Raw genomic sequence first — 112,133 nt, 5'->3', positions numbered from 1 at the left:
CAATAGTAAAATCACAAATCTGAATCCTTTGGATTTTTTTTTCAATCTTTACTGAATTCTACTCACCCCTAGATCCAATAGCCTCATCAGATGAAAGATTTGAGGTCGTATGCTAATTTAAGTAGATAAAGATCATTTTGCTGAGGATTAATACCAGTATAAAAGTTAAAATCATGATGTTCTTTTTAATAAACAAAATGTCATTGAACTGAAACAAATAAATATTCGATTGTATAAATTAAACAAGTCCATTAAGATTGAAGAAATTGAAAATTGGAAAGAGGGTAATAAATGAAATGATATGAGATCCAAATGGCAGGGCTCGTGTATGGACTTTATTAAGGTCTGCTCCTGATGAAGTCATTCCGCGCTTATTGCACGGCTTCTGCAACTAACTTGTCTCCAATTGCTAGACTCACTTCCAACTTCCAACGTCTCAACAATTGCCACGCTCGTGCAATTACTCCACAAGGTACCAATCTCACCTTTACACTTGGATATTATACCAAATTCCAGAGAGAAAAAGCATTAAATTTCGTATTCAATGATAAAATTAAGCACAATTTTGCACTTCAGTCAAATTATGAGGAAAATCAGTTTTATATAACTGCCGAAATGGTGGTTGTTCCTACTTCCTGTAACTGCCAAAAACCTTCAGTTGTTTCCTTCTTCCTTTTCTTAAGGTATTTGGCCAATCCGTCCATTGAATATTTCTTTTTCTTTTTTTTTTTAAAAAAAAAGAAAAGAAGAAGACTAATAATGTGGCGGTAAAGGTCAAATAGTCAAAAACAGATGCCTGCGCAATTCAAACGGTGTTAAAGACGCAACAACGTGGTCTTTCATTTCATGGTATTTTTCTGCCATCTTCTAACATACCGCCACTTCTGCACACACCATGGATGTTGATTTTGCAGTCGCATCTACCTAATAACTAATTTGTTCAGAGTTTTCAATTTTTGCTTTTGTTTTTTTGGTCATAAGAAAAAGTGGCAAGCAGAAATAGGTCAGCACTGGTGTCAACATACAAGAGGAAAACAACAATTGAGGGACCAAATTGCCGGTGATAAATAAAATAATATAACAATCTGACTTTATCATTGCTTCAGCTATACCTATTCTAAACACACAAAAAAAGGGAATGCATCTCTCCATCTTTTTGTACTTCCTACCATCTCTTCATATAATCAAAGCAGAAGATCAAGAAATGAATCTGCACCCATTTTATGCATGCAGATTACACATTGTTATCATATTAGAATTAATACAAAAGAAGGGAAAAAGTACATTACAAAGAACTAATGTGTCAGTGAGATGCTGAAGGAAGCTTCCAAAAGCTTTTTGTTGCAACCATGATTTTTTCTCTCCCGTGTGACTCAGGTTCTTTCTCATGTATGGTGGCCGTCCACTTTACAGCATGAGCCACGTGAGCCACTCTGTCAATTACTTCAGGAGTATCACGAATCAAAACAGTTCCTTCTGGGCGTAATATCCGATCCATCTCCACCATTAAATCCACAAGGTTACACCTATAGTAAAATAGGTGATCAATGAACTTACACACTTTAGCCATAACTTTTATGCCCAGAGAGAATGGGCAAATGCAGTGACAACCCAAAATGGCGCAGGGCTATTAAAATCCACAACCCCATAATAAGTAAAGCAAACTTTTTATCTGAGGTAAACACAGACTTTCTTTTGTGAAAAAAAGAAAATATTATATCTGGATGACAAATATACATTAATATATGCTTAATGAGTTTATTTATGACTGTGTTTGGCAGTATTGCCAAAGCATTGACACAGGTGAATCACAATGAATAGACCTGGGCACAGAGCTTAAAACAAAAACCAAGAACTTCCCTCATTGAACAGAGTCCCAGTGTCAAACCAGTAAACACAAGTCTAAGCAACCTAGAAAAGAACAAGCTAACTGCATAATTCACCAATTTAATACAGATAAATCAGCTAAACAAAGCATGCATATATATTATGACAAAGAAATATTAGATCATGGTAAATTATGCCTTCACAAGCAAGTTATTCTTCCCCCAAATGGATGGCAAATATACATGTTTCTCATTGCTTACTTCCAACAAAAGAAGTTGCCTCTCTCATCGTTAAGAAATAGAATCGAAAAGGACAATCAAAGGTCCATTTCAATAGGCTACTGAATACCTTATTCGAAAATAATAAATAAATCCTAATTGAATTAGGTAACTTTCTCCGAATAATTAAAACAAAGAGGTAAATAAACAAAACAATAACAATCAATTAACTGCAGAAAATGCAAACTTGTAGTACCTGTTCTTGCTTGAACCTTTTATCAGTGATTCAATGCCAGCTACATGGATGAGATCATAAGTGCGAGGATATGTTGAGAAAGGCTCACACCTATGAGAAACATAAATTTAATAAACTCTGTCGTCCATGAAGCCACCATAATCAAAAAATTAAGTTGACTGCCAAAAGTAGGTGCAGCACTATTCTTGGTTATTTGCTCAACAACATATAACAAATTTGTTGACACTCTTAAAAACAATTCTTAAGGGGCATTAACATTAAATCACCAAAAATAAGAACACATAAGTTCCTTTACTTATTTACAAAATAAAAGCAAGACTAACTCACCAATCATGGTAGACTCCAATCAAGCCTCGGTCAAAAATTACATCCAGAGTTGACAGCTTGCCAGCAGGAACAACATTCATCACCCATGCCGGATCAGATGAAAGCGCTGAAGCAAAACCCCCAAAAAATGCATTCATATCCATGACATTGCGAATAGCTTGAGTCCCTAGCTTCAGATTCAATGAGTTCCTATAGTATGTCACCCTCCTAGCCCAGCGTCGTGTGTCAGCCTCAAACAAATCAATCCCATTTTTCATGCGCATGGCTCTTGAAGGAGCCTCCGTCAGCCTATCTGGCCACTTAGGAATTGTTCCAACAGCATATTCTCCCTCAACAGAAGGTATCCTACTCAAACACTTCTTTAATTTGAAGTACCTGCAATACAAATGAGCTTAGCTTTAAAATCCCCGCTGGTTATTACAAACAAATTGCTTCTCAGACATTGTACAGGAAAATTCATTAATGTGCATACACAGCAATATGGCCTACTGAGTACATTCAAAGTTGCTAAAGAACTTTCTACTCTACTTCAGAAAATAAGATGTGTTATTATCATATTACCAGGCCTGACTAGGGTCCTCTGATTCCTCACATAGTTCAAGCCCAAACTCATTTTGGTTAGGCAGGCATGAATCTCCAACAGGTTTTTTCCAGATGACAGTGTTTCCATCCACAGCAATCAGCTCGTAGCACAGTGCCCTTGCCACACCCTGGAGATCTGCCCATTCTTTATCTTGTTTAGCCCACTGAACAGGAGGACCTGATATGACTAGATATCCTCCAGGGCGAAGTAATCGATCCACTTCCATAAAGTAAGTTGCATCTGCACAATAGAAATCTCATGGTAAAAGAGCTAGTAACAAGTATTAGCATACACAAAGCAGGGGGAATAGAGAACTAACTATATGCTGTGAAAGGGATCAAACACCGAGAGCAATGCACCAAGTCAAATGAGAAAGCAGGAAATGGTAGTCTACGAGTGCCAAGCATAGCAACAAATGCTGGAATTCCTCTTTCCAGTGCAAATTGTATCTGAGATTTATGTGAATCTCTAGGAGCAAATGAGAGGGTTAAAATCCCTTCCTTTAATAAATATCCTCCAAAACTAGCGACCTACAAAATAATCAGATTGTGATAATTTCAATTCGAAAGCACCCAACATTTTGAGAGGAAAGCAATTAAAGAAACAAAATATTATACCCCACATCCCATGTCAAGGGCAGTCCTTAAAACACCACTGCTTATAGGGATATACTGTCCAAGCTTTTCAATATAAGGAATAGCTCCTTCGGGAAACATAGTGCCACCACCAGGAAATACAAAATATTCACCATCCTCTTTCATCCATCCCTGATGCCCTTTCCTATCAGCAATTTTATTGTGTGGCATGTTCGCATGCCATATCTGCACAACAGCACAAGGGTTAGTGTATTCACACAACAATTCGGTTGGCCTTGTTTGCAATAAACCACGTGCAAGAGTTCAATTAAATTGAATTCTTGCCAAATCATGCCTCTTTTTTTTTTTTTGTAAAGCTGACAGAAGTGAATTGTAATAGCTAAAGTCCTTCCAAGCACAAGAAATAACTACAGAGAATTCAGTGTACATTATATACACAAATTAATTCAACTAATAAATAACCTCATTTCTGAGTAGTTTAGTTTAATGTAATGTACTGTAATTGATCTAAACAAACAGAGGAAGGTATACCTTATGCAAACTCTGGGGCCACTGGACGGGAATCTTATAACCATTAGGAGGAGGGATCAAACAGAGAGGAGTCTCATCAGGAATCGGACAGTGACGCTCTCTATAAAAATTCATATCTCTACTCAATTGGCTATTGCGCCTTGGATCTTCACACGGCATGTGATCAACTGACTCCGCAGGGCATGCTTCGATTGTCTGAGTATGCCGCCCTGCCTCTATCAGCTCCACTAAACGGTGACGCTGACGTGGATCCGACGTGGAAAGAAGTAAAGTTTGACGACCGGAAGCAGCCAGAGAATCGCCTAGTGGAGTGAAGACTAGAAGAAAGAAGAGAAATACTAAGAAGAAAAATGCAGCGGATACCAGGTCAAGAAGCTTCCATTGCCTAGGGTTTCTTTTAGACGCGGGCAGATTTAGGTGCCCCATTTGATTTTACTGGTCGAGATGGAGGTTTTGGATCTGATTAAAATCTCATTTTCAAATCAGGCATCTGATTGCTTTTTTTTTTTTTTTTCCTTTTCTGGATAAAGAAGCAGAAGAAGAATGAATGAATGAATGTTGCCTGTAAGTTATGGTGTTGAATTAAAGATCGGAACTTAGAAGTATTTCTAGTTCCTTTCTCGACGAGGAAGAGAAGAAGTGTTGCTTTGCTCTCTGGAGGGCAAGTATCTGCAACTGGAGGTATTAGTTAGAGATGGAAGTGGAGAGAGCTAGTTGTACTTGGCGGTGATGCATCTGGCGGTGAATGTATCCAATTGAGATGAAGTGACGGACAGCTGTCATGTATTTGATTTTGGGAGACTCCTGCTCTAGAGCTGCTCGTGACAGACAAATAGAATTTAGCTTAATAATAATTAAGCGTCTTAATTTAACCCATCAAGGAAAAGCGAAGTTAATCTTGAGCTAGAGCGTTATTCCCAATTTAGAATGCTCCACCAGCCCCTGGCACAAAACCGAAAAAGAAAAGGAGGTCTAATTATATTCTGACTTTTGACAGAGGGAAACCAATTGATTTATGCCGAAACAGTACTTTAGGGTTGCGAGTCTTACATTTTGGTGAATTTTCCAAATTTAATTGTTAATTTGTCGTTGCCTCTTCCTATATTTTCAACTTTTGATCAAGCAGCTCAGCACTAAATGGGTCCATGCGCAACTACATGAGATGAGATGTGTGTTCTAATCATGTGTAAGAAACGCATTAATGAGTAAAAATAGCCCACCAAACACAATCATCTCCGGCCGCCACAACTGCATTCTCGGTAGAGTTGCAGCACATGCACCACCCCCCCCCCCCCCCCCCCCCCCCCGCGACAGCTTTCTTTCTTTCCTTTTTGCAACTCACAGCACTCCACTTAAAATAAAACTCTATTTCAGGAACTCTAACAAGCCAACAAATACATGAAGCATAATTGAACTTGCAGTTGGACCCAAATCACAAAATTTGGAAGTCAGTCATATATAGCACTTCAATAAACGGCGAAGGGTTATAGTTCAAATTGACGTTGACAAAATAAATCCAAGTATATACAAAAACAACCACCATCGCATACTTGCAATTGTTACACATGCATGCGTCCTGCAATCCTCAAAATCTACCGCCACGGACAGCTCACGAACCTAAACGAGATATGTTGGCCATGGTTCATCATCTCAGCTCAAAAAATTCTAAGTTCCTATACACCTTATGATGCACTCTATCATCTTGGATAGCTCCAGAAACCTATTCAAAACAACGCTGGCCACGCTTCATCATTCCAGGCTCCAAGATAAATTAGAAACTCAAAGTTTCCTGGATGCCCTGAGATTATATTCATGCTTGATAAGATTTGCCCTCAGCAGCATCGCTCGAACATCCCTATCAAACTCGTTGCCAGTTTGTAGAACTCGTTGAAAAGTGGCATTCCTTTGATCTGCATGTCGAGCATACAGAATTTTATTGTGGGAATCAATCCGTGCCTGCAGATAAATGAAAGTTTCATAAATAAAGCACCAACATGTTAGTAACGAAATGCTTTTACAAAGAAATGGTTCCAACCAGTTGAAAACAGCATGTGGAAAATAAAAGGTCATACCAGATAAAGTTTGACCAATACTATAGGACAAGGAGATAAAAACATAAACAGAAACAAATACCTGTATTTGATTGTCAGTAATCAAGGCTTCAAGCTCTTTCTCTAGCCCTGCAACACTTGTTTTAAAAGCATTTGCCATCATGTGCAAATCAACAGACACAAATGGGTGTGTATACTGAATGAGAGCTTTGTTACGGATTTGATCGTACAATGTCTCAACATGGTCATGCAAATGGATGTCAAGCAATAGGTTTGCTTTGAGATTTCCCAAGTAATCCAGACATGAAGCATAATGGCTGCATGAAAACAAGATGAGATGCCTATGTCACAAATCAGGAATCTAATGATTCACTGTAATAGATGGCAAGAATCTTATGGGTAAAGATAATTAGATTGAAAATAAATAGGTATAAAAATCAAAGAGGGAGAGAAGGCAGCCACAAATTTAAACCAACAGAGGAATGGTGATGAAAAATACTGCAAGACAGATGGAAATAAGAAAGACACCTTTTCGCTCTTCTTTATTCTTGCTCTTGCAAGAAATAAGCGAAAAATTTCAAACAGATAGTTTAACCCAAAATGTTCTAGATTTCTCCATGAAAATCACTGTAGGGCGTAACATACAACCCAATGACAATCAACTCACACCAAAATTGAGCAACAATAGAAAACTGTTCCGATATTAAAAGCCTGCATCTGGTCTCTTCAAAGACATTATAAAATTTACACCTCAACTAAATTTAACTCAACCTTAATATCTATTTGTTTAAGACTTGGAGTCAGATACTTCCATTTTTCTATATAGAGCAACATAGAATCCTTAGAGTTTCCAAAATGTAACACGATGCCTGTTTGCCATTTTGCAACAAGTCATAAAATCAAAGCATAAGATAGGAAATTAACAAGAAAAATATCACTCTTTAATACCACATTAACTTACCTTGAGTAAAAATCATGAATAAGCTCTCTCACTTCAGGTACCAACTCCAAGAAATTGCGGAAGTTCAGATTGTCTATAACTTTGTTCTACAAGTGAAAAATATTAAATCAGTAGCTGGAAGAGCAAAACTTTGTTCCCATTTAATTTAGATGTCATACAAATGAAGATGATGAATTACCTTAAGCTCTGTCCGTTCAAAACTTGCAAGAGCACACAGTCCTCCATATGTTGCAACATCTTGAGGTGCAATCACTTCAGTGTAAGAATTTCCCAGTTCAGGAGCTACTTCAAGGAACTGTACACATACCACGAGAAAAAATGTAAAGAAAGAAGATTACTTGCCACGAACAACGAACATAAATTTGAGATTTCCAAATAGAGAATCACAAAATGGTGATGAGACAGCCTCGAGTTTGGGTATATAAAGATCTAGTTGCCTTTCAATATTGGTAAGAAAGTTAACCATCATAAGTTAAACAAAAGACCAAAAAATGTTAGACACAAAATCAAATGCAGGGATCTCTAAGAGGATGGTTCTTTATAGTCACAGAAACTTTCAGTAGTGTTCTGATATTTTATGATCCTATAAGAGAATATGTCAAACTGATGCCATACCATCAGATTTCTATTTGTTTAAAATTTTAAACAACTTATTATGAATCACCATTGACAGCCATTGGGCTAGCAGCTTAATGGTCAAATACTCATCTTAAAGTGTAAGAAGAAGATATAGGTTCAGTCTCTCACATCTCCCCTCCCATTTAAAATTTGTTGTTACCAAAAAAAATAGAGAAAAGGATGGCATCCAAGAAAAAACACCAGTCTATTGTCAATGAGAGATAATAATGCTTGTTACAAAAACAGAAAATGAGAGTAGATAAACGAAAGCCTACAGAATACCTATTACAGTCACACTAGTTATCTGTTTTGTGCTTTAGAATTCATGATAAAAAGAATAATGCAGGCTGGCTAAGTTGTGGCTACAAAGTAACATTTTAAAATCAGCAACAGACATGGTAGAGAATCAAAAAATACGGAATCTGACAGACCTTGCGAGCAGCAAGCTTATACTTTCTAGCCTCCAGATGAGCTAAACCAGCAGCACAACGCAGTTTAGCAACAGTAATAGGATCAAGAGCCTCAGGAGTTTGCTCCGCTTTGCTAACATAGCTTGTAACATGAGTAAATTGACCCATCTCGATGCTAACAAGAATAGCACTCATACACATATGAATAATATGCTTTGATGTAGTACAATAATCACGAGTACGAACATAACTTTTGAAAGCTTCACCAAGAGCACCATGTGCATAATAGAAATCTCCAAAATCGTTGTATCCCATTCTTATACTTTCTTTTATCAAATTTGTCTGCACGAGAATAAATCTTAAAGATAAATCATGCTAAATTCAAAGGATATGTCATCGCATACAAGGCATTAAATTAGGGTTTTTACTTACCCTATAAGCATTGAGCTCGTTCTCGAGCCTCTCTTTACGTTGTTCAGCTCTGCGATCCACCGTGTCACACCACGTGTTATCCATAGAATAATTAGGGCCAAGTCTGCCATCAATTTTTTGCACAACTTCACGAAACAGCTGTGTGTTCTCGCCTTTCTTGATCTCTTCATACGCCATTCTTAGGGCCTCCAATTGCATCGTTGGGTTATCGCAGTGATCGGCTATGAAAAGGAGCCGAGTGATTTTCGTTCTTCCTGTGTAGAGACCTGCATATGCCTCGATGTCCAATTGTTCGCCACTAATAATTGGTCTGTTGCGGCTGGTACTCTCGCCGCCATTTGCGTAAATCTCGTCGTCTGCATCCATCGTGATGACCGGGAATTGGGGGGATAGGGCTTCTTGTGTTGCAGAAGACTAGTCTGTCTGTCTGTCTGTTTACTAATTAGTAACTAGCTGCTTTGCTCCCTGACGGACACGGTGTATGCCAATCAAGGTATTTTCCTCAAAAGAAAAATGACGTCGTTTTTGTTTGCTATTATTCTGGTTTTTTTTTTTTTTTTGAACTCCTGTTTCGTTTTCTTCTTTTCCTCGAGTTGCGATGGATTTTGATAGTGATTATTATGCAATTTTCAGATTCAAAAAAAAAAAAAAAAAAAAACACAGAAAATTTGCAGGGACATAGAGAACGGTGATCTATACCTTTTTTGGTTTTATGAGATAGATTATGATAATTTTATATAATAGTAATGGCTGTTTATGTGTTTGATCCTCTGTGATGATTTGAAGATAATTGTACCCTAAGAGACTTTTGCAAATCTGATATATTAAACTGCAGTCGTCAATGAATTAATGTTCTATCTGTTGAAAAATAAATAAATAAATAAGTCTATAGTTAATAGTTATTCATTGTAGATGAAATTTCCGAATGTGTATTTTTCCTTCAATGTCTAATTAACACTTTCTATTTATTAGTTACCTTATTAATTTTATAATTCTTTCTATAATTGTGTTTTTTTTTGTCCAAATAAATATATTATATCCGTTTCAACCAAATACCGACTAAACATACATATGTAATTATATCAAATGCAGACTTCTATTTTTCACATAAAATTTCATAATATACTGTTTTTTCTAATAAATATTTAAGAGTGCAAAGAAAAATAGTAATATTGTGTTATAGCTGCTCATTCCACCTCTATTGCTTCAGCGTCCCTTAAATCATTAATAATAATAATTAGAAGATTATGATTGAATTTTGAAAATAAATTGCTTTTCATAATGTATAGAACTTAAATGAAATAAATTAAACATTTGATAATTATATTTTAGAATAAAAATCAAATTGATTTATATGTAAGTTGTATTTTTTTTTATTATTATAGATTAGTTGAAAGAGTAGGCCAACCTTTTCTTTTAATCAACGCTAACTACCGTTAGTGGGAATTGAAGCATACTATACTAATTTTTCTGAACTGTTATTTCAAATTAAATATGATGTTTGGATTAATTTTCACTCATATCATAGTTAATCTATCTGTTTAAGTTACATATTTATTTTATTTTTCATGTTAGATTATGATTATAAGAATAAAATTTAACAGTTGGATGCAAATTTAGATCTATCATTAAATTAAATAATCAATTACTGATATTTGAAATAAAAATAGGATCACCCGATAATTAATATTATAATTTTATAATAATAATAATAATAATAATAATTTAAATATGTATTTTCTTTCCATTTTAAGAAAAGATCCAAGTTAATGTTAAAACTAATGATAACAATTAATGATATGATATAAAAGAATGCATGAGATATACAGATTACTCATAAATTTATCTTTTATTCTTAAAGTACAGAACTACTCTAAGATTCAAAATATTAACGGTTCAACCAACGATTAGGTGGAAATGGAATACAAAGTTATTCCTATCGTAAAATAGGATAAATGCAACGCGGGCTCCAAATCTCGAGTCGAGGGTATGAATAATTGCACGCCAAACAGATTCCAAGATTAGACACGTACCACAACACTCATACAAATTGCTTCTTCATGTACAGCAACTCTTTTGGCGATAAAGTTGAATAAAAGCGCGCAAGCAGTGTGTTTCCACTCGCAACACACAATTCCGTACGTGTAACCCCCCCCAAAAATCTATAGGTATCATTTCTCTGCCAGCTGAAGAATCTAAACAAACACACGGCCTCTATCTCTCTATTGTCCTCCAACATTTCTCTCCCTGTCAACGGCAATGGCGAGACCAACTGCAGACTCAATCGATACTTTCATGAGAATCACCGGCGCGTCCGAGTCACACGCTGTGCGAAAACTGGAGGTGCATTTTTTTCTGATCTTTGTTCTTTTTTCATAATGCGAGCTTGATTTCTCTTTTTTTAATTCCAGGAATCTCTACACATTTTCATAATCATAACATTTGTTACAGTTACGCTCATGTTTTAGTTTTTTTTTTTCCAAGATCTGAAACACAGTGGTAATTTTGTTTTACTAGGGTTTCTTTTTTTTCTTTAGGTCGAATAATGTGTATTGAATATCAGTTTAGGTAGATTATGCAGTAGTCGAGTAACTTAGAAAGATCGCGAAGGCACCGCATTACTTTGTTTTACATTCGCATATTTCAATGATGAACATCTGCTGCCAGAGTTTAGTTAAGTAATGCCACATTTTTCATGTCTTTTAATGTATAATAACTTAATGAGCCAAATATCTTGATTTGGGACAGTGACTCCTCACTCCTTGATGCTTAGATTTGAAAGTATGTAGTTTATCTTGATTCATTGATGGTATCTATCTTGTGCGTCAAACATGTATCTTTTCTTTTAGGTACGCTTTCTATAGCTTTTTGTTTAACACAATTAGTAACTTTCATTCTGGATGTTCCAATCAGTTGTATTGTATCATTTTCTGTTACTTGTGGCACAATGGTATGCAAGTCTTGGCTTTCGTGTTAAAATTTTTGCAAGTGTGTCAATTCTTTTTGTTGAACTCATGGCTTATCAAATCTTAACTTCCATATTTTTCACACTATTTTTCATTAGTTGATCTGCGTCCCAAGCAATAGTTGCAGATAATTTGCTTAATTTAAGTTCTCAAACGATAATTGTATCCTATTTTCATTACACTTGTATTTTGTTACACATTTGTGTCGCCAAACATGCCATTTCATTTGGGGCCTTATGCCCAAGGCAACATAAGTTAATTTTAGTATTTCAAGTTCCCTAACTCTCGCCAAGTTCTCTGGTTTATTTTGTTTAACAGGAATATGGAGGCAATCTTGATGAGGCTATAAATGCACATTTTGGTGAAGTGGAAAGAAACCTGTATGACATTCTACTCAAAGGCAACATTTTATGGTAATGTCTGTTTTATCTTAATCACATTTGTCCCTGTTTTGTGCAGCACGAATCCATTATCCACTGCTTCTCCTCATAATGACTTTGTGAATACAAGAAATCAAACTCAAGATGGTTCACGCGGAATCTTACCCCTTCTCTCTGCTGCTAGAAGCTTTAAGCCTTCATTGCTACTTGATCCCAGTTACAGGAGAAATCTCTTGAACCAAATTGGTTCTTCTGTTTTCACCAGTCGTGAGCCACTGTATACACAGACAGGAAGGTTCAATAATGGTTATCAGCAGCCGTATCATTCAGGACCAATGCCTGCCTTGGAGCATGCTGATGGAACTTCATTATCTCATGATCATCAATTTCATGGAAATGTCTCAAGAGTTCATGAAACAAATCTGCACGGTAATGATATAGAAGAACAAATGATTCAATTTGCCATTGAGGCTTCAAAGCAGGAGGTAAAAGAAAATCCTCAGCATTGGTGATATAATTCTCCTGATATATTTTAAAGCTATTGCATCTTCTTGGCATAATTATTGGTTGTGCTCTTTTAAAACTTTTCTTGGTGCAGGAATTATCTGGTCATCAGCAAAGGCATTCCCATCTGGCAGATGATGAGCTGTATCATGCAATATCATTATCCCTGAAGGTTTTTCCCTTTGCTTCAAAACAACTGTTTTTTTTTTTTCATTTTAGTTGCTGTTAGTTACTTCTAATGTGAACCATGTTCAGACAGCCAAGCAAGAAGAAGCAATACGTGAGCTAACATTAGAGGACCAAAAACAATTGGTAGTTCGCAATTCAACTGGAAGAGCTGAGAAAACTAATGATAGCAGATGGCAGGTGTGCTTCATGTCATGTTTATGAGATACAATTCGTCACACTTGGAATCCATCTCTCAAACAATTTATGATCATTATAATGTAGGACAATATTTTTGTTAAAAGAATGTCATTGTAGCTAGTATTTGTCTCTCAGGGTAAAATGCATGAATTGTTTGCTTCTTTTTGTATGTATAATAAACACTCTCATAGGATATTTTTGTAGAAGACTTTACTGGGCTCAGCTCCAGTGCCACTCTTTTGACCTAAAACATAATGTTGCAACTCCATAAGAGCTTGGGAATAGAAAGAAATACCTAAATGCAGATAGAATGTTTTATGTGAGTTATTGATGTTCCCTTCCCTTTATATGTAAAGAACTTATTTTTCATCATCTATGAGGTATTCTTACCCTTTGTTTTTTCAAGTTTTAGCCAGGAAGCTCATCATTTCAAGGGGGAGCAGAGGATTTCCACGAACAGTCATTGGTGAGTAAAATCTGTTGAACAACTTTTAGTTGGCCCTTGCTGAAAAGGGGAAGAAATGAAAACAAAAAGAGTAAACCGAACTCTGTATTACCCTTGTGCTGATTATTTGGTTTGCATCCTTCTGCCAATAAAGTGGGGTGGCATTTCTTCCAAAGAGCTTGACGAAGCAATTCTTCTTGAGGCAGCCATTTTTGCTGAAACTTCTGAAGGGACTTCATACCAACGTGCCCCTCAACCACCAACTACTCCAGACAAAATTAAAGGTCCCTACCCACAGAAAGTACACTGTCGCCCATCTCCCTCCGTTGTGGAACAGCGGTTACTATGGGAACAGCAGGTCTAAGCTTTCTGCTTGTGGTTTTATTATTAGCGAAAGTTCTGTTTCTAACACAATTAATCAAATATTTGCTTTCAGGATGATGAATATCTTGCATCTCTTTTGGCTGATAGAGAAAAGGAAATGAATGCCTTAAAGGAACGTGAAACTTCTTATGTCAAGGAAGGAGAATCTCCAAACAAGATGCTTGACGAAAAGGCAGTGAGTGCATCTATCTGAATTCTGCTATACTTTGGCATTTATAAGTTTATTTAGTTTGGATCCCATTTCTCCACAAGATCTTGGCTGATTTAATCAGAACCAGTGTGTGATGTCCCTTTTGTAGCCGACATTATTTGAGGCCATTTTCATATCCCTAATAACATCAGTTATCCTATGTTTCTTTGTGAGCTCTGAAAAACTCATTTGATTTTTACGAACTAAGCAAATGGGCAGTGACTAAGATAATATATATTTTCAAATATCATTGATGGACTATGGTCTTTCCAAATGAAGGTAGAATATTGCATCTCTTGTTGTTGATTGTATCTGCGCCGAATGATACCCAGAAAACATCGACTTATTCTCTGTATAAACCTGGCAAATGGCAGGAATTTGAAAGATTATTAGCTGCAAAAGAAGCTTCACTTCCGCAAGAACCAGCAGTCAATGATGAGAATGCAGTAACTCTTCTTGTTCGTATGCCAGATGGCAGCCGTTGCAGTCGTAGTTTTCTCAAGTCTGACAAGCTTCAGGTAATTTATTACAAATTTCTAGCAAGTCCTTACGTTACTTCTTTTGGCTAGACTAATTATTCCTTTTTGTTTATTTTTCTTTCTGTTCTTTTTCTTGTCCTGCAGTTTCTTTTTGACTTCATCGATATTGGTAGAACCGTGAAGCCTGGAACTTACAGGGTGGTAAGTAGTAGCCTTCTCTTTTTTTTTTTTTTTTCTAATTTTCTTTTGATTTATGCCTCCAGTGAACAATCAGTTAGTTTAAACAAAATAGCTGTGCTCTATTCTTGGAGAACTCTGTCTCTAACCTTCACATTGCAATACCTAATAGTATACCTAGTTAAATTTGATAGTAAGAATTTATTTGTAATAAATTCATTTAATGGTAAGCTACTAATATAGCTAATGCAACCAGGAGTAGGAATTGCTCTATAGCCATAATTTTTTGGTGGGAAAAAAATGAGTAGCTAAAACGGGAAAAGTAGTTGCAATCAATAAATTCAGTTCTGTGAAAATGGTGTGGTGCGGTGCAGTGATTTATTTTTATCTTATTGAACAGATGAGGCCATTTCCTAGACATCCATTTTCTGCAGGTGACAGTTCACTGAGTTTGAAAGAACTTGGTCTGACCAATAAACAGGAAGCTCTGTTCCTGGAGTTGATATAGCTTTGTCAAACTGTTGAATTATAGAACACCAATGTAAGATTACACTTGTTTGTGCGCCTGTCTTTTTGGTTGGATAGCTGTAATCTGATTACGCTTAATTAAACCGATGGGTAACATAACTGAAACTGATGGGGTTGATTGAAAAAGAAAAAAAAAAAAACATAATCTGTTTGAATGATATAATTGTGATCTGGTAAAGGTCTGCGTATGGTTGAACTCGATGATCATCAATTCTACTTCCTTGAAAACTGAACGATACATCGCATAAATAATGTGTCTTGTGCTAAACTATACCTCATGGATGATGTCTTTTGTGATTTGTGAGACATGTCAATACCGATAAGCTCAACTTTGAAACGGGAATATCCACATCACCCGTGGCCCAATAATTAGAAAATTGGAGTTGCACGGTCAAGACATGGAACTGTAAAACCTAGGTTTCCACTTTTAAAAAACACTAACATTGAAATAGGTTAATGCATGCTAGGGAATGCTTATTCGTCAAGCTATAAACATAAATGTCACACCCAGTCTGCTAATCAAATTGATCTTTGATCAAAATTGTAGGAGCCTTTAAACCGGTAAGTAATGAACAAAATTGTTGAGATTCTCAATGAGATTGTCTTCTTCGTGTAATGGTTGACTGCTCATAATTATTTATAACTTATTCAGGTACAAACACCCTGTCTTTTCAATAGAATGACTTTACAATGAATCAAGGATCCAACAACAATTGGGACAAGAAAAATCAATCTTGAAAGCATTCGATCCACTTTGCTTGAAGGGGACTTTGCAAGCAAGAATCGATCTCCATTGATGTGAAATTCTATATGACACTTGCACCAAAATTAAAGAAAAGGTGGGTTGACAAAAAAAATTAATCTGATTATAAGAATTTATAATATTCAAAACCATGAAACAGAAAAAGAAATCTCTATAAATGTGTTGTAGATTGTTCTTGATTTTGGTGAGGTGCTGGTGCTGTCCAATACTGCTTAACTGCAAAAAGAATTTTCTCCCTCTCATGGGGACTCCTTTCATGATCTGCAATTCTTGCATCCCATTGCATCACATCTACTATGCTCTTCACTTTTAGCAAGACATCTACATCATCTCGGATTATTACACTACCTTCTGGCCTTAATATCCTATCCATTTCTAACAGAAGATCTTCCATGTCACATCTGCAATGGTTAGGTTTTAATCATTTGGTTGAGGACATTCTTGGCATTTATATATGCAAGAATGGAAAATCGTCCATAATACTTATGTGAGTCTGAATTTGGCAGTATTACCTGTCCTTATAGAGGCTGAAAACTGAATCAGCATGAATCAAGTCGTAAGTTCTTGGATAAGTTGACATGGCTTCGCACCTACAAAGAGACAGAACAAGCGAGATCAGCAAGCGGCTTTACTTACTTACATGATTGAGGCTTGAGCAAATAAGCAAAATTAGGATTTGGTTATATCATAAGCATTATCTTTTGAAGATTCATGAAAGATATGGATGTCTCTTGTAATAACACAAGGAGATGTGCCAAATACTAGGCTGTTTTGGAAGTTAATGAAAAGGCAACCCACAAAACTACAAGTCAAGGGTGGTCCACCTGCTGCCTTTTCTAAATATATATGAAAGCAATCAATACCCTTGTCAAAGTCTTAAAATATGCTGCTAAATGTGTTTGGATTATTATGGTTGGATTATAATTATTCTATACAAAAAAACCTTTGTTATGTGGCAATCTTATCTTCGTGTGCGACCCGAGTTCTAATTTCAGGTAAAACTAATAATTTTGACCATTTGACAAATGACCTATAATTCACTTATACTATTAGACAGTAAAGAGAAGATTAAAAGCATACCAATTCTGATACGTCCCAATCAACCCTCGTTCGTAAATGACTCCTAAAGTATTGATGTCTGTCTCTACAGGAACAACATTCATAACCCACGCAGGATCATCAACTAGTGCTGCTGCAAAGCCTCCCAAGTATGCATTCATATCAAGTATGTTGCGATATCGCCCCTGTTCAGCTAGTTGATGGTCAACTGCCTTGTAGTGATCTACTCTTTTCTTCCATAACTCCGTATTCTCAGTGAAAGTTTCTGCGGTAATTCCATTTAAACTCCCACTGCTAATCCTTGGAGGAATTGCAGTCAACCTCTCAGGCCAGTTTGCTAGTTGTCCACCTGCTATGTCTCTTATGTTGGATACTTCTGGCAGTGGTGTCAAGCAAGTCTCCAATTTTGTGTACCTAGACAAAAAAAGTTAGTAGCTTTCAACTAGCCAGTGTAGTCACCACTCAAGCGTAATGACAAAATAAATTAAATTGATTGTAGAAGCAACGCCTTTCTAATACTTTGCTTGTGTCAGCAATCAAATAAAGTATGAAATTGAAAAGGCAAAGGAAAGGGAAAAAAGATGCCAACAAAAGCAAGGTGTTAGGTAGTTTGACAGGTAAACCAACAAAAGAAGCTTTGACTAAGAATGCCTTTTATTGGCTATTGCCTTTATCATCCAATTGGTTTTGGTATCCCTGCTAAAGTGTTACTTAACATTGAGAAGGATTTTGCTTTTTATAACATATGCTTAAAGACATTAAAGAAGTAAAATCCTGAAAGCAAAGCTGATTTGGTGAGGTAAGTGGTTGATATATTTCACCAACCAAAGTTACTTGACTTGAAAACCGTTGCTTAAATTTGAAAGCTGGAAACACTAGAATGACTTTAAGCCATGACATATGTCTAATTCAATCATGGAAAAAGACATTTGCCTAACTCAGAGTCCAAGTACCCAATAAATTATCACTGAAGCATGTGATGTAAGAACACAAAAATAGGAAGTGTCGATTCAAATTAGAAAAACACATTACCATGCCCTGTCAGGATCTTGTGACTCGCAAAAGAGAGGCTGCTTGAACACCTTCCTGTTGGCTTTACAATGAATATGATTAGTAGGTTTCTGCCAAATTGCAAGGTCATCTTTTTGAACCAATTTTTTCCAGCATAGACTCTTGGCTACTGTCTCGATGCTAGTCTGTTCTTCATTAAGATCTTCGGGCGTTCTGCTCCAACCTTTCCAGTGATTTTCCCAGTTAATTGGTGGTCCAGAAAGAACCCAGTACCCACCAGGACGAAGCATTCTATCAACTTCAATTAAATACTGCCCATCTGCTCAGCAAATTCATAATCAAAATCAATAAAGAAAAAATAAAACATAAATTGAAACTCAATTCAATTGTGGACTAAAGCAATGACGCAGCAGCAGTAAAGAAGAATTGAGGATATACCATATGTGGCCCAGGGAATTAGGCAGCGAGAGCAATGAGCCATGTCAAAGGCCCTTGAAGGGTAAGGTTGTCTCATGGAAGCAAAAACTCCAATTAGTGCAGGAACTCCACGTTCAAGTGCAAATTGTACCTGAGCTTCATGGGTGTCTCTTGGTGCAAATGACATTGTCAGTATGTTTCTTGACAAAAGGTAAGCTCCAAAGCTTGCCACCTGAAAAAGTGAAGGTCATATGTGAACTATGAACCCCCTAATTTTCTCCAATTATAAAATAATTGTGTACCTTCTGACTTGTTCACCCAATAATTTTAAGTTCTTCATAAGATTTTGATATACCATATATGGCCCAGGGAGTTACTTCAGCTTAACACTCGTAATGATTAAACACGAACAATCAGTTACGTAAAAACTTTTTTTAGAAAATTAAGAGAGAGAGAGTAGCAGAAGTGACCATTATTGTAGACCCTTTTAAAAAAAGAAAAGAAAAGAAAAAGAAAGAAAGACAGGAAGGGTTGTTATCATGGGAAGTTTGATCAGCAACCAAAATTTATCTGTTATCTTTGATATTAACAATTAACGACAATTTCACATTCTTCAAAGAAAAAAACGACGATTTCAAAGGAAATTATAAAATGAATTATTAGAAGGCTTTTGGCATATCTTCCCATCACTTCAATTAAAAGATTTCAGATTTATTTCTTTTATTAAAAATAAACTTTTTTTAAAGTAAAATTCGGATTAAAGATGTGCCGTCTAGAATAACCCATTTTATTATTTCACATAATAGTTGACCAAATGTTGCCATCTATAAAATAACACTAATATTCCTTCAACATGCTCTAACTGTAAATCTTTTTAAATGACTGGTCGATACATTACATCCTGTTTCCAATAACCACAATTCCTGCTCTTCTTCTTTTTTCTAATTTTTAAAGAAATAAAAACTACAATCTGAATGATCGTATTATCAAGATCAATTGAGTAGCAAATAGTAGGTCAGAAACGATAACTGGACTTTGTATATATACACTTGCATTAGATGATAAGTATAATTATTAATTTCAGACATAGTCTTCCTGATTTGTTCAAGAACCAACGTAACCTTTTCTAATTTCTATTTTTTTTTTTAATAATTATTTATAGTACATAGTCTTTTCATATTGGTCAGCTACAGTATATATATATTTTTTTTGAAAAATGGTCAGCTACAGTATTAAAACAGAAAAATATATTATATAATAATGTAAAAAAATGCAGTGCGAGCCAGTTGCCTAAATTCAACGCAGATTATAGTTCATTACCGTTTCTCGATACCACATGCTGGCCTAACAATGCCGTCTTAAAACCAGGCAGGTTTTCTTTTTTTGGCTCTAGAAAGAAAAAAAGAAAAACAGAAGACTGGAAATGAGAAAAAGAAAGAAGAGAATATTATACGTACTCCACAGCCAGTATCAATGGCGGTCCTTATAGAGCCATCTTTAAGATTAATCAACTTCCCAATATCATCAATATAAGCATCAGCACCGCGAGGAAACATGGTTCCCCCACCAGGGAACCTGAACCGGTCACCTTCAAACCGAACCCAATTCTGGTTCTTCTTCTCAACGGTCAACTCCTTATGAGGAACATTAGCAAACCACCCATATTCCCTACTCACTGGCCACCTAAACGGCACTCTGTATCCAAACGGGGCCGGAACGCGACACTTCAAAAGCTCCTTCTTTTCCGGGCAATGTCTCTCTCTGTATACAAGCCTATCCCTGTCAAATTGTAGCGAGCGTTGACGGTCCTCGCAAGGGGTGTACTCGGATAATTCGGGGTCGCAAGGTGGGAGGTGAAGGACACGCGCCGCCTTGAGAGGTGGGTCAGGGAGTTGATGGTGTGGGTCGAAGTCGAGGGTGGTGTTGAGGACTTGCGGGGCGCAGTCGAAGATGGAAGAACGAGAGGTGGAAAGAGGGACTCTACCGCGAGAGTTTTGGTAGAAACCAATGAAATAGAAGACTGTACAGAGAATTGTTGTGACTGTTATTTTGTATAGGTTCGCTTTCTTAGTTCTGAAAGCAAGAAACGATGTTGGAATCGCCATTGAAAGTTAAAATCAATCGCAGAGTAAGAAGGGCAGACACATGTATATGCGTGTATATAATTTATATATATATAATATGGAGAGAGAGAAAGAGAGGGCTGGTCGAGTATTTTGACGAGTGATGTTTCCAAGGTGTGTTTATGTGCAGCAGTAGAGTTTAAGAGAGGGAGAGATGATTTTGAAGGTCAGGAACAGGGTGAGGTTAGCACGCGCTTACGCGCTTTAACTCGTGAATTGGTTTAAAGTAGAGAGGGGGTATACAAAAGGCGTGTCTGAATTTATTTATGGAATGTAGAAGTGTTTTTAAGGTAAATGTATAAGAGACGGGATTCTCTGCCACCTTACCCTTTCTAAAATTACATCACTAGACACCTCTTCTTCTTTTTATTTTTTATATTTCTTTTAAATTACTATTTTAGAAATTTAAGATTGTTTAGGAAATTAATTAAACAAAAGTATTGTTTATCCTCCTATTTCTTCAATCTAATCTTAAATTTTGGGAACATAAATAAATAAATAAATAAACTTGAATGTGTTTCAAGAAATCGAAAATAGAATGGATAAGTATGGAAGAGAAGAATAATAAAGTAAAATAATAACATTTTATTATGAAAACAAAACCAGTGGCTGTTTGGTTTTGATTTGTGCTTTGCACGTAGTTTATAGCAGACACATGCATAATTGAAGGAATATTCAAAAACTTGGAAGTCAACTTTAAAATTTAATCATATTATATTGAAAGGAAATTCAAACATTAAACAGGGGTAATTACAATTATGATGCATGAATATGGATTTAATTATAAAATTTGTGTTCAAACTAATACTAAGATCGTGCGATTGAAGGACAACTGCACAAGACAGTTTAGTTAAACAGTGTTGGACAGTATGTTGGTCCTTTGCGTATGGAAATTGAAGAGAGACATGGGACATTAAAATCATATTCCATTTTCTGGATTAGGACCTACAGATTTGGGATTCGTTGATTTGCTGGTTTTGTGGAACCCATGTGGTTACACCAACCGGACCGGACCGGACCATATCCGATAGTATAACCAAGCCAATAATAACAGGATCGATTACCCAATTTGACTTTCTTTTTGTTCTTTTCTATAAAATATATATATATATTTTGGTGGACCCAGAAATAAGTCTGCGTTGCAGCTCTAATAAATTAAGTATTGATTATCCTGAAAGAAAATAGAGATGGATGTTTCCACCCTTTATTCTTTTCCTCTCAGTCTCTCCCGTTTCCCGAACATATGATAATACAAAAACGAAAAGAAAAAAAAAAAAAAAAAGGAGAAAGATAACAAATGTGGGGGCAGCGTAAAGTTGTGGAATGTCAGACTGAATTGTGATTTGATCTGATGAATACTGTAATAACATTAAGGAATAAGGATCAATTTGGCCCCTAAACTTATGACCTAAGGCCAAAATTAGCCTTTTAGACCCTTTTCAGCCAATTTAACATATTATTTCTCATTTTAGGATCATATACACCTAACTTTTCAAATTTGCACAACACGTGTGTATGAAGCAAGTGATTCATATTTTCTTAATAAAATAATTTATTATATCTCTCTCTCTTATCTTATTCCAAGTCGTATTTTTATCCTTTTAAACAAAATAAGTTAATGCCAGATAAAAAAAGAATTTTGGTTATAGTTTTTCTTGTGATCGTCTAGAATACAGTAATATTTGTGATATTTTAGCTTGAGACGCATTTTATTTGGCGATTTTTGGAGGTTAAATACCATTGGATGGGTTACTTTTTATTGGCATTGGAAGCATATTAAATCAAATCAATGTGTAAAATAGGAACAACAAAGGCATTCAAGAAGCTTAAAACAATATCAACGCTGACATTTTAAGTTCTTTGCTGGTTATATCCAACTGAGGCAACAATCAAGAATCTCCTCTTCTCCTTTAAATTTCTTTAAAATATCCTTCAATTATTCATGTAATCCAAACATACATTATACCATTTTCTATCAAGCTACTACTGGAATCCACTCTCCTTAATAATGCAAATTTAATTTTTTTATCAAACTAAATGGAGCAATTGATTCTAAATTTTTATAAAAGATTATAATTCAATTTGGTATGAGATAATTGAAATAATTATTTTCTAGAAATGGATATATTCTTACAGAGCTCATAAGCGGAGCTTGTTCTAATATTTTCTTTATAATTTCATTTCTAATTTTCATCTTTTAAATGGTTAAAGAATAACTAAATAAGAATTTCATTATCTTGGTTGAATCAAGTATTGTAGTTTATATATTTGTGAAAAGTTCTTTGAAATTGGTTGTCATTTGTTGCTTTTAAGTGGCAAAGATTGTTAATTTTATACAGTGTTGCTTATCTTTTGGGTCTTAAGAATTTGTTAATTGGCTTTAATTTCAACAATAAACTAAAAAAAAAGTTTTATATTTTAAAAATTTTTAAAAAGTTTTAACAGTCGAGAGGAGGCTATTATGGTAGATAATGTGATCAATAATCTTGTTGTTGAAAGTAGTGATTCACAAAAGCACTAATAGTACAGAGCAAGGCCAGTAGAGGTGATTGTGGCTGTGGTTGTGGCTAGATTTGTAGGCTGAAATATTTGTGAAATATTAATAAAAAGAATAAAAAATTATTTTAAATTATCATAAGATATGTGTTCATAACTTAAAAAAGAAAGGATCATTTGAGCCAATAATAAAAAGTTATGTGTTCATTTGTACCAGAAAGGCCAAAAGGACTAATTTAGCTTTAGATCATAAGTTTAGGTGCTAAATTGAACCTTATTCATAATATTAATATTAATACTAATACTACCTCGTCACATCGTATTGTACCTCTCGGTGTAAACCTGAAATTTAAGTGGCAATTATAATTATAATTTATTATAGAACAATAGCACGCGCTCTCTACAGAGAGTGACAATGACCGTGTTTCTTTTTTTGCTAGTTTTACCAAATAAAACTTTTATTAATTGCAAATATAGAATCACCAGAATAAACAATTACTATAACTTGTTCCAGAAATAATCCTGTGATTTTGTATCCATGGTTAACTGCATGGAATGGACGATTCATATCTTTTATTAAAATCATTACTCTTTTAATGTAATGCCTTGTCATGCAACGATTTGGTAATAATATTATATGATTTTATAGTATTTAACTCTAAGTCAAATGGGCAGAATAACAAATTATAGGCACTGCGTTAAAGAATATTAATCCAAAATAATGAGTAATTATATGAATACAGCTACATAAATTATATTGGATAATTGAATATAGGCCTAACTTCTTTTTTTCTTTCTTTAATTCAAATTGGAGGAGTAGACCTGTCAGTCGTCTCAAAACATTTAAATTTAATTGTGTATACTATAGGCTTGTCCGACTTCAATTATATGAATAGAGTAACTCCATAAGCTTGACTCTTAAAAGAAATCAGAAAACTATAAAAGAAAGAAAAAAAATAAATAAATAAATAAAAGAACCTTTTGTAAAAGCTGGAAATGTGCTTTTCTTTCTCAAAGGGTTTTGGATTTGTTCCGCTTCACTGACAATTGACGTCAGAACCAGAATGGAGATGGTTATATAGGTGGGCTCCATTGGCCCGTATCATGATATGGGTATTGGGCCCATTGAAACTATTCCCTTCAGAGGTGTTAAATTTCTAAAGGGCTAAATTGGCCCCTCAAGTACCAATCTTATGTCAGGTTGATCCTTAACTGCAGTCAATTGAATTTCTCAATCCCAGTTAATTAACCTCTTGGATTTAAAGTTAAAAAACTTTTAATTATATATAAATTTATTGTTTAACACATTTAACATATCATAAATTAATGAAAAAGAAATCATTTAACATATTCAAATTATTTACAAAACATATTAAAAGAATATGAAATATGTCATAACTAGACAAAAATGTTGCAGTACTCGAAAAACAGCCATAGATAATTATGATATAATTAATTTATGCATCAAGTTTCCATCTTTCTAGTGTGTCTTTCAATGTGCCTGCATTAACAAAAGTGTTAAGTAGTAAGCCCTGGACTTGATACAACCAACTAAGAACTGGGGCCAGAAAAACACTAGCGATCTAAAACCAATACGGGCGGCAGTGGGTTGTGTCCAGCAGCTTCATAAAACCATTGCGGGCCACAATAGCATTAAAGCCTTATTATTATCTTCTTCTAAGATAGAGCCCATTAAACTACAGTGCTAATCTTTTAATCTTTTATGGAATCAGTGATGTTACGGCAGTCGGAAGAGACACAACACTCAAAAACGGCGCCCAAACGTTCATCAAATTCTATAACTACTTGGGTTTCTCTGCTGTGCCACCAATCTCAATCTCTTTCTTCTGACCTCTGCTCACTTTGCATATCTCCGATACTCTTACCGCACATTCCCTAATGCCTATCAATTTCATATAATTATAATTTATAATAAACTAAATATTTTGTAATTAAAATAATTAATGATGTCAAACTAATATAATATTTCTGACATTTTTAACAGGATCTCTAAATTAAGTATATTCTTCTGAGTTAAATCATTATTTAATAATTAAAAGTTCATTTAAGTATTAATTTATTAATTATATTGATATAACTTAATAAAATAAAATATAATGAAAACAGAGATCATACATTATTATTGCTGTCAAAACTGCTATATAAATTCAAAAATTTGCAAAATTATTTTGTATATAATTTTTAGGTCTAAATTATTGATATCGGATTAAGATAAATTCTACTAATAAAGTATTAAATTATAATATTTAAATTAAATTAATAAAATTAAAATCAAAAAATATATTTATACCTTTTAAATTTTAGTCATTTAATCAATTTAACACTTTAATTTTTTATTTAATATAAAAATACATATTTTTAATATATATGTCTATACATATATATTTATGTAAGAATATTTAAATATTATTAAAAATAAAATTTGAATGTATATTATAATAAATTAAAAAATAAAAGAATTAAATATTAAAAAATAGAATCTTAATTTTTTGTTAAATTAAATAAAACTACTAATAGATACAAATTCATGGGCTAATTAAACCAACAACGTAGAAAAGCTAATAGCAGATAAAAAGGATGGACCAAAAAGAATGTTGTGAAATGCATATTCTGCGAGGCTTCATGGTTAAGCAATGAGGTCGTCCGCTTGTTAAATTCTTTTTTTTTTTTTTTTTTTTTTAAATGGTTAACAAAAAGGGACAAAAGTACAATTATTAATTCATGAAAATAAATAAATAAAATAAAACTAAAATTACTTAGAGCTACATGATGCTCCCTCACTCTCTGCCTTCCATTTGTGCACCGTTGTTGTCTCTCTTTTACCTAATCACCACCAGCGAACCGCCTCTCTCTCTCTCTCTCTCTCTTTCTCTATAAAAAAAAAAAAAAGCCTTTTTCAGTTTCTCTCTCTAGGATTTTAAAAATGGGAAGATGAGTTCTTATGTTCGCTGAGAAAGGTACTAATTTGATGCTTTCTTAGTTTTCTTTCTCATTCTCCATTCCTTTCTTTTATCCTAGCTTCTTTTTTTCCCCCCTATTTTTATAGTAAAAATTCTCGCTTTTTTAGTAATTTATTGAAAAATAAATGTTTGGCACGGTTTCATGCACTGTGCAGATGCAATTTCCTTTGTATCGACTTGATACAGTTATTAACAAAAAAAATCTATAACTAAGTAAATTGATTTAATCGATATTTTTCTGAAAAAAAATCACCACACTGAATATGGGGTTAGATAAAGTCCATATTTTCTGTCTATTTCGATGGCAAATTTTCGTTTTTTTCTTTAAATTGTTTATTGAGTCCTTTTGTACTCGAGGTTGTGTTCATGTTTGAATTATTGGGAACTAACTTGAACTATAGCGAAGGTCATACTTCTTTATTTTCCCATGTGCACTTATTATGTTAATCGTGTTCTGTTGTAGTAATTTTTTGGGCTGTTAAGCTCTTGACTTGTTATTGTGTATTTGTAAACAGATTTTGAGGTTCACAAATAGAGTTTTGCTTATTCTGGTGGATTTTTTCAATTGGCTCAACAAGCAAAGTTTGCTGATTAGGAAAAAAAGAAAGAAAGACAAGGGCTGTTTGTAATTGCTCAAAATGGAGACGGGTATGGATTTCTTCAGTTGGCTTGATTATGACACTGTGATGAGGATCCTCATGTGTTTGGAGGATCCATCAGATCTTGTTCGTGTTAGTTCTGTTTCACGTTCTTGGCGACATTTTGGTAAGTAACTAAATAGATATACACACATTTCAGATTTCAATCATATTTTATTCCTTCAAATATCTGTTGGAAAGAAACTTTTTACACATGGGTGACTTTCAAGTGATTGTCTGTGTGCGGGTGTGTTGCTGTAATGAACTAAACAAAATCATACTACTGATATTTGCTGGTAGATGTCTAGAAGTTGAGAATAACAAGAATTAGTTATTGACTCTGAGCAATAGTTAGATTCTTTATTGATCGCATGTCCGCAGGCCCATCACAAACATGCAGTCATACTCTTAATGCCAATCTGAATGTGCCCAGGAAGAAAGAAAAATTATTAGATATGTGTGATGTGAAGAATTTCTATGTAGGACGAGGAATGGAGAGATGAGAGAATTAATTGAAATGATATCAAGCATTGAAGGTTTTGGATAGAATAAACTCATGGACTTCTTAAGTTCTGTTTTTCTTACTGTTGGTACTGATCGGAGTTATTTCTTGCAGTGATTGCAAATGGTCTTTGTAAGCAGCTGTGCTTAAGGATGTTTCCTTGCTTGCATAGTGTAGATCATGTCACTGAGCCAGATTCTATGAAAAATCCTTTGGGAATTGGATGCAGCAAATCAATGGAATGGGAAACACTGGAGAGGGAGCATAGAGTTTTTGCCTTTTTAGCTAGAGGTTGTACATCCTTTGCTCTCAAAGAGTGTATTTCAGAAGCAATAAGTGCTTCTAGCACTGATAATTATCCAGGGGAAAGTATTCACAATACTCTAGAACCAAGAGACAGAATTGCAAGGAGAGCTTCATACTGGTCAAGTAAAGGACAAAGTAATCCTGCAGTGCCCGAGACACTTATATATAAGCTTGTTGCTGATATTTGTCTAATCACTGAAATCAGTGTACATCCTTTTCAAGGTTATTCTTCTATAATTTTCTTAAGTTTATTTGTTCAATATGTTTTAACTCGGTGTTCCTTTATTGACATAAGTTCTGCTATTATGTCCAGCTTTTTTCCAGCCGGGTACACCTATATATTCTGCCAATTCAGTGCGCTTTCGAATGGGTCATCTTAAAGCCCCAGAGGATGATCCCATGAGTGAGCCATGTGATAATTGTGCTGATGACGTCGTATGGACTTACACTTCACCGGAATTTGCAATGGCTCAGGTAAGTTGTACCTGTTTTCTTATGCCGTTTCTTTATGGCTGCAGCTTCTGTGTGCTGTAGCATTAAGTATCTCAATATATGAATATATATTAATATATGCATCTTTGCAAGCTCAGCCTTTTATGCAGGTAATTTTGATACTTTGTTGGTAATTTTTATTTCTTCTTTTGATTGGGTTGTGAAAGTTGTCCTTGGCTAAGTACATAAAGTTACGCGGGTATTAATATATATTAATATATGCATCTTTGCAAGCTCAGCCTTTTATGCAGGTAATTTTGATACTTTGTTGGTAATTTTTATTTCTTCTTTTGATTGGGTTGTGAAAGTTGTCCTTGGCTAAGTACATAAAGTTACGCGGGTATCTTCTTTTCTTTGAAAATACATTGAATTCATAAAAGATGCAAAATATGTCTCTACACATATGAGCACCCTGCTGCTGATCAACTCAAGGGAACTTGTGTGATTGTGAGCCATCAACTTTTTTTTTTCTTAAGAAAAGGCATGAGCTAAATTAGAGTCTGAAGCTCCTCTGAGCATTATCCTATTGCATAAACTCTAGAGAGTCGGTTTCATGCAGTTGAGAATTTGTGTGATTGTGAGCCATCAACTTTTTTTTTTTCTTAAGAAAAGGCATGAGCTAAATTAGAGTCTGAAGCTCCTCTGAGCATTATCCTATTGCATAAACTCTAGAGAGTTGGTTTCATGCAGTTGAGAATTTGTTATACTGTTCTCTATATGTATAATATTGCTATTGCTGTTACTGCTTTTGTGTGCGTGTGAATATGTGTATACTTTCTGTATGTGTGTTTGGGAGAAGGGGGTTGGTGGAGCTGGAGGGGGCTCTAAAAATATACTGCTAATACTGATAGTTTTTTCTTTCCCTCTTTTTTCTTGAACAGGAGAATCGTTTGCAGAAGTTTGAGCTTCCAGAACCTGTCCTTTGCATTGGTGGAATTTTGCAAGTTGAGCTGTTGGGTCGGGTTCAGAAACAAGAAATGGATGGCTTATTCTATATATGGTTTGTTTGAGAAACTCTTCTGTGTAATTCTGATTTGACTTTCTGATATTTAAGCCTTCTTTATTAGATCCTTTATTGTGTTACGGTAATAGTCTTTGTTTCCAGTTAGCCTTTAACACGCTTTAAACTATGGGGAAACTTGCGCTTAATTGGCTTCACATGCATGACACTTGTAGACTCTCTATGAGCTTACCTGTTATATATCATGAGGTCGAAAAAAATTATTAATCAAGTAAATGCCTCTAACTGGTACCTTCCTTCCTCCTCTCAAGCAGTCTGCATCAGAATTCCAGAAAGTTAATGTAGGCACTTTGAGTTATACGCATGCTTATGATAGTTCTCCAATCTTTTTCTGTAGCAAAATTTGTTTGTAGAATTTTATATGTGGTGGCTGAGTTTAATGTGCTTTATTGTCATAATGCAGCGTCTCTCATGTTCAAGTACTGGGCAGACCATTATCTCCTGCCTTTACGTTTGAAATACTTGAACGCTCTGGGAAGTTTGTGTTGAAAACACAGAGTTATGCACGACCAAGTTCACCTGAAAAGACATTCTGCCCGTTGCCTAATGTGGACTTGGAGGAGCGTGTGAGAGATCTAGAGCAGATAGTGAATTTGCTGCGGGGACAAGGGGTGGTTGTCGAGTATGATTGGAATGAAGAGGATGAATTAGATGAAGACATGGCTGTCTGAGCCTATTTACTAGAATAAGTTGTAATCCTTCTGGTTTTTTGTTTGGACTGAATAAAGAAATTGGCCTGTGGACCTCTCAAGTGAATGAATATTCGGTAACCTATGTGATAGAATTATCACTTCCGTTCTTTTCTTTTCTCTGTTTCCCTTCTTTAGTATTTATATCGATTGAATGTTTCTACTGTGTAAAGCGGCAAGATTGAATTTGCTGCTGAAACAAACAGTATAACATGTACATCTTTAGAAGTTCTTGCAGAAGAATATAACGTGGACAAATATGAGACTTCTCCCTTTTTCGAGTGATCTGTAGCATATCCAGACAGGACGTATCGACTAGTTTCACTATATCTGTCATGTATTGAGCCATCAGGTGAATTATTAGCTAAATCCTCGCACAATAGCAATACATTTCACCATTTTCTTGCGTGTATTTTGGTTCTATTTGATTCTTAGTTCATGTTTTCAACTAACCGCACTGGTTTCATTCGTCTGCCAAGATTACTGTGATCAGGAGGGAAGAACTTCCTTTTCTCACACATCGGAAAAGAGAACTGGAATTTGAGCTTGATCTTTTACTTCATGATTATTGCCAACAGTTGCTCCAAGAATTGTTGACGCTAGATATATAGCTGGCTGTGTAAATCGCAGACCCGTAGGTTTGTTTCTTGTAGCAATTAGCTTGTTGATAGAAAAACCTGGTATCATTTATTCACCTAAAATGAGATCAGAACTCCCAACATAAATCTATATTACAACGAAGTCCCCCAAAGATGAGTTCAAAGTAAAAAATTACTTGAATATGAGATAAGAAGCGGAATTGGCATCAATATATTATTAACTACCATTTCAAGGAGCATGATGAACTGTGACAACAAAGACGCTAAGCAGTTGTCGTTATATAGTGATGAACTTTTTAAGGTCATCTGGAAGATGTCAAATAGCTTAAAAGCTTACACCAGCAAGTTCAAATAATATTATTAAAATGACATAATTTCCTGAGCAGAACTGGCTTGGGATCTTCACAGCGTCTTGGCCTTTGGTTGTGATGGCAGTAACTACATGGCAGAACGCAGAAATCCATCAGTGCACAAACAATAACCCATCAATTTCCAACAAAGAAATCTTGATCCTTTCCTTCTCTTTTTTAGATGAGGTATGAAAAATTTCACTCCTTATAAACTACTGACCCACTGAAATCTACAAATACCACTTACATTACCAAACAACAGATTCAAGACTTAAAATACATACCTGGTAGCAGGAGATCAACGAGGTAACAAATCCAAAGGCTCCTGTTACACGAGGGTTAACCTTCTTGGGTGCCAACTGAAGTAGGCCAACTGCTACGACAATATCCATTGCCGCCTTAACGAGGGCCAGTGACCTCTCATTAGATTTTTGAAGTTTAGCACGGTATTGCTCATTCTGCAATTAACAAAGCAGTAAGAATGGAATACTCCGTACGAAAACAGTGAAATTACGTAACATGCATACTTGATGTTTATCGCTGTTCTTAAGCTCCTTCTCTAGTTTCTTCAATGATGCAGATAATCTTCCAAGCTCTCCAATCTGGTATAAAAACGATGCGATGTATCATAAAGGAATCCTTTCTCATCCTTCTCTCTCTCTCACTCTATACTGTTAGTAATTTCATTTTAACAAAAGGGTGTTTGCATGAGGGAATATGACCAACTAAATAGGAAACTTACAAACCTCAACCAATGTGGTACAGACTGAGGACCCCATCCAACAGTAAAGAGATATACGGCCAATTAGATCAGCCCGTTCTTTGTTCTATTAAAATGAGGCAAAATTCAGTGTCATAGAATCCAAAATAGAATATACAAAACCTAAAATATGGATACACATAGCACACCTTATAGATGCCACTTCTACCAAGCCAGACGATTTGATCAAGAAATAAGAAAGTTGACAGCAGTGCATTTTTTGACTGAAATAAGAGAGCAAAGAAATGAGGTCACAAAAAGGTATAAGAAGAAGAAGAAGAAGAAGAAGCATGCATGTATGGGTGCGTGCACGCATACACACATTAACACACAGTCCATGCGTACCTTTCCCAACAAAACAAGAGGAAGGGGAGTTCCTTGAGTTACTGGGCTAATAAGAGCATGCAGATCATTGACAAACTGCAATTTAACAAAGTGGCATAAATCATGCTAGAAAGAAAACTTAAGGATCATAAACACAATATCATATTAAAAATAGTAGCATGGTGAATCTGTTGATTTCCTTTCACAATATGACAGAAAATAAATAATGCAAACATAGCCATCAGCAATTCATTCACTCCACTTATTTTTTCGAATAAAGAAATCAGAACATAAGGGGATGAGTTACTTAAGACATGACCTGGAGCACCAATATCCCAACGCAACTAAACTACAATTAATAATTTATATTCTATACTACATACAATTGAACCTAACCTTAAGAAGTCGAAAAACTTTCCTGGCCAAGCTTGTTGACTTGTCAACATTCTGGGCGGTACCAGGCTGCCCATTACTCAAGAATTTAGAACCGTATTGAATTGCCCTGCATATCTTGTCCCTGGCTTCAGCCTTGTTCAGATACAAAACTAATAATGCAAGTTCTGCTCTTGTCGCGTCCAATGTACTCATTTTGTTTTGTAGTGAAGACAACTGCAAAGTCAAAACAATAGTTGCTCATCAGGGGTCAAGAAGTATCAGATAATAAGAACAACAGAAGGAAATATGAATATTCTGACGCAAAGATACGAGAATGCATTATTATCAAACCCCATAATACCAGCTTTAAGCAAGAAACGGTGGAGACATCTGTTTCTCATTTTTTAAGACGATGAAGTTTATGCTCTGAAAATACGTGCTGATCTCAACTAAAAAGGGAATCATAAAATTTTTATGACATATAGCATGAAAATGTATAAGTTAACATGCTTGTCACTTGGCAGATTCAGCCACAATTCTTAAAACTGAATTACCGGATTAAGTTCATTTGCAAGCAACTAAAACCAATCCCCACAAAAACTGAAACTATTCTTTCTCTATCCTTTTCTTTTGTGAAGCATTGAAACCAGGATCCACATATAATCCTTGACACTGATACCAGTATCAAAGAGTTACCATAAGTTCCTGATATTGTTTCTCAGCCAAAATCCGCTGAACTACAACGAAAACCAGCACAAACAGAAAAAGCATAAAGAAAAAAAGAAAAAAAGAAGTTTTCCTTTATTGGTATTGTGCTGCAAAGATAAGAATAAGAGGCAAACTCAAAAGAGATTGAAAATCATTTGGCATGATAAGCTACCAGTTTCTCACCACCTAGCTGAGCTTATATAGATGACACAATCAATTTCACCTTAATACCATGAAGAAAATCAGGAATTAAGTAATCATGCAGGAAAACATCATATCCAATAGCAACCATGAGTAAGAAAAAACTGGTACTTCAAGATTAAAACATAATGAGTTAAGAAGCAAAATTAAAACTTGGAAAACCCAATTAGAAGTTGGATTAATCACCTACTCCAATTCCTCGGGAAGAAAAGATACAGAAAAAGAACAGCAAAAAATATCAATTAAACACCAACCATATATACCCTCAAAGAGTCGCTAGAGATTAAAAAGAGATTAGGGTTTGCAAATTCAAAATACCGAACTGAAATAGTACCGAATGGAGTGCCCAATGGATTTGGCCTCGAAAACCACAATCTCCTTTTTCTTCTTCACTTTCTCTCTCTAAAAGGTAACACCCAAAATATTAAAGGGATAGAGAAAAAGAGCCACTGGCGTCAGCAATCTATGTCTGTTCTACTTCTCTATGATAGACCTTTGATAAGGGCTTGTTTGGCTCTCTCTTTTCCTTGACAAGAAAACAAAACGGATTTATTTATTTATTTTTCTGTTACAAAAACGGATCTATTTTGTTTTTCAACGCATGTGCTTGGTTTTCCTACAGCACCCCATTTTCGACCGTTCGTCCTATCCATCATTCGATCTGGACCGTTAATTAAAGTATACAATACAATCTAACGGCTGTGATTAGGATCGGTCACATTAGGATAAAAGTTTATCATAATAGACTAGCCGATGATAAAATATGATTCAAATTTTATTAAAATAAATTATTATAAAAGCACTTTGAATGAGAAATGTAAAAGTATTTCTAAAAATTATTATCTTACAAAAACAACTATAATATTACTAATTAATAATTTATCTTAAACAATAGAGTATTAATTATATTTTAATTACTAATTTATAAATATAATTAATAACGTTAGAGAAATTTAGAAGATCAAATTTAAGTATGATAACTATATAAAATACATAATTTCTTTTAAAAAAATTATAGTTATAATCTGTATATTTAATAATATTATACGTGATGAATTGAACACAGTTCTCAAGAACAGCTAGAATTGCATTCTAGAATCTCAAATTTTTTATTTCTTTTTGGTCAAGTGCGATTGTCAATGTCCGATTTGAGTTATCGAATTTGAGGCGTTATAACTTTGAAGCTGTTGCCAATGCGATGGAGATGACAAATGATGATGCCATTCAAGTTGTTGTCTGACTTATTACATTACGTGTTGGGATTTTGGAACTTATCTTTTCCAGATGTAATATTAGAGTGGGAGTATTTAATAAGAACTTAACATGTAATTAGAGTCTGATTAGCCAAAAAAAAAGAATTATTATTTGTATCTGAATCAGCTTGCTCAAGAGTCCTCAGATAGTAATTGTTTACTTGTTTTCGAGTAGTCGTGAGATTGATTATTTGAGAGTGAAAAGCTAGTGTTTGGGAAGGGAAATACTGTTAATACAAATAAAGAAAAGCTAGTGGTGGTATCTGAGATAAGTGATGCAGTGTCATGAGTTGCAGAAATTAAGCGAGTGGATTAAATGTGGAAGAATAAGGTGTTGGATTCGATTGTAACTCGTTCATCTGGTGGTGCTGATGGGATATTTAATGAAAAGGATAATTATAGTGGTGGGTCTCAGACCTCACTGCTGTAATGTATAACCAACAATATCCTCCATGATGTCATGTTTAGTTTCTTTTCAATCTTTGGCCCTACTCTTCTTTATTCCTAGAATAGAGTTGTTAATCTTAATCTTCAATGCAAATTATGCACTAAACTTGTCAAATGTGAAATTTGTTATTTATTAGAAAAAACCCATGAAAGACTGCATACAGACTTACATAGTTGAAGTTTTTCTTTTGTCCTCTTGCTGGGGGATCAGTCTGCCAAACTGGAATGCCATACCAAAATATGCTGCTAGTACTTGGGTTATTACTACTGTCGAGCATAAATAAGAAACAGATAATCAGTTAAAGGTAGAGGATATGAATGACAAAGGCAATAAAACAATTCATTTCAGGCTTTATCTGAAATAAGCTCTGTTGAAACAACTTCCCAAAGCAAAGTGACACGATCAAATAAGCTCTAGAAGCTTTATCTGAAAATAAGCCGACCCTCAAAAGCTTCCATGATTTTCGGGTCATATTCGCTACGGAAGCAAGCAAATGCTGCCAGCAACTGTGTAGCAACCCTGTGTTGACTTGGTGTACGTCTCAAGTTATAGATGCCATACCTCCATGCCCTTTTTATCAGCTACACAGTTTCTGGCAGCATTTCCTTGCTTCTGCAGCGAATATGCAAATCTATATTCGCTATACAGGGTCCTTGAATTTCAGTGTGCAAAATGCAAACACACAAAGCATGCAAATCTATATCTGTTTCTCCAAATTCTTTATTGTTATCGCCTAACGAGACAGGGTAAAATATTTTAAAGGACCACAAAGGTATAAAATGGAGTAATTAGCCCATATGAAAATTGGTTTTGACGAAAAAACTCACAAAAAGAGAACAATTCACAGCATTAGAAAGCCAAGGACTTCTCTGAGTAATAATGCCTCCGAGATAGCTTAAGAGTTAGAAAGCGAAGCTGCACGGCCTATCTAGCAATTAGAGGGACAACAATAGAACAATTTACTTCTATTTTAAGTTAGAAAAGTCATCTTTACCCAATAAGATCTTCTCCAAGCAACAGAGATGAGAGAAAGAAAATCCATGCGAGCAGAAATATAATTACAGTGAGGTTGGTGTGTGCGAGCTACAGGAAAGAAAGAAGACAGATATAGAGCAATCTTAATATTTTCATATAAATATAACTCTAATTGCGTAGATTAGCACACCTTTTAGTGCTCTAGTTTTTCATTCACTACCTTGTTTCATACAGAAAATGAAACACATATTACATTAAGGGAATTTATCATACACAAAAGAAGAGTCGCAACATTTCCTCTATTTCCTGCTGAACAAACTTCTTAATTTCCCTCTTTCCAACCGCTCAAGCAGTTTCTTAGCCCCTGGAATGTCCATCTCCGTCAGCTTCTTGAGATACCCAATTGCTCCGTAGGAAATCATTAGCTTTTTACATTTCTTGCTTGAAGATAGAGATGCAAGGCAGGACACTGCATACTTCTTTGCTGTGTTCTGTGGACTCGGGTCAAGCAATTGCACCAGATTTGGCACGCTTTTATCATTTTTCTTAACTTCCCTGCAATTCTGTGGGAGGCTCACCAAACTCGAAATTGCCTGTGCTGAAGCCTCTCTAACACTGTTTGATTTTGCCTCAAGTAATTTGATGAGCAGAGGAATGCATCCAGCCTCCCCTACCAATTTCTTCATCTCTGTTGAGCTGCAGACTCGACAAATTGCAGAAGCAGCAGCTTGTTGTGCACCCAGTGATCCGGATTTAAGGACATGAACCAAGCGAGGGAGGAAATTAAGAGTAACCAATTGTTCCATAGAGACTGAACTAACCAAGTTTCTCAATGCCCCAACTGCAGATTCTTGGGGCAGTGGACCATCAAGATATGCCAATAAACTTCGTATTCCACCTTCCGAAATAACAATCCTCCTCAGATTGTCATTGGTTGCAGTGAGGTTCTGCAAGCATTCTGCTGCATATTCTTTAGATCCTAGTAGGATTCCACAATCAAGGAGATTGATCATGATTTTAACAATTCCTTCTTCAGCTAGATTTTGTCTAACCTCCGGAACAACTGATATATTCTTCAGAGTACAAGCAGCTGCAGCCTGTGATACTGAATCACCAGTTCGACAGATTTCAATCAGTGGTCTAACCCCACCATGTCCAACAATCGCCCTGGCTGTTTCTGTTGACATTGACAATCTCTGAAGTGAGATTGTAGCCTTCTCTTTACCCACTATGCTACCCGACTCAACAAGCCTTATGAGAGGAGGCAAGACACCTTCTGAAACAAGCCAATTTTCACAACTCCCAGATTCTGCGAGGGAGCAGATTACGGTAACAGTCTTTTCCCGCATTCGAGGAGAGGTTGCTGTCAGCAGTTGGACTAAAGCAGCAATATTGCTCCGCCCCAAAACAGCCAAAACAGTCTTCTCATCCTCTTTCATGACCTCAACAAGGCTGTCAAGAGCTTTGTGCTTTGCCTCCAAGTGGCCGATCTGAAGCCGAGCAAACAATTCTCTTATGTTACTATGAATTGCAGCCTCGGGTTCTGTGGATGAACCAGCCACAGCTAATGGCAAAGTAACTTCACCAAGCACCCCAGTCTTGATCAAAAGCCCACAATCTCGTAAATTCAAATCCAATTTTCCAGATAAAGCATCAAGATCACTCTGCATCCTAAGTTTCCCCTCATACTTCTCACCCACACACAACTCTGCTAATTCAATTGCTTCTTTCAGTGTCTTTGACACAGCCTGCAACTGTTCCTTGCAAAGTGCATTCTTGGAGAAGCAAGGGTGGCTCGACAAATCCGATAGATGCGATGGGATCTGCTCCAACTTGGAAATTATCATCTTCCACCTACCAGGAAAGCCCTTAACCTCTCTGGCCTTATCAAGTGCCAAGGGCACAAGCTCTTGAGCATGCGATAACCAATCTTCGACTGATTGAATATCTTCTTCTATTACTGCTTTTCCTCTATCTTCCACCATGATTTCTGTACGGTGTGTATCAGATTTGTCACAAGAGCTGCTGCACCAACTGAATTACAGAGAAAACCAACTCTCAAAGCGATGACCCAGATAGGAATAAAAGAGAGAGAGAAATGATTTTGCATAGAAAATTCAAAAGCAGTGGAGCAGTTGCAATCATCAAACATAAATTATAAATTAAGGGTATGATTTTTTAAAAAAGAAACCAGAAACCAAAAACAAATAAGCCACCATCAAAGCTTCGAGAATATTGTATGATGACACAAAACTTGTGACACTGAATGCAAGACCCGACCAAGAAAATCGAGATGCCTAACTAAAGATGCCCACACGAGTCACATTTTCCATAGCTTTTACAAGTGATCATTAAATGCCAACCAAAACTAAATCTAAAAATTAATGAAAATTATAAACAAACAACAACATTAAACTATTGTGGAACGAATCTTTGAAAAAAAAATCGAGAAAAGAAGAAGTCACTTTTAACTAAGCTAAACAGAACCGTCCAATAAAGATAGCCGTCGGCCAAATGGTGTATACAAATACCAAAATACCCCTTTGAAAAGTCACCTGCTTTGCACAAGTACTTCGTTAATTGTTAAGGCTATAATGGAACTTTACTTTTCAACTTTACTTTTCAACCGTGAAGAGGCATCAGATTTATCTTCTGGTATTTAATAACGTGATCCTAATTTCTAAGCTATATATGTACCAAAGGACAAGAATTTTAGGGGAGAAAGAGAGATTCTTAGCTGTATTGCCAATTTTATCCTCATAAATAGAGGCAGCTGTTTGAGAGAGAGAGGTATTACAGAGAGAGAGACTTTCCTTTGAAGAGACGATACAAGTCTCTATCAACAGTTGTATACATATCGAGTGTATTTAAATTTATCAAAGATGGAATCAATAGACCAACCCCCACTTACAATATCTTAAGACAATTCTGAACTCCAAAATGCTAAAAAGAAATAGAAATGCCTCAAATTGCTTTTGACTTTCATCAACGCTCACAAAGCCCCTTCACCATCCACAGCCACCATGAAAATGGCCTTCTCTATCTCTACAGTCAACACTAACAGTATCTTCTCTTTTCTATACAAGCAGTTGGAGATAAAATTCCGCAAAAACAAGAATCAATTAACAGAAACTATAATAAGAACAGAACAAGCAAAGCCTCAAAATATCAAAAGCAAAGGTTCGTTTTTTGCTTTTAGAGTGGGATCATAAAAATAAAGCAAAATCCACGTCAAGAACCAACCTTTAAGCCTCAGGAACTAGAATTTTGTCCTTTTCTCCGGAAAGCAGCTCATACATAGCTTGATCTTCAAACCTCTCTGTCCCTTTCTCTCCAATTGCAAGCAGAAGATGCTTCTAAGAATCAGCAACCCATAAAAAACTAAAACTTAATCTTCAAACTTCAGTCTTTTCTAAACTGGAAGGCATACCTCCAAAATCAGCAATCAACACTAGTCTGATCTTCAATGCTAAACAACAACGACCAGAAAAACAAAAAGAACTCTTTCAAAAATAATAAATGCCCAGGAGGAACCCTTTTTGTTTTCTCATAGACAAGCAGACATCAAAACGGTCGAAATCACTAGAAAAATATAAACGCGAGGACCGAACTGGATGAGATTTGAAAAAACCAAACCCAACTAGAAAAGCTCGATCTTTAACACTACCGGACACAAGAGTATATAATGCAGTGAAAACAATCACAACAAGATTCAAAAATCAAATCTTCTTCCTCTCTATGCAGAGGTCCTTCTCTCTCCTCTAATGAAGCAAAATGTGTCAGAGCTATTTGTCTGCTCAGATTATATAAAATGAGAGAGAGAAACGCCTTATTTTATATTATTTTCTCTTACTGTGTTCTTAAGAGAGAGAAAAGAGACAGTACTCAGGAAGAGAGAGAGCTCGTCTTGTTCGAGACAGAGAAGCTTTAAATGTCGAACATGTTTTATGATCTTACGGCTGAGATTGTGGATGGTAAAGTGGATTCGACCGTTGATACGAAGAGAAATTTGAATGTGCTCTCGAACTTTTACGTTACCGAGATGCTGAGATGGAGAAGTTGTTCCACGTGTGAAGTGGGGACGGGTTCTTAATTTAGAAGTGTCTTTGCGGTTACATTGCGGCACGTGTATGGTACACGAAGGGCGGCGAGTCTGAAATGAAGAGACTGTATATAACATGAAGGACCAAAAAAAAAAGAAACAATCACATCCCTGGAGCCTAACTCATTTAACACTTTAATACTTGCATTTTAAAACTAATACGCATATTTCCATTTATTTACTCATATATATATATGATTGATGTCGGACAAGGCTGCCCATATTTGAATTCTTGTAGCAGCACGTCCACATTTGAAATTTGCTTCAATCATTCCATCAAATTTAATAATTTCTCTCTCTTATTTCTTTTTAATTTTTTCAAAGATTTGGAAGATTTCAAATTAGATTCTTTTCATTATTTTTTTTAATAATATGTATAGTTAGAATATTAATATATTTGTAAACATATGATAATATTAATCTTTACTTTTTATTTTTCTTCTATATTTAATGGAGAAAAAACTAATAAAAAATTCAAATTTATCTTCTTCTTTTTTTCTCCTCAGATAAGAAAATTGATATTTTTAAAAAAGAAATCTCCTTTTGAAATAAAAAGAAGAATAAATAAGTGCAATAATGGAGTGCAACATAACATTAACTTCAATTATAACTATAGAAACAAACAAATATATTAGCAATCGCGAAGCTAAGTGCCACAAATTCTATCCCCCGACCCCCAGAAAATGAAAGCTAATCATATCATCAATCCTGAGGAGAAATAAGAGATGGCCTTTCCTTTTTCATAAAAAAGAAAATGAATCTTTTCCTTCATTTTATAAACAAATAAAAAGGTAGAAAATAAAGAATGATTTTTTTTAAAGTTTTTTTATTCATTAAATTGAAGAAAAAAAAACAACATTTAAAAAAAATAAATAAATGTATATGATTAAGACGTCAAAATTGCCCTTATCAATTCATGAGCACCGACAAAAGCCAAAATCCATGTGGAAATCTATTCGATGTTTCCTACCACATAGCTTCAAAATCTCACTACAAGATTTGACTCTTCAAAATGTCAACTTCAACACCAAAATTATAATTATTATTGCTCCAATCTTATAGTGAGTATCTCTATTCTTCCTCATCTTTTCTTTCTATTTAGATTATTATATATTTCATAATTTTATTTAATTATCTTAAAAAATTAGAATAAATCTTTTTATTTTTATTTCATTTTTAAAATATTTTTTAAAAATAACTTCTTATATTTCATGATAATAAATATGATTTGAAAAGGAGATTATCCTTATTAAAAGTATAATAAATATGAATCTCTTATACATTATTATATATCTAAATGTAATAAAAAAATTATTAGTTTATTAATTTTTATTTTAGTGAGTAGAATTGATCTGTCACGTTTTTTTTATTATAAACTGTTAAAAATAGTCGCAAAAAAATATTTTTAAATATTAATTGAAAGCATAGATATTTATTTTAAAAGTTTAAACTAATTGAATAATTTTTTTAAATAAAATAATTTTTTTATTAAAAATAATTAATAAGTACAATTTGTAATAGACAAATAAACATGATTATGTTCACAAAATATATACTAATCTTGTTATAAAGATAAGCTTTTCCTTTAGACTTTATTCCTTGTGTTGATGTAACAATTGTATATAATATATTGACTGCATTTCATGCATATCAAGAAATACATTTCACTCGATTATTATATTGAGCAACAAATCGACTTTATTATCATTTAGTGAGAATTTAAACGAGATCAATTTTTTAAATATCATAATCAAACTCAATTTTAACTCTAATGACAAAAGACAAACAAACTCATATAAAAAAAAACTAAATAAAATACTTGTAATATTTAATTAGATAATATTATTAAAAATATATAAAATTTAAAATTTAATTAGTAATTACACTTTTTATTTATTATAATAGAATATTATTTTTAATATAGAAGGTTACTCCAACCGAACTAGTTAATTATTTTTTTAATTTAAAATAAAGTAATTATGCTTTATTTTAAATAACTAACTACAATTATTAAATTATTAAGTTTATTTAAATAAAGATATTTTAATTTAATTAGCTTGTAGTTATAAGTTGCCAACAAAAATTAAAAATATTAAAATGATTAAAATTGAAGTAAGAATATATGTAATTATAAAATTTATAAAATTTATAGAATTTTAATTTAAGTTACCAAAATTTATTATCTTTTGTAAGAATAAATATCTTCTGTTTACAAAATATTATATTATTTTTCATAGATTTACTGATTTTTCCATGAATTATTAATTTATATAAAAATAATCAGATTTCTATAATATCATAAATTTTGTTGTAAGTAATAAAAGTTATGATAAATATTTTAATTAAAAAAAATATAGAAAAAGATGTTTTTTTTTTTTTTATAAAAGTTGCTACTATTTCCACATTTTTATCTTACATAAATTTACTAATATTTTATAAAATTGTTGACTTATGCAAATTCTTTTTATAATATTATTCTTTTTACAATTAAATAATACTATATTATTTTATTTTATAAAAAAGTACAAGGAAAAGGTAAAAATATTTTGTGAAATAATAACAATTTTATTAATTTTTTACTAATTTATTAGTTTATATAAAATAAGTTAATAATTCTTTTTGTGATTATGAGGAATTATAGAAATTATATTAATTTATAGAAATATTGTCTGGAATGGCTGAATAAATAGTCAGTCACTGTTATATAGAATTCAACCAGATAAGATTAATTATTTTTTTATATATTAAGAGTATTTAAATTATTATAAATTTATTTTATTCTAAATAAAATAACAGTAAAATTCACTTAAAAAAGAATAATACAATCAATCAGCAGTGTTTTTATGGAAGGCGATTGGCCAAACAAAAGTAAGTGCTTATTTGGATAAAAAGAAAGGAAATGTTTGATAATTATAATGGTATAACCAAAAAAGAAGTATAATAATAATAAGCGAAAAAATGAGAAAGAGCTTTAGAAGAGGGAGGAACCCAAGACGCGTGGGGCGTCTTTTCGGCCTTCCGCAACTGAAACGTGACGCTGTTGTCTGTCGGCTTTATACGACTTTTGGGATTTCGCACTGCAGGAATGCAGAATGCAGATCCATCATCATTTTCAATTTCCTTTTCCTGTGAGGCCTGCCTTCCTCTTCTTCTTCTTCTTCTTCTTGGGCTCTTCTGCCTACTTATTTTACTCACGGGTTCTGCTGGGCTGGCTCCTTCGGCTAACAAATTAACGAAAGCTTTATAAATTATTATCCACTTTGTTAAGCCATCATTAGATGAAGATTTGCCTTTTGTTCAATTTTGTCGTTGATGATTATGATAATGACTGTGTTCATGTGAGTTTAAACTTTAAACTATTCATCTTCCTGTTTTGGAATCTTCATAAACTACAACTTCTTAACTCTTTGTTTTCACCGATTGTTTTTTACCCACAAGGTTAAGTTAACTAACTCAGTCAGTCCATTTCACTAAATTGGTTTACGCTACAGTTCCATTGCTTCATCATTTCTCATAATCCAAGAGCTTTAATTTTTTATTAACTAATTCACGTGAGTTATGAGTGAAAAAGCTTGATATTTACCCATTATCCAAGAATGAATGTATCCGCTAGATAACTACAAATTAAAATCTTCCATTCAGAATTGATGGCAATTTTAGTATGCTTTTAGCTTGGAATGAGTATCTACCAACTTTTGATTTATTAATTACCATAAATTAACCATGATTACAATTGTTTTGAATCCATATCTGAATCTGCAGGAAAAAATATATCTACCACTCCAACATTATTGCAAATTCACACAGAGAGACATCAAATTTATACCTTGTTATTTCTAGTATTCTTGTGCTATGATATACGATACAAGATTTGTCTACAACAAACTTATAGACTGCCAAATCTATCATAAAAAAATACCTAAGAAATTCAAATTTTAAAACTGATATTCTTCTAGTAAATGTAATTATTCATCGATTGACAGGCCTATATATTATATAATAATTTCTCGGTTATGACTCTCCATACACCATGTCACAGGCTTGGTGTTTTCTACCAATGAACCGTGCGAGACTAGCTACTTTCTCACAGAAAACAAGTAAGCTAGTCAGCCTTACTCTTCAAATGCTAGGCAAAATGCTAGCTAGGATAGCAAGAAGAACAAAAGAGAGCTAGAGATAACTTTGAGAGCTTTTGTAAAGAGAAATATATTGATTTCTACTTGATTTGCTTGATGCTTACAAATAAATTCTCTAAGCTATATATAGGCCTCCACCTCCTCAATGTACGGTGAGGATACATTTAATCTAATGACTAAGATTAAGTATCTAGAATGTTCTACACACTTCCATACTTATCTACACATTATACATGCTTCTAGATTATTCTAGAATGTTCCAGATGCTTCTAGATATTTCCAGATGATTCTAGAATGTTCTAGAATCCTCCCTTGCTTTGTAGCGAACTCTGGAGGCTTCTTGGGCCATCGTGCGAGAAGGGAAAATATGCGGGCTATGACATTCTCCCCCACTTATTCTGGCGACGCCCTCGTCAGATGCCTTACCAAGTTCCTTGGCAAATCTTTGGCCTTGATGGGGAAGGAGCTTTACCATCACTAAGCCTCCCTCCTCAAACTCTGAGTGACTCTTCTTTCCATCCGCCCACTTCTTCATTCTCTTGGCGGCCTTGGTTAGAGGAGCACGTACCCTGTCGGCTTTCTTATGCCATGGCTTTAACAAACCGGCGGGCTTGTCTTGTTCCAACGAAGGAAAGTTAGCATTAGTGGTGGAAGCTAACTTTGCCTTGCTACTTAGCGCATCGGCCACTAAGTTTGCCTTTTCCGGCTTATACTCCTTCGCAAAATCAAACTCCGCAAGGGATGCTTGCCATCTTACTTGCTTCGGAGTTGGCTTCTTTTGCTTGAGTACCGGTGGTTCACACGGAGCCTTGGATGGCCTAGTGTGGCTAGCATCCAACAACTCTTTTGGTTGCCTCCGAAACTCTTCGAACTTAGGGGGTGCCATGCTATAAGGGAATTCTACCACTCCATTTTCTGCTCCACCTTTCTCTAGCTTCTTCGTAACTCCAGCATTACATTCCCAAACTCATCTAGGACCCCTGTTATCTCCTTTGGCACTTTATCTTGTGGCAAAATCGCCACTTCTTCCTTTAGTGCCGCAAGGAATGACGGCTGAGCCTTCTCTACCCGCTCAGATAGTTGTATAGCCGAGATCTTCATGGCTTTTACCTTGGCTTCTCATTTTAATGGTACCATGCAAGTATTCCCTTGCTCCAAGATACATATGGTGTTGGCAAAGGGAAGTGGGAATGCATTCACTTTATCGAGAAACTCTATGCCAAGCACCATCTCATAATCATCCATCGTTATAATGGAAAAATCCAAGAGGCCAGACCACTCACCGAGGCTTACTTTGACGTCTCGCGCAAACCCACATGTTCGCGCCGAGTTCATACCGAGCCACCCTTGCTCCTTCGCATACTTGATGCCAAGTCTTTCTGCCTCTTTTACCTCGAGGAAGTTGTTGTTAGCCCCGGTATCTATCAATGCTTCTACCGTACGGCTTCCAACCTTTGCTTCCACGAATAATCGACCCTTCTTTTCGGACTTGGGCATCTCAAATTTGATTTTGATGGCCTTTGAAGTTGACCCCATCTTGGACTCCTCTCGGTGTTCTTCCCTTTCTTCGACCAACGTAGAGAGCTTGTTCTTCGTAGGGCACTCTCTCGCCTTATGTGGTCCATCATAGAAGAAACACTTGATACGAGGCTTTTCTCCACCTTTGTCATCCTTGTTGCCATGGTTGCCTCCCTCTCTGGGCTTGTCAAACCTGTAGGAGCCTTCCTTTTTGTGGTGGCGGTCTCCCCATTCTTTCCGTTGCTGTTCCTTTCTTGGTCAGGCTTGTACTTGTCTTGCCTCCTGATCTTTATCAAGGATTCGGCCACGGCAATGGCGGTGTTGAGATCTTGGACACCACGGCGCTCCAACTCTAACCTTGCCCAAATCTGCAACCCATCCGTAAATGCAAACAAGGCTTCTTCATCGGTATAGTTGGGAATCTCAAGGAGTGTGTCGGTGAATTCTTTAACATACTCCTTAATACTTCCTGTCTGTGAGAGTCGCCGCAACTTGGCCCTTGCATCCCGAATAGCATTCTCGGGGTAGAACTGCTTCTTCAAATCTTCCTTGAATTCTCCCCACGAGTCGATAGTGCATGTCCCCTTTTCTATGTCGCCACTCCTCCTTCTCCACCACAGCATTGCGGTATCTTCTAAGAAGAGTGCGGCAGCGTCAACCTTCTTGGCTTCTTCTACTAAGCCAAGTGCCTTGAAGTATTGCTCCAAGCTCCATAGGAAGTTATCAATTTCCTTCGCGTTCCTCGAGCCTTTATAAGCTTTAGGCTTCGAAACATCTAACTTCGAGGGAGTAGAGACTATCATTGGCACGCTTCCACTTCCCTGGATAGCTGCCTTCTTACAGAGGATAAGCTCTTCCTCGGTTGCCACCAACCTAGCAACCATCCCATCAAGCATTTCCTCAACGTCACAACCTCGGCAAGGAGAGTTTTCTCTACGGTCTTGGCTTGTTCTTGACACTTGGACATCCCCTCGTTCAAGGCAGCTTGCATCCCCTCTTGAAGCTCTTCTCTTCCATTCTCGAGCTCCCCGATGCGTTGCTCTAAATCCTAGAACGTATCTTGTCCCTCGGCCACAGTTAGCTCTACCTTGGCTAGCCTGGCATCCATGTCAGACACAACATCCCTCGATCTTCTTCTCTCCTTCCTTGGTGGCTTGGACGCTTCCGACTGGTCCTTCACAACCTCACTCTGGAGTTGCCTTACCTCCTCCGGAACTCTAGTAGCCTCACTTGCTCCTGATGTCTTTGTCATTTCAACGATTGTCTAACCTTGCTCTGATACCAACTGTCACGGGCTTGGTGTTTGTGCGACACTAGCTACTTTCTCGCGGAAAACAAGTAAGCTAGTCAGCCTTACTCTTCAAATGCTAGGCAAAATGCTAACTAGGATGGCAAGAAGAACAAAAGAGAGCTAGAGACAACTTTGAGAGCTTTTGTAAAGAGAAATATATTGATTTCTACTTGATTTGCTTGATGCTTACAAATGAATTCTCTAAGCTATATATAGGCCTCCACCTCCTCAATGGACGGTGATGATACATTCAATCTAATGGCTAAGATTAAGTATCTAGAATGTTCTACACACTTTCATACTTATCTACACATTATACATGCTTCTAGATTATTCTAGAATGTTCCAGATGCTTCCAGATGATTCTAGAATGTTCTAGAATCCTCCCTTGCTTTGTAGCGAACTCTGGAGGCTTCTTGGGCCATTGAACCTTCGTGCGAGAAGGGAAAATATGCGGGCTGTGACAGCCATCAGCGGAAGCCATATTCATATACAAATTGCAGTTTATATAGTATAACAAAGTTGTTAGATTGGTAGAGTAAATGTGTAGATCATTTAAGATGAGAAAAAGTTTTCCAAGTAATGTTTAATCATACTCATGGGGAGTAGAAGTAATGAGTTTAGTTGGTGTGTATGAGAGAGAGAGAGAGAGAGAGAGAGAGAGAGAGAGAGAGAGAGAGAGAGAGAGAGAGAGAGAGAGAGAGAGAGTCCACAACTTCAAATTACTATTGTTACTTCAAATTGAGCATATATATATATATATATATATATATATATATATATATATATATATATATGGATATACTTCTGAAAGGGAATATAAAACTATATGACATATCTATGTAATAATTCCTCATTTATCGCGTTTTATAAGTATACCATATAGTACTGCTGCAACTTACATTAGCTTCCAAGGCATAGGCCAAGTTGACTATCATATGCCTTTAGAAAGCAAAATGTTACAGGGGCAACCGGCACGAGCTTTTTGGTATTGCCAGCGGAAACAGGCCTCTCATGGCTTAGCCCTACACAGCAAAACTACACTTATTATGACATATTTCAAACATCCATGCATTACTATCTTCTGTACATGCTAAGTAATTAGAAACTTCTTCATCATCATCAAACACATAAACAGCTGCTCTTATAATCGCTTCTTATACCCTTCTTTAAAGAGGCTTTGGCGTAGCACACAAGACATATATAATCACCCTTCAAATCTTGATGAATTGTGACCGTGAAAAGGAGAGCCACAGAAAGATGGAGATGCAGAGCCACTAAATGTTGGAGGAATCACAACAGAAGATGCAACTTTAAACCTCTTACTCCTTGAAGTTTCGACTCCAATCTCCGGGCTTTCAATCCAACACATCATTTGATCCACAAGTCCTTGATCACCAATACTAACTTCTCCATTATCCGATCCATCTGAATCGACCCCATGTTGTCTGAATCCAATCCATTCATTACTACAATCAGAAACACTCGAGGTTTCCAAAGAAGATTGTTCAAGCTCATGATTATCTGCTGCATGTGGCACAATAATACTTGGTTGCACCACTTTCTCAATTTTCTTCATGTCAACTGGCTTTTGGTATTGTTGGCTCCTAAAATGGAATATATTAGCAAAAGTGAAGTGGTCACTCACTCTATTATTTGTAGACCTACTCTCTGTCGTTCTAGCCATGATACTTTGGAGATTCTTGCTCAATTTAGCCTTCAATGAAGAGAAGCTAAGACTGTGCCGCCCATCTGATTCTGACACGAACCCACCATTAGAAGGTGATGAGCCGGAGTGGTATGAGTTAGGATTAACAGAGGCAAAGTTGGTTCGAGCATTTTCTCCGCGTAGGGCACGAGCTGCTTCATCGTAGGCTTTAGCTGCTTCTTCAGGAGTATCATATGTTCCTAGCCACAGCCTTACTCGTTGAGATGAGTCTTTTATTTCAGCTACCCATCTTCCTGATGGCCTTTGCCTGACTCCAACAAACCTACGCACTGCAACTTTGTTTGGCTGGGCCATGTTGGTTGTTTTAGCGGTGGTGGCTGCAGTAGGGTTCTTGAGTGCTTCAAGTCCTGCCATTAGTAGATTAATTACGTAAAACTGAATTTATGACTAGGACTTCTTTTTTGGGATCGATTGTATTAGGATTGGAAAGAATAGTTTTTACGTTTGCATGCGGAAAACCACATGGGGAAATTAGGGTTTACGGTGTAGCACTATATATAAGGTAGCTTCTACAAGTAATGGGTGTCAGTGGATACCCATATCAATTATTTAGTTTGTTTCTTTCTCTTTTAACTTTTCCTTTTACTTTGGGTTTACTTCATGAACTTGCATATTTGCCAACAACTTGACTAATTATTTACAATTTAAACTGGGCTTCGGCTAATGGCAAGCTTAACTATATCCAATTCCCTATAAATTAAAAGATAAATGAAAATACACAAAAGAAAAGTTTTTGAAACATATTATCTAGCAATTACATTCTTAAATGCATATTTCTTTCATCTTTGATAAGTAAAACAAGAGGTAATTATAAGTTACAGATTTTTGAGATCTGTTCTTGTTTCAGTAGCTTTAAGCTAAGTCTGTTCAAAACATATATTTAAACTGTATTGGTTTCTAAACATATGTTAATTACTAATGGTTAAAATTAGATTATGAGAAAATTCTAAAATAAAAGTCATAATGAAGAAAGCTGAGCAGTTGATGAGAAGAAGGTGATTGATTAGAAGGGCTCAATGATGGAAAGGAACAGAGGGAAGGAGACAGAAAAAAGGCGGACAAAATTGTCGTCTTGTATATAAAGGATTTGGAACGTTGGATTCTTAATTTAAAAATCCGGCGCCAAAGTTAGTTTAATTGGTTGTGACGTGGCAGTTAATCTTGGATTTTTGCCCTAAGCAGAGAGAATGATTTGTGGGCTCCAATTCCCCTACCTTTGTCTCTTCTTCTGGCTTTAATTTCCTCCTCACCAAATTCCAACTTTCTACCTATCAAGAAGACGTTAACCCAATCAAATATATTATATTATAAACTATATATATATATATATATATATATTACATATGTATCACACTTGCTCAGAATTCATACTTATCTTATACTAATTCACACTTCACTTTTTCTTTTAAATTTTTAAAAATATAAAATACTTGAAATATGTATAATTAATCCAATACATTAGCGATAATATTCTCATTTTATATCTTGTGATATAAAAGGTATGAAGCAATTGATAACTATGTATCTAATTATTTTATTATGCAAAATATTATGGTATATTCCTTTCCAAAAAATTTAAAAATGTTATATATATATATATATATTTCTATAGGACCTAAATGGGGTTGTTCATGGAGTTTTGTTGTACAAACGACAAAAATTGTTAGAATTTAAAACACAATTATGCAGTCGTATTTGTTTGTTGCCATTTTTATTTAATTATTGGCATGATATCGAAATGGAGGTGGCCCTTAGAATAGGACTATAGTCATTTCAAAGGGATCGAGTTTGCAATAATCAGATTCCCCCAACTCTCATTCCTCTCGGTGTGGAGGTGATAAGTTTGTCATTTTATAAGTGGATTTTGCCCATAAGACACGTCTGGAATTACACGTGGCACATGTTAAAATTAGCCCTAAGCCCCCTCGCTATATGAACCCTGCTTAACGTTGATGACCCATTGAAATTGGAAACGGATAAATTTATAAGCATATACATATAGTTACTACTCTGTTCATTAAATTTTAAAATTTTAAAAATAATTATACAGGTAATTGTATTAAAAGAAATTATTTATATATATGATTAATGTGTAGTGAAAGGGACATCGACTCGTTCCCTTGTTAGTTAAATCACTCGACAATTCTAACACCTTGTCCTTAAATTTAATTATATGTAAATGATTATATTCTATGGATCGATGATATCAACCAAACTATATATTATGACTGGGTCACTATCTTGATTGCACCATTAACTCCAAGCGGGTGGTGTCCATATATAGTTTGAATTAATCTTCAACTCAAACTGGTCAGAGCTTTATTTTACAGTGTTAATTAAGTTGGCATTTGCTTAAAGTGTAATAAGATAATGAGCATTTTAGTACTTGTTAAATTTAATTATGCACACAGGCCTATCTGTATCAACTCAGTCCCAAAAGTTCCAATCATAAAGTAACATAATTTGCTCCCAGTGGTAAGGATGTATTAGAATATAATTGTCCTAAATAATCTATCATATTAAAGTTGATATGAGTGGTTTTGGTGCACAAGAGTTAAAAAAAGAAAAGAAAAAAACTAACTCCATTTTTATTTGGAGGATTGGACAAAAGGGTTTGGTGATTACAAGAATGCAAACATGTTTTATAGTTTTCTTTTTTGAAAATAATTTTTTTTTCTATTTATTTATCTGTTCCTTGAAAGAGAAGAGCTAGAGGAAATAGCCATAAGGATTTTGATAATTAATGAAACAACATATTATCATAATAGTTTCAGCTTAATGCATTTGGAAGAGATAAATTTTAAAAATTAAGGAATAAATTGATTGTTAAGCTGGAAGTATTATGATTTTGGGGGGGAACAGTGGGCTGAAGTGAAGCCTAGCCCTCAATCAGATCTTCTTTTTTGACGATTGAATGTTATGGTCCTTCTGCGTCATACTTTATCAAAGAATGCTCGCAGGTGAAAGTTCTGCTGAAAGATCCAACGTTCAAACTGATGGATAAATGAATTCATGGCTATGATCAACGTTTTGACAAGTATTAAATATTTGGATAATGTTCGCCTCGTGAAGTCAAGCTATGATTCTTAGTTTATTTTGGCTTTCACTGATCAAGTCCGAGAAACGAATTGATTTTGGTCGAGTCTCTATAGGGGAGCAACACAATTTGGAACTTGCACAGTTCGGATAAGAGATATCACATTAAAAAAAAAAAAAAAAAGAGAACCCAAGGATGCCTTTGCATAGAACAATCTGAAACTTGTCATTTGAAATTCATAATCTGATATACATTAGGGATTTAGAATCTCATATATTTATGTTCCAAATATCAAAGTTTGGATAAATATAAAAATTTCAAATGCCACCCCCTACAGCGACCGCCACCCAGCAACCGTCGCTGCTGCTGCCGCCCCCACCACCCAGCAATCACGCTCATGCTGGCAACCTCCATCACCACCCCGATATGCATTATGCGTGAGGCAGTGAAATGAGACAGCTTTTACAAAGAGTGAGAACAAGTCGTATTGGATGCAAGCACTAGCTGATTTCTTGTTAATACAGGAGAGGAAGAGAGAGAACATATCTGTTTGTACAAACAGAAAACTTGGCCTTGGCGTTTGGATCAATCAGGAACCCCCCTGGTTCAGATATCTAGGTACTAAGAAAACCTGTGCGTCTGAACCGATTGTACTTTCCAAGATTATTACAGTTTCTTCACAACGAATAGGGCTGAGCGAGTCTCAGTACCATGCTACAAAAGCTAGTAGGAATTTTATGTACAAATCTACACAAAATCTCAAGTCGTATGTGCATGCTCCAACCAAAGAGATTCAACGTCTCAAAAAAAGTAAAGTTGGCTTGAAGCACAGGTAAGATATCTTGCAAGAACCAGAGGCCTCGCAAGAACGAAAATGAATGTGAATATGTTGTCATTACATCATCAATTTCTTTGCTTCGTCAATGCCTTGTCTGTAGTTCTATGGGAGCAGGTTCAGGGCTTCCAGAAACAGGGACAAGGTGCTCTTGGTTACTAGCATTCCCCATCGAACGATCAGGACCAGGTAGTAGCCATTGTCGAGAATGTTCAGTTGATGTCTCAGGACTATCAATAGATCGGACCATACTCATTGTTGCTTGTCTCATATGTTTTGCTTCTAGAGTGTCTTGTATTGGGAACCGGCAAACTGGACATGTAGATTGTTTTCTAAGCCATACATCTATGCAAGACAAATGAAAGTTATGACCGCACTTGGGCATGATCCGCAATACTTCCTTTTCTTGGTATTCTCCTAAACATATTGAGCACCTGTTAAAAGCAAACATTCAGTCTCATCTATGTTCAAAAAGGAAAATATCAACCAGTATATTGAAGCCAAAAGCATTATGACTTCCCTTATGGCTTACTCTCTTCATCTGTTGGAACAGAAGCACTGGAGAAGCTAGCATATTAACTATTAATTCCAACAGGAAACATACTTTTTGAACTTCAGTCCACATGGAAGAAAGATGAATACAAAATAAATTAGACCTCAAAACAATAACAAGCAGGGGGAAGGAAGAGAATGGGGGCAAGTAAAGGGACCAAATAATTTTAGAGTTCTGTTAGAATCTCAAAGTGGAAGCTGAAGGCTCAAATCTGTCACTATATGAGATTAATTCTGAAAGTGGAAATCCTTGTGCAAAGGATTTGTATGCATATTGAAACACCATGTTTTACCAAGTTTAGAGCTTTGACAGAACATAACAGGAATTGAACCCACATAGAGCCATCTCTACTTAAATAATAAAAAATCTTATCCAACAAAACGGGGAATAGATAAAGCTAAAATCATTAATTGTCCATTTAAAAGGTGGCAGAACTTACTGTGCATCCTCCACAGCAGTAAATGCCTCACGGTTGAACTTCATTGTGGGAATTGCAGCTACCATCACTGGTTCAAGACCACTAATCTGATGTTCTGGCTGCCAGATAAGAATCAAAGATAAGAGAGAATCCAAAGCTCTAATAATTCTTTTTGTTATATACAACTTAATTAGAAGAACGGATTGAATTTCCCAATGGCAACAGCATATAGGCAGACCAGAAATATTAAGAGGTTCCTTGCGTGTTCAACAGCCATATAGTGATCGGTCTCCTTTCTTCATACCATATGTATCAACCACAAATTAATACCCAATAACTCGGTATTAAGACCTTCCAAATTCTATCTCCCACCCGATCAAATATCAACCAAAGACAAAAGCTAACCCAACAAATGGAAGCAGCTGCACATCACAGCTTAGAGTTAACCAAGCCTCGCACAAGCTGCAACACTTAATTCGCGTAAGACACTAATGAAGTGCAATAAAACTAGTTTCAAGAAAAATTAGTCTATGGAAAACAGATTTTTTAAGAATAATCAGCAAGCACAAACAAGTCAAAGATAAAATCTTTCAATCGATATCTGCATGCCATTGATGCAGAAATAGCAAAAAAGAAAGTAGTTTAGCTGAGAAGAGAAACATAGAACAAGGAATCAAAGATACCTGGTCAAGGTCAATCCTGGATTCAAGCTCAAACGTTTGCCTGGATTCAGAAGCTCGAAGCCTCCCACAGATAATTCTTGTGCAAACAAACACAATAAAAGTGGCACTCATCCCAAACCCGATAACAGTAGTAATCAAATTCATGCCTGAACCTAACATCGGCTGCTTGCTAACTATCAAAATCAATTCAATCCCAAATATAAAGTTGCAAAATCGAAGAGAAGGAAAACAACCCCAGGCCAAGAAGGTTCTTTCAATAAGAACACGTAAATAAACAAGGAAAAACAAGAAGACCCATAAGTTAATAACAAGTAAGAGGAGGCAAGACGAAGAGAACGAAGAGTAACAAACACCCAGATCAAGATTCTTCAAGAAATGGCTATTCTTGAATAGTTCATAGCCATAATTTTTCTAAAAAAAAACAACAAAAGAAACACAAACAAAAAGAAGTAATAAAAAGGAAAAATGAAAAAGAAATTAACGACAAAATAGAATCGTAATCGCTTTGGGTGGACTCAAAGTTAAATAAAAAAGAATAGATGGTTTAGATGGGAGTAGAGGGGTGGAAAGAAGAAGAAGACAGTTCGTTTTCTTGCTCTTTGGAATTGCATTAATAGGGTGGGTCCACAGATAGAGGAACCCTGTTAGAATTAAATTAATAAGGGGCTATATTATTATAAATTATAAATCATAATTATATTAGACGGATGTGATTAAAGCGGGTGGTCATTTTTGGCGGCAAAAAGGGGCTTCAACGGTAAGAATAGTTGTAGCAAGATTCTCTCTCATTTATTATTAATATATTTTTTAATTAATTTTAATTGGAGAATCTGTTCCATCAAAGTACATGTTACTTTGCATCTCTTCTCCTTTGTTCTTTCTCAACATTTATTACTTCTTTTGGATAGGTCCTAATCTTTTGATTCTAATGATTGGACCCTTTTCTTTACTGCTTCTTCTGACCCTTCTTCTTCTTCACATTTCAAAACGCTGTCGTGTCGCCGGACAGATAGGCAGCTTATGCATCATCTATTTTTCTTTTCCAACTGCTACTCTATTTATTTTCCTTTTTTTCTTTAATCAGGTTTGGTAGAACAACCGAAAGACAAAGTATAGTTGAAAACTCTGGCGAGACACTTGTTCCATTATTCCATAATGTGGATAAACACCTTTAAATCAAATTTTCTTGGTATCACAAATTGCCACCCTTCATAAGTAACACTAAAATACAATTTTTCTAACTAAAAATTATATAATTTTTTATTATAAAAATAATTTTTGAATGAAATCGAATCCTTTTATCAATTTGAAAATGTGGAAATAAGAGAAATTTAAAAGCAATAACTTGGAAAAGCTATATTAAACTTGAATTACATTGAGAAAGATGGGTACTTGCTTGTCAGGATGCACCTAACAAGAGTATGCAGCCTCCTTCACAAGGAGAATTGATGGAATGAGAGAAAAGAGCAGCTCTATTTTTCTTGAAACAAGAAACCTCTTCCTTGAAGATTTTGATAAGGTCATTGACCTTCTTTGCCAGATGTTGACACATTACCAACAATTCTCCATCGTTCTTGGGTGTTTTCTCAGTCACTAAGGACAATCTTAATTTCAACTGAACAATATTACAATCTACTTTTCTCGTCTCCACAACCCACTTTGTCTGCTACTTACCACACTTCTTAATTAAGTGAACAAAATAAATAGGCATTTGCATCACTAGGAGGAACCCTTTGTAGTGCTTGTCCACAAAGATAAGACAATTGGGTTCAGCTCGATTTCTAGTCACTTCTTAATCCACGTACGTGGATATGTCGATGTACCTAACACTGTACAGGTTGAATTAATGTACCTAACAGTGTGCAAGTGGATGGTTTTTAGCCTATTATATGGTCAAACCAAGTGCTATTTTTTCCTTTAAATCAGAAGACATTTAGCTAATTCTTGTAAATATTATTCAAAATTTTCAACTGAATTCACATGGAAAAGAAACTGCTACAGTCAAGAGTAGCACATCTCTGCTAATCATTGATTGTTGTTGCTTTTTCTTTCTTCTGAAATTTATTGCTTGTATTATACTGTATGTTTCAAGAATCAAATATAAAAATTGACATCCAAACTTCATATGGAGCAATTCCACAAGGATCAAACAAGACAGAAAAAAGATATTCTAACAATATTAATCACACGGCGGAGGCCACTAAAGGGACTAGACAAAAAATAAAACGGGTTCTTGTAGCTTTGACCTTGAGATCATGTGAGCAGATGCTTCCAGTGAGGCTCAAGAAATCACATTACAGAACAAGGCATGGGAGAGACTCTTTCTGATGAAATAAGATTGCAGCTATGAGAAATGAAAGCTCCATCCATCCAGTGTACGTGCCATAAGCACAAATTAATCGTAAAACAAATTTACAAAAGCGTTTATGACACAAAATTCATCTTACCTGTCCAGAAAAATAGTCCCTGAAGAATTAAAAAGAAAAGATGAGAACAAAGACAAGAGTTACAATCACAAGAAACATAAGACTTTTTAGACAGCAATACCAAGTAGAGTTGGAACATCAGACCAAGAAATGAAAAACTGAATTGGTTTAGCTCGTAGACTTTTCTGATTCCCATGCGAGGCATGCAATGTAATAGAAGGATATCATGCGTGTTTCTAAAGTATTGGGAAAGCTACTAGCAAAAACAGCTAAACTATTTTACTGTTGCTTTTTAAGACACAAAGCACATATGCAGTCAAGTCCAGCTCTGAAGAATTATAGAAATACTCCAAACTTAGTCTCAGTTGGCACAAGAATGTTCTTGTAGAGCCAAACATAAGGAGAATCACATCCTACATAAGTCCCAGTTCACCTTCCCTCATCAATATAACTTGCATCCCGAACTGAAGCATATAAAAACATTGCTTTTTTCAACAAAAATTTCTCACCATCATTACCTGTTCTGTCGCAACTCTATTTAGTTTGGACCCAGATCACATACTCGTAAATCCCATCAGAGCAATCGAAGCCTAGGTCATGAATCTGTTCTCTATTCCCACCCAGTCCCTCGACGGCAAAACCAAACTTCCTTTAAGAAATCATAAAAATATAATCTTTATCCCTAAGTAAGAATAAAAATGTCCAAGGAATATGATACAGGCATACAGCTATACTGGGTCATGTACTCATGTCTTTGACATAAATTAAACGACAACGCATTGAGACGCGCAGCACAGTTGAGGACAAAGTTACTCTCCAATAGGGTATATGAAACTTTATCGCCAAACAAACTGCAGGACATTAAACACCGCAAGGTTCTGTTTCAATGAAGCACAGCCAATAAAAACTCGACACCCAGAACGGTGGCGAGGAGAAGGAAAAGCAGCAAGTGATAATGGTGGTGGGACACGTGGCACTTCCTTCTTTCAATTCTTGCTTTCCTTCTTTGCATCGACTTCGCTTCTCCAAACGCAAACCATTTGCCGGTAGGTGATCAAGAAAACAACTTTGCACTAAATTTTATATCTTCATCATAAGATTTAGATTTTAGGGAAAAATGTTATGGTTATTATTGTAGCATTATTAGTGTTTATCACAGTCAAATTGGGGAGGTTACTTCTTTGACTCCAACTTTACGGCTCTGTTGTAGCTTATGAGCTTGCTTGCTCGCTATATTCACTTTTCAATTTCTGGGTTTGGAATCATGTGTTTATCTTTTACTTCATTTGACTTCGTTTAGGCAGAGATTACGTTATTGTTATGGCAATTTGATTGAAATCAGTTTCTAATAGTTCCAATGTACAGCTCTTTTTGCAAAAATTCCGTGCCTTGGATTTCGCAGTTACTAAATCTTGATTTTTGTCATAATTGAGCAATTTAAAGGATCTAGAGAGCATAAGCATGATTAATTCATAAGTAAATGTGCAGTTCCTGTTGTAAAGACTTCATTTGGTTGGTTTACGTCTTTGAATTATAAATGATTATTTTAGCACTTGGTTATGAATTATCAACTATGGCTAAGTCTTGGATTTCTACCAGTTTTCGCTATGAGTGAAGATCCAATCCGTGAATGGATTCTGTCGGAAGGCAATGCAACCAAAATTACAAGAATTAGTTCTATTGGTGGTGGCTGTATCAATCTTGCAAATCGTTATGACACTGATGCTGGTACTTTCTTTGTTAAAACAAACAGGTACAGTATTTATAAGGTATTAGATACCTGAATCTCATATCAATCACATAAATTCTCTGCTGTGTGGATTGTTGCTCTTGATTTTTATTTGCTGGAACTTCATTAATGTCAAATGCATTAGGAGTATCGGACCATCCATGTTTGAGGGAGAGGCTCTAGGCCTAGGTGCCATGTATGAGACCAGAACAATCCGTGTACCTAGACCATTTAAGGTGAGAAAGCCTAAGATTTGTCTTCCGTTGTGCTTTATACTTACAAGTACAAGTGTTCTATGTTAGTATAGCTACAAATGGGAAGATACTCTAAGTGAACATGTTGTCGAGCATTGTAGGTTGGACCCCTGCCAACTGGTGGATCATACATCATTATGGAATTTATTGAATTTGGTGCATCCAGAGGCAATCAGGTCTGTGGGAAAACTGCAGTTGAATAATCTTGGAAATGGCACTTCATAAAACTAAACTGATTGCTTGTCCCAGCCCCTCTTAGGGAAGAAGCTTGCTGAAATGCATAAAGCTGGCAAATCCCAAAAGGGTTTTGGATTTGATGTTGATAATACAATTGGCAGGTGTGATTTTTCAGGCATTATTATTCTTATCATTGTTTACTTTCTCATACAATTATGAAAACACAGAGTACAACACTAAAGATAAACTTGAAAACTCTCTGAGTTGTAACAAATTCACATCTGTATTTGTAGTACTCCTCAGATAAATACGTGGACATCAGATTGGATTGAGTTTTATGGAGTGCATAGATTGGGTTACCAACTGAAGTTGGCATTAGACAAATATGGCGATTCAAGCATTTACCAAAAAGGTTAAATTTTTTATTTTCCATATAATTCATTGCCTTCGCTTGTTTTACAACATACTTGTTCCTCTTGATTAGTTCCAAGTCTATCAGTTGTTTCTTTCATGATGAACTTTCTTTTAAGTGAAACATGTGTTTCCCTTTCTGATAAGATTTCGAAATGCTGAAGGAAGCAGCTTCCATGGCTGTTTGATATATCATTTTACAACTTTCCGACAATACGTAACTAATGTGATTGAACACTGAAAGAATACTTTTGGCCGATTATTTATCATCATACTTGAACTGTATGCTTTGGCACGAACAGCAGAGTATATTGCTTGAGATACCAAGTTTTAAGCTGTTTGTGGAAAGGGGATTTATATTTTCTGGTATAGTCATCTTACATATAGTCATCAGGACAAAGACTGGTGAAGAACATGGCACCTCTCTTTGAGGGCATTGTCACAGAGCCTTGCTTACTTCATGGAGACTTGTGGAGTGGGAATATCAGCTCTGACAAAAATGGCAAGCCGGTTATACTTGACCCAGCATGTTACTGTAAGTATGATGCTATTTCGCTGTGTAAAGGGTAATTTATAATGTATAGACACAAACACACTCACGTGTATGTTTTACATACTTGATGGAAAAGATATGCCTATATAGATTAATTTGGCTGAATTAGATGCATGCTGCAGATAATATGAACATAGAAGGGGAGAAAAAAAGGTTCAGGTAACTGGTAGCAATGAAATGCCAATCCAAGAATGTTAAAAAGTTGAGATGAAGTCATTGTTAGTATTTCTCATCTTCTTGCTAGACATGATCTCCTAGCAGGAGCTACTGCTTCATCCACTAAATGACATGTACTCTATATTTTCTTCATATACAGATGGGCATAATGAGGCAGAATTTGGAATGTCATGGTGTGCTGGTTTTGGAGAAGCATTCTATAATGCTTATTTTGAGGTATGCAGACAAGGACTAGATGAGTTTTAGAAATTAATGTGCATATTAGTTTTCTTTTTCCCCAAAAGCCATTCCCAAGGTTCCTTCGGATATTTGAGCAACAGATCCGGTCTGTGCTCAATAACCATGGATCTCACTTGGCCTTGCGGCTAGCGACTCAAACATTCTAATGCCAATGCAAGGCATGCAATTGTATGGGCCAATAATGCAAGTTAAGGCTGTCAGTCATATGTGTATGATGAAAGAAGGAAAGGGTTATAGAGAAGCTATATAATGCTGCCCTCTTTAGTGGATCATGTATAATCTCTTAAACCTAGTAAAAAACTGTTGGATTGCCCTAACGTCTGTTGGGAATTCTATTTCATTCATCCAATGCTTATTATGTTTATCAGGTGATGCCAAAACAACCAGGCTTCGACAAAAGGAGAGACCTTTACCTATTGTATCATTACCTTAATCACTACAATCTCTTTGGTTCTGGATATAGATCATCTGCAATGTCGATAATTGATGACTATCTGCGGATCTTAAAAGCGTGACCACTGTATCCAAAAGCAATAGTTACATGTGTGTACATTATTTTTTTGTTAGTTTTGAACAATTTATAACTCCACAAGTATATATGTAATGGTCTTTACAGCAAATTTCAGCTGCATTTGCATACAGTTCGTTCTCATATTATTTCATACACCAATTCCTGATGCTTTCTTTTTCTTTTTCTTGTAAAAGAAGAAGCAATGATGTAATAACAATGAATAAAAAGAAATCGGAATTGGATTCAATTAGAAGGAATCGAATTAAATGAACTTCCTTTAAAACAAATTGCTGAACTTAATAATGTCATTTCCATGATAAGTTCTGGAAGATGGAGAAGGGAAGAAAAGGAACTTTCTAGAACAAGAGTGACAGTGCATTGAATTGGCGGAAAAAGCAAAAAAAGAGAATCTGTTTTCCGACAAAAGCTTATTTTAGCGGAAGAAGAACACTTTAACTTTTTACAAGAACAGAACTTTTTGTTCGGTACAGAACTCGAGATCTCCCAGAGGCCAGCACGTTACTCTTCAATAGTTTCATGAAAAGCCGTTTTCTTCAAAATATAAAGCTATTGTTGAAGTAAGGAACAGAAAATGAACAACTTGGCATCAGAAGCAGCATCACAACCACCAGTCCAATTACCCGACCTGATACTAGCTTTAGAGCAAGCAACTCTCATGGCTAAACAGCTTCCAGTACCCACCGACCCAAACCACCTTCTCCGAATCTACTCTTCTCTCCATCAAGCTCATCATCATCTTTCCTCTTTCATTTCACATACCCAATTCCTGCCTCCACCACCGCCCTCCGCCGCTGAGAACTCTCTTTCCTCCGCTACTGGAGCTGGAATCGCCGGTGCTGGTGAATATGGGGATGAGCCGATGCAAGTCGGTGATGATGATTATGAAGCTGGGGCCGAAGAGAATTCAAAGGCAACAATTGATAAGGTAGAGGAGAAGATGAGGGTTTGCTTTATCAAAAATAAGAGGGCCAAGAGGCCGCTTTCACCGTCGTCTGTGGCGGAGGATAAGAGGTTAGTTGATGACGAGGGCACTGCCAGAGGAATTATGGGTTTTGATCCTCATGAGACTAGGTCGAGGGCTTTGGATCTTATCTACCAATTTCATGGCTGATAATCAATTAGGTATAGGACGAATAGAGCAGAAACACAGGCGAGTATTGGTGCTGTTTATTGCATTGCATGATAATGGCGCGCCAATTAGTAAAAAGTTGGTGACTTCGCAACATTTTGAGCTCTTCATTCTTTTTCTTTCTTGTCTTCCACTTTTAGATGCTGAATTTCTTTTCTTTCCAGTTTCTCATTTTTCTGCAATTTTTCGAATGCTAAATTAAAATATATGGGAGCGGCCGAAATTGGCATATGCATCCCATTTACATACAAGTGGTGCAATTACAGGCTTTTTGTTTCAATCTTGATGACTAGTACGATTTTTATTGCTTGAACATAATAAGAATACAGGTTAATTATGCATAGTATCTGGTTAACTTCTGAACTTTCGCATTCTATATTTGGATGATGCTTCTACTCTTCAAACATATGGAAACATGAATTGTCTCATCATCAGCCTCTTCATTCATCTCCATGTTTTTCGTTATTCTTCTGCGGCAAGGTGTTGTCTGAAATGTTTAGATGTTGCGCCTTATTCCTCAACGCTGGCTTTCATATTTAATTGTTCTGTCAAACATGAACCCAGTGCAACTCCAAAATGAGCTATACAAGACACCAAGACAGACTGTTTTTGTTGGGCATGCTCTTGTTAATACAGTAATACTATCTACACCCTTGCAATCAAATTGTGCAACTTTACAAAATCATCCAAGGTAAGCTCCTCAGGTCTTGACTGCAAGATGAATAATGGAATCGCTGAAATCAGTCTTGACATTTAGAATATAACTAGTAACAAGAACACAACATTATCAGAATATATATACAATGGACACTATTCATCATGCTTACAGTAGCGGGAAGACCAACATTTATTAGAGCCTGTTCAATCTCAGGAGATGTGCATATGTGCTGAAGTGACCTTCGCAACATCTTGCGTTTCCCATTAAATGCAGAATTTACCTATACCCCATGCAGAGGCTTGATTAGTGCAAGTGCCAAAAGGCAATTCTCAGTAAAATAATAGGATTTCATCTAAATATTCAGTCATTAGAAGGCCATAACTAGGAATAACAACCAGCATTAGGGAAGTGGTAAAGGTTCAGCCTCATCTCATTTGAGCAAGGCAGAAATTATGCCAACACCAGAAAGCAGGCAGAAATTGTGTTAGAAGAGAAACTACCAATGAGAAGAAACTTTTAGAGGAGGAAACTGCTGGATAATCTGCAGTTTGCTTTAGCTTAAATGTGACAACTGCTGCATCAACCTACAAAAAGAGAAATCAGATTTGTTCATTTCTCTGTACATTCTTCTTTGAAAGTTAAAGCAAGGTCTTATTCTGAATTCCATACGTATTTTAAAACATAAATTATTGGTTATCTTGGCATGCTTCTACGCCTACGAGACTTTAAAAACGTGTATTGATATCCCCCGGAAATCAGGTTACTTACATTGGGCTGAGGGAAAAAGTTTGATCTTGGGACCTTAAATTTGTATACAGGATCTGAAAAACAGAACCATCATATTGAAACTAGGTCTAGAAAGAATTGAGAGAATCGGCGGAAAAATGATTATGGCCCCAATGGAAGCATAAACTAGATGTAAGCACTAAGAATCACATATCATTTAATCCAAAATTCGAAATTTGCCATCAACATTTTGAAGTGAATAAATCGTTTGAAAAAGATTTAACATTTGCAGAGGTACCTGAGTAAAAATTGACGAAGACATTGATGGGTCGGTATTCTGATGTTCTTAGAGAAGACTCCACCAAACGCGAAGCTGTCTCCTCCTGAAAACATTATACAGTTTTAGTGTAGCTCGGTATGTCCTTTTCCAACTATTAATCATCAGCTGCTTAATTCTCACCTGGAGTAAAAGAGCAACTTCTGAGATAATGTCACCCATCGGAAGTAGTTGTTTAACTACATCTGTACTTATATTAAATGGTATATTAGCAACCACCTGCCAAAAAATAATTTTTCTTTAAAAAAAGAAAGCATTGTGAACCCTAAGCTGCAGTCTCTTCAAAGAACATAGTAGCTACTGTTTCTAAGCAAAGATTGTGAAGGATAAATTACAACGCTAAGCACTCACTTTGGCACGTCTTGGCTTTTCATTCAAAGAAGTCATATTTTCCAGCAGCGATAGCATATGGAATCGAATGTGACATTTGACAAAGTCCTCCTGCAAAAGCTGAGAGTTTACAAGAAGAGTTAAAAACAACACATAAAAAGAAGTATAAAAAGATATACTCAAACTAACTATTGAAAGCATAATCTACCTTGAAACGGTCTGTATGGGAAAATCTTTCCCTAACTATAGCAGCCATGTGCGCATCCTGTACTTCATTACAGAGCAAGTTCTATAATAACAACAATGAAAAAGAAAAAGAAAACGTGAAACTTTTATTTCTACAAGTAAAGAACATTACTTTCTCAATAGCAAGAACAGTGGCTCCAGTGTCCAAAAGAAGATTGGTCAAAGAACCAGTGCCAGGTCCAATTTCAAGAACCAGATCTCCCTCTTCCACATTAGCAGCACAAACAAGCTGTTCGTTTACTTCAGAATTCAACATGTAATGCTGCAATTACATTTACTAAAGCTGTTAATTTCCATTTAACAACTAAAAGAAAGTTCAAGAGAAGTGAAATAGGGAAACCTGGCCCAGTGATTTTCTAGGTCTGCGGCCTCTGGAATTGAGGGCTTTGAGTGTGGCGCGATAATCGTCTGAGCTTCTTTTTGTATCACAACGTATCAATACCCTTTTCTTCCGTGCACTTGTTATGCCATTACGCGAGGGAACTGAAGGTTTTGCTCTGACAGTTAGAGTCGGAATTGATGCAAGAGGCTGCAGGAGGTTAGTTGCTAAGCTCATTTGGCAAGAAATGTTCAAGTTTCCCAAAGAACAGACATTACTGTGCGCTAGGGATTTACTTAGAAAGGATTGAGATATTTCTATTATTAGAAATTTAGAGAAAACGACATCGTTCCCCCGTGTCTAATTGTTTTAGTGGAGGGAAAATAACAAACATTAAAGGGATTATTATTCATATCGCAATTGCTTTTTTTTAATGCAAATGGAGATAATAACAACTAAAAGGCCAAACAGCTTAATTTTTGTTATAGCATAACAATACCTCAATTTATTTTTTTAATATTTAAACATATTTTTTATGTTAAATATTAATATGTATTGAATAAATATTATTAAAAATAAAATTTCAAATATAATTCAATTTAAAAATTAAAAATATTTAAAAAATTATAAAAATAAAATTCATACGTTTACTTAAACGATTAAATGATTAAAATTCACTTGTTTAGTTATGCATTCTGTCAACTAAATAATAACAACAACTTCTAAGTGTCAACTAGCAACCAACTCTTTCTGTCCAGCCGAAACATCATTTCTAGGGGCCTACAAAAATATAATTATAAACCTAGTCATAGAACATTTCACTAGAAAAAGTTGCTAATAGCTCATCTATTTCTACTACTCTGTCAGCTCCAAAAATGTCATCATCTTCTTCTTGTTGCTCCCATACCAGTGGCAGTGGAGATAGTGGTGGCAGCAGATATTGTTCTTGCTGCTGTGAGGAATTTCCCAAAATATCTATACCACCATCACTTGCAATTTCAAGTCCAAAATTTTCCACATTATTCATTCTTATTTGATCAAAGCTTTCCAGCTCCTCATTATTGTTTATCCTGATTCCAGCTTGACTACAACTGCTGTGGTTAGAATTTATTTGATCGCACTCTGAGGACAATTGCACATGATAATTTGCAGAACCAAGGGAAGGCACGGGCGTCAAGCAACCATGGAGATTCCGCTGACTCTCAGCATAGCTTCTGAATTCTGGTTGACTTCTTGTCATCAAGAATTGTGCCTTCAGGAATTCACAAGTTCCCGTCTCTAAATTCCATGGTGGATAATGGTCATCTCTGTACATGGTCTTCTGGATCGCTTCTTGTTCCCGCTTCAAGGAAAGACGATATTTCTGGAAATGCAACATTTGTAAGAAAGTCAAAAGAAAATCTTGAAATCAAAATAAAAAAGATGCCTGTACATCTTCCAGATGCACCTAGCATTCAGAAGGACACAAAAGAAATTTCAAGGACCTTTGTCTGTGAACAAACCTGCAAGTGGCTTGAAATATTTTCTTTTCTCAGCCCTGGTACATTCATATGCTTAAGTATTTTCTTCGGATGAGCACCTAAATTGAAAATAAGATTCAGAAAGAGCTCATCTTTATCATCAATAAAAAAAGTTACTTCTCCAGAAAACAAATCCATGAAGCCAATAAATTCTTACTATCAATGCCTAGTATCCGGATAGCTTGCAAGAATCTGTCGTGCAGCTCATTAGTCCAAATTAGCTTTGGCTTCTTTGGGAAAGTTGAAGTGACCGTAGCTTCCTCGTCTTTATCCATCTCTTGTAGTTCTTTTCCTTCGCTCTTCTGGGCATTCTGCTGGCTAGTATCTAAAACTGATAAACACTCCGAAGCCTCATTTGACGCAATCTCAGGAGTTGAGTGGCCATGATAGCTATGTGATCCTTCAGTAGCCACATTGTTCTTCCGGTTCTTCACACATGAAAACTGCCAAAGACTTTTTACATCGTTCATGGTGATCGGTTTCAGAAGATAGAACACGGCCCCTTTGAACAGACAGCCTAACATGGCATTTTCATCGTCATCAGCTGAAAGAACTAGAAAAAAGTGAAATCCAACCAAAATCAAACACTGTCAGAGAGTTTAAGCATAGAAAGGACATATTATATAGACAGAACAGTGGTAAAGTTCTAGGGGGCTACTTACTCACAATTGGCAAGCAGGAAACTTCTGCCATTGTCTCAAGGAGCTCGTATTTATCCATATCAGGCAAGTGCACTTCTGTCAGAATAAGGTCAAGCTCATACTGTCGCTCCCGTAGAATGTGCAATGCATCAGTGGCCCGTTTAGCAGTGATGACTGCAAGTGAAAGCAGCATATCCACATTTCAATTTCAGCATAGAGTGCTCTTATTCCATAGAGGAAAACCAGGTAAGAAAATAATTACATCGTTAGGGGCATAAGGCTTCTGTCACTAACTGTCTCCTAAACATATAATCATTTTTATTAGTGCTTAATAGCACAAACTTAACTCCAATCCCCAAACCACATTTCTCTACATATAGTCTGTCACTGCAATATAAAGCAGAATCTGCATGCAGGAGAATGTAGAGAGATTAAAGGTGCTGATATAACCACTTTTCCCTTACTTCAATTGTATGTGACAAGAACATCTACATAAATGTAAACTTTCTACTTGTGATGAATTTAAAACAGGAAATTGAACGATTTCCGCACCTTTATATCCAGATATATAAAGCATTTTTGATACAATTGCAAGACATGCCGAATCACAATCCACAACCAAGATGCTGACGCCTGCAGCACCTTCAGCATTAATATCAACTGAGAGAACCTGCTCGTTCCTCATGTTTCGTGAACAAATTGTTTGAGCGCAGAGAGGTTTTAGTGAGACAGAGATATAATTACTGTTTGTAAGATGCCTATAGATATATAGTCTTTTGAGCGTGTTAATTGAAAAATCTGAAGTATTCTATCGTGCAGAAAGGTGGCCAACTACAATTCCATACTAGGAACCCCTTTAGACTGGAAAATCCTGTGTCAGAAATTCTAAGTTATTAAGATAACGAATTCAATAAATGGGAAATGAAAAGATTGGCCATTTAAGATAATAAAGCATCCTCGAAAGGTAATATTGTCCTCATTACCATTAAAAATATCTATGAGTCAAATAGCATTAACTAGCCTGCCATTTATCTTCACTAAAGCTGCCATATACACCGCGTGTGGGATAAGAGTCCAGGTCACTAGAGGAGATATATTGTATAATCTTTTTATATTGGTCAAATGTATATAATCATTCATAAATAGCATATCCATAAATACCGACAATAAGTTACCTACCTAAAATCACCCTCCATTTTTCTCAATCATAAGCCATCTCCAATGCATATCAATGCCACCTCCCCTACGCTTTTGAGCTGATTGGTATCTGAGGAGTTTCAGACTCCGGTGACAAGAAAAGAAAAATGCAACTAGCAGTAACTTGCAGAAGGAAATGAAACTTCCAAAAACTATGTACATTTCAGAACAAGGTGTTCAACCGTTATCGCAAAAAGGCAGAAGAAAGCACCCCTAAAATTAAAATTACAAAAAAGCAACATTTGTACAAAAAGAAGGCAGCTCATTTACTAATCACTAAAGGCCTCCAGAAATTCATCAACATTTTTTATGTAGTTATCCTCAGTTTATCCAAAAAAAGTAACTATTCTAGATTTACAAGGAATAAAGCTTTACATTTTAATTTATGATGTTTCCTACTTGAACAAAAGGCGGCGTCTCACAGACTTTGGAAGGTTTGAACTAGAGATTTTCCTCTTTTCTGTAGATATCACATCATCTTGATTTTCAGAACAATCAGCTTGCTCTTCTCCTCCGGATGCAGCAAACTGTACTTTGGTGGATCGGTAAAACTCTGTTATATTCAGTTGGACACCTTTTGACTTCACTGATTCTGACTTTTCTGTGGAGGATGAGAGCCTTCTCTTTGATTCTTTCTGTTCCTGCCAGTATTCAATCACAATAACGTCAGTCATTCAACAATCTAAAGGGAAATTATGATGTCAATCTCTAGAGTTTCAATTTAGATTAATATGGATGGCTCGATCACAGAATAGCCAAGAGCAGTAGAGCACTTCTCTGCTTCATCCATACTACCTCCTTCCCATATGTAACTACAAGTCATAGATGGGATGCAAGAAAAAAGTTTACCTTCTCCTTTAAAAATTTGTCAACTGCATCTGGGAAAGCATTTTGAACAAGATCCATATTTTCATCAGTCAACAAAAACCAACACCCATCATCAACATAGCTTTTTGGGACATTGTACTCTTCCAATTGATCAATGGACTCATCAGTTTTCACAATGTCTTCTTGGTGCTTATCCAATTCTTCCACAATGTTTATGCAGATGTTACTGCTAATGGTGTTGGCAGCTTTTTTCCATTTGATCACATAAGATTCGTGCCCATATCTTACTTTGATACGTTGAATAGAATCAAACTCATATTGGCCGTACAGCAATGCTTTCTCTGGCTTTGCAGCCATATCTCTCAAATAAATGGTGGACAACACAGGAAGAATCCTTTGTCGAATGTAAGACGGATGCCACAGCTTATGAAAAGCCAAGAAATCGACCAGCATATCTGTGTTTGGGCTTCCCCATGATAAACATGTGTCATCATCCTCTGTACAACAAAATTACTCAACTAAACATAGGACCATGAAATACTCAAGGAACAATGGAATACTACAAGAAGTACAGTGTGATAACGGTCCGCAATCATGGAGGAATAATGTCAAACTTATTAATATGTTATTCTTATATCTAATGCCAGTCACCCAAACACCTACACCCCTAACCCAAAATAAATAAATAAACAAACACACAAAATAATGGAAAAAAAAAAAAAAGAAGAAGAACAAACACAAGGTTCTACCATGTACTGGTTAAATAAGAAGAGCACCAAAAACAAAAACTCATCAAACTACAATACCAGTAAACTCTGCATGATTGTTGCACAAATACATTTCAATGATATCATCATTTGGAAAATTTGGCTCCATAAACATCTTGTCACAAACTTTTATCTGCCAATTTTCACGCTTTTGCTCCTCCTTAGCTTTGCGATCCTGCAATTCAAACACAATTGATGCTTATTATAATAGAAAAACTCTACAACACAAAAAAATTAAAGTGCCCATGAGGTAACTAGGAATCCAAAGGTTATTAAAAAGAGAATATAAATATACACCTTGTTACAGCTGCCACAATTACATCTGAACGCCCCTGACTTTTTTGTGCAACCCTCACCATTACTGTTGCCACAGTACTCACAAGAAGACTTAAAATGTGCTCTTTTACTCCCAGGATGCCCACAAAAGGAGCAGTGAGAGATTTTTGACTTTAATGAGTTCTCATGTGGATCAATCATAAGATCTTCAACGACCCTTGAAACACCAAGAAATATGTTGGTGTTTCCTTTGCCTATTTCACGTAAGCTGCATAAAGATTACTAAATTTAGAAGGAAATGAGCTTAGCTCAATACTTTCTACAAAACAAAAGAAAAAGGAAATTCAGAAAAGATACAGAAGCAAACCAATTCAATATCTCATCTTCATGGAAAGTTTGGACAAAACGAAGAGCTGTATCAACTCCAATCCCCTGTACTCCATTTAGATCATGGTCATTTCCGACCAACAAAGCAATGGCTATCAAATGCTTTCTCTTCAACGCAAGACCAGATTCAATATCTGACATTTGGTAGCATTCAAATGGTTCCTGTACACAATGCACACATGCCTTCAGACCACAAGTCAATGATCAATATCCCTCTCCCACTAATTTCTTTTCTTTTCTCAAAAGGAAAGCTTGCAACTCCACGTGTCATGAGACCTCGAGTATCTTCTCTTTTTTCTCCACGAAAGTCCCTTTCCCATGTATGCATGTTCATATATTTTATTTCTTTATCACAAGCGGGCAAGCTTTACATAGAGGAAAATAATACAACAGCAATAAACGGCAGCAAAAAGAAGAATCATAGACAGAAAACATACTTTTGAGTTAGGCTTGATGGATTTGATCACACATTTAGCCCCAAACAAGAAGGCATCACTATCAGCTGTGATACAAGCATCTACAAGGCCCTGACTATTCAACTGGGCACACAACGCTTCAGCTTCACCATTTGCTTTTAAAACAGGCATCCCAAATAATTCAAGCAATTCCTAAAAAGAAAACCCCCTCCTTTAGCCAATAATAACTGACTCTGCGTGTATATCAAAAGAACACAAAACTCAAAACTATAAGTAACTAACCACGCACTCTTTTACACATTTCAAAAATGCCCCATTCCTCTCAACCGAGACACCCTCTTCAGGTGTCGGTAAAACGGAAGAATCAATGCCGGAAGAACGAAAAAACCGCGAAATTCTGGCGCGAGATTTCAGAGGCGAGGGAGTCCCATCAACAACAAAAACAGGGAATGCCCCAAACTGCAAATATAATTAAATAAACGAGTAATCGTCCATTAACTTTTTTTCTAAAAAAAGGGTTTTAACTCAAAAGCAGAGAGAGAGAGAGAGAGAGAGAGAGAGAGAGAGACCTTAGAGAAGAGGTTGATGGTACGGAAGAAGGTAAGACGGAGATGAGGTTTCCGTGCATAGGATTTAATGGCGGTTTCGTGTTGTACAATCCAATAGGAAAGATCGATGGCGACCCGTTTTTCTCTCAAGAAATCGGGTCCTTCGTGTCGGGTATAGGGTTTTAGTATATCCCAGAATTTGCCTCCCACCCCCATATTCTACTTCAAAACATATATAAAACAGAACTGCTTCAATAAACGTAATTACTTTCTAGGGAGACGTTATAACCTTCTTGAAACAATTCAAGATTTTCATCTTGACGAAAGTAGCTAATAGAAAACGAAAAAAAAAAATGAAGAAGAAGATGAAGATTAAAAAGCCAAAAGTAGTAATGGAGAGTTTTTGTGCCGTTATGTGTCAGTGGTTTCAGTTGAGGAACCAATAGCAATAAGCACTTTGTAGGCTAGATCTTGATATATATTTAAAGAGAGACATAACCATAACTTGTCGATATGTCCGAGTGGTTAAGGAGACAGACTTGAAATCTGTTGGGCTTCGCCCGCGCAGGTTCGAACCCTGCTGTCGACGTTTTAGTTTCCCTTTTGCATTTTTCCAGAATTATTAGTTAAATCTTGCTGATTCTCATATATGTTTCTTATATTTTAATCCCTAAAATTTGCTGTCAATCTTAAATCCGGCATCGTCGCGAGTTCCATAAAGAATTTCTAACAAATAGATGGCTGGCTGGCTGGCATGACCACAGGCAAATACTTATTCTTAGCAGCAAGTAATGGAAATAGTCTCACACTCTCGCTAGAGATATATCGAGCAGGGAGTAGACTCGACCAAGCTGTAACCAAAAAAACTTCGGATCCTTCTCTGATAGGGTCCACATATCCCACAACTTAGATCCTGGCACGTGCTGGTAGCTAATAGAAAATGGCCACATGTGCACCCTCCAGATGACTTAGCTCGCTAGTAGCACAAAACAGTCTTGTCATGTACTTGTACTAAAACAAGTTGCCCACTAGGCCATGCTTACACCCCTGTACGTTGGTCCGCCTCAATTCAGTAAAACTAAGAAGCGGAACAGTTCACCACAGCATATATTAGTATGTAGTTTCTGCTGGTATTGATTAGAATGCTGAAATCACGAGGGTGTGAACTGAAATCAGCATTAAAAATAACTCATATGGAGCATGATTTTTGTGGTAAATATCCATGGCGCAAGAGTATGACAAACACTGACCCATTGACTAGCAGAGAGACCTATTCCAAAAAATGGCTGGCTGGCTGGCTCACCCTTCGAGTTTAGGACCCACAATCGACAGACAACATTCAGTTAGTAAATCCCAGAAAGGGAAAATGATAGAGATCACGAGATCGCTCAAGCTAGTGTGCTCCCAGTTGCCACCATGTGATTCAATCTTACAGAACCAGATACTGTATGTATGTAAGGCAACTCCTAATGACAGTTTAAAACCATATATTGGACCTGATCTCTTTCCAGGATATCCTATCACAATGAATTATTGTGTCAAAGACATACGTACCCTTGAACTACAATCTAAATATAAAGACCTCAAATATCTCTTGGAACAATTATTTATTTATTTTATTCATAACCTAAACCTGCTTGTTTAACATGCATGCATATTCGTCCTTTTAAAAAATAAAAATTTAAAAATGAAATAGAAGCATCCGGGCTTCTGCACCTCCTTTGTCATTTTTCTCACTTAAGCTAATTATTTAAACTAACTAGCGACTTTCATAGCTTCTTCACTTGCATTGCAGGAGCTTCTCACCTGGAGATCCCCAACTAGAACTTACCTCCCTCTTTCTTCTCCTTCGATTCCCTTTAATTTATAAACCCCTCTTGATCCCCTTACTCTTCCCTTTCCACTGCTACTTCACTCGCTCTACACTCTCCCTTAATCTCTTGTTTTCTTGAACAAAATTATGGGTTGTTCAAACGATGATTCTTTCTTGAATAAAGTTTTCGAACCAAGAAAGCAATTTCCTTTAGAGCACAGACCTCGAATGCTCAAAGATTTCCTCACTGAAGATTCATATGCATCCTCCTCTACCGGCTTCAAATCATTTCCAAGAAAGCCAATCAACTCTTCTTCTTCTACGATTACAACCCTCTGTGATGATCCTAATAACAAAAGCTCGCTTATTAGAACTGGACATCGATCAGAAACAGCCTCATCACCGGCCATCTCTCCATTTCAGGCCATGATCATCGCCGTCAAGAAAATTCACTTTATCACCGCTGTTAAATCTCCATCAATTCTACCCAGAAGCCTTTTGAGGCGGCTGTCGTCTAAAAAGAGCACATACAGAGGAAGTCATGAAAACAAAAAAGGAGCTGAAACCAAAGTTACAGTCACCATTAAAGATATTATACGGTGGAAATCATTTCGAGATATAGTCGAAGAGAAATCTCAGTCGTCAGATTTGCCATCATCCTCACCACATCACTACACCACTACAACAACAACAACAGTCTCTACCGCCAGTAGTCCATGCAGCAGGAGCAGTAACGGGTCGAGCTGGTGCGACAGTGATTTTACTGCGGAATATTTACCATGCTGGCACGGTGAATCTGAAAAATTCTGCGAAAACGAGGAGGTTAAAGTGGGTAAAAAACATTTACCACGTGTCGGCGAGAAGTTAATGGAGGCGGCGACCATAGACAAGGTTAGAGAGTTAAATTAGTGCATCGTATCTTTATAATATATTTTGTGTCTGCTGGTGAGGGTCCGTAGATGTCGTGAAGTGGGGTAGTTTATTACTATAGGAAGCGGTGATAGTGTGTCGTTTAGTGAGATTTGGTTGACCTTGTCTGTGTTGTACGGTACCTCTGGAGATGGTCAGAAGCATATACTAGGAGCCTAGCCAGTTTATCATAACTCTCCAACCAGTAGTCTGATCACATTAGCTTTATACTTATTTAGAGAATTGTTTATTACTAATAACACTTTCAATGTCACTAGTAATTAACACTAATTAGGGACAAACATATGTGTCCTTGCTTCATCCTTTAATTAATTATTTCTTTTTGTTCATATTCAAATTAATCTAATTCGATGAAAATCAACAGATAGAGGAGAGGCAACAGAATAGCCCAGTTTCAGTGATTAACATTGAATTTGAGGAAGATGATGATGATGAAGAATCGAAGTCATTTCAGAGTATGTATCAATTATGTTAATCATTGTAGCTAGTTGAGAGAGTATAATCAACACTGAACTAAAAATTCTTGAATTTATCCGTATCAATTGACAGGGTCAAAACGAAAGCTTATGCAAAAGATCCGTCGGTATGAGAGTCGGGGTAGACTTGACACTATCAACCTTGAGAATTGGATGTCAATGGAGGAAAGTACCAGCTCTGGAGAAGATGAGGAAGAAGAAGAAACAGAAACGAATGGTAGAATCGATGAAGAAGTAGAAGAAAAAGCAAGGCAATTATTGAATCATGTTAAAGAGACAAGTTCACTTGGAGAGTACCGCAAAGAGAATGTGGAAAGGGTAGTGTTAGATTTCTTTAGAGATGAATTATGTAGAAAGAGATATGGAAATGGGAGTAGAACTGATGAGATGTTGAGGAGAGTAAAATGCTGGATAGATGGGGAACAGAGCACATGGACTGGATGGGAGAAAAAAGAGGCCTGTGTTAGAGATATGGAAACAGAGGGAAAATGGAGCAAGTTTGAGGAGGAGCAACAAGAATTGGTTTCGGCTATTGAGAATGGGATGATGGGTTTTTTGGTCGATGAGCTACTGATTGATCTCATCTCTTGATCCCTATTCAACTGGCTATTATTAGAATGTCAAATGGGCCGGCCCATCTTCTAGAAACCAAATTACAACTGTACTTGGGCTGGTTGATCTATTCTTATGAAAGAAAAACAAACCACACATGTTAGGGCAGCAAGCAAAGGTGTACACATTACTAGTCTGGTAGTAGTGCATCAATGTAATGAAACCAGACCAATAGCCATAGGCTAATGAGGAGAGTTGAAGTGATGAACTTGATGTCACATGTTGATTTTCTAGACTTTGGATGAGCCAGTATGGGACACCCTGAAAGGCATTATTCATGCCATGCCCATTTTCTTCTGTGGTCTGTAATTAGATTTTTGCCTGTGCTAAAAGTGTCTACAAAGAGAAATAAACCGGTAATTCTTAGGAAAATAGTAAATTTTGTGAATTACCACATTGATAAATTTTGCATCAGGTTATCCAATTGCCCTCTTCCATTCAACGACTGCATATCTTAGGCTGTAATTTGGCAAGGAAAAGTATGCACTTTTACAGGTCCGAACTCACCAACTCCTCTCTCCAGCTTATGCGAGGGAGTAGGGATATATTGGCATGTGTGATGCACATGCATATTTTCGTTGCGTTTTTTCTATAATATTATAGAAGAATATGAACTTAAGATTTCCATCCGAACTGCATAAAATTTTTTCATTATTCTAAAAATCTGACAATATTTTTAATACCTCATTTGTAAGCGCAATAAATACAGCAGAAAAATCATGATTCCAAATTGTGTCATTAGTTTGGGAAGGGAAGTATCAGAACCTATTTGCATAGTGTGAGACAGATTGAGATGGGCATGAATTGTGCTATACTATACTGAACCCTAGACTAGAAACAATGGTGGCAGCATTGAAATGTTGGACATTTTGAGGGTGGGTGCGCTTAACTCCCATCTAACACTTTTCAGCCCTTCCATTCCATAAATATATAAATTCATTCATGGTTAATTATTTACAGTCATGGAGAAGCTTTTAGTCAATATGAGATTTATTATCCTTTTATTTTTTTTTCTTTAAGAAGAATCAAGAAGAGATACTTTAATTAAAGCATAATTTAAGACATTTGAAAGTGACAAAACGTTGACTCAGTCTTTCACCCTAATTTTGTTTTAACTTTGTAAGTTACAAGTATGTGCTATTTACCCATATTCGGTTTATTTGAATTGATCTTCTTTTTATTTGTTGAAGATGTCTGGTTGCAGTCTTGAGAAAAACCATGGGCCAGAAAGGGTGGGTAGCTAGAATTTATAGCAGTGGTGCTAAATAGTATCCCTTCCATAAATAAAGAAGCTGCAAATTCAGAGCCATGTGAAAAGCTTCTGCTATGTTTGGGTTCCAATGCCATGATGCTATTGCCAAATGGCACCAATGCAGTTCCCAAGTCCAGCTTCCAAAAACCCATCACCTGGAAAACGTTGCATGCCGGTTTATATAATTGCATTTTGCCATTAGCCCTTGACACTTGAGAGAAGCGGAAAAACCTTTTCTATTAGCCTCCAATCTGTTCCAGCTTTTCAATTACATTATGCTTTCTCTGCCTTTTCTTTTCTTTTCTGGCTCAGAATATCTCGAGAGAGGCACTCCTAATCATTTGTTTTCTTTCTAATTTCACACCATTTCTCTTTTATTTTATTTCAATTTATTTTTCTTTGCTTATTTATATTGAATTCATAAGCACTATTTCAAAGACAGTTGTGAAATAAATAAATAATTAACATAATTTATGAATTTCTTTTTCTAATGAAATTATAAAACTTGATAGTATTTATTTTATACATTCTACCTTTACCATAATGAAGACTTATAATTATGATATGTTCATAATATTTATACACTTAGATGGAGAAGCAACCATATTATGAATTAAAAAGTTAAAAATAAAATGCTGAATCATTTACATTTGAAGAATGGAAATTTAGCATAATACACCTTTAAACGGACAAGTTTTTTAGATTAAATATACAAAACTTTTCGGAAAAGGTGGAGAATATGACTTATAATAAACTGCTCAATATTTAAAATTGTCATATGCTGCCAAAAGAGAAAATATATAATTTTTAAGAAAAGAAAAACCTGTTCTGCGAACTGAAAGGCTCATTATTGAACATTATAGTTTTCCAATTTAGTTGAGAGTTTCTTCATTTCAGAAAAGCTTTACCCAAATCCTAATTCATGATATTGTTAAAAAAGAAAATCCTATTTTATGATAAATGCAAATCTAGTAAGAAAGCCTTTATTTCATCAAAAATTAAACCAACCAAAATAAGAAAATCCATTAAATCATCCACAACTCCCCAACTTCATCAGACGGTGCCTAACAAATCAATAAAAAAGATACAAGAAAACCATGCGTACGCAGTTCTCTCTGAATCTTGAACTGCAGTATATTTCCTTTTCTGTTGTAAAATCTTACTGATTACGAGAGAATAGAGCAAAAGAATGCAATATAACCAGAGTGAAGCCAATTCTAAAGGGGTCGTTTCCAAGTCAACATGCAAACTTGTCAATGACCAAGTTGGAATTTTCGCAGTTAAATTAAAACCATTTCTTGACTTGATCAAGTATTTATAGTTCTTGATCAAGAAGGGGCAGAGAAAGGAAGAAAGAAAAGAAAAGAAATGAAGAACGAAGAGAAAGGCCGGTCTTTGTTTGGGATTTCACTATCTGATAGACCCAGATGGCAACAGTTCCTTATTTGCTCTTCTGGGTTCTTCTTTGGCTACCTTGTGAATGGCATCTGTGAGGTATATTTACTTCCTCTCTGTTTTCTCTTTACTCTGTTTCCCCTTTTCTCCCTTCATTGATTACTTTCTGTTTGGTTTATGGGAAAGTAAATGGAATTGGCAGAAAAGAAAAGAAAAAATTCAAACTTGATTATTTTAGGATTCTTCTGTTTCCTTTTCTTGACTTTGCATGTTTGATTTTCAGTTGATAAGCATATCTAATTTTAATTATTTGAATTTCAGGAATACGTATATAACAGGCTTCAGTTTAGGTAAGTTTTTCTTTGATAGCGTTTTGATATGGGGACTTTGTTAAGAACATATTGCTTGTTTGAGATGGTATTAATGGGTGTTTATTGTTACAGCTATGGCTGGTACTTCACATTTGTTCAAATCTTTGTGTACATATTCCTGATTTACCTTCAAGGCTTTACGCCTGCACAAATGGTGAACCCATGGAAGACTTATGTCAAGCTCTCTGCTGTTCTTATGGGTTCTCATGGACTCACCAAAGGGTCTTTAGCTTTTCTTAATTACCCTGCACAAATCATGTTTAAATCCACCAAGGTGATTAAGTAACAAATCCCATGATCATTTATTTATTTAGAAATCATTTATAGAAACAAATTGAATGGTCAGTCTAATAGTATTATTGTTGCCTTAGTGCAGGTTCTGCCAGTAATGGTAATGGGTGCCTTTATTCCAGGACTGAGAAGGAGATACCCAGTTCATGAATATGTATCAGCGCTACTTTTAGTAGTTGGGTTGATTCTTTTCACCTTGGCAGATGCTAAAACTTCCCCTAATTTCCATACCATTGGGGTTGTGATGATATCTGGTGCTTTAATCATGGATGCCTTTCTTGGTAATTTACAAGAAGCTATCTTTACTATCAATCCTGAAACTACACAGGTAAGTTCTGCACATTCTTTTCTGCTTCTGATTTTGCATGTGAAAAAAGGAACTGCAATGATTCTTGTTTTTGTTTTTGTTTTTTTCTCTTTTACAGATGGAGATGCTGTTTTGTTCAAGTGTAGTGGGTCTACCTTTCTTGATTCCTCCAATGATTTTGACAGGAGAGTTGTTCAGAGCTTGGAATTCATGTTCTCAGGTAACAAATTAAATTAGAACGATTAGTTTGGTTTTCTTGCTTTCTTTTTATATATATATTATTATTAAGATGCATTATTTGCCGTTTGGTGCAGCATCCATATGTATATGGTGTATTGATCTTTGAAGCCATGGCCACATTTGTTGGCCAAGTTTCTGTCCTTTCCCTCATTGCCCTTTTTGGCGCTGCCACCACAGCCATGGTACGCTCCTCTCACGATCTTTACTCTAGTTTCATTAATTTATTTTTATGCCAGGTTTTTAAATGCCACATTTATGCCATGTTTGGTAGGCCGTCCTTCATTACCTTGTTTCCATGAGAGGAAAAAAAAAAGAACTTGATATAATGCCTCATTACATAATCAATTACACCTCATTGAATGTAATGCTCATTACATAACAAAAGGTGTAATTATGATTACCTTTTTTTCTCTTAATATTCTTCACTTCAGAAAGAAAATGTTTACCCTATTGTATTAATGTAAGAGGAAATTAATAGATAATGGCTCTCTGCAAAAGAAAAAAAAAAAACAGTAAATGTAGAATAAATTTTGCTCTCGAATTGGATCACAGGTGACGACGGCAAGGAAGGCGGTAACCTTGCTGCTATCATATATGATATTCACGAAGCCATTGACAGAACAGCACGGGACTGGTCTTCTATTGATAGCCATGGGGATTACATTGAAACTCCTGCCTGATAACAACCCTCATAAGAGGAACTCCTCTAACTCATCCAAGACCAAGATTCATAAATCTTCATCTACTGATCAACAAGGGACTGCTAATTCTCAAGAAGAGAAGACCCTCTTATGAGGATTATTGTTGTCGTCACAAATTTATTTCCTTTTGCCTATTTCGTCGCTTGTTTACGTAAAATAGGGGAAAGTAATAGCAATTGGTTGTATCTTTCTACACTAATGTAATCCAACTTGTCTTCTTTATTTATTTATTTATTTGTATTTGCTTGCTAATTTAAGAAAAGATTTTCTTTAAAAACGACAACGTACGAAGAGAAATGCACGTGTTTGAGTTGCAAACTTTGATTTTGACTGGAAAATGTAACTTCTGACCACGTGCCAAAGCAATAGCATGCGTGATGCCACGTAAACCCGGTCTTAACTTTCATTTCCATTGTTACTCGTCTCGTCAGTGGAATAGGCATAGCAGCAGAAGGGTAAGTTATTAAACAGTAAAAACGAGCAGTAATGGCTGACGAGATAACCGAAGAAGAAAATAATATTATAACCCGCTTGCTGAGGCAAGAAGAAGACGAAAAAAAAGACGAGGGAAAACCAAAAGAGCCATGGAAAGGAGGAGAGTTTGTGAAGAGCATGGTGTACGCAGGACTTGATGCCATTGTCACTTGTTTCTCTCTCATTTCTTCCATTTCAGCCTCCCAAAGATCTTCTGGTAACTAATTAATTAGGCACATACCAACTAACATGTTCTCCAATCATCACCATTAAACTCTGTTTATGCTTCTCTTCATGTTTATTCATGTAGTGGATGTGCTGGTGCTGGGATTCGCGAACTTGGTGGCAGATGGGATATCAATGGGGTTAGGAGATTTCATTTCAAGCAGCACTGAGAAGGATACGGCAGCCAAGGGAAGAGCAGTTACAGAATGGGAAGTCGCTAATCGTAGTAGGCCTTTGCAGCTAGCCTTATTGAGGAAATACCAGTCTCTTGGAATGGAAATCAACGATGCCTCCACCGTATGTATATATATATATATATATATACCCACTTCTTTATATGCATATAATTTAGTGCCTTTCACATTTGCCACATTTGCCATGTGTTGATGCAAGGTGGTGGAGATATTTTCCAAGTACAAAGACATTCTAGTAGACGAGAAAATGGCAGCACATGTTGGAACATTACCTACTACTCCAGCAGAGAAGCCATGGAAGAATGCTCTTGTAACCTTCCTGGCCTTCCTGGTGTTCGGCAGCTTGCCTCTCCTCTCTTTCATTGTCCTTATTCCTTTTACGAACAGTGACCAGGTGAAGTTCACTGGTGCCTGTGCCTTGGCTGCCGCAGCCCTAGTTCTACTTGGAATATCAAAGGCCAAGATTGCTGGTCAAAGTTATGTTCCCTCTGTGGTCATCACCCTAACCAACGGTGCCATTGCTGCTACTGCAGCTTATTCTCTTGGATGGACGCTTAGGAATGTCGCCCACCTAGAAGACACCGGAAATGCTGGCAGTTAGTTTTTAATTTCGCTTCTATGTAAGAAGAGGTGAAATTTTGGATAACGTGTATATATAGTTTGTAAACTAACGTAAACATGCCTGTCTTTTCCTTCAGTGCATGGGAATCATAAAAATATCCACATCCGGGCATAAATTCCTTAAAACAGATCATATCTGTAACCAGATAGAAAAAACGGGGAAGAAGGAAATAACATCATGATAAAATATCATCACTATCTAACAAATTTTGGAGTTCTCGCTTTAACTGAAGAATATGATTCTGCTTATTGAAATGAGGTCCGCCGGAGGCAAAGATTCCAGTGGTTGAAGTTTCAATTAAATGAAAAGTTCATTCAGCTTCCTCCACTCAAAGATAATTGCAAGGCATGCTCAGCTTCCTTGAGGAATAATCTTGTGAGCTCCTTTTGCCCTCTCCTATACACGATACTAGCTCGTCTGTTTCTACTCATCAACTGGAGTTGGGTTGCGCTACTTGACTCAGGGTTGCTGCTGCAATTAATGCACAAGGAAAAAAGGCGCAGCTAAGATTCAATCACGATGAAGTTTTTTTATCTTAATGCCAGTTATCACAAAAATTCAATCACCATGCATTGTACATCCAAAAAGAACGAGCAGTTTAGCGTGATTTATTGTGAAAACGAGATGAGCACCAATATGATAAAGTGAAAGTCTGTCACCTCAGATTATTATCACACACTCCTAGGTCTTCTGGGCTTTCGGCCTTTTCGAGCAGTTCAGAATCGCAGTCCTCTGTTCCAGAACCCTCTTCAAGATTCAACAACCTTGCATGGAGAAAAATTTGGCGAAACGTGATACATAGGACGTCTTAAGATGCATACGTTTTACTTTTGATACTACTAGAATCTACAGTGATTACTTGGTTTGAAGTAGATCAACAAGCAATTGCAGGGCTCCGGAATCCCCACAGGCCTCCCATACAGCTGCTCTAACTTCTGAATCTGTTGGTTGCCTCTCCCCTTCAGACCCTATAAGCTTCAAAACAGAACCCAAAGTTTCAATTGCTGGGAAGAGCTGAAGATCATATTGGGTGTCTAATGCAGGCTGTTTTCTAATGCTAAGACATGCCCAGATGTTATGTTGTCGAAGTATAACAAAACCATGCTGTTCTACATGGTTGAAAAGGAAAATGCCATGAAATAAGAACTGTACCTCTTCAAGCAACGAAGAAACTTTATATAGTTCATCTTCCTGCATAGCTAAAGTCCTCAATGAAGTTAAAAAATCCTCTGGAAACACCAGCTTATTTACATAAGAGGGCGTTTCACGCTGACCGCTCCAACTGAAGTTGCCAAATTGATCTGTTTTGCACTTAAAATTGCTGTCATTTTTTGAGGTTCCTACTGGAAAAAACCCATGGTCCAGCAAGCCTTTCGGTAAAAGACACCGCATTTCAGCTTTCTGTGAACAAACCAATTTAATCAAACAAAGCTTATTTTCCTTTTAGGGGATGGGGTGTAAGGGCAGAACTGCAAAACAATTCTGTGAATAAAGAACGTGGAGAGTTTCAGTTTCCGTTAAAAAAAAAAATTTACTGAGTCGCAGAAAAGCTGACCTGTGCTTCCAAAAGCTGCATTTTGGAGTCTGAAAAGGGAACATTCTGAATTGCTTCTACAGGATAATTGACCTGTATACATATCACGAGTAAGCACCCGGTCCTTGATTAGCTAATACAATCCATTGGCTGGCAATCAAATGAAAAATAAGGTTACAAGAGATCAAATGGAAAAACGTGAAATCAGTTTCAATAACCCAGACGATAGGAAAAAAAAAAAAAAAAAAATACTTCCTTTATATGAGTGCAGTTAAATATATGAAAAAGATAGTTCCATGGTTAAAAGAAACTTTGTTGGCAAGAGGCACAAATGAAAAGTGCATGATTTGTGAATTTCACACAGAAATTTACCATGAGATAGTCATCTGTATTATTGTCAATGACAAACCCGTACAGGTATAGTAACTCCTACATCAAAATAGATCGTAATTACTGGAGGTAGATGTAAAGCATTACAGCTGCTATTGTAAAACCACTGCAGTAAATATAAGCACTAAGCGTTAAGCACCTATAAGAAAGCCAACATGCACTAGGAGAATAAGACAGTAGTGTACAGGAATATAAAGCTAGGGCACATTCTGGGAAAAGAAAAAGATTGATTGAATCCGTAATTAAAGTAAAAGCTCAGTGCCAGAAGAAAGTACCTCATTGCCTTTATTTCCATAACTAATGAAAATCTCTTTCTCTGTCTTGATAGGAGTTTGTTCAGCTTTCGAATTGGGATAACCAAGATGTCATTGAGAAGAACATAAAATCAGTGCAATCAGCAACAGTGACTGCTAAAACTTCATAAACTTTATATACAACACTTACATACAAGCAAATCATTAAATCAGAAAGAAAGATACCAGAAAGAAGGTACATGGAGGAGGGAACACCAGTAACCAAGCCAGTTCCATCAACCTCCCATGTTGCTGCCGCCTTCAGATCTAGAGAGCCGCATTTGCAATAAAGACGAAGAAACTTATTAAACCTTAAATTTCAAACTATTATTTCACAAGTATAAGGACAGTGAAGTAAATAATTTCAACTCTAAAAGACAGTCCTCAGTAATCTCATGGAAACTAAAAAAAATGGAAACAGCACTCTACCAACATTAATTAAATATTGAGAACTTTAGGCACAAAATAGAACAACCAATATGGAGGTGGTCTACTCATTTTACTGAAACAAAGGCATACCATGATTGCAAAAATCTATGCCAGGAACAAGACCCTCTACCCAGACAGTCTCCCCTTGACTTGATGTGCAAGTTGCTATATTGTCTTGGCTGTCAATGCTATGAACCTTGAAACCTGACATAAGGAGGGTTAAATTTCAGTTTGATATATATTAGAAAAATCCATCACTTGCAAGAACTGAATCAGAGAAATATGCCCACAGAAAGAAAGCAATAGACTCACTTCTTTCATCCTTCTCATTAATCAAGTCTCCAGCAGAATTATCATTATAGGATAGCTCTGAGTCGATTGTTGAACAGTGATTTTCTTGATCTTCTTCCACTTGTGGAAATACATAAGAATGTGGAAGGGGAATGTTCAGAGCACGGCTCCAAAATAAAGAATTTGCCCTAGTATGATTCAAAGGGTGTAAGACTGACCGAAAGAAGTAGAAGCACCTTGAATCCACTTAAATCAATGAAATAACAAAATCAAACAAAAAAAGGAGTGAGAAGAGATTTTACCAAAGAAAATCTTCAAAGGACACCTCACTGGAAAAAGAAGAAATAAAAAGAAAAATAAGCTCTGTACCCACAAAATATTATCCTTCTTAACTCATGTACATGAGATTCATTAACTACAGTGAAACTATTGGTGAAAAAAATGCATTGCTATCAATTAATTTTGTGCCCCATGATAATCCAATTATGCTAAACAAGGAAGCCATTACTTTTCAGATTTTACATATAGAAAGACAGAGAGAGAAATAAATTTGACACCTACCTTTCTGAATCCCCATCTAGAGTTAGAAGTTTCTTCATCAAGCCCTTTACTTTGTCATCGTAGAGCGACAGCAACTTTTTCTTCTGTAAGATAAACTTGTCTTTGGTCACATATGCTGTGCAGTTAAGTTCAACAGCCCAATCAATTACCCATAATACACATACCACCATCAATCATACGGAAGTATTAAGTCAAAGCTATGTATAAAGAGCATTTATTTCTAACAACAAAAAGTGGAGTCAGAAGAGATCCGTATATATCTAGTTTCAGCATGAAACCAATAATGTACTTTGTTTTAGTTGTATAAAGCGCCCAACTTGCTTCAACACTGTATAATTGTTGCAAGCCAAACCCAATTTCAAAGAAATAAACATTACATTATCGTAAAGTACATGTTAGGATTTATGATACAGACAATTCAGCTATACAGTGTTTTTCAGGGCAGAGACATAAATCCAAGAAAACATTTATGATTATTGATTACCTGCAATTCAGTTGCCCGATATAAAGTTGTCCCCTTTAGCTCCAATAGTTCATCATCAGTAAACCATAGTGGATTTCCAAAAGTTGTAGGAAGCATATCAAGGTACCTGATGTAGTTCATCAACCAAATCAAAATCAATATCATCCATCAATAAATACACAAAATTCAAGGTATGCAGTAGATACATACGGTTTCCAAGAAGAGTTCTTCCGAAGTCGCTCCAACATTAGAAATAAAATGATCAAGAACCTATCATCCACTTCTCCTTCTTCAAACATAGCTCTACATTCAGGTCCAATAAGAGGATCTTGCAAAACCCTCATTGGAGTTATCGCTAAATCCAGTGGCACAACAAGCAAAATCCCTACAATTTTCCCAAATTTGTCATAAAACATAGCTTATAATAGGCTAAATCCAACAAAAGAAACAATCAAACTAAGAAAGTTTAAAACTTCATTACCATCAGAGGCATCATTTGACGAGGAAATACCAAAACCTTTGTTTGGACCACAGTACTTGATGTTGCAACCTCGTAGCTCAACTTTATTAGCCTGAATTTAAAATACTCAAAAAAAAAATGTCAGAAGAAATGTACAAGAGAAGTGCAGAATATGATGAACTATAGAAAAACTAAACCTCAAGCCATTGTAGGAATTTTTGGAGTTTTAGTTCTTCCGCGCCTGACATTATTATGCTAGCTGTGGAGTTGATTGATTGAACTCTCTAATGTCCTTTAATAGGAGAAGCTGTTAAAACCTGGTTTCATTAGGGTTTTAAATTTTAAAACAGATTGAAAATTGAATGGAGAACAATTTTAATGTTTATAAATACGCTGTCGTTTAAGAAAAAGAGATATTCAAATTCTCTCGGACAATATCGTAGAAAGAGGTCAACTATTCTTGTCGCCAATATCTCATACTCGCGTAACCAAGACCTATAAGTTCAGAAGGGAAACACACTCTGATTTGCTAGAAACCTTTTTTTTCTTTGACCAGGATTTGTTAGAAACCTATTTTGCTCAATTTGGGAACCGTTCCTTTTAGATCATTAGCTTTTGAAGATTTCAGAAGATTTTGTCTTGCCGTTCTTTCAGGTTTGCTTCTTGATCGCACGCGTCTCTGCAATTTGTTCAATTTTTTTAAGGTTTATTTCCTTATCATCATCCGCCATAAATGGATCATCAAGAAGCTATGATCGCTAAAGAATCGGTTACCGTGATGATGATCAGTTCCGGTTTATTTACTCGTCCTTGGTGGCCTTCTAGAGTTCTTTTTTGGATTTATTTTTGTTTTCGTTAGCCTTTACTCGTGGATCGCCAATTGGATTTCCAGATCTTGCTTAAATCTAGACACGGGTCAGGGTTAGGTTTCTGGTTCGGGTGGTTTATACTGGTCTTTGATTGTGGCAAGTTGGTGGATTTCGGTTGTGCGGCATCACGAGTAATTACGCTTTGATTGTAACGTCGATATTGTATTTTCCTTAGGGTTTTTCCTGACTGGATCTCCTTTATTGGGGTTTTCCTGGCTGAATCTCTTTTTAGGGCTTTATTGTGGTTTATTGCCGAGAATTGCGAATTGCTCCAATTGTATTCTTAGTTTTGTTCGGGATTTCGGTGTTAAAGAAAATATTATGGTGTAAGATTGAACCTTTTGCTTACCATGGTGTTATCTTTTGTGTTTTATAGTATGGATGCTAAGATCGCGACCAGGATCAATCATAGATCATTTGGACAGAGACCACCTGTAAGCAGCAGCAACATTGTTTGTAGATTCTGGAAGGCAGGCAAATGTAATAGAAATCCCTGTAGGTTTTTGCACACGGACTTACCTCCTGCTAATAATAATGTATACCTGAGAACTTCTAAGAAATCCAATACTTTATTGGAGGAACGGCCAAGGAGGACCTTTAACTATGCCTCCAAGAATTCTTTGGCTTCAAGTGATGGATTTGAAAACCAATGCACCCAGAAAATCTCTAATCATGTAAATCATACTGATATACCTAAGGACCGCCCGAAACGGAAGACTCGTTTGGCTTCAATTACTGAAGATAATGCTACTGAAGTTAAAGGAGTTAAGAAGCCCACAAAGGTCCCTAAGATCTCTAATACTGTCATTGAGCATATACCTATGAAGCACCCCGAAACAAAGATTTCTTTGTATTCAACTAACGAAGGTGATGCAGCAGAAGATAAAAAGACTCCTTTGGTTTCAATTACCAAAAGTGATGCACCGCAAGATAAATGTACTTCCTTGGTCTTAACTACTGAAGGTGGTGCTGCTGAAGATAAAGAGACTTCCTTGGTTACCACTACTGAAGGTAAGGCAACAGAAGATAAAGACAGATATTTGGTTTCTACTACTGAAGGTGGTGCCCTAGAAGATAAAGCAATTGAGGTGGGTGCAAAAAGACCTTGTGCGGACTGGATTTTTGGCACTTGTGTGAAAGGCGATGAGTGCCAGTTTTTACATAAGTGGTATTCTGGGGATTGGTTCTCAATGCTAGTAAAGCTCGGGGAACACGAACAGGTGTGCTTTGTTTCTTTTACTTTCTAATCTTCTATTTTTGTTTTGATGCTGGCCATTTATTGTGTCTGCTTTTGTTATAAGTTTTGTAGACAAAATTATGTGATCAATATTCTGATGCTCAGTAAAAATGGCTTTGTCCATCATATATTCATGTATTTGAATAATTGTCTCCTGGTTGAAGTAAATTCTTTTTCTATTTAAGTTGGATATAAATGCTCAATTTCACTAATAGAATTTTGTATGCCAGGCTGTCTCCGGGATTACACTTCCTCCAAGGTGTGAAAAACTTTTCTCAGCCAGCAGTGATGGTACTGTACGTATTTGGGATTGCCATACTGGTGAGACCGCAAGGGTGATAAGTCTCGGTGATGAAATTGGGTCATTAATCAGTGAAGGCCCATGGACTTTTGTTGGCTTGCCAAATGTTATTAAGGTAAGCTCATAGTTTATATGACTTGGAATCCTTTATCTAGCTAGGTTAATTAGTGCACCTTCTGACCTAGGTGGGATTTTGTATGTGATATTCCAGGCATGGAATTTACAAACAGGGACTGACTTGAGTCTTGATGGACATGGCCCTTTTGGGCAAGTTTATGCTATGGCTGTTGCTGAAGATACACTTTTTGCTGGGGCACAGGTAGTGCGATTTGCAGTCTAACTTTTATTACAAATTCACATAGGAACTAGGAATCTCTCTCTCTCTCTCCAGTGAATAATGATGTTCTAGAAGGTTTAAGCTGATGCATTTAGCTTTTTCCAGAACATTATTTGCCTTTGCATTAACGCAGTCTTTTGCAGAATTGTCTTATTATCGAATAATATTCAAATCCTATATTTTTGGAGATGCAGGATGGTTCCATTTTGGTTCTGAGAGGCAGCACTGAGAGCCCAATTCCTTTTCAATTGGCTACATCATTAATTGCACACACGGGTGCTGTGGTATGTTTAATTGTTGGAAATGGAGAAAAGATGCTATATTCTGGTTCCACAGACGGTACAATTAGGGTAAGCCATGATTTATAGTTTTATTTTGCTATTTTATCCTGTTTGCTGCAACTCTCTAAAGAAGAGAGCTTTGATTACTGTGGTTGATGATGTTTGATCTCAACTTAGTGAATTCACACTTAGTTTGCTATTTCATCCTATTCCTAGCTAAATTTGAGAATTGGCATGGTGATTTAACACTGCCACACCACAATTAGATTCTAAATAATGCTTGGAGATAACTTTTCTTCTATCCTAATAATTCATGCTTGTTCTTTTTTCCCTAGACATTGCAGGAGCGTTTATTTGTTGTCTGATATCCTATTCCCGTTTATTTTCAGGCTTGGGATGTTGATACTTTACAGTGTGTTCATATACTGAATGAGCATACTGATGCTGTGACGTCTCTTATTTGCTGGGATAATTATCTCCTATCTTGCTCATTGGATCGGACAATAAAAGTTTGGGCTTGTACCAATGAGGGCAACTTGGAAGTGATCTATACGCATAATTTGGAACATGTAAGTTATTTGAGTTTGGTTTTAGGTTGACTTTTTCTGTTTGTATTATCTCAAGAAAAAGGAAAAACATTTTAAGCAAATGGATTTCCTGCTTTGGTGAATTAATGAAGTCGTATTCATGGTGAAATGTTGAATTGTTACAGGGTGCTGTTACACTTTGTGGGCTATCCGATGCAGAGGCAAAACCAATTTTATGCTGCTCTTGTAATGACAATTCTGTTTATCTATACGACTTGCCATCGTAAGCACTCTTCATGACCATAGCACGTCCTTTCGGTATATGGTTTTTGGCAGCTTGTCTCATAAGATTTTTATTTTTCTTGTTCAGATTCAATGAAAGGGGCAGGATTTTCTCAAAAAGAGAAGTGAGAACAATTCAGATAGGCCCTGATGGTCTATTTTTCACTGGCGATGAAGCAGGACTGGTTACTGTGTGGAAGGTGACAGAATCATGAGGGAGCGTTCCAGAAGAAGCCGCCTAGTATCTGCAATTTTGGGGACTTTTAGTTTGTATATTGAGCAAGGGATACAAAGCATGGTTATCCCTTGCTGCATTAGTGTCATGTAGACCCCATAATTTTTGCTGGGGATTCGGTTTGTTATGATCCTCGACCCTTGAGAAACGTTGTACATATTTAATCAATGAAATTGTCTAGCTTCATTCGAGCTGCCACTAGCAGCATGTTCAATTCTTCATGATTCATATCTTCTTTCTGCTTTGGACAATCCAGAATAAAAATGTCTATACTGTAATTGAATTCCGATCAAGTAATTAACTGCCTACGTTTCAGAAGGATCAATAAGCACAAAAATTGACATTTGTTTTGAAAGGTTCCTTTACCATTCGGCAAACTCTTTAACCATGCACTTGTTATTACTTTTTAAAAGTTTTTAGTAAAATATGGTAGCGGTGCTCTTGAATTTCAGTTAAAGGGATTACAACTGCTGACAAGTACAGTTTGCAGGCTCTTCAAAGATTTTTGCTAAATGCGTTAGAGAAAACTCTGAAAACTACTTTGGGCTAATTTATCATTAGTCTGATACTGTTATTGGTAGGTATTGTTAGTGGTCAAAAGAGATCACCAATTACAATCAAACTTGAACAAATCCCAGGTATATATGTTTACCAACTGATTGCCATAAGAAGTCCAAAGATAATCAACGAAATTCAAGCAAAGCATTGAAAGCAAGGTGCAGACACACATAAAGGGAGTCGTTTTCAGGCAGTTTTTTAGGCTTAACAAAGAAGGTGACTCACGTAACTCTATATCGTGTCCATTTTGTCATGCCATAAAGCCACCCCACCTCTTCCAAAAAAAAAAAAAAAAAACCGCCTAAACTGACCTTCACACCTCACTCGTGGCCTTCTCTTCGCATAAATTCTAACCATCCCTGTTATTCTCCATATCCCTCCTCTCTCTTTGCCATGGCTTATAAACTCTCAAAGAAGCCTGTTTTCACATTAATGGCTATAGCAGATGTTGCTTCATGGTACTGTGCTCTTGTTCTGGTTACCCTTATATTGCAGAGTTCCCTAAGAGAGACATCCATCTACGATCCATATGAGGTATTCAAAGGCAACCAAATCTTGGACAGACCTTGTGACGAGATTTATGTTGTCCAAGAAGGAGAAACTCTTCATACTATCAGCAGTAAGTGTGGTGATCCCTTTATAGTGGAGAAGAACCCTCATATTCATGACCCGGATGATGTTTTTCCTGGACTTGTCATTAAGATTACTCCTTCAACACCTATAAAGATGTTAAGGTAGTCCTTTTTATGTATACATATATCTGATCGTAGGTAATTAACTTTTACACCACAAATTAGTTTGGCTTTTTCATTAAACAAGAAAAATCAGCGAAGTTTGTGGTTGCTTTTGATAATTTATTTTGTTATATCATATGTGTAAATGTTTTTATAAGTTGGTCATGTGTGTGTATTAATTACTGTACAAAAAGAAAAATTGCAATATGTTTCTATTGATAGTTGTATTAAAAAGTCTGTTTGGCCTATACATAAAAGTCACAAGAGTTGAAATTCAATTATCTGTATAAATAGAAAATCAAATTGCATTGTGATCGGTGGAAATGATTGTATATATAGTTACTGTTGCTCAAATTGTTTTTATGTATGATCTTTGATGCATTAACATAATGGCAAATCAAGGATATGGACTAACAATGAACCCACTTATTTATATTGAATGTAAATGCACCAGAATGTGATTTATTTGATAGGATATTCGCATTGGTATATCCATGTTAAGATCAAGAAGCCTTGCCCTTTTGTTTTTCTTTTCTAATTTTCACATTGGTACTAGAAAACTTGTGGCAAACAAATTCTTAAATTAAGAAACAGAACAAGCTAACTAAATTACCAATAGTAATTATATTTTACCTATATAGCAACCAAAATGTATGAAAGGAACAAAAAGATGTATATGCTGTATGAAAAAGACAGAGACTAATGCCCTCTTCTTATTTGGAAAGGGAAATTATTAGAACAGGGACCTACCAAGTTTTGTCTCTTCATAATAAGCACACTCCAACTATTAAGAAGTATTTGAATTGAATAAGTTATTAAAAATATTCATGCAAAATGACATCAATTTGTTAATTTTACCCCTCTGTATAAAAATAGTAAAATTTTGGTGATAGTGGACTTATTGTCATACTCCTCTTGAAGCATGAAAGTGTCCTGAAAGTTGGGTAGAACTTATCTTCTCCAGAATTTGGGTCAGTGGTTCTGTGCATCGACAATCTTGCCCTTTCATAATGCTCCTTACAGAAAACATTTTATGGCCAAGTGTGTCAATGGTTATTTGAATGTTTTTCTTTTTCTTTTTTTCATAGAAAAGCAACTTTTAAGTGGCTATATCATTTCAATCATGCATTTGAAAACCTGCGTTTTGGGAATCTGATTTCCTTTTTCCCAAACTCGAAGCTTGTATTTGGAGGCATCTTTCTGTAACGAAATTCTAAATCATATCATTTGGTTGGTAATAATGAATACGTCTCGTCAAGACTATGTTCATGCCTAAGTGGAACTTGACATTGTATTATCTGTAAAATAATGGAGAATACATGTTAAAATGGATTCCTTTTCCAGATATTCTGTAATGAAAGAGGATAATGAATGAGTACGTGAGGTGAAGTGTGTGTAAAAAGGACATATCAGGCTTCGGGGAACTTACATGTTGACATGGTTGTTGATTCCCAGTTTCGTATATGCCAGTGGTCCATCAGATCTACGCTGTCGTTTTCTATGTGTTTGTTACCACCACAAAAAAAATAAATAAAATGATTCTTTATTTTTTCTTTCAGTTGATAAATCACTTTGAGCTATGACCCATCACTGAATTATGGCTGCTACAAGGAAATTAAAATTATTTTTTTTTTAAAAAAGCTTAATATTGAATCTTCTTCTTCTTCTTCTTCTGCCTCACTATCACAACATTCTTCTTCTTCTTATTGTTATTATTATACATGGAACTAAAAACATGTCAGAAGATAATTGTTAGCCAAAATTTTTTATTACAAAATATGGGATTATAGATTACAAATATGATCTTAGATCTTGATATTGCTTTTTAACCTATGGTTATAATTAAGCATACTTTTCACTTGGGTTAAAACAAAAAAAAAAAGTGCTTTTGAACTTATCTTAAACTTGATTTATTGATATTATCACTTTATAAACTTTCCAGTTACAATTTTCTTGGAATTAACAATAGTTTATTAGATAATATAATATGTCTCTGCTCAAGAAGGGATATCCCGAATCTGAACCGCACACAATACATCTTGTTAATTTTTATGTGTTTCCCTTTTGTATACTAAAATTAATTAATATTTAACACATGATAAACCAAAATGGTCTATTATGTGTCAATAAATCAAGTGGTTGATTGATAAATTAAAGATGATAAGCATAAATTTAAGTTTAAAGTTCAAATTTTCTTTTACGTATTAAATAAATTTTTTTTTTTTTTTGGAATATCATTTTTAGTACCAAAAATTGATCGAGCAATATCATTTTTTATGAGTTTTTATTCATTTATGAATATTATTATCTAAATAAAACAATATAGAAAACTATAAATAAAAGAAAGAAAAGGAGTGTATATTCAGTTGATGATATGGATAAGTAGAATATTCAATAGGAAAGGTTATGTGGAGTGTATAAGAGAATAAACTTGTGAATATCCATCAAATAAGACACCAATTTGCATAATATATACATATATACTTTTGTAACTATGTGTTCTATGTTTGTTTCTTGCAAATTAATGCTGCAATCTTCAGTGACAACAATGCACATTTATATATATGCATGCAAATAAATAATACCCTTTTCTAACCCCCATATAAATATTTACATAAAAGAAATCTCCTTGAAGCCAAAACGCAATCACATAAATGTATAAAACGACGTGGCTAAACCTTTCTTCTTTTAACATACACTACTATTATCTAATCGTACGTCTTCTATTTTATTTTTGTACCAACAGAATATACCATCACTACTGGTTTTTATTCTTCCAAAAAGTGCGATTTTTAATTACTAATTGCCAACGCGTGATTAGGGCATAATTAATCTTAATTTAAAGGTGGAAATTACAGTGGCCTTTCATTTTTCTAAGAGACCAAAAAGACAGAAACAAAAAAGAGTTAATGGCGATTCAACACGTGTTGTGTGGTGAACATGCCTCTACAGCATTTATATCTTGTTTCACTTCTTTTTTTCTTTTTCTGTGATGAGTCAGCTCTGCAATTTTTATTTTTTTCTATAAGTAAATCGAAGGAGCTGCTGCCATTTTTAACTCTTGTCATCTGCTGTCGCCGGTAAGCTTTGCCTATATATATATATATATATATATACAGCACCAAGTGGAAAGCAGATTTTAACTCCAACTCCAAAGCTAAAGCTGCAAGTCATCAACTTCTCCTCTAATTATAATTATGTAAGTGCATGCATACACTATCATGTTCATATTATAAATCTTTCTCATGCAAGACTTCATGTAAGGAATCAACAGTAATGAGGATATGTTTATGCATACACTATATATTAACTTGATGCATGGCTCATCTATTTACTTGCACAAAGCGTATCTATCTATCTTTATGCATGCAGACAGTCAATATATATGGCTGTAAATTGTTAAGATGTTATATATGTCTTCTGTAGCTAAATCTCCAAAACGTTTTCGAATTGTTTTCTCTTGTTAATCAATTTTATTTCTTGAAACAATAAATATTTAATTCTTATTGTGAAATCTTTTTCTATTTCTTTTTAAATGGATTTTTTTTAAGTCCCCAAAAACATAATCTTCAGTTTGAGATTTCAAGTTCAAATATTGCCTTACGACGAGAAATTCCGTATCTTGCGACGAAAGTATTTTCACACATTCGTCATTTATATGATGTTGTTATGAAATCGTCCCCGTGACAGTAATTCTGGTCGCTGTAAATCAAGTTATTATCCAGTGCTAACGGAAATTCGTTAGCTTCGTTTCGAAAGTTTTAGTGAGGGTGGATTCTTAATTTGTCGCCGGAAAAATCTAGTAACTCGTCGCCTGTTCTCATAAGCATTGACGACGTCACATTGCATTCGCAGATTTCTTGTGTTGTGACGATATTTGTATTTTTCTAAATTTTGTGTCGCGTAAATCCAGTAATTCGTCATTATTTGTTACAATTTTTGTTTTCAGTGAAGGCAGATAAAATATGAATATACAAATTTGGCCCGCATAAATTTTTTTAGTATTAAGGACCACAATTTGATGAGAAAATTTTATTTTTATAAAAAAAAAAGTAGAGGGTCACGTGACCTGTAAACCCGTTCCTCGTAAATCGATTTCCTCTAAACTAAATTACAAATTTCGCGCGATTTTTCTATCACTTGCCTCTCTCTCTCTCTCTCTCTCTCTCTCTCTAGATTCAGGTCTCCTTCAGTTTCGCTTCCTCAACTTCCATGTCTTTCTGGGTTTCTATGACTCAGTTCACTGTTCTTGAGTGGATTACTGTACTTTAACAAACTGTATATCGCCTTTTTGTTTGGTGTCCCATCCTCAAATTTCCACGCGTAGTTAACATGTATGCCTAAAGCTATTCGATAATGATTCTGCTTTTTGTTCTTTTAGGCATTTGAATTTCTCGGGCTTTATTTTTTTATATAAAGTTATTCTTGTGGACCCAATTGCTACCAGTATCTTTATATTTCTTTCAGTTTCTTAATCAAGTAATTAACATAACTACTGAGAACAGGTAAAGGCGTGAACAGGATGACCCATTTAAATGAAATTCAATAGCATGCAAAATATATGCAGCAAAAGCCATATATATTCTGTTTGTATATCCATAGCCATGTGCTGTCACAATTTTGTAAGACTTGCATCTGTTGCTTTGTAGTTTTGAAGTGTTGCCTTTAATTTGTCTTATGTGTTTGTGATATTTTTGTTTTGCAGTGTGTTGTTGCTTCAATCCTTAAACATGGTTGCATTTGGGAAGAAGTTGAAAGAAAATCAAATCAGAGAGTGGCAAGAGTATGCTTCATTAGCTTTAACCAAATGATTTTCAACTGCTTCATTAGCTTTGACTAAATGATTTTCAACTTGCTGTGCTGTTTAAAAACATTTTGTGAACATTAATCGCAATGCATGTGCAATCTGCTTGTTTACAGATACTACATTAACTATAAGTTACTGAAGAAGAAACTCAACCGGTATACACAACAACTTCAAGTTGGAGCAGAAGATCAACAATATGTTCTCAAGGACTTCTCAAAAATGCTGGATGATCAGGTAACAGTTACACCTATGCATAAACGATTCGCAATTTTATAATAATTAAACAGTCAATCTTTTTCATGATAAACCCCTTTGAATGCTTTTAAGACATGTTTCTAGACATTGTAATGCTATATTCCCTTCATAGTGCAAGATTCTCCATATATCTTTGGAAAAAAATATACTCTCTTTCTCCCAGCGTAGGATTGTGTCTACCATACTTTATCCGTGAATTATATCACTAATCCAGAACTGCATTTCCTTGGATGATTAAGAAATTTCAATATTCTCTGTCTCTCAGATTGAAAAGATTGTCTTGTTTCTGATAGAACAACAAGGACTACTAGCAAGCAGATTATTAAATCTTGGAGAACAGCATGATGCTGTAGCACAGCAGTTAGATGGGTATAAAATATCTGAACTACGAGAAGCTTATAGAGCAGTTGGACAGGATCTCTTAAAGCTTCTCTTCTTTGTTGACATGAATGCTACTGGTTTGCGAAAGATTCTGAAGAAATTTGATAAGCGCTTTGGCTCTAGATTCACTGATTACTATGTCAAAACCCGTGCAAATCATCCTTATTCCCAGCTGCGACAGGTGTTCAAGCATGTGGTAATACATCCAACTGCAATCAATATCCTTCATTAATGTTTTGTTAAGTTAACTATCTGCTACTCATTTTTCTTGTTAATATGTTCCTTAGTTACAGTTCAGTGTTATTAGGGTATTTGATATGGAGAAGTTGAACATGCAGGGTATTGGGGCTGTTGTTGGAGCAATATCTCGCAATCTTGCAGATCTTCAAGATCATGAGGGAAACTACATATCAATATACGACCAACCTTCATTATCCCACCCGGTTTTTCCTCATATCTATTGAAAATTATGCCCAGTAGTATTGCCCTCTTTTATTCTTTCTTAATATTCTAGTTTCCTTAGCATTTTTACCATTTTTAAAACTTGTATTTTTACTTGCTCCGAAGGGCAATTATTGCTTTTGGTATATGGAAAGCCAGAAGGAGACATTTTAGTCAGGAGAAATCTCAAGGAAAAAAAAAAAACTTGCCTGTCATCACATTTTCCACACGGCAACACATGAACATTAAATATTTTCTAAAATTTCTGAAAATATAAAATTATTCAATCTAGACATAAACCCTTGAAACATAAATTGTTACACAACGTTGTGAATCCTTGGATCTTGCAATCTTGCAGCACTTTTACAGTTGTAAAACGGAAAAAAAAATATAATTATTAAATTAAATCATGTCATGGCATCTATTGATTTAATGATTTGGAAATCAATTGCAATTTTAAATGCCAGATGGATGCTTTTGCAGGATCCAGTCATTGATTCAATTAAAGCAGCCGTAAACAAGCTATCAAACTCAACAAGTTTTCTTGAGTACTTGGGGAAGCATGCATTCATTATGCAAGAGGGATTACCAACTCCATCAGAAGACAGTTTTATTGAGCAGAATTATCATTTTATGTCACTTCTCCTGAACTTGGTAAATACATTCCTTTATATGGTCAACACATATATCATTGTCCCAACAGCAGATAATTACTCCCTGAGCCTTGGAGCTGCAGCAACTGTTTGTGGTGTCATCATTGGATCGATGGCTATTGCGCAGGTGTTCTCTTCAGTATATTTTAGTGCATGGACAAATAGGTCATATTTGAGACCTCTTGTGTTTAGCAGTATTGTTCTTTTCATCGGGAACACCTTATATGCACTAGCTTATGATCTGAACTCAATAGCAGTCCTTCTAATTGGTCGGCTTTTCTGCGGGTGAGTGATCTCACCGTTACTCTTTTTGCTTAAGCAATATAATGACTTTGTGGTTCATCTGTTGGTTACTATAGGATTTTATGCACACATCTGCTGTTCTGTAATGCTCTATAGTTGGACTCTGTTGTTGGGTCTACTGTATTAATCAACGACGTTACATGATCAACACTCCAGGTTAGGATCTGCAAGGGCTGTTAACAGGCGTTACATCAGTGATTGTGTGCCACTCAAATTAAGAATGCAAGCTTCTGCAGGTTTTGTCAGTGCTAGTGCACTTGGAATGGCATGTGGTCCGGCTCTTGCTTGCTTGTTTCAAACTGACTTTAAGATTTACAAACTTACATTTAACAAGGACACTTTACCTGGCTGGGTGATGGCTTTTTCATGGCTTGCCTACCTACTATGGCTGTGGGTTTCTTTCAGAGAACCTTCTCATCAAACTCAAGAACTTGTGCCCCAACAAGCTAATTCTGGTTCGTCAACATTGTTGAGCTTTCGCTAATTTTTGTTTCAAAAAGTTGTTCTTTTCATATTAGGATCATAGCCACCGATTTTTATACTGAGATTTTGGGCACATAATCTCATTGATATATGGAAACATTCTGCCTCTTGTCTCTCTTTACTTTTGCCTATTAAGTTAGGTAATGAGACAACTAACAGATAGACTTTGGAACCTACTGAACAGTTTACTGTTCATCTACATATACAGCCAGGCACTTGCAATTAAATTACATGTAAATTCTCTATCAGTTGTGTAGCCATGATTACTTGAGCATTGGACCTTCTTTATCCAGGGCTGTTAGTAAATGGTCATGCTGTAGAGAGTGGCTTTACCCAGCCATTGCTTATAAAATCAGAATCTGAGCATCAAAATGAAGATTCAGACCAGGAACTTGAGGATTGTGATGAAGATTCCGAAGGAAGTCGTCAAGAACCTGTTACGTCAATTGTCTCAGCATACCGTTTACTCACCCCATCTGTGAAGGTGTAAATTCTTAGACTTACTTTAAATTTACGATAATACCTTTCTTTTTTTTTTTGTCTCTTTTGTCCATATTGAGGTACACCGTGATAATTTTTTTAATTAATAACATTAACTGTTCTAAGGTTCAACTATTAATGTGCTGAAGGGACTTGTATATATACATCAAGTGAGTTAGATACTATGATGTTCTAAAGTTTAACTATTTGTATGCAGTCTGCTTTCTGTGACACAGCCAATTTCCACTCATGTATCATGTGTCTGTATTTCGTTTTCTGAGCTATAACACTATAGACCTTTAACACAATCTTCTACTTCGTGATTATGCTTTATCAGGTGCAGCTGTTTGTTTATTTTATGCTCAAATATGCAATGGAGATTCTACTTGCTGAATCAAGTATCATCACTGGATATTACTTTATCTGGTCAACCAGTAGAGTAGCTATTTTTCTTGCATGTCTTGGGCTAACAGTGCTTCCTGTAAATGTTGTGGTCGGAAATTACATCAGCAACATGTTTGAAGAGAGGTAAACCTTCAAAAGGGGGACGCAAAAATTAGCTTCTTGATTTTTCTTTTTGAGTCAGTGATTAAAGTCCGAAACTGAACATCATCATATAAAAACTGCATAAACTATACGTTTCCCAGATCGTTCATGTCTTGGAAAATCTGGTTGCAGGCAAGTTCTGCTGGCATCTGAAATTATGGTGTGTATAGGTATACTGCTAAGCTTCAATATATTGATACCTTATTCGGTGCCTCAATATGTTGGCTCAGCACTGATAACATTTGTATCAGCTGAAGTCCTTGAAGGTAAAATTTCCATTACATTCTTGGATTGTGTCCTGTTAAGTTGAAAATGGAAACTGTTATTTCTTAACCACTTGCTTGATTTACTGCAGGTGTGAACTTATCACTCCTATCTCGGGTCATGTCATCGAGGCTTTCTCGTGGAACCTACAATGGAGGATTGCTGTCAACAGAAGCAGGGACCTTGGCTCGAGTAGTTGCAGATGGAACAATAACACTTACTGGGTACTTAGGTGAAAGTAGGCTCTTGAATGCCACCCTACTTCCTTCACTCTTCATCTGTATCTCCTCCATTGTTGCCACCTGCTGCACCTATAACTCTCTCTACTGATGATCTTCCAATTTCACATGTATATTTTTTTCTTCTTTTTCACTGATGTTATCATTTCTAATATAAATGTCCATATTACCAGTCCTTATCTCTCTTGTAATATAGATAAACGCAATAGCACAAAATGGGTTGAGTAGTTGAGAAATCATAAGCTCTTTTTTAATTGTTTTGGCTTAATGGGATTATGAGCCAAAGCCAATGGATTTTTCAGTTCGTGAGTGAAGACATGGCCATTAAAACGCCCAGTTCTGATACCTTCAAATGTATTTAAGAATTAACCGTTTGTCATTTTAATCTTTGTGTAGCCTTTTCAGGCTATCTTATTATTTTCAAGAACAAAAATTTATAACGTACATAGAATGATGTACTACTGTAGGAGCTCGGGAAATGTTTGAATTTAGCCTTTCAAATTATTATTCTTGGTATTATTTATGCCATTAAAAATTAAAGTAAACTGAATTTTTTCAAATATTAATTGGAAGTTTTCATAAATTAATTTTTTTTTTAAAATACATTAGAAAAAGAAAAACATTGGTACAAAATTAAACACCCAGCAGTGCATATTAGCAGAATCACAGTTATAATGCGCCGTTCCTAAACATGGACAAAAATCTCTAAACGTTTATAGCTACTGACTAAATCGAGTCGGATTTTGTACTCCGTTTTTCGAACTTTGAAGAACTCAGAAGACAGAATACTTCGGAGCAAAAGGAAAAAAACAGAACGCAGAAAAGAGAAACACAAAAGAGCAAGGCATTCATTGTTGAAAGAACAGAAAAGGATGGCAACAGATGATCAAGAGATTCCAGAAGGAACCGTACAGAACATACTAGAACAAGATACCCTCAAATGGGTTTTTGTTGGTGGCAAAGGCGGTGTTGGCAAAACTACATGCAGTTCCGTTCTTTCGATCCTTCTTGCTAGGGTCAGATCCTCTGTTTTAATTATATCCACTGATCCAGCTCACAATCTCAGCGATGCGTTTCAACAGCGATTTACCAAGACTCCAACTTTGGTCAATGGCTTTACCAATCTTTTTGCTATGGTACAACTTCTTCTTTTTCTTTTTAGTTTCCCATATTTTCTTAAAAATAAATTTACAATTTTTTTTTTGCTGGGTCTTTATCTGAATTTTGGCTGGTTGAGATGCTTTTAGGAATCCCCAGTTGACAGTTGATAAATTTAGTTTTCTTCTTCTCTTATTATTGTTAATTTGTGAAGCTTTTTTTGCAACTCTGGAAATTAAAAGATTTGTGCATTTTTGGGTAATTTTTGTTTGTTTATTTCATTCGTTGGCTATTACTTCTTACTATTTATTGTTCCGGAACTTGTTGATTGATTGCTTATCCATGATTACCATTTACTATATTTACTGTTTTGGGGAGCTGCTGATTGATTGTTTATTTTTGTTTCGGTATCTGAAATTTTGCTGTCTGGTTGTAATTCTTTTGCAGGAAGTGGATCCTAATGTTGAAAATGAAGATGTAGGTGGAAGTGATGGAATGGACAGTGTGTTTTCTGAGCTAGCAAGTGCAATTCCTGGAATTGATGAGGCCATGAGCTTTGCAGAAATGTTGAAGTGAGAACTATTTTTCCCTTAATTTTATTATTTGAAGCATCCATGACCACTTGGTGAATTAATAATGCATTGGCTGGTGTTGGAGTGTTACAAAAATTTCCTCCTTTTTGTTATGATGGTTTTACTAGCTAGAGGGCTGTCCTATGCACCTATGAGAAATTGATAATTATAAACACGTATAGATTAATCATCATGGCCACTTGATTTCTCTAGTTTTTCATGTGTTGCATCACATAGTTATAGTTGCAAATCGTATTTTTGTTTATCACTGAATCATTGCTCAGAATGTTGTGAGAAGGTTCCTTAGATGCTTTATCTTACCATATTCAGCTGCATAGTGATTATAAGAGCCAACTTATTGTTATTTGATATAGTCTTAATCAATACTCAACTGTATAACGATAGATCAACATTAGATATAAACAAATACATTATTCAATTTTGCTGGACATTTTTCTGAATTAATAACACTTGTATATCTTTCCTTTTTTTACCAGAGGTATTGCTCAGAGATGCATGCTTGTATTTTAGAGTGTGCTTGATATGATGGCATTATCATTTCTTTTAATAGCCTATACCTAATGCTGTATGCAAAAATTATCTCCCTGCAGATTGGTTCAAACAATGGATTATTCTGTTATTGTATTTGATACGGCTCCAACTGGTCATACACTCCGGCTATTACAATTTCCTTCAACTTTAGAGAAGGGGCTCCAAAAGATGATGTCTTTGAAAAGTAAATTTGGTGGTTTATTGAATCAGGTATGTCTTTCAATAATGTCATCAGAACTCGCAAGTGGGGGCTCACTTTGAATTGGAACTCATTGCCTCTCTTATTCTATATTGAAAGTTTGAATCGGAAGTGATTCCGTATCTCTTATGTCCTGGGCCATTGACTACTAGTTATCTTTTTATTTGTCGACTGTTATTTGTACAATAATGTACCTGATACAAAATGAAATTGTTCATGGCAGGTTACCCGTCTCTTTGGTATTGATGACGAATTTGGTGAAGATGCTCTTTTGGGAAGGCTCGAGGGGATGAAGGATGTGATTGAACAAGTCAATAAGCAATTCAAGGATCCAGTAAGATATCTCATTTTTTGATATTTTTTGTTGCATGTAATTGATTGTTTACCCCTGCTTTTAGAAGCTTGTTGTAATTGATCACATATTTAGTCTGGAGCTTTGTACTTCATATTCTTTGCTGCCAAGTTTAAGGGAAGGTGTCCAAACTATATAATTTAATACGGCAGAACGTTGGAGGCTCATGAACCAATACCAGTATTACCTGTATAGTTATCTGTATATAGTTCATTGTCTTATTTAGTACAATAATCATATGGGAATATGGTTTTTGGTCCTTTCTTCTTACATTTTATTGCTAAAGAATTAGGAAAGTGTGTTGCTGCCTTGTGTAGTTATCTGTTTGAAGTATGTCTGTCTTTTGTGTTATTTCTTTTGCTTGATCCAGATGGGCTAAATTTACTGCTGTATTTATGAAAGCTAGGATTTATGATCCAGTTTTTGCAAAAAATTCTATAATTTATCTGGCATTTTTATTTTCCTGTTGAAGATGCAAGTTTTTTGGATCACCTTTGAATTCTTTTCATCTTGCTATTCTGTTTTCTTTTCTTACTGCAATTGTATTTCTTGTTTTACCAGGATTTGACAACCTTCGTCTGTGTTTGCATTCCGGAGTTCCTCTCTCTTTATGAAACAGAGAGACTGGTGCAGGAACTTACCAAATTTGAGATAGATACGCATAATATTATCATTAACCAAGTCATTTATGATGAAGAAGGTGTGATTAACATGTTATTCTTTACACTTCTTTTACTGTTTTATGTTCTTGCTTAAATAAAATGCCAAAAGCATCAACCATTTACTGCTCATGTTATTATTGTAGATGTTGAATCCAAACTGCTCAAGGCAAGAATGCGGATGCAACAAAAGTATCTTGATCAGTTCTACATGTTATATGATGACTTTCACATCTCCAAGCTGCCATTGCTGCCAGAAGAGGTAAATTACTCGCTGGCATAAGTTACAGGATGTCATGATGAATATCTTAATATTACATGATTTAAAACCAAATCAAAGGATTAAAATAGGCTCATTTCAGAATTATAATTGTGTAGAAATTCTACAATTGTTTTCATACATTTCATGATCAATGACTCAAGAATGTCATTCTTTTTACAATGTAGACTTCTTTGCTTGTGATTTATCTTTATTTGTTTCTCTTGCCATACCTAAGTTGATTAGCGAATTTTGTTTTGATTATTGCTTCTTGTGATGCTATTACATGCTGAAGTTTTCAGCCGTGGAGATGGTGTGTAAGCATTATCTGTTTGTTTGTAATTACCTGTTGCTAATCAGAGGGACCTGGAATTAACAGGTTACTGGGGTTGAATCTCTGAAAGCTTTCTCAAGTCATTTTGTGACAGCATATCAACCTTCTACCAGTAAAGTCACAGTGGAAGAGTTGGAGCAAAAGATATCTACCTTGAGGAAACGATTGACGGATGCTGAAGCTGAACTGGAGAAACTTCAGAAAGGAAAGCAATTGGCTTAATCGTATCTGTTTACCAATTCTTCTGGTTACAAGAAAGTGGATCCTCTATTTCACTCCTGAATGACATCTTCCGTAGAATGATTATTTATGATTTTATTTTTTGCGGTAGATTAATTTGTTTACAAATTTTTTTGTACCTTTACTCAACAATAAATGGTATATTCGTTTTTTCTAATTTAAAAAAAAAAAAACTGTTAAGTTGTTCTACATTTGGCCAGATCGTCTTAAAGATCTATTTTCTGTGTCATTGACTTCGAGCAATCTCCACGATGGAAAATTCAGTTTCTTGTGCCTATGGCTGAGTTTCCTTGTATGACTTGACAGCTTAAAATTGGTGTTGGACAGTAGTGAATTGTGCCAGAGAGGGAAAATAATAAGCACAGGTGATGAGTATGCTCTTTACTCCCTGCATGGCATGTTAAATTGTCCAGGCAATGGCTTCTGCATTTTTCAGAATTCGAAATGAATAGAGTCGTGTCTCTTTTCTGTAGTTTTCATTGCCATAATTGCAGGTAACCAACACTGTCTGCCAAATATTAGATAACATAACATAACTTGCTCCAAAAGAATGTGGATGTTGTAACCATCTCTATGCTTTCATCTGCCGCAAGGGGACATCCCCGCATCTTCTATTCAAGTCGCTGTGATCTCTATATATTATAAAGTAATTTTAAATTGCGTCATAAGTGTCACCCGCTGAGATGGCCGAGTTGGTCTAAGGCGCCAGATTAAGGTTCTGGTCCGAAAGGGCGTGGGTTCAAATCCCACTCTCAACAGTATATTCTTTTTTTTTTTTTAATCGTTTTAATTATTCTTCTGCTAAGGTGTAAATTCTAATACTTGCCAGTTGCCCTCTTCATTTTTGCATAAATTCTTTTGATTCGCTATTGAAAGGGTTCTCCTACATGCCGGAGTTCCCAGCTTTACTGCTTACAAAAATAACAGAGCTTCAGAGAGGCTAAAACGTCTAATGCAGTCCCAACTGTGGCAGGATGCCCCAAATGACAACACGATGCTATAATACACATTTGGGCTGATGTTTCTCATTCTGTGCAGCTGTTTTTAAAAGATAACAAGATTTTTAGTAAAGCCTTTATCATTGTCATAATACACAATACAGTGCAATAACCAGTGCTAATAATTCATTAACAACTATGGGATAGAATACAGGAAGTTAGAACAAGCATTGCCCAAAATCATGCATCCTCTCTTAGCGTAACATTATCTTTAGAGGTGAAGTTCACAAATAAAGCTATAATCTGAAGGCTGCAACAATCAACTATCCACCGTGCAACGTTGAAATAAAAACAACAACATCCTTCTCTTCCAGTGTGGTATCAAGCTGGCCACTAAGCTCCCAATCACAATCATTCACGAGCACAAGAACGCCAGGTCTCCTGAGCAACGATTTCATTGTTAACACAAAACGCACACATAAAAATAGCAACATTCTACTGGGTTCTACGTTTTGAATTAGCATAAGCCAGATCTGGAACATAACAGCAAAAGTTTAAAAACGTACACTGAATCCCCTTTCATGAACATTTCAGGTCTTTCCTTGATCAAATTGTTGCGAACCCAAGCAAGCAAGTCTTTCATGGTTAACTGTTAAACACCAAAGGGATAGAATTAGAATATGCATTTCATTTTTTACTGAAAATATAGGTTTAGTAGTTTACCTTGTCTGCTCCATTTTTGGGATCAACATTGATATTATGAATCTTCACTGAATCACAGAGAAGCTCTAGCCCCCCACTGCATCAGAATCACTGAATACTTTAACATTGACTGAATCATTACATAAATTATGTCCTTAAAATAAGAACCAAACGTAACAAGAAGTTATATCCATAAATTAGCATAAACTTATCAGTAATTGATGCCTCTTAACCAATAAGAATCACAAAAAATAAAAATAAAAAATCATGCTTTTATCCTACGCTTAGGTATCCATTGCGGTTTCCATTTGAAAAGACAATTTGATTACCAAGAAAACAACTACTCCCACAAAAGAAAAAAGAAAAGTAGTAATACACAGAGAAATTAAATACCCGAATTCAAGGGTGAGTTGCATGTTCAATGTTTCTGCTCAGAGTTCAAACCCTAGAGTGATGGAGAAGAGAAAACACGCTACGCTACTCTTCTTCATTCGACGGTCAGTTTTAAACGAGGTCGTTTTATTTTTGTGGGCTTGGGTCGATTCGGGTCAAAGTTGGCCTACCAATTTAATTAGATATGACCCAAACGGGTTTAGGAATTTTTTCGAAGTCGTTGTATTTGTATATAAAGAGGGCTTGAGCTGAAAGTTTATTGGTTAGTGTAAAAATGGTTAAGATTAAAAAATCAGATGGTTCCTGTTTCGATTTTACAAGCCTCTCTTGCGCTCTTAACAATGCTACCAAAGGCGACGATAATTCCAGTGATCAATCATCATGTTTTGGCTTGACAACTCTCTCTGAAGCCCTAAATTCTGAAGAATGCAAAACCACAGGACGTGAAAGCTATTCCAGCTATTGCCACGATAAGATTGTCGCAGGCTTGAAATTAGAAAAGTAAGAATGAAGAAGAGGAGATTAAAATGGATGCAGCAGTGGGATTTAGCAACTGATGCATCAAAACAGCAGGCAACCAAGGAAAAATTGATGATGATGAGCAGCAGCAGCAGCACTAACTACTCCTGTACCAATTTCCATAACAGAAATTCGTTTCTTGATGGCTTTATTTTTTACTCTGATGTCTTAAAATTCGGATAAGTTAAATATTCTAGTTTGTTAATTTATTTATTGATTTACTACTTCAATTATGCATTTTCTACTTTGGTTAATCAATGTGCTTCTTTGCATTTTGAAACATAATTATATCTCATCTTTTATGTTTATATCTCGTCTTTTAAAATCAAAAGATATTTTTGTAAGAAAATTACATGCGGACTTCAATTAGGCAAGAATTGGAATAAAATGGATTATGTAGTAATTACTCATTTTCTCATCCTCTCTAATGGGTTGTATACTTTTCTGTGCTGAATTGCATTCTAGTTAAAATACAAATAGAATTAATTTTGCATAAACAAACCATGTGCTGGGAACGGAACTGAATTAATGCTCCCATTAATGGTTGAAGTGGCACCAGTTACCAAATTAAATAGGGAAAGAATGAAAGAGAAAAAACGAATGAACATAAAGAGCGATTATTTGACAGAAACTGTGCACGAAGGATGAGAAATAAAGAATCAGGAGCAAAATCAATAGGGTCCAGGAGGCATGGCCATGGAAAACTTCGGCAAGAGTTATGCATGAAGATTCATGGATGTGCTAAAGCCTGTTTCTTTCATCTCACTGTTAAAGTAAAGTTCTTCCTCGAACCCTTTGAATTTCATTGTCAGTGTAGTGGAAAGAGCATATTAGAATAATTAATGGATAACAAATGTGATAAATTATATGTCAATTGCCATGTTTCTTCTTAGCAAACTTAGTAATCTACTTGGTTGTTCTTTTTTCTTTTTATGTTATAACTTAGGTGTTAACTTTGAGCAAAGGTAATTAACTGTTAATCAATGGGCAAGTTGGGATCTACAAGTAAATAAATGTAAATGAATGAATGTCCTATTGTTGGGTAGCGAACAATTTATGATTCATGGGCCTCAGTAATACAGGAAAAACAAAAATCTATAGATCCCTGGTTAAATGCATCAAGAAAACAAGTTTATCAAAAAAAAAAAAAAAACAACCAGAGAAAAGAGAGTGGGAATGCATAATTGATGATCCATGACTCATTTATGACAATTACATAATCATTGGGGTGCACAAATGGGATAATCTATCTACTATTCTTTTATCCAAATACGATCCGGTGCTACACCGTCTTATATTTGGCACAGTTACACGAGATCTCAACCCTAGACACGGATGGCGATGTCCAGATCCAATGGTCAATTAAACACTTCAACGTCATGCGCCAGATCGAACGGTTAGGATAAAAATAATTTTATTTTCAAAAAAAAGCATTATTTTAACACACAACAAAAATCTCCCAACTTTCTCTATTTTTGCTCCAAATTCAACAATTTCTCTCTCCCGTTTAAATCCAAATACCTATGGAAATCGAACCCTACAGAAACATTCACTAGAAGGGTTCCTTTTTGTCTCCGTGTTGTATTTGGTGTTTGGTCTGGAAATATTAGAGAGAGAGAGAGAGAGAGAGAGAATTGATTGTAGATTTAGCTTGATTTGGTTTCTTGAATTTGGAGAGCTGAGGGTGTAGTCTCTCTTATACGTTTTGTTTGTTTTTGGATAAAGATTTTGAAGCCATGGAGGCTTATAAAAGATGGGTTAGGACCAATAAAGACTATGTTCACTCCCTCGAATCTCTTGCCAATGTAAGCTCTATAACTATTGTTGTACACTTGACTTTTGCATATGTGTATACCTCTGTGTGCTTATGGTGATTTTGAGTTTGTTTCTTTTCTTTATGTTTCTTTGCACTACCATCACCGTGTTACCTTAGAAATAGATAAAACTGTCTTGGGTTGCTATACTTTTTAATTGGCTATTGACATTGTTATCTTTATCTTTTCTGATAGCATTACATGATCAATCCGTGCCTTATGAATACTGTTCTTCTAGATAAATTGGTTAGACTGTCGGTAAATAGTTTTCCATATTAAAGTGGTGCTGCTTCCTCTATATTGAGTCTCCCTTTTTAATCTTAGTCCTGTTCCTAGTTTTTATTCTTTGTTTTTATGCCAATTTCATGTCTTGGTTTCTTTTGGATTTTGTATTCAGCTGGCAGTAGTGGAGATTTGAACATTATGACAGCTTGGGTATGAAATAGTTTTGGATATTTGAGTAATATCTGATATGAATATCAATGTTTGTTGTGCAGGGATTGACATGGCTTCTTCCTGAGCGGTTTTCTGCTTCAGAGATAGGACCAGAAGCAGGTTTTGTGAAACTTTGGTAACATTTGGCTTCTTCTTTTTGAGATAAGAATTTGACGGGGCTTTTCCTATTCTTTACCTTCTCCTTTTAACAAACCATGGAAAATGCTTGTTTATATACCAAAAGTCACTTTTTATTCGTTCTGACTCAATGATTCATTAAAGTAAGCCACAGAGACACAGCTCTGTTGGATACTTTTAATTGTTCTGTTTTCAGACTCCACAAATAGGCCTAATTTCAAATCTTAAGTTCCTTCCAGTTTCTAAATTTCTATCCAAGTAATTACAGAATAAATTATTTGTTACGTACTTCCCGTTAAATTTTGAATTGAGTCATTTTGTAATCATCTGCAGTAACTGCTATATTGGGCGTAATTACTGCTATCAACGAGCATATAATCGATACTTCTCCAGTCCAGATGCATGCAGGCTCTCTAGAGCCTCATTCATTCCCTTACTCGTTATGCATATCTGCCATAAAGGACTTGGAAACACTTGTTGAAGTTGCAGCTGAACATTATTACGGTGAAGAGAAGAAATGGAATTTCATAGCTATTACGGAAGCGATAAAGTAAGCTTTCCTTAGTGAGTCTATGCCACTATTTTATTTAGTTCGGTTGGGTTTACTGCAGCATATGAATTTGTGGCAAATAATTATATTACTATGCTCAGGGTAGTGGTTAGGCTAGCTTTGTTTCGTAACAATGGATATAAGATGCTTCTGCATGGAGGGGAGACGCCAAATACTGAACAGCATTCAAATTTATCTTCTCAGCATACAACTGGGAGTTCCTCAAAGCCTGGGAGTCATCAGGGGCCTGGGAATTTGCAATATATTAATGGATGGAACCCATGGAATCTGGAAGGAAGGGCATTGGCAGCATTAAATAGATTTGGAGAAAATGCTAGGATGGTATCTGACCCAGTGTGGTTGGGTAGGGCTCGGCATCAGCATGCAATCATGGAGCCTATATGTAATTATTTTTTTCAGTTCCTTAAAGAATTTTGTTCAAATCTAGCTCAATGTCATTTATTTTTGCAATTTCATCTTCACAGCTCCATTGACCAGGAGAAGAACACTTTCCTCAATATTGTCTGAGAGAGGTTTTCACGGGGCATTATTTGTCATGGGAGAGGTGCTTTTTATCACAAGACCCCTTATTTATGTCTTGTTTATCAGAAAATATGGAATTCGGTCTTGGATCCCTTGGTTTCTTTCTCTGGCTGTGGACTTTATTGGAATTGGCTTACTTACACAAGTTACTAAGTCAAGGCATGATGGAAAAGGGCAACAGTTGAGTCTTACGGACTCTGAAAAGGATGAGGTTAGAATCATTCAGGATGTTACTACATCAAGCTTGTTAACATTCAGGATGTCTGTGCCAAAATATTGTCAATAAAGATTTGCTGGAAGCTTTTATTCATTGGCTAATGGTTTTGACACTAGGTATTCTTTTATGCTTGAATCAGTTGAAAAGAAGAAAATTATTGTGGGCACTTTACCTGATGAGAGATCCATTCTTTAACAAGTATACCAGGTACTGATGTTCTCTAGTTGGAATAGTTTCCCATATAAGCAATTCAAGAAATAACACTGTGCTTGTTATCATTTCAGGCAAAGACTGGAAAGCACTGAAAAGGTACTGGAACCAGTTCCCATAATTGGACTTATAACAGGTGTGTTTGGTACACTTTGTACAGTTTGAACTTTTCTGTTTCACATTCATACCTTCTGTATTAGAGTAATCTTACAAAGTTCAAATTCTTCATGCAAATATCCTTTGAATGTGTGCAGCAAAAATTGTTGAGCTTGTGACTGGAGCTCAGACACGTTACACTTACATGTCAGGATCATGAGAGGGCTCTTCAAGAAGATGATCTTCTGATATATCTGCAACTTTTTAGGTGAAGTGTTACCACCAAAATAGGAATTTATTATAGTTTTGGCATGTTAGTATTCTTTACTTCGGATGCGGTTACAAATGGCAATATATGATCCCAAGGTTGCCATAATCCACCATCGTAGTAAGTTCTGATATTCAACAAAATTGTGTTCGTTATAAATAGCTACAGATGTTTTAAATTGGAGAATGCAGTGTGCATAAGAACATGGTTTTGCTGTATACTTGAGGAGAATGCTGGGGCGCTCTTATTGAGATCAGAATATACGAATACATGAACTTCTTACCAACGCCTAAGTTGAACTGGTGAAGAAAGTTTTAGATTATTTTAAAAAATGTAATTTAGTAACCCCCCAAAAGATTTTTATTTATAATTATATTATGCCTATTAAAGTTTAATTAAATTGCAGTCGTGTCTTTTTGATTATTTAATTTCAATTCTTAAATGTTGTCAGTCACTATATTGTCTTTTCTTTATTTATTGCCTCTTTAATACTTTTATTTTAGCTCCATCTACTCTAAAAGAACTAACCCGTCGAAATTACTTCTAGTTCCGCCCACCGCAAATAGCAATTGTTCAGTAGAATAAACTGGAAAATTTCATATTCAGGTAAATAAACAGAATTATCTCTTTACACAATGTAATTATTTTTCTGGCTTGGATCAAACCAAATTTAGAGGATGGATTGCCCTTGGGGATTCTTGTTTCATGTGAAAGTTTCTGCATAAGAAACTTCTAGAAGCAGATTAGTATACGTGCGATCATAGCAAGTCTTTTCACAATCCACAGACAGTAGCTCTACCCTATAAATGTGAGGGGAAAGAAAGTTTGCACTTTTTTGAGCCATTTTGGACCCTAATTGTAAATTAAATTTCTAAGCTTTAGCGGTTTTTTTTAAGTATTTAACACAATTTTTAAATTTAAGAAAAAAACAGAAAAACAGAGCTAAAGATTAAACAAAATATTAAAAGAAAAAAACAGCCAATAAAAGCAGGTAAACAAAAAGCAAAAAGAACACAAAAGTATCGGCCAAAATCCAAAAACAGAGCATAACACTTTGGAAACAAAAAATATGGAGTTCAATTAGATCAACTACGAAATCCAATAAAATATACCAATGATTCAAGATTTCGCTCTACTAATAGAAAAATTAAAGAAACATTAGCAAAAAAAAAAAAAAAAAAGTAGAAATAAAAGTTTGTCTTGCACCATCACTGGTAGAGGATATAGGAGATCGAGGCAGGCACTGTAACTTGAGGAAGTGAGAGAGTTAAGGCTAGGGAACTTGCTGCTGAAGGTGATGGGCGTTGATCAGTGGCGGATAATGGCATAATTTGAAAAAAAAAGGAAGAAGCGGCCACCATAAACTTCAACGTTGATTTTTCTCTCCTCGACATCAATAGTCTTCAAGATGGATGTGAATATATTCGCAGGACATGGGCTTGAGTTGTATGGTGGTTGCGCCTCTTGGTTCGGCTGAAAATAAACATTGGCAGGGAGATGAGAGAAATTGAAATGACAATTCTTTTTTTTATTAAGTTGGATTTGGTAAAGAAGTCATGGAGTTTTGTTTTTAGGATTTTAATAAGTTAATTTGCAAAAAGCAGATGTATTGTGAAAAACTCACCGTTTAAGCAGAGTCTAGGTAGACATGACGTAGCGCTT

The 112,133-nt window shown here is 35.7% G+C and overlaps 24 protein-coding genes, 1 long non-coding RNA gene and 2 other non-coding genes across 47 annotated transcripts; 14 read left to right on the top strand and 13 right to left on the bottom strand.

Annotated features, from left to right (window-relative positions):
• Positions 1 to 1,041: 1,041 nt before the first annotated feature.
• Positions 1,042 to 5,125, bottom strand: LOC8258518 (probable pectin methyltransferase QUA3). Its single transcript, XM_015728674.2, has 7 exons — positions 4,339 to 5,125; positions 3,829 to 4,032; positions 3,531 to 3,741; positions 3,190 to 3,451; positions 2,629 to 3,003; positions 2,302 to 2,391; positions 1,042 to 1,526 (listed from the first exon to the last, which is right to left on the bottom strand). Exons 1-7 carry the CDS (start codon positions 4,762 to 4,764, stop codon positions 1,304 to 1,306), a joined length of 1,791 nt encoding a protein of 596 aa, XP_015584160.2. The 5' UTR covers positions 4,765 to 5,125; the 3' UTR covers positions 1,042 to 1,303.
• A 645-nt stretch (positions 5,126 to 5,770) lies between these two features.
• Positions 5,771 to 9,176, bottom strand: LOC8258517 (COP9 signalosome complex subunit 1). The gene is made up of 6 exons (XM_002511753.4): positions 8,811 to 9,176; positions 8,400 to 8,720; positions 7,529 to 7,645; positions 7,351 to 7,436; positions 6,472 to 6,706; positions 5,771 to 6,294 (listed from the first exon to the last, which is right to left on the bottom strand). Exons 1-6 carry the CDS (start codon positions 9,174 to 9,176, stop codon positions 6,118 to 6,120), a joined length of 1,302 nt encoding a protein of 433 aa, XP_002511799.1. The 3' UTR covers positions 5,771 to 6,117.
• An 8-nt stretch (positions 9,177 to 9,184) lies between these two features.
• LOC8258516 (plant UBX domain-containing protein 8) lies at positions 9,185 to 15,387 on the top strand. 2 transcript variants are annotated; one of them, XM_015728679.3, is made up of 12 exons: positions 9,185 to 9,303; positions 10,879 to 11,153; positions 12,095 to 12,156; positions 12,236 to 12,641; positions 12,755 to 12,832; positions 12,916 to 13,026; positions 13,439 to 13,492; positions 13,626 to 13,829; positions 13,908 to 14,030; positions 14,420 to 14,563; positions 14,669 to 14,725; positions 15,102 to 15,387. In XM_015728679.3, the coding sequence occupies exons 2-12, from the start codon at positions 11,070 to 11,072 to the stop codon at positions 15,207 to 15,209; spliced, it is 1,431 nt and encodes a 476-aa protein (XP_015584165.2). In that variant the 5' UTR covers positions 9,185 to 9,303; positions 10,879 to 11,069; the 3' UTR covers positions 15,210 to 15,387. The 2 variants fall into 2 exon arrangements, with proteins under 2 accessions (XP_015584165.2, XP_048231523.1); XM_048375566.1 differs by lacking the exons at positions 14,669 to 14,725; positions 15,102 to 15,387 and having other exon boundaries at positions 14,325 to 14,451.
• A 686-nt stretch (positions 15,388 to 16,073) lies between these two features.
• Positions 16,074 to 20,848, bottom strand: LOC8258515 (probable methyltransferase PMT15). The gene is made up of 6 exons (XM_002511751.4): positions 19,937 to 20,848; positions 18,501 to 18,711; positions 18,084 to 18,381; positions 17,073 to 17,465; positions 16,505 to 16,582; positions 16,074 to 16,393 (listed from the first exon to the last, which is right to left on the bottom strand). The coding sequence occupies exons 1-6, from the start codon at positions 20,582 to 20,584 to the stop codon at positions 16,144 to 16,146; spliced, it is 1,878 nt and encodes a 625-aa protein (XP_002511797.2). The 5' UTR covers positions 20,585 to 20,848; the 3' UTR covers positions 16,074 to 16,143.
• Positions 20,849 to 25,910: 5,062 nt separating this feature from the next.
• Positions 25,911 to 29,842, top strand: LOC8258514 (F-box protein At4g00755). The gene is made up of 6 exons (XM_002511750.4): positions 25,911 to 26,076; positions 26,595 to 26,844; positions 27,334 to 27,747; positions 27,839 to 27,999; positions 28,899 to 29,017; positions 29,442 to 29,842. Exons 2-6 carry the CDS (start codon positions 26,718 to 26,720, stop codon positions 29,707 to 29,709), a joined length of 1,089 nt encoding a protein of 362 aa, XP_002511796.1. The 5' UTR covers positions 25,911 to 26,076; positions 26,595 to 26,717; the 3' UTR covers positions 29,710 to 29,842.
• A 667-nt stretch (positions 29,843 to 30,509) lies between these two features.
• Positions 30,510 to 33,520, bottom strand: LOC8258513 (peroxisomal membrane protein 11C). Its single transcript, XM_015728984.3, has 8 exons — positions 33,363 to 33,520; positions 32,157 to 32,369; positions 31,782 to 31,856; positions 31,586 to 31,660; positions 31,423 to 31,503; positions 31,204 to 31,278; positions 30,961 to 31,134; positions 30,510 to 30,764 (listed from the first exon to the last, which is right to left on the bottom strand). Exons 2-8 carry the CDS (start codon positions 32,346 to 32,348, stop codon positions 30,729 to 30,731), a joined length of 708 nt encoding a protein of 235 aa, XP_015584470.1. The 5' UTR covers positions 32,349 to 32,369; positions 33,363 to 33,520; the 3' UTR covers positions 30,510 to 30,728.
• Positions 33,521 to 35,853: 2,333 nt separating this feature from the next.
• On the bottom strand, positions 35,854 to 39,935 carry LOC8258512 (protein CELLULOSE SYNTHASE INTERACTIVE 3). Of its 4 annotated transcripts, XM_048377522.1 has the most exons (3): positions 38,964 to 39,935; positions 38,632 to 38,797; positions 35,854 to 37,754 (listed from the first exon to the last, which is right to left on the bottom strand). In XM_048377522.1, the coding sequence occupies exon 3, from the start codon at positions 37,703 to 37,705 to the stop codon at positions 36,020 to 36,022; it is 1,686 nt and encodes a 561-aa protein (XP_048233479.1). In that variant the 5' UTR covers positions 37,706 to 37,754; positions 38,632 to 38,797; positions 38,964 to 39,935; the 3' UTR covers positions 35,854 to 36,019. The 4 variants fall into 4 exon arrangements, with proteins under 4 accessions (XP_048233479.1, XP_002511794.1, XP_015584511.1 ...); XM_002511748.4 differs by lacking the exon at positions 38,632 to 38,797; XM_015729025.3 differs by lacking the exon at positions 38,964 to 39,935 and having other exon boundaries at positions 38,632 to 38,932.
• Positions 39,936 to 47,593: 7,658 nt separating this feature from the next.
• Positions 47,594 to 48,973, bottom strand: LOC8258511 (ethylene-responsive transcription factor ESR2). The gene has a single exon (XM_002511747.3). The coding sequence runs from the start codon at positions 48,848 to 48,850 to the stop codon at positions 47,975 to 47,977; it is 876 nt and encodes a 291-aa protein (XP_002511793.2). The 5' UTR covers positions 48,851 to 48,973; the 3' UTR covers positions 47,594 to 47,974.
• Positions 48,974 to 51,733: 2,760 nt separating this feature from the next.
• LOC8258510 (RING-H2 finger protein ATL7) lies at positions 51,734 to 54,638 on the bottom strand. 2 transcript variants are annotated; one of them, XM_002511746.4, is made up of 3 exons: positions 54,023 to 54,638; positions 53,361 to 53,458; positions 51,734 to 52,802 (listed from the first exon to the last, which is right to left on the bottom strand). In XM_002511746.4, the coding sequence occupies exons 1-3, from the start codon at positions 54,179 to 54,181 to the stop codon at positions 52,454 to 52,456; spliced, it is 606 nt and encodes a 201-aa protein (XP_002511792.1). In that variant the 5' UTR covers positions 54,182 to 54,638; the 3' UTR covers positions 51,734 to 52,453. The 2 variants fall into 2 exon arrangements, with proteins under 2 accessions (XP_002511792.1, XP_048225893.1); XM_048369936.1 differs by lacking the exon at positions 54,023 to 54,638 and adding an exon at positions 53,578 to 53,755.
• A 1,401-nt stretch (positions 54,639 to 56,039) lies between these two features.
• LOC125370159 lies at positions 56,040 to 57,172 on the bottom strand. Its single transcript, XR_007216057.1, has 2 exons — positions 56,967 to 57,172; positions 56,040 to 56,488 (listed from the first exon to the last, which is right to left on the bottom strand). It is a non-coding gene; the product is annotated as an uncharacterized LOC125370159 (long non-coding RNA).
• Positions 57,173 to 57,250: 78 nt separating this feature from the next.
• Positions 57,251 to 60,630, top strand: LOC8258509 (protein-ribulosamine 3-kinase, chloroplastic). Of its 4 annotated transcripts, none has more exons than XR_003080819.2 (10): positions 57,251 to 57,494; positions 58,048 to 58,201; positions 58,323 to 58,413; positions 58,533 to 58,607; positions 58,681 to 58,769; positions 58,902 to 59,020; positions 59,414 to 59,554; positions 59,695 to 59,790; positions 59,889 to 59,965; positions 60,358 to 60,422. XR_003080819.2 is itself a non-coding variant. In XM_015728098.3 (9 exons), the coding sequence occupies exons 1-9, from the start codon at positions 57,404 to 57,406 to the stop codon at positions 60,502 to 60,504; spliced, it is 984 nt and encodes a 327-aa protein (XP_015583584.2). In that variant the 5' UTR covers positions 57,251 to 57,403; the 3' UTR covers positions 60,505 to 60,630. The 4 variants fall into 4 exon arrangements, 2 of the variants coding, with proteins under 2 accessions (XP_015583584.2, XP_025015578.2); XR_007216055.1 differs by having other exon boundaries at positions 59,695 to 59,731; positions 60,358 to 60,380; XM_015728098.3 differs by lacking the exon at positions 59,695 to 59,790 and having other exon boundaries at positions 60,358 to 60,630.
• Positions 60,631 to 60,751: 121 nt separating this feature from the next.
• On the top strand, positions 60,752 to 61,898 carry LOC8258508. The gene has a single exon (XM_002511744.4). It carries the CDS (start codon positions 61,093 to 61,095, stop codon positions 61,630 to 61,632), a length of 540 nt encoding a protein of 179 aa, XP_002511790.1. The 5' UTR covers positions 60,752 to 61,092; the 3' UTR covers positions 61,633 to 61,898.
• A 20-nt stretch (positions 61,899 to 61,918) lies between these two features.
• On the bottom strand, positions 61,919 to 64,575 carry LOC8258507 (ribosomal RNA small subunit methyltransferase, chloroplastic). Of its 2 annotated transcripts, XM_002511743.4 has the most exons (10): positions 64,288 to 64,573; positions 64,060 to 64,209; positions 63,910 to 63,966; positions 63,723 to 63,821; positions 63,495 to 63,590; positions 63,333 to 63,417; positions 63,077 to 63,129; positions 62,809 to 62,892; positions 62,478 to 62,588; positions 61,919 to 62,361 (listed from the first exon to the last, which is right to left on the bottom strand). In XM_002511743.4, the coding sequence occupies exons 1-10, from the start codon at positions 64,501 to 64,503 to the stop codon at positions 62,296 to 62,298; spliced, it is 1,017 nt and encodes a 338-aa protein (XP_002511789.1). In that variant the 5' UTR covers positions 64,504 to 64,573; the 3' UTR covers positions 61,919 to 62,295. The 2 variants fall into 2 exon arrangements, with proteins under 2 accessions (XP_002511789.1, XP_025015576.1); XM_025159808.2 differs by lacking the exon at positions 62,478 to 62,588 and having other exon boundaries at positions 64,288 to 64,575.
• A 298-nt stretch (positions 64,576 to 64,873) lies between these two features.
• Positions 64,874 to 67,623, bottom strand: LOC8258506 (two-component response regulator ARR14). The gene is made up of 5 exons (XM_015727652.3): positions 66,980 to 67,623; positions 66,449 to 66,601; positions 65,944 to 66,339; positions 65,769 to 65,845; positions 64,874 to 65,629 (listed from the first exon to the last, which is right to left on the bottom strand). The coding sequence occupies exons 1-5, from the start codon at positions 67,110 to 67,112 to the stop codon at positions 65,069 to 65,071; spliced, it is 1,320 nt and encodes a 439-aa protein (XP_015583138.1). The 5' UTR covers positions 67,113 to 67,623; the 3' UTR covers positions 64,874 to 65,068.
• Positions 67,624 to 67,748: 125 nt separating this feature from the next.
• LOC8289179 (flap endonuclease GEN-like 1) lies at positions 67,749 to 71,321 on the bottom strand. Of its 2 annotated transcripts, XM_002511741.4 has the most exons (8): positions 70,868 to 71,321; positions 70,581 to 70,757; positions 70,320 to 70,490; positions 69,863 to 70,044; positions 69,517 to 69,763; positions 69,259 to 69,394; positions 68,474 to 68,949; positions 67,749 to 68,265 (listed from the first exon to the last, which is right to left on the bottom strand). In XM_002511741.4, the coding sequence occupies exons 1-8, from the start codon at positions 71,060 to 71,062 to the stop codon at positions 68,020 to 68,022; spliced, it is 1,830 nt and encodes a 609-aa protein (XP_002511787.1). In that variant the 5' UTR covers positions 71,063 to 71,321; the 3' UTR covers positions 67,749 to 68,019. The 2 variants fall into 2 exon arrangements, with proteins under 2 accessions (XP_002511787.1, XP_015582634.1); XM_015727148.3 differs by lacking the exon at positions 70,868 to 71,321 and having other exon boundaries at positions 70,588 to 70,728.
• A 32-nt stretch (positions 71,322 to 71,353) lies between these two features.
• Positions 71,354 to 71,435, top strand: TRNAS-UGA. The gene has a single exon. It is a non-coding gene; the product is annotated as a tRNA-Ser (tRNA).
• A 1,166-nt stretch (positions 71,436 to 72,601) lies between these two features.
• On the top strand, positions 72,602 to 75,081 carry LOC8258504. Its single transcript, XM_015728458.3, has 3 exons — positions 72,602 to 73,550; positions 73,954 to 74,044; positions 74,139 to 75,081. The coding sequence occupies exons 1-3, from the start codon at positions 72,807 to 72,809 to the stop codon at positions 74,654 to 74,656; spliced, it is 1,353 nt and encodes a 450-aa protein (XP_015583944.2). The 5' UTR covers positions 72,602 to 72,806; the 3' UTR covers positions 74,657 to 75,081.
• A 1,766-nt stretch (positions 75,082 to 76,847) lies between these two features.
• On the top strand, positions 76,848 to 79,486 carry LOC8258503 (UDP-galactose/UDP-glucose transporter 4). The gene is made up of 7 exons (XM_002511739.4): positions 76,848 to 77,423; positions 77,646 to 77,674; positions 77,768 to 77,969; positions 78,072 to 78,314; positions 78,412 to 78,513; positions 78,608 to 78,715; positions 79,086 to 79,486. The coding sequence occupies exons 1-7, from the start codon at positions 77,298 to 77,300 to the stop codon at positions 79,326 to 79,328; spliced, it is 1,053 nt and encodes a 350-aa protein (XP_002511785.2). The 5' UTR covers positions 76,848 to 77,297; the 3' UTR covers positions 79,329 to 79,486.
• A 91-nt stretch (positions 79,487 to 79,577) lies between these two features.
• On the top strand, positions 79,578 to 80,824 carry LOC8258501 (vacuolar iron transporter homolog 2.1). Its single transcript, XM_002511737.4, has 3 exons — positions 79,578 to 79,925; positions 80,019 to 80,230; positions 80,327 to 80,824. Exons 1-3 carry the CDS (start codon positions 79,721 to 79,723, stop codon positions 80,726 to 80,728), a joined length of 819 nt encoding a protein of 272 aa, XP_002511783.3. The 5' UTR covers positions 79,578 to 79,720; the 3' UTR covers positions 80,729 to 80,824.
• LOC8258500 lies at positions 80,749 to 85,526 on the bottom strand. Of its 4 annotated transcripts, none has more exons than XM_048370490.1 (16): positions 85,368 to 85,525; positions 85,192 to 85,282; positions 84,921 to 85,095; positions 84,732 to 84,837; positions 84,248 to 84,330; positions 83,989 to 84,015; positions 83,708 to 83,874; positions 83,486 to 83,599; positions 83,153 to 83,233; positions 82,949 to 83,013; positions 82,656 to 82,712; positions 82,305 to 82,376; positions 81,902 to 82,150; positions 81,609 to 81,724; positions 81,409 to 81,513; positions 80,749 to 81,220 (listed from the first exon to the last, which is right to left on the bottom strand). In XM_048370490.1, exons 1-16 carry the CDS (start codon positions 85,416 to 85,418, stop codon positions 81,064 to 81,066), a joined length of 1,716 nt encoding a protein of 571 aa, XP_048226447.1. In that variant the 5' UTR covers positions 85,419 to 85,525; the 3' UTR covers positions 80,749 to 81,063. The 4 variants fall into 4 exon arrangements, 2 of the variants coding, with proteins under 2 accessions (XP_048226447.1, XP_048226448.1); XM_048370491.1 differs by having other exon boundaries at positions 80,749 to 81,217; XR_007214545.1 differs by having other exon boundaries at positions 81,175 to 81,217; positions 81,609 to 81,717; positions 85,368 to 85,526.
• A 143-nt stretch (positions 85,527 to 85,669) lies between these two features.
• LOC8258499 (zinc finger CCCH domain-containing protein 48) lies at positions 85,670 to 89,453 on the top strand. 2 transcript variants are annotated; one of them, XM_015728923.2, is made up of 8 exons: positions 85,670 to 85,824; positions 86,416 to 87,259; positions 87,507 to 87,692; positions 87,789 to 87,896; positions 88,109 to 88,264; positions 88,585 to 88,764; positions 88,908 to 89,005; positions 89,093 to 89,453. In XM_015728923.2, exons 2-8 carry the CDS (start codon positions 86,417 to 86,419, stop codon positions 89,217 to 89,219), a joined length of 1,698 nt encoding a protein of 565 aa, XP_015584409.1. In that variant the 5' UTR covers positions 85,670 to 85,824; position 86,416; the 3' UTR covers positions 89,220 to 89,453. The 2 variants fall into 2 exon arrangements, with proteins under 2 accessions (XP_015584409.1, XP_002511781.1); XM_002511735.3 differs by having other exon boundaries at positions 85,695 to 87,259.
• A 367-nt stretch (positions 89,454 to 89,820) lies between these two features.
• On the top strand, positions 89,821 to 92,098 carry LOC8258498. Of its 2 annotated transcripts, none has more exons than XM_048370492.1 (2): positions 89,821 to 90,531; positions 91,876 to 92,098. In XM_048370492.1, exons 1-2 carry the CDS (start codon positions 90,191 to 90,193, stop codon positions 91,904 to 91,906), a joined length of 372 nt encoding a protein of 123 aa, XP_048226449.1. In that variant the 5' UTR covers positions 89,821 to 90,190; the 3' UTR covers positions 91,907 to 92,098. The 2 variants fall into 2 exon arrangements, with proteins under 2 accessions (XP_048226449.1, XP_025015265.2); XM_025159497.2 differs by lacking the exon at positions 91,876 to 92,098 and adding an exon at positions 91,453 to 91,483 and having other exon boundaries at positions 89,824 to 90,531.
• Positions 92,099 to 93,492: 1,394 nt separating this feature from the next.
• Positions 93,493 to 99,562, top strand: LOC8258497 (SPX domain-containing membrane protein At4g22990). 4 transcript variants are annotated; one of them, XM_015727231.3, is made up of 11 exons: positions 93,493 to 93,730; positions 95,237 to 95,314; positions 95,452 to 95,572; positions 95,859 to 96,170; positions 96,313 to 96,417; positions 96,899 to 97,353; positions 97,528 to 97,826; positions 98,148 to 98,338; positions 98,672 to 98,862; positions 99,013 to 99,146; positions 99,236 to 99,562. In XM_015727231.3, exons 2-11 carry the CDS (start codon positions 95,262 to 95,264, stop codon positions 99,472 to 99,474), a joined length of 2,100 nt encoding a protein of 699 aa, XP_015582717.1. In that variant the 5' UTR covers positions 93,493 to 93,730; positions 95,237 to 95,261; the 3' UTR covers positions 99,475 to 99,562. The 4 variants fall into 4 exon arrangements, with proteins under 4 accessions (XP_015582717.1, XP_002511779.1, XP_048227229.1 ...); XM_002511733.4 differs by lacking the exon at positions 93,493 to 93,730 and adding an exon at positions 94,695 to 94,865; XM_048371272.1 differs by lacking the exon at positions 93,493 to 93,730 and adding an exon at positions 95,136 to 95,153.
• A 530-nt stretch (positions 99,563 to 100,092) lies between these two features.
• On the top strand, positions 100,093 to 103,837 carry LOC8289174 (ATPase GET3A). Its single transcript, XM_002511732.4, has 7 exons — positions 100,093 to 100,519; positions 100,929 to 101,053; positions 101,665 to 101,815; positions 102,028 to 102,138; positions 102,718 to 102,856; positions 102,962 to 103,077; positions 103,454 to 103,837. Exons 1-7 carry the CDS (start codon positions 100,256 to 100,258, stop codon positions 103,628 to 103,630), a joined length of 1,083 nt encoding a protein of 360 aa, XP_002511778.2. The 5' UTR covers positions 100,093 to 100,255; the 3' UTR covers positions 103,631 to 103,837.
• A 488-nt stretch (positions 103,838 to 104,325) lies between these two features.
• TRNAL-AAG lies at positions 104,326 to 104,406 on the top strand. Its single transcript has one exon. It is a non-coding gene; the product is annotated as a tRNA-Leu (tRNA).
• Positions 104,407 to 104,708: 302 nt separating this feature from the next.
• LOC8258495 (ubiquitin-related modifier 1 homolog 2) lies at positions 104,709 to 105,898 on the bottom strand. The gene is made up of 4 exons (XM_002511731.4): positions 105,682 to 105,898; positions 105,310 to 105,385; positions 105,153 to 105,235; positions 104,709 to 105,027 (listed from the first exon to the last, which is right to left on the bottom strand). The coding sequence occupies exons 1-4, from the start codon at positions 105,702 to 105,704 to the stop codon at positions 104,910 to 104,912; spliced, it is 300 nt and encodes a 99-aa protein (XP_002511777.1). The 5' UTR covers positions 105,705 to 105,898; the 3' UTR covers positions 104,709 to 104,909.
• Positions 105,899 to 107,238: 1,340 nt separating this feature from the next.
• LOC8258494 (peroxisome biogenesis protein 16) lies at positions 107,239 to 111,652 on the top strand. 3 transcript variants are annotated; one of them, XM_048371279.1, is made up of 8 exons: positions 107,628 to 108,005; positions 108,512 to 108,569; positions 108,921 to 109,137; positions 109,239 to 109,540; positions 109,623 to 109,891; positions 110,037 to 110,104; positions 110,182 to 110,243; positions 110,362 to 111,652. In XM_048371279.1, the coding sequence occupies exons 1-8, from the start codon at positions 107,937 to 107,939 to the stop codon at positions 110,421 to 110,423; spliced, it is 1,107 nt and encodes a 368-aa protein (XP_048227236.1). In that variant the 5' UTR covers positions 107,628 to 107,936; the 3' UTR covers positions 110,424 to 111,652. The 3 variants fall into 3 exon arrangements, 2 of the variants coding, with proteins under 2 accessions (XP_048227236.1, XP_048227240.1); XM_048371283.1 differs by having other exon boundaries at positions 107,636 to 108,005; positions 108,512 to 108,585; XR_007214884.1 differs by lacking the exon at positions 110,362 to 111,652 and having other exon boundaries at positions 107,239 to 108,005; positions 110,014 to 110,104.
• The last annotated feature ends 481 nt before the right edge of the window (positions 111,653 to 112,133 follow it).

This window comes from Ricinus communis, chromosome 1, assembly GCF_019578655.1.
Source record: "Ricinus communis isolate WT05 ecotype wild-type chromosome 1, ASM1957865v1, whole genome shotgun sequence".
Taxonomy (NCBI): domain Eukaryota; kingdom Viridiplantae; phylum Streptophyta; class Magnoliopsida; order Malpighiales; family Euphorbiaceae; genus Ricinus; species Ricinus communis.
This window is presented reverse-complemented; position numbering and strand designations above follow the sequence as displayed.

Bases quoted from the DNA above. Each gene is read 5' to 3' on its own strand.
- LOC8258512 (XM_048377522.1), bottom strand. From the start codon at position 37,705: ATGGTGGAAGATAGAGGAAAAGCAGTAATAGAAGAAGATATTCAATCA.
- LOC8258516 (XM_015728679.3), top strand. From the start codon at position 11,070: ATGGCGAGACCAACTGCAGACTCAATCGATACTTTCATGAGAATCACC. The intron at 11,154-12,094 runs GTGCATTTTTTT...TTTGTTTAACAG, and splicing joins ACGCTGTGCGAAAACTGGAG to GAATATGGAGGCAATCTTGA. The intron at 13,493-13,625 runs GTGAGTAAAATC...CTGCCAATAAAG, and splicing joins ATTTCCACGAACAGTCATTG to TGGGGTGGCATTTCTTCCAA.
- LOC8258500 (XM_048370490.1), bottom strand. From the start codon at position 85,418: ATGTCAGGCGCGGAAGAACTAAAACTCCAAAAATTCCTACAATGGCTT. The intron at 83,875-83,988 runs GTAAAATCTCTT...GAATCATACTAG, and splicing joins TCCTTTGAAGATTTTCTTTG to GGCAAATTCTTTATTTTGGA. The intron at 83,014-83,152 runs GTATCTTTCTTT...CCAATTCGAAAG, and splicing joins CTCCATGTACCTTCTTTCTG to CTGAACAAACTCCTATCAAG.
- LOC8258501 (XM_002511737.4), top strand. From the start codon at position 79,721: ATGGCTGACGAGATAACCGAAGAAGAAAATAATATTATAACCCGCTTG. The intron at 79,926-80,018 runs GTAACTAATTAA...TTATTCATGTAG, and splicing joins AGCCTCCCAAAGATCTTCTG to TGGATGTGCTGGTGCTGGGA. The intron at 80,231-80,326 runs GTATGTATATAT...TGTTGATGCAAG, and splicing joins AAATCAACGATGCCTCCACC to GTGGTGGAGATATTTTCCAA.
- LOC8258509 (XM_015728098.3), top strand. From the start codon at position 57,404: ATGGTGGTGGGACACGTGGCACTTCCTTCTTTCAATTCTTGCTTTCCT. The intron at 58,770-58,901 runs GTGTGATTTTTC...CTGTATTTGTAG, and splicing joins GTTGATAATACAATTGGCAG to TACTCCTCAGATAAATACGT. The intron at 59,555-59,888 runs GTAAGTATGATG...CTTCATATACAG, and splicing joins ACTTGACCCAGCATGTTACT to ATGGGCATAATGAGGCAGAA.
- LOC8258513 (XM_015728984.3), bottom strand. From the start codon at position 32,348: ATGAGTACATTGGACGCGACAAGAGCAGAACTTGCATTATTAGTTTTG. The intron at 31,279-31,422 runs GTTTGTAAGTTT...TTTTTATACCAG, and splicing joins TCTGTACCACATTGGTTGAG to ATTGGAGAGCTTGGAAGATT. The intron at 30,765-30,960 runs GTATGTATTTTA...TCTGCCATGTAG, and splicing joins CGTTGATCTCCTGCTACCAG to TTACTGCCATCACAACCAAA.
- LOC8258507 (XM_002511743.4), bottom strand. From the start codon at position 64,503: ATGAGCTTAGCAACTAACCTCCTGCAGCCTCTTGCATCAATTCCGACT. The intron at 63,822-63,909 runs GTAGATTATGCT...GTAAACTCTCAG, and splicing joins CCCATACAGACCGTTTCAAG to CTTTTGCAGGAGGACTTTGT. The intron at 63,130-63,332 runs GTACCTCTGCAA...TCTGTTTTTCAG, and splicing joins CTTCGTCAATTTTTACTCAG to ATCCTGTATACAAATTTAAG.
- LOC8258498 (XM_048370492.1), top strand. From the start codon at position 90,191: ATGGCTTATAAACTCTCAAAGAAGCCTGTTTTCACATTAATGGCTATA. The intron at 90,532-91,875 runs GTAGTCCTTTTT...TTCCTTTTCCAG, and splicing joins ACACCTATAAAGATGTTAAG to ATATTCTGTAATGAAAGAGG.
- LOC8258518 (XM_015728674.2), bottom strand. From the start codon at position 4,764: ATGGGGCACCTAAATCTGCCCGCGTCTAAAAGAAACCCTAGGCAATGG. The intron at 4,033-4,338 runs GTATACCTTCCT...GCTGTTGTGCAG, and splicing joins GGCCCCAGAGTTTGCATAAG to ATATGGCATGCGAACATGCC. The intron at 1,527-2,301 runs GTACTACAAGTT...ATTTTACTATAG, and splicing joins AAAGGTTCAAGCAAGAACAG to GTGTAACCTTGTGGATTTAA.
- LOC8258510 (XM_002511746.4), bottom strand. From the start codon at position 54,181: ATGTTAGGTTCAGGCATGAATTTGATTACTACTGTTATCGGGTTTGGG. The intron at 53,459-54,022 runs GTATCTTTGATT...CTTATCTGGCAG, and splicing joins CCAGGATTGACCTTGACCAG to CCAGAACATCAGATTAGTGG. The intron at 52,803-53,360 runs GTAAGTTCTGCC...TGCTTTTAACAG, and splicing joins ACTGCTGTGGAGGATGCACA to GTGCTCAATATGTTTAGGAG.
- LOC8258495 (XM_002511731.4), bottom strand. From the start codon at position 105,704: ATGCAACTCACCCTTGAATTCGG. The intron at 105,386-105,681 runs GTATTTAATTTC...ATTCTGATGCAG, and splicing joins CAACTCACCCTTGAATTCGG to TGGGGGGCTAGAGCTTCTCT. The intron at 105,236-105,309 runs GTAAACTACTAA...GGTGTTTAACAG, and splicing joins CCAAAAATGGAGCAGACAAG to TTAACCATGAAAGACTTGCT.
- LOC8258506 (XM_015727652.3), bottom strand. From the start codon at position 67,112: ATGAGGAACGAGCAGGTTCTCTCAGTTGATATTAATGCTGAAGGTGCT. The intron at 66,340-66,448 runs GTAAGTAGCCCC...ACTTTTTTCTAG, and splicing joins TTCCTGCTTGCCAATTGTGA to TTCTTTCAGCTGATGACGAT. The intron at 65,846-65,943 runs GTAAGAATTTAT...TTTTCAATTTAG, and splicing joins CCGGATACTAGGCATTGATA to GTGCTCATCCGAAGAAAATA.
- LOC8258508 (XM_002511744.4), top strand. From the start codon at position 61,093: ATGAACAACTTGGCATCAGAAGCAGCATCACAACCACCAGTCCAATTA.
- LOC8289179 (XM_002511741.4), bottom strand. From the start codon at position 71,062: ATGGGGGTGGGAGGCAAATTCTGGGATATACTAAAACCCTATACCCGA. The intron at 70,758-70,867 runs GTCTCTCTCTCT...TTATATTTGCAG, and splicing joins CCATCAACCTCTTCTCTAAG to TTTGGGGCATTCCCTGTTTT. The intron at 69,764-69,862 runs GTTTGCTTCTGT...ATCTTTATGCAG, and splicing joins GAAGATGAGATATTGAATTG to CTTACGTGAAATAGGCAAAG.
- LOC8258497 (XM_015727231.3), top strand. From the start codon at position 95,262: ATGGTTGCATTTGGGAAGAAGTTGAAAGAAAATCAAATCAGAGAGTGG. The intron at 95,573-95,858 runs GTAACAGTTACA...TCTGTCTCTCAG, and splicing joins CAAAAATGCTGGATGATCAG to ATTGAAAAGATTGTCTTGTT. The intron at 97,827-98,147 runs GTTCGTCAACAT...TTCTTTATCCAG, and splicing joins GCCCCAACAAGCTAATTCTG to GGCTGTTAGTAAATGGTCAT.
- LOC8258515 (XM_002511751.4), bottom strand. From the start codon at position 20,584: ATGGCGATTCCAACATCGTTTCTTGCTTTCAGAACTAAGAAAGCGAAC. The intron at 18,712-19,936 runs GTACGTATAATA...TCACTTTTTCAG, and splicing joins CCATTGATACTGGCTGTGGA to GTGGCAAGCTTTGGAGCTTA. The intron at 16,583-17,072 runs GTATGCTTTTAA...GTCTCTTTGTAG, and splicing joins ATTGGGACGTATCAGAATTG to GTGCGAAGCCATGTCAACTT.
- LOC8258499 (XM_002511735.3), top strand. From the start codon at position 86,390: ATGGTGTTATCTTTTGTGTTTTATAGTATGGATGCTAAGATCGCGACC. The intron at 88,265-88,584 runs GTAAGCCATGAT...GTTTATTTTCAG, and splicing joins CCACAGACGGTACAATTAGG to GCTTGGGATGTTGATACTTT. The intron at 89,006-89,092 runs GTAAGCACTCTT...TTTCTTGTTCAG, and splicing joins TATCTATACGACTTGCCATC to ATTCAATGAAAGGGGCAGGA.
- LOC8258494 (XM_048371279.1), top strand. From the start codon at position 107,937: ATGGAGGCTTATAAAAGATGGGTTAGGACCAATAAAGACTATGTTCAC. The intron at 108,006-108,511 runs GTAAGCTCTATA...TTTGTTGTGCAG, and splicing joins CCCTCGAATCTCTTGCCAAT to GGATTGACATGGCTTCTTCC. The intron at 109,138-109,238 runs GTAAGCTTTCCT...TACTATGCTCAG, and splicing joins GCTATTACGGAAGCGATAAA to GGTAGTGGTTAGGCTAGCTT.
- LOC8258514 (XM_002511750.4), top strand. From the start codon at position 26,718: ATGGAGACGGGTATGGATTTCTTCAGTTGGCTTGATTATGACACTGTG. The intron at 28,000-28,898 runs GTAAGTTGTACC...TTTCTTGAACAG, and splicing joins CGGAATTTGCAATGGCTCAG to GAGAATCGTTTGCAGAAGTT. The intron at 29,018-29,441 runs GTTTGTTTGAGA...GTCATAATGCAG, and splicing joins GATGGCTTATTCTATATATG to CGTCTCTCATGTTCAAGTAC.
- LOC8258511 (XM_002511747.3), bottom strand. From the start codon at position 48,850: ATGGCAGGACTTGAAGCACTCAAGAACCCTACTGCAGCCACCACCGCT.
- LOC8258517 (XM_002511753.4), bottom strand. From the start codon at position 9,176: ATGGATGCAGACGACGAGATTTACGCAAATGGCGGCGAGAGTACCAGC. The intron at 8,721-8,810 runs GTAAGTAAAAAC...ATTCTCGTGCAG, and splicing joins ACGAGCTCAATGCTTATAGG to ACAAATTTGATAAAAGAAAG. The intron at 6,295-6,471 runs GTATTTGTTTCT...ATTTATCTGCAG, and splicing joins TTACTGACAATCAAATACAG to GCACGGATTGATTCCCACAA.
- LOC8258504 (XM_015728458.3), top strand. From the start codon at position 72,807: ATGGGTTGTTCAAACGATGATTCTTTCTTGAATAAAGTTTTCGAACCA. The intron at 73,551-73,953 runs GTTAGAGAGTTA...GAAAATCAACAG, and splicing joins AGGCGGCGACCATAGACAAG to ATAGAGGAGAGGCAACAGAA. The intron at 74,045-74,138 runs GTATGTATCAAT...ATCAATTGACAG, and splicing joins AGAATCGAAGTCATTTCAGA to GGTCAAAACGAAAGCTTATG.
- LOC8289174 (XM_002511732.4), top strand. From the start codon at position 100,256: ATGGCAACAGATGATCAAGAGATTCCAGAAGGAACCGTACAGAACATA. The intron at 101,054-101,664 runs GTGAGAACTATT...ATCTCCCTGCAG, and splicing joins AGCTTTGCAGAAATGTTGAA to ATTGGTTCAAACAATGGATT. The intron at 102,139-102,717 runs GTAAGATATCTC...TTGTTTTACCAG, and splicing joins ATAAGCAATTCAAGGATCCA to GATTTGACAACCTTCGTCTG.
- LOC8258503 (XM_002511739.4), top strand. From the start codon at position 77,298: ATGAAGAACGAAGAGAAAGGCCGGTCTTTGTTTGGGATTTCACTATCT. The intron at 77,424-77,645 runs GTATATTTACTT...TTTGAATTTCAG, and splicing joins TTGTGAATGGCATCTGTGAG to GAATACGTATATAACAGGCT. The intron at 77,675-77,767 runs GTAAGTTTTTCT...TTATTGTTACAG, and splicing joins TATAACAGGCTTCAGTTTAG to CTATGGCTGGTACTTCACAT.